At 45.6% G+C, this 109,920-nt stretch overlaps 2 protein-coding genes across 2 annotated transcripts; both read left to right on the forward strand.

The window, feature by feature from the left end:
- Positions 1-34,431: 34,431 nt before the first annotated feature.
- LOC140131938 (vomeronasal type-2 receptor 26-like) lies at positions 34,432-35,166 on the forward strand. The gene has a single exon (XM_072150939.1). It carries the CDS (start codon positions 34,432-34,434, stop codon positions 35,164-35,166), a length of 735 nt encoding a protein of 244 aa, XP_072007040.1.
- Positions 35,167-52,614: 17,448 nt separating this feature from the next.
- On the forward strand, positions 52,615-98,088 carry LOC140132095 (vomeronasal type-2 receptor 26-like). The gene is made up of 8 exons (XM_072150952.1): positions 52,615-52,656; positions 52,781-52,878; positions 59,155-59,446; positions 70,975-71,754; positions 74,220-74,453; positions 80,047-80,170; positions 96,107-96,888; positions 97,954-98,088. Exons 1-8 carry the CDS (start codon positions 52,615-52,617, stop codon positions 98,086-98,088), a joined length of 2,487 nt encoding a protein of 828 aa, XP_072007053.1.
- The last annotated feature ends 11,832 nt before the right edge of the window (positions 98,089-109,920 follow it).

Below are 109,920 nucleotides of genomic sequence, written 5' to 3' on the forward strand. Positions count from 1 at the left end.
TAGATGCAGGGGATGGGATGGGAAGGTGGACGGGAAGATAGATGCAGGGAATTGGATGGGAAGGTAGACGGGAAGATAGATGCAGCGCATGGGACGGGAAGGTAGACAGGAAGATAGATGCAGGGAATGGGACAGGAAGGTAGACGGGAAGATAGATGCAGCGCATGGGACGGGAAGGTAGACGGGATGAAAGATGCAGCACATGGGACTTGAAGGTAGACGAGAAGATATATGCAGTGCATGGGACAGGAAGGTAGACGAGAAGATAGATGCAGTGCATGGGACAGGAAGGTAGACGGGAAGATAGATGCAGCGCATGGGACAGAAAGGTAGATGGGAATGTAGATGCAGGGAGTGGGACGGGAAGGTAGATGGGAAGATAGATGCAGCACATGGGACGGAAAGGTAGATGGGAAGATAGACGCAGCATTTGGGATGGGAAGGTAGACGGGAAGATAGATGCTGGGAATGGGATGGGAAGGTAGACGGGAAGAAAGATGCAGTGCATGGGATGGGAAGGTAGACAGGAAGATAGATGCAGGGAATAGGACGGGAATATAGATGCAGTACATGGTATGGGAACATGGAAGGGTAAATAGATGGGAAGAAAGATGCAGCACATGGGACTTGAAGGTAGACGAGAAGATATATGCAGCAAAAGGGACGGGAAGGTAGACGGGAAGATAGATGAAGGAAATGGGACGGTAAGGTAGATAGGAAGATAGATGCAGGGATTGGGATGGGAATATAGATGAAAGGAACAGGACGGGAAGGTAGACGGGAAGATAGATGCAGCACATGGGACGGGAAGGTAGATGGGAAGATAGATGCAGCGTATGGGATGGGAAGGTAGACGGGAAGATAGATGCAGGGAATGGGAAGTTAGACGGGAAGATAGATGCAGGGAATAGGACGGGAAGGTAGACGGGAAGATGGATGCAGGAAATGGGATGGGAAGAAAGATGCACGAATTGGGATGGGAAGGTAGACGGGAAGATAGATGCAGTGCATGGGACGGGAAGGTAGACGGGAATATAGATGAGAAGAAAGATGCAGCACATGAGACGCGAAGTTAGACGAGAAGATGTATTCAGCACATGGGACTGGAAGGTAGACGGGAAGATAGATGCAGCGCATGGGACGGGAAGGTAGACAGGAAGATAGATGCAGGGAATGGGACGGAAAGATAGATGCAGTACATGGTATGGGAACATAGAAGTGTAAATAGATGGGAAGAAAGATGCAGCACATGGGACTTGAAGGTAGACGAGAAGATATATGCAGCACATGGGACGGGAAGTTAGACGGGAAGATAGATGAAGGAAATAGGATGGGAAGGTAGATAGGAAGAGAGATGAAGGGAATGGAACAGGAAGGTAGATGGGAAGATAGATGCAGGGAATGGGATGGGAAGATAGACTGGAAGATAGATGCAGGGAATGGGATGGGAAAATAGAAGGGTAAATAGATAGAAAGTTAGATGCAGCGCATGGGACGGGAAGGTACACGAGAAGATAGATGCTGTGCATTGGAAGGGAAGGTAGACGGGAAGATAGATGAAGGAAATGGGACGGGAAGGTAGAAGGGAAGATAGATGCAGGGAATGGGACGGGAAGGTAGACTGGAAGATAGATGCAGGGAATGGGATGGGAAGGTAGACGTGAAGATAGATGCAACACATGTGCCGGGAAAGTAGATGGGAAGATAGATGCAGCGTATGGGATGGGAAGATAGACGGGAAGATAGATGCAGGGAATGGGATGGGAAAATAGAAGGGCAAATAGATAGAAAGTTAGATGCAGCGCATGGGACGGGAAGGTACACGAGAAGATAGATGCAGTGCATTGGACGGGAAGGTAGACAGGAAGATAGATGCAGCGCATGGGGCGGGAAGGTAGGCGGGAAGATAGATGCAGGAAATGGGACGGGAAGATAGATGCAGGGAATGGGACAGAAAGGTAGACGGGAATATAGATGCAGGGAATGGGACGGGAAGGTAGATGGGAAGATAGATGCAGCACATGGGACGGGAAGGTAGACGGGAAGATAGATGCAGGGAATGGGATGGGAAGGTAGACGGGAAGATAGATGCAGGGAATGGGATGGGAAGGTAGACGGGAAGATAGATGCAGCTAATGGGACGGGAAAGAAGACAGGAAGATAGATTCAGGGAATGGGACGGGAAGATAGATGCAGTACATCGTATGGGAACATAGAATGGTTAATAGATGGGAAGAAAGATGCAGCACATGGGACTTGAAGGTAGACGAGAAGATATGTGCAGCACAAGGGACTGGAAGGTAGACGGGAAGATAGATGAAGGAAATGGGACGGGAAGGTAGATAGGAAGATAGATGAAGGGAATGGAACGGGAAGGTAGATGGGAAGATAGATGCAGGGAATGGGACAGGAAGGTAGACTGGAAGATAGATGCAGGGAATGGGATGGGAAGGTAGACTGGAAGATAGATGCAGGGAATGGGATGGGAAGGTAGAAGGGAAGATAGATGCAGCATATGGGATGGGAAAATAGAAGGGTAAATAGATAGAAAGTTAGATGCAGCGGATGGGACGGGAAGGTAGACGGGAAGATAGATGCAGTGCATGGGATGGGAAGGTAGACGGGAAGATAGATGAAGGAAATGGGACGGGAAGGTAGATGGGAAGATAGATGCAGGGAATGGGACGGGAAGGTAGACTGGAAGATAGATGCAGGGAATGGGATGGGAATATAGATGCAGGGAATGGGACGGGAAGGTAGACGGGAAGATAGATGCAACACATGTGCCGGGAAAGTAGATGGGAAGATAGATGCAGCGTATGGGATGGGAAGGTAGACGGGAAGATAGATGCAGGGAATGGGAAGTTAGACGGGAAGGTAGATGCAGGGAATAGGACGGGAAGGTACACGAGAAGATAGATGCTGTGCATTGGAAGGGAAGGTAGACGGGAAGATAGATGAAGGAAATGGGACGGGAAGGTAGATGGGAAGATAGATGCAGGGAATGGGACGGGAAGGTAGACTGGAAGATAGATGCAGGGAATGGGATGGGAAGGTAGACGTGAAGATAGATGCAACACATGTGCCGGGAAAGTAGATGGGAAGATAGATGCAGCGTATGGGATGGGAAGATAGACGGGAAGATAGATGCAGGGAATGGGATGGGAAAATAGAAGGGCAAATAGATAGAAAGTTAGATGCAGCGCATGGGACGGGAAGGTACACGAGAAGATAGATGCAGTGCATTGGACGGGAAGGTAGACAGGAAGATAGATGCAGCGCATGGGGCGGGAAGGTAGGCGGGAAGATAGATGCAGGGAATGGGACGGGAAGATAGATGCAGGGAATGGGAAGAAAGGTAGACGGGAATATAGATGCAGGGAATGGGATGGGAAGGTAGATGGGAAGATAGATGCAGCACATGGGACGGGAAGGTAGACGGGAAGATAGATGCAGGGAATGGGATGGGAAGGTAGACGGGAAGATAGATGCAGGGAATGGGACGGGAAGGTAGACGGGAAGATAGATGCAGCTAATGGGACGGTAAAGAAGACAGGAAGATAGATTCAGGGAATGGGACGGGAAGATAGATGCAGTACATCGTATGGGAACATAGAATGGTTAATAGATGGGAAGAAAGATGCAGCACATGGGACTTGAAGGTAGACGAGAAGATATGTGCAGCACAAGGGACTGGAAGGTAGACGGGAAGATAGATAAAGGAAATGGGACGGGAAGGTAGATAGGAAGATAGATGAAGGGAATGGAACGGGAAGGTAGATGGGAAGATAGATGCAGGGAATGGGACAGGAAGGTAGACTGGAAGATAGATGCAGGGAATGGGATGGGAAGGTAGACTGGAAGATAGATGCAGGGAATGGGATGGGAAGGTAGAAGGGAAGATAGATGCAGCATATGGGATGGGAAAATAGAAGGGTAAATAGATAGAAAGTTAGATGCAGCGGATGGGACGGGAAGGTAGACGGGAAGATAGATGCAGTGCATGGGATGGGAAGGTAGACGGGAAGATAGATAAAGTAAATGGGACGGGAAGGTAGATGGGAAGATAGATGCAGGGAATGGGACGGGAAGGTAGACTGGAAGATAGATGCAGGGAATGGGATGGGAATATAGATGCAGGGAATGGGACGGGAAGGTAGACGGGAAGATAGATGCAACACATGTGCCGGGAATGTAGATGGGAAGATAGATGCAGCGTATGGGATGGGAATGTAGACGGGAAAATAGATGCAGGGAATGGGAAGTTAGACGGGAAGGTAGATGCAGGGAATAGGACGAGAAGGTAGACGGGAAGATAGATGCAGGGAATGGGATGGGAAGGTAGACGGGAAGAAAAATGCAGGAAATGGGACGGGAAGAAAGATGCAGGAAATGGGACGGGAAGATAGATGCACGAATTGGGATGGGAAGGTAGACGGGAAGATAGATGCAGTGCATGGGACGGGAAGGTAGACGGGAAGATAGATGAGAAGAAAGATGCAGCACATGGGATGCGAAATTAGACGAGAAGATGTATTCAGCACATGGGACTGGAAGGTAGACGGGAAGATAGATGCAGGGAATGGGATGTGAAGGGAGATGGGAAGATAGATGCAGTGCATGGGACAGGAAGGTAGATGGGAAGATATATGCAGGGAATGGGATGGGAAGGTGGACGGGAAGATAGATGCAGCGCATGGGATGGGAAGGTAGATGCAGTACATGGTATGGGAACATAGAAGGATAAATAGATGGGAAGATAGATGCAGGGAATGGGATGGGAATATAGATGCAGGGAATGGGACAGGAAGGTAGATGGGAAGATAGATGCAGCACATGGGACGGGAAGGTAGATGGAAAGATAGATGCAGCGTATGGGATGGGAAGGTAGACGGGAAGATAGTTGCAGGGAATGGGATGGGAAGTTAGACGGGAAGATAGATGCAGGGAATAGGACGGGAAGGTAGATGGGAAGATAGATGCAGGGAATGGGATGGGAATGTAGACGGGAAGAAAAATGCAGGGAATTGGATGGGAAGAAAGATGCAGGAATTGGGCCGGGAAGGTAGACGGGAAGATAGATGCAGTGCATGGGACAGGAAGGTAGACGGGAAGATAGATGAGAAGAAAGATGCAGTACATGGGACGCAAAGTTAGACGAGAAGATGTATTCAGCTCATGGGACCGGAAGGTAGACAGGAAGATAGATGCAGGGAATGGGATGGGAAGGTAGACGGGAAGATAGATGCAGGGAATGGGACGGGAAGGTAGACAGGAAGAAAGATGCAGGGAATGGGATGAGAAGGTAGACGGGAAAATAGATGCAGGGAATGGGATGGGAAGGTATATGGGAAGATAGATGCAGCGCATGGGACGGGAAGATAGAAGGGTAAATAGATAGGTAGATGGAAGGTAGATGAAGCACATTGGACGTGGAGATAGGCGGGAAGATAGATGCAGGGAATGGGACGGGAAGATAGGAAGATAGATGGTGCGAAGAAGAAAATCAAGCTTGCGGTAGAAATGCTACAGCTCAAAAAAAGCAAAAAAATCAATCTGCGAGGAAATCACAGTAAAAGCACACCAACAGATCAAAAAATAATAATTTTTTTCTGCTACAGGGTAGATGGAGAACCATTTTTAACATCAGAAAATAGGCTAGAATTCCTTTTTCTTTTTTATCAGACCTCAGGAAAAGTTACAAAAAGTTATTCAGTAAACCATGACTATATTGTTACGCCCTTCCAAATTTTGTAACTTCTTTTCTCTAAGTATGAAGGGTCCTCGTTACCAGGGAAATGGCTTGGTTGTTGTGTAATTCAATGGAGATTTGTCACTTTGACATAACTTATATGTAAGCTTGCAAAATAGTCCACAAGGCTCAATGATAAATACTGTTCCCTCTTTTAATAGATAAATTACGGAATTATAGATAAACTTCCTAGCAATGTTCACATAAATTCATTTTTCACGATGGCCCCTGAAAATCGTCTCCACCATATTGCTATTGTACTCTGCCTGAAACACTTTGGATGGAACTGGGTTGGAATCATAGCCCTAGACAGTGCAGATAGAGAGGTGCAGGAGCTCACCACAGTCATGAGCCAACATGGAATCTGCGCCGACTATATCATCAAATTTGGCAAAGAAAAAAATAGAAAACAACATCTCATTATCAATAAGTCAAGAGCAGAAGTGATAATAATTTTGGGCCAGTTCTCTTCAGTTTACCAAGAAATTACTTTTGGGTTTGATATCAAGAAAACTCTGATCCTGAACGACTCGTGGTTCCTGCACCTTCTTATGGGGGTTTATTATATGAAAATGGTTAATTGTAGTTTAAGTTTTTCTCCAGTGACTATTCCATTGCCCAAACTCTGGGATTATATACATCGCCTAAACATATATAATGACCCAACCGTCCCGTTACTATTAACAGTGGCTGATTTTTATTGTCGTAAAAAAGAAAATCATAAAGCATTGCAGAGTCTCTTCCATCTCATAGTTAGGAATTGCTCAAGAAGTTATTTCCCAACGTCCATGATTTATCCAATGGATATTATAGTCTCCTACGTGTATAACGCAGTGTATATCCTGGCTCATGCCTTACACGACATGAAGGTGTTCACGAAAAAGATTGATAAATCCAGAGATGTTTCTTACAGAACACGGGTACTTATTGATTATTATTATTATACAGAGTGTGAGAGAGTGAGAGGTGTCATTTGGGAAAACCGCTATCTGTCCTACAGGCAGATAAAAATACATGGTAAAAGCCCTGGATTTGTCTGCAGTAACCCAAAGGTTAATGCAGACATGTGGTAAGCAGGAGAAGTCTGTTTGGTCTATGTTGGCCTAGTTAGCATAGACACCTTTGTAATGTCCGTACTCGGCCTGCTTATTATGGAGTAGGGGTAGGCTGGTAGTGGAACTCCTACTCCATCCAGGCTTCGGTCCTGGGTTTCTGTATAGCCCACAGGTGTGGGTCACAGACCTCGTTAGAGCCTGATTTAGACTGCAGGCCAGAAGCAGTAGGTGAGGCACTACCTGGAGAGATGAAGGCTGAACCGTGTTCACACAGCAAAGGTAACAGAGTGCCTCCTGATATTCTGCTGGCCAAGAGCGTGTGCCAGACAGTCTGGTACCCGTATAGTTAGGGTCTGTTTATTAGTTGTATTATTTATTGTATTAAGCAGTGCCCAGCCGGGCAGGGTTTATTTTGTATTTTGTATGTCCCTAAGCCAAGGCTGAATTTGTGTTTTGACAAGGAAGGGTGAATAAAACACTTGTATTTTGGACTTAACTCTGCATGTGTCCCTGCTTCCTGCACTGTTACAAGACATTTACCAGAGCAATTCCCCACAAGAGATACAGTGACCCTCAGGAGGTTTGGGTGATAGATTGATATGATATGGTGATATATATGGTGGGGATAGATTCTATCAAGACACTTTCTGTGCGGATTTAGGTCGGTTTTATATTGGTGTGTGTGCGCTGCTCGTCTGTTGTGTCCATTGGGTGTTGGGTCTCCATTTTGTCTCCACGTACGCAAATAAAACTGAAGGTTTAACATTTGGTTACAAAACACAACACCTCACCTGGTTCCCGGGTCTTCCGGCAATTCGGGTCTTCCGGTGATTCACTAAGGACGTGTTCCCGATGTCCACTAGGTGTTGCTGCTGCGCCAAGGTCCGCCGAGGTCCACCGGAGTTTACCATCCTATTCCTGGTGCATGTAAGCGCGTATCATGCTACACTTTTTTTTTTAAATAGCGCGATTTTTCCGAACCTGTCGGGTTTTCCAACGGCCACGCCCCCGATCGATTTCCGTCACATGCAAGCTGTCGCTGATGTGACACAATCCAATCGCGTGCGCCAAAAACCAAGGGCAATTTGGCGCAAAACGCTAACATCCGGAAAACCCGGCGGAAAAACACGATTCGGACCCTTATTAAATACGTCCCATTGTTTTTAACCCCTTTGGGCTGTCCCATTTTTCAAATCTGCCCTGTGTCACTATAAGTGGTTGTAGCTTTGGACGCGATAAGATATCCAGGGGATTTTGAGATTGTTTCTCGTGACATAATGGGGCATATTTACGCTAGTGGTCCAGAGGCCCTAAAATAATCGCAAATCTAGCTTATTGCTAGCAATTGCGATTATTTTGCCCTGTCCGCCACCTTCACGCCAGTGGGGCATGAGGGGGGGCGTGGCCAGCCGAGCGTTACTGTTCCCACGCCTACGCACTCACTCCCTGTCTGGCGTAGAATAAATGCTGCGCAGCAGGCTGCCCCGATACATCAAGAGGCAGAAGCCTCTTGATGTATCCCGCTGCGAATATGCAGCGGCGGGGCTATCATACGCTGGCGCACGAATATACATCAAATGTAGAGAACTTAGAACTTTGAAAATCAAGAATTAAAAAAAAAAATTCCAAAACTTCAGTTCTTCTTAAAAACTAAGCACAAAAGATATCATCCAAATTTTTTGTGTTATGAGGCTCAGAATTTGGGGCCATTTTTCAGTTTTTGGAAAATCTCCAAACCCTGTATTTAGATGGACCTGCTCAACTTTAAATTGACTAAATAATAGCGAGACTCGTAAATTACCCCATTATGGAAACTACAACCCACAATGTATAAAAAAAACACTTTTAAGTTTATTAACCCTTTAGTTGTTTTATAGGGGTTAAAACAAAATGGTGCGGTCTACAAATTGTAATTTTTTTGACAATACACTCATTTTGGGTTGAAAATTAAACATTTGTAATGGATTAAATAAAAAAAGGCTCCACAAAGTTTGATATCCGATTTCTCCTGAGTGCCGATCCCCCATATGTGGTGGTGACTGCTGTATGGGCGCACGGCCGGGTAAGAAGGGAAGGAGGCGCCATGCAGATCAGATTTGCTATGTCACATTGTACAGGCAATAATTTTTTTTTTCTTTATTTAATGTGGACCTATAGGGGCTTATTTTTTGCCACATGAGATGCACTTTTCTGGTACATAATTTTGGCATCTACAGCTCTTTCTTGGTGAAAAAAAGGAAATTCATCAATTTTTGGGAAGATGTTTTGGTTTGATGTTTTTGGCCGTTCACCATACAATAAAAATAATATATTATTTTTATTCTATGGGTCGCCATGACTACGAAAATACCTCATTTATATAGATTTTTTTTTTCCCAACCTTACGGAATAAAAACTTATATGGAGAAAATCTTGTTCATTTTAGCATCACCATCTTTTCAGATGCATAACTTTTTAGATTTTTTAGAGTTGTTCTTTTTTAGTGGTCTTATTTTAGAGTGGGTAACATTTTTAATCACATATTAGAGCATTTATTATCTTTTTTCAGGAAGTTTTTTGGTTGTTTTTTTGCAGCGTTCACCGTGCGGTCTAATAACAATTCTGTTTAATTATACAGATTGTTATTTGTGGTTTTTTTTTAAACTTTATTAAGTGTTTGTGTGAGAAAGTGACAATTTAGTGGCTTATATTTTATTTATTTTAATTTTTTTTAAAACTTTTTTGTGTCATACCATTTTGAACTTGAACCAGTGATGCTCTGACAGTGTCTATGAGGATCATTTTAGATTTTTCTCTTTTTTTGTTTTTGCTAATTGTTTGGGAAATTGTATATTTTTTTGCTGCTAAATTTATGACTTTTTCACTCGCCTAACAAAGTTAGCCGCACAAGAATTCTTTAGTGTTGCGCCTGATATATCTTTAACCTCTTCACGCTCAGCGGACTCGAGCGCTAATCGCATTTAGGACATCACCCTGTCGCAAGACAGGGTGACAAGTAGGCCTGTCAATTATTGGCACATGTGTGATATTGCCGTACTCGGGACAACCCGCAGAATGATTTTTGGGGTGTTTATCTAAAGTGCCATGGGTTGAGCACAATATAATAGGCACTAAAATGACATTTTTTAGATAAAAACGCTATTTTTTCTATGCACCATTAAATTTTGTCCTGCATGTTGGGGGTTAAATTTCTCACCACAACCCCAGATGAGTTCTTTGAGGGGTCTAATTTACGAAATGGTGAAATCTTTGGGGGGGTTTTTTGTTTGTTCAGGGACAAAACATTTGAAGCCAAATTGACCAAATAGTACTAACTCTATTCTGGACATTGCTGTGCGACGAAACACAGGTCTGATATTGCCGTACTCGGAAGAAGCAGGTCAAAAATTTTGGGATTTATATTTGCCACAACTTCCTTCTAAATGTGTCCATTTTAGGGCTAAATGAGAAAAATCGTAATCAAAAATTGAAATTTTGAAATTTCCAATCCATTTTTGTTTGCTTCCAGAAAAATATTTAAACCGTTAATAGACTTCTTAAATGCTGATAAAAATAGTTTGAGATGTTAGGTTCATATACTTCTGGGGTATATCGTACAAAAGCCTCTGTAGGGCACTTCAAAACTGAATTGGTCACCAAAAATTTAGCTTTTTTCAAATTTCAAGAAAATCTGAGAAGTTGCTACCAAAACTTGAAACCTTCTCACATCCGTAAAAAAATGGAAACTTAAAACAAATTATGGAAATAAAAAGACCAATGGAAATAGGTTTCTACCAAAAAAAATTGTCGTGTGACTTTTTGTCTAAAAAGTAAAACATTTGAAACTTTGAAAATTGTAAATTTTTTTAATTTTTACCCCCCAAAAAGGAACAGATCACTGAAATGATACAACTATCATTAACTACAATGTCTCACGAGAAAACAATCTCAAAACACAGGGATATCTTAAAATGTGTGGGAGATTTAGCCCAGTAGAGAACGTGGTAGGGGGGTGCTGTGATGCAGTGTTTATTTCAGCAGGAATCAAAATAAAACAGCCTTCACATTCAGGCATCAAAACAAAATAATATCCTACCCGTCAGGGTGCTAACTAAACAATGGTTCTCTGACTCACCACTAACAAAATCACTTGGCTGCTCCAGGCACAGAGGTCAGTGCTGTGTGCTCTCCAGCCTCCTTCCAGAGAGAGACCACATTCTGAGCTCTGCTGAGCGGCTTTATTAGCCTGATTGGCTGTTCCCACCACCTGTGTCCAAGGTGCTGGACAACACAACCTCAGCACTAAGGCCTTGCATAATAGCAAAACCTAGGGGAAACATACGGCCCATCCGCAGTTAACCCCTTCAGTGTCTCACATACCCTCCCCCTCTGTTTGACCATGTGGGGGCGAACACTTTTGGCCATCAGACAGTGGGTACGAGACAGGGCATCGGCATTCCCATGCAGCTTTCCTGCTCGATGTTCCACCGTGAACTTGAAATTCTGCAGCATTAGGAACCACCTTGTGACCCTGGCGTTCCTCTCTTTGGCCTGACTCATCCAGGTGAGGGGAGAGTGATCGGTCACTAGTGTAAACTGTCGCCCTATCAAGTAATACCTCAGGGATTCCAGAGCCCATTTTATCGCCAAGCACTCCCTCTCAACTATGCTATAGTTCTTTTCAGGAGGTGTGAGCTTGCGGCTCAGGAATGTCACGGGATGTTCCTCACCCTCCACTACTTGGGACAGGACAGCCCCTAAGCCCACGTCAGAAGCGTCAGTCTGCACAATAAAGGTCTTGGTGAAGTTAGGGGTGATCAGTACCGGTCCCTTGCACAAAACCGTCTTAAGTCGCTGAAACGCCCCTCAGCCTCTTCACTCCACTTTACCATCACCGCCCTGCTACCCTTGGTCAGGTCAGTCAGGGGTGCCGCTATGGTAGCAAAATCAGGGATAAATCGGCGATAATAGCCCACTATGCCAAGGAAAGCCCTCACTTGCTTCTTGCTCATAGGTCGTGGCCACTGCTGGATCGCCTCCACTTTATTTACTTGGGGTTTGATGACACCTCGCCCAATACGGTACCCCAGGTAACGGGCCTCTTCCAGACCCAGTGCACATTTTTGGGGGTGTGCTGTCAACCCTGCTGCCCTCAGGGAGTCTACCACTGCTTGCACCTTGGCCAGGTGACTCTCCCAATCGTTACTATAAACTATGATGTCATCCAGGTAGGCCGAGGCATATCTCCGGTGAGGTTTTAGCACGAGATCCATTAACCTCTGGAATGTGGCGGGAGCCCCATGTAGCCCAAAGGGGAGTACCATGTACTGAAAAAGCCCATCAGGGGTAACAAAAGCGGTCTTCTCTTTGGCCCTGTCAGTAAGGGGTACCTGCCAATACCCTTTCGTCAGGTCAAGGGTGGAGAAGAACCTAGCCTGTCCAAGTCGTTCTATCAACTCGTCAACCCTGGGCATGGGATAAGAATCAAATTTGGACACCTCGTTCAACTTCCTAAAATCATTGCAGAACCGTAGGGAACCATCAGGCTTGGGAATTAACACAATAGGACTCGACCAGTCACTTTTAGACTCCTCGATAACCCCCAGGTCTAACATCTGCCTGACTTCTTCGGAAATGGCAAGCCGGCACGCTTCAGGGACCCGGTAGGGTTTTTGGTGTACCCGGATGTGGGGTTCGGTTATGATGTCATGCTTGATGACTGAAGTACGTCCCGGTAACTTAGAGAACACATCCACATTTCGGAGCACAAACTCCTTCGCTTCCTGAATCTGGGCCCTGGAGAGGGACTCCGAGATCCATACTTCAGGCACCTTGGCATCGGGTACACCTACCTCCGGTGTCCCCTTCTTGGGGACAGACGCTTTTTCTACTCCCACAGCCATCAGGGACTCTCTTTCCCTCCATGGCTTTAGGAGGTTCACGTGGTATATCTGTTTGGGTTTCCTCCTCCCCGGCTGAGATACCTTGTAGGTTACCTCCCCCACTTTCTCCATGACCTCATATGGTCCTTGCCACTTTTCCAAGAACTTGCTCTCAACGGTGGGCACCAGAACTAGCACTCTGTCGCCTGGGTTAAAGGTCCTGAGTCTGGCTGACCTATTGTAGACCCTAGACTGGGCCTCTTGTGCCCTTGTCATGTGCTCCTTTACAAGGGGCATTACCGCCGCTATGCGGTCCTGCATAAGGGAGACGTGTTCTATCACACTACGGTGGGGGGTCCTCTCCTGTTCCCAGGTCTCCTTGGCTACATCCAAAAGCCCACGTGGGGAACGGCCATATAACAGCTCAAAGGGTGAGAAACCCGTGGAGGACTGGGGAACTTCACGTATGGCAAACATCAAATAGGGCAACAAACAATCCCAGTCCTTCCCATCTTTGCTGACCACCCTTTTTAGCATCCCCTTCAAGGTCTTGTTAAACCTCTCGACTAGGCCATCTGTCTGAGGATGATACACAGAGGTGCGGAGCTGTTTAACCTGCAGTAACTTACACATCTCCTTCATTACCCTAGACATGAATGGGGTACCCTGGTCAGTCAAGATTTCCTTGGGGAGGCCTGTGCGTGAGAATACCTGGAACAGCTCCCTAGCAATATTTTTGGAGGAGGTGTTCCTTAATGGAATCGCCTCGGGATACCGCGTAGCGTAGTCCAGGATAACCAGGATGTATTGGTGCCCCCTTGAGGATTTGACTATGGGGCCAACCAGATCCATGGCAATCCATTCAAATGGCACCTCTATGATTGGTAGTGGGACCATAGGACTCCTGAAGTGGGACACCGGGGCAGTAAGTTGACACTCAGGGCAGGAGCTACAATACCGGTTTACCACCTCCCACACCAGAAAAATCTCTGCAGGATCCTCTCTCGGGTCTTCTCAGCACCTAAGTGCCCTCCCAGCACATGTTTGTGTGCCAACTCTAGCACCAGCCTACGGTGAGATTGGGGTACTACAAGTTGCTCAACCTCCTCACCCCGTATCTGGTCGACCCTGTACAACAGTTCCCCAACAATCACCATTCGGGGGTATATTTTGTCAGCCCCTGGTATTTGGAGTACCCCATTTATCACCTTAACATTCTCCCGTGCTTTAAACAAGGTAGGGTCCTGTAGCTGTGCAGCCCCAAAATTTTCACGGGAAATCTCAAGGTCCGGCATGTCGGCCACCTCCTCGTGGCCCTCGACCTCACCAGCTAGGACATCTAGGGGAGAGAATTCATCACATGGGGTCACTCCTACTGCTGGTGTGGGTACATTGGCCTCAAAGGGTTCAGGGGCCAAGTCCGGACACACGTGATGTCCATTATCTGCAACAGCACCTGCGGTGGGTCTTCGTCTCCAGAGGTCCCAAAACACCGGTAAGTCTCTGCCGATAATAGCCTCATGAAACAGGGTCCCCACCACCCCCACTTCATGGGTAATAGTACCACAAGGGGTATGTAGGTTGATGACAGCAGTGGGATATTCGCGAGTGTCCCCATGTATACACAACACTCCCACTTTCCGCCCACTGTATAGTCCAGGATCAACCAAAGTTCCCCGCACCAGGGTGACCAGACTCCCTGAGTCTAGCAAGGCTTCCATTGTGTGACCCCCGATTGTGACCATACACACTTGGGGTTCTGCATCCGTGATCGACTCGGCTGCCAGAACCGGCCGGGTAAACAGTGACACTCGCCGGGTCTGGTTGCAGTCCATTGGCTCCACTGACAGTGGACAGTTGGCAGCAATATGGCCCATTTCATGGCATCGCCAGCACTGGATATGGCTATGACCTCTGTCACAAGCCTCACTGGGTTTCTGGGAACCCACGCCCCCCAATGAACCCCCTCCCAACCTGACATGTCTCCCCTTTTCCGCAGTAGCAGTCTTACCAGATGGTTTGGTGACCCTGTCACTGGCACTGCTTTGTGTGGGAGAGGTAAGTAGAAGGTCCTCCGTAGCCCGATACCTCTCTACAAGGGACACGAGTTCCTCAGCTTTTGTGGGACCGGCCTGTCCAACCCACCGCTGGAGCCGAGAGGGCAGAGAACGGGTGAACTTGTCGAGAACCACTCTCTCTACCATCTGTGCTGGGGTGCAGTCCTCTGGTTGTAGCCACTTCCGGACAAGATGGATCAGGTCATGCATTTGGGAGTGTGGGGGTAGTTTTTCTGAGTAAGCCCACTGGTGGACCTGACTGGAACGAACTTGAACGGTGACCCCAAGACGAGCCAGAATCTCGGCCTTTAGCTGGGGGTACTCACGGGCTTCCGTTTCACTCAGGTCGTAGTAAGCCTTCTGCGATTCGCCTGTCAGGAACGGTGCCAGGACATCTGCCCACTACTCAGCCGGTAACTCCTCTCGCTCAGCTACTCGCTCGAACACCACGAGATACGCCTCCACGTCGTCGGTCGTCGTCATTTTTTGTAAAGCCTTTTGTACTGCAGCCCGTGCGGAACGCTGGACAACCGGGTACCCTTGCAAACCAGTATGGGACCCCTCAGTAGTCGTCGCTTTTTTCCATCATCAGCTGGAACATGGCTCGGGACTCTTCCTGTTGTTTCTGAAGCATGGCTTGCTGCTGGCGGGACCTCTCCTCCTGCTGCTGGAACATGGCTTGCTGCAGCTGTCGATTAGCCTGGGACTCTTCCTGCTGCTGGCGGGACCTCTCCTCCTGCTGCTGAAGCATGGCTTGCTGCTGCTGCCGATTAGCTCTGGCCTCCTCTTGCAGGTATTTAATAAAGTCCTCCATCTTGGCTTTATCCTGCACTTTGCCTTCTGCTTTCACCCAGGCCATGCAATGTTGCAGGATGTAGCCAGCCTTTCAGGCGTGTGTCTTTTTTGAACTGCCCGCAATCCGAAGCACCATATGTGGGAGATTTGGCCCAGTAGAGACCGTGGTAGCGGGGTGCTGCAGTTCACGACAGTGACACCAAAGTACAGTCCAAAACAGGTCTAGCCTGTGTTTATTTCAGCAGGAATCAAAATAAAACAGCCTTCACATTCAGGCATCAAAACAAAATAATATCCTACCCGTCAGGGTGCTAACTAAACAATGGTTCTCTGACTCACCACTAACAAAATCACTTGGCTGCTCCAGGCACAGAGGTCAGTGCGGTGTGCTCTCCAGCCTCCTTCCAGAGAGAGACCACATTCTGAGCTCTGCTGAGCGGCTTTATTAGCCTGATTGGCTGTTCCCACCACCTGTGTCCAAGGTGCTAGACAACACAACCTCAGCACTAAGGCCTTGCATAATAGCAAAACCTAGGGGAAACATACCGCCCATCCGCAGTTAACCCCTTCAGTGTCTCACAAATGTTAAAAAGTTATTACCACAGAAGAGACAATGGTCAAATTAAAAAAAAAAAAAAAAAAAAAAAAGACTGATCCTTAATGTAAAAACAGTTAAAATCCAGATGTGTTTGAAAAAGTTGAACTTTTGGCACAATATGTGTTTAACAAGTCGCAAATAAACTCCACTCCTGACCAAACGTAAAAAAAAAATAAGAAGTTGCAAAAAATGTTTGAGACTTTTGAACGGCTTTTTCATAAAAACTTGAAAAGCTCCATAGAGTCAGCTACCTGATATATGAACCTCTAAAAAAATCATGTCCAAATGTTGGAAAAAACAAGAAAAGACACCACAAATGTCCTAACTAAAAATAAATGACCCCCATTGTGTATTACTAGTTTCGGATACTAGTAGAATGTTCAGAAGCTAAATAAAAGTGTAGATAAACCTTGTACCCTGACAATCTAAGCACATTGTCAGCACACAGCATCTCATAGCACAGAGGGATCATGAAGTGTCTGCTCAGAGAGTCCCCGCTCACACTCTGGAATCTTACACCGACCATCACTGAGTGATAGGAGCGGAAACACCAATAACACTGAGTAACATTGTAAAGTAAGGGGTTAAAAATACTCTTTATTGTATAAACATCACTAGGGGGGTCAATATTTAAGAACTTTCTGTAATGAGCAAATCCCTTTATCTTCCATAATGGGGAAAATGCTGGAATGGAAACTAGAAGACAACATACTATGGGGCACATTTACTTACCCGTTCCGTTACTATCCCCGCTGTGCGTTGTCTGACGAGGATTTGGAGCTGCCATGATTCACTAATATCGTGCAACCAATTTCCTGCATGTGCCGCTTCCCCCGCTGAGGTCCGCCAAAGTTCACCTTCTTCTTCCCGGTGACTGTGAGTGCTGATCTTGTAACGTAATTTGGTTTTAAAATTCCACGGTTTGTCCGAATCAGACGGGTTGTCCGACGGCCATGCCCCCCGATTTGTGTCACATGCAAGCCGGGGCCAATGCGCCACAATCCAATCGTGTGCCCCAAAAACCAGGGGCAATTCAGGGCAAAACGGTAAAAAGTCGGGAAACCTGATGAAAAAAAAATTGGTGTTCGGACCCCATTGTAAATGTGCCCCATTGTGTATGTGACATCACACAGTATAATAAGTGACAGCCAGCGAGGGTTTGCTCACCGCCACGTGAGTCTTGGACTTCTATTGTGGCCATAATGTGGCTGCGATGTGTGCAGCAATTTCACGGCCACAATTATGGCTGTGAGAGGAATTTAAAGTGAATTTAGAGAGAAAAAGGAGTAAAACCTCTAAAATGTGACAATGAACTATTATGTGCACGGATTGCGGCTACACAGAGTGCGGCGCATGCACAGAAATGTATATAATAGTTTCCGTATTCTCCCCCTTCCACTTTCTGCTCTGATATTATAAATTGTTGTGTCTCCTCGGAAGCTAAAGCACTTTGTAAGAAGAGTCAATTTCATGGATTACAACAGCCAAAATATTTCATTTGATGAAACAGGAAGATTATTTTCCTCAAAAAAATTTATATTGTCAAATTGGGTATTTTCTAAAAAATTGAGATATCACACATACCTTAACAGCTACTTTTGGGCAGATGATTCACTACCAGAAGAGGACTGGCTCCAAATAAAAGATGACCGGTTGTTTTGGAAAAGTGGCCAGGTAAGTGTCCTGTCATCAGGGATGTCATTTTTAGCTGGTGATAGGTTCCAATAGCCTCATTCCATATCTTTTGAGTATTTTATAAAAGCATATTTGACATTACTTGGGGTGGTTGCCACGACCCACATCTTGGGTCACAGGCTCACTCGTGCCCCTCTCTGTGCTCCAGCAGCCCCTCAGCGTTACTTAGCTGTCCCCGTCTCCTAGGGTGTGTGCACTGGCTCCAAAAGATTTAAGGAGGCTGATTGGTCCTAGAATCCTTTGTAATCCTTTGTCCCAGAATCCTTTGTAACCCAGCCTATCCCTGCACACCCCCCAGATCCAATCCTTTGCTGCCTGTTCTGACCTACCACTATATCCCCGACTCTGATCCTGTGCTGCCTGTCCTGACCTACCACTATATCCCCGACTCTGATCCTGTGCTGCCTGTTCTGACCTACCACTATATCCCCGACTCTGATCCTGTGCTGCCTGTCCTGACCTACCACTACATCCCAGACTCTGATCCTGTGCTGCCTGTCCTGACCTACCACTACATCCCAGACTCTGATCCTGTGCTGCCTGTTCTGACCTACCACTACATCCCAGACTCTGATCCTGTGCTGCCTGTCTCAACGTCCTGCCTGTCCCCGACCACGATCTTGCCTTATGATTCTGAACTACACCTTGGCTGCCATCGCAGTCAAAGTCATGCCTGTGGAGCGACCTGGTAGTACCGCGCTGCGGCGGGCTCTGGTGGGATTCGGGTAGCACTTAGACCCCACGCCTAGGTGTTGTCTTACAATATCGTCCGTGGTGGTCCAGTGGGTCCACTACCACTGGTGCCTGACAGGGGTCAACTCTAACAGCCCAGGTCCATGTCTCTTTGGTTATCTGACATAGGCAGGGGGGGGGGCAGGGGAGAGGTGAAAGGAAGAACTGAAACAATTCAGAATGCTGACAGAACTCATCATTACAGAGGTGATTTGAACCTATTAACAGCTAAAAAACGACATTCCTGATGACAAGTTCCCTTTAACGCATGTCATTGAGGAACTACCCTAATGCTACCAGAGGAGATTTTGTGTTTTTCTTTACCACATGCTCTTCACAACAAAAATCAAAGGTGATAATATTTCCACTAAGAACAGATACCAATGATCTAATAAAGGATACAGCCATGTCCTATTAACACTTCAATGTCTACAAAAAATAAAGGTTATGGTGGTAAAATAGGAGAGCAAAATGTCAAAAAACCTAGGATAGTAGACAACCTGGCATTGAGATAAATACCCACTGGTGTAATCCAGGACAGGCCTATCAGGATGTGACGTAAAAGGTATCCCACACGTTTCGTCGTCGATGTGACTTTCTCCGAGGTCAGTAAGGAGGTTGCATCGGTGACAGAATGATTGGGGCACTTTTACCCTCACATTGCATTCTTAATTTGATCATTGGTACTTGCTTTAAATAACATCACCCTTCATGGTGGTGAGGGGTTTGGTGTTGTGGGAGATTTGTTCCAGTAGAGACCGTGGTAGCGGGTGCTGTGATGCAGTTCAAGACAGTGACACCAAAGTACAGTCCAAAACAGGTCTCGCCTGCGTTTATTGTAGCAGCAAAATAAAACAGCCTTTACATTCAGGCATTAAACAAACAAAATCCTACCCGTCAGGGTGCTAATTATACAGGTGTTCACTAACTCACCACTATACAAAATCACTTGGCTGCTCCAGGCACAGAGGTCAGGGCTGTGTGCTCTCCAGCCTCCTTCCAGAGAGAGACAGACAACACTTCCAGCTCTGCTGAGTGGTTTAAAAAAAAAAAAACTTGATTGGGCTGCTCCCATCACCTGTGTCCAAGGTGCTGGACACCCAACCTCAGCACTAAGGCCTTGCATAATAGCAAAACCTAGGGGAAACATACCGCCCATTCAAAGTTAACCCCTTCAGTGTCTCACATACCCTCCCCCTCTGTTTGACCCTGTGGGGGCGAACACTTTTGGCCATCAGACAGTGGGTACGAGACAGGGCATCGGCATTCCCATGCAGCTTTCCTGCTCGATGTTCTACCGTGAATTTGAAATTCTGCAACATTAGGAACCACCTTGTGACCCTGGCGTTCCTCTCTTTGGCCTGACTCATCCAGGTGAGGGGAGAGTGATCGGTCACTAGTGTAAACTGTCGCCCTATCAAGTAATACCTCAGGGATTCCAGAGCCCATTTTATCGCCAAGCACTCCCTCTCAACTATGCTATAGTTCTTCTCAGGAGGTGTGAGCTTGCGGCTCAGGAATGTCACGGGATGTTCCTCACCCTCCACTACTTGGGACAGGACAGCCCCTAAGCCCACGTCAGAAGTGTCAGTCTGCACAATAAAGGTCTTGGTGAAGTCAGGGGTGATCAGTACCGGTCCCTCGCACAAAACCATCTTAAGTCGCTGAAACGCCCCCTCAGCCTCTTCACTCCACTTTACCATCACCGCCCTGCTACCCTTGGTCAGGTCAGTCAGGGGTGCCGCTATGGTAGCAAAATCGGGGATAAATCGGCGATAATAGCCCACTATGCCTAGGAAAGCCCTCACTTGCTTCTTGCTCATAGGTCGTGGCCACTGCTGGATCGCCTCCACTTTATTTACTTGGGGTTTGATGACACCTCGCCCAATACGGTACCCCAGGTAACGGGCCTCTTCCAGACCCAGAGCACATTTTTGGGGGTTCGCTGTCAACCCTGCTGCCCTCAGGGAGTCTACCACTGCTTGCACCTTGGCCAGGTGACTCTCCCAATCGTTACTATAAACTATGATGTCATCCAGATAGGCCGAGGCATATCTCCGGTGAGGTTTTAGCACGAGATCCATTAACCTCTGGAATGTGGCGGGAGCCCCATGTAGCCCAAAGGGGAGTACCACGTACTGAAAAAGCCCATCAGGAGTAACAAAAGCGGTCTTCTCTTTGGCCCTGTCAGTAAGGGGTACCTGCCAATACCCTTTCGTCAGGTCAAGGGTGGAGAAGAATCTAGCCTGTCCAAGTCGTTCTATCAACTCGTCAACCCTGGGCATGGGATAAGAATCAAATTTGGACACCTCATTCAACTTCCTAAAGTCATTGCAGAACCGTAGGGAACCATCAGGCTTGGGAATCAACACAATAGGACTCGACCAGTCACTTTTAGACTCCTCGATAACCCCCAGGTCTAACATCTGCCTGACTTCTTCGGATATGGCAAGCCGGCGCGCTTCAGGGACCCGGTAGGGTTTTTGGTGTACCCGGATGTGGGGTTCGGTTATGATATCATGCTTGATGACTGAAGTACGTCCCGGTAACTTAGAGAACACATCTACATTTCGGAGCACAAACTCCTTCGCTTCCTGAATCTGGGCCCTGGAGAGGGACTCCGAGATCCGTACTTCAGGCACCTTGTCATCGGGTACACCTACCTCCGGTGTCCCCTTCTTGGGGACAGACGCTTTTTCTACTCCCACGGCCATCAGGGACTCCCTTTCCCTCCATGGCTTTAGGAGGTTCACATGGTATATCTGTTCGGGTTTCCTCCTCCCCGGCTGAGATACCTTGTAGTTAACCTCCCCCACTTTCTCCATGACCTCATATGGTCCTTGCCATTTTGCCAAGAACTTGCTCTCAACGGTGGGCACCAGAACTAGCACTCTGTCGCCTGGGTTAAAGGTCCTGAGTCTGGCTGACCTATTGTAGACCCTAGACTGGGCCTCTTGTGCCCTTGTCATGTGCTCCTTTACAAGGGGCATTACCGCCGCTATGCGGTCCTGCATAAGGGAGACGTGTTCTATCACACTACGGTGGGGGGTCCTCTCCTGTTCCCAGGTCTCCTTGGCTATATCCAAAAGCCCACGTGGGGAACGGCCATATAACAGCTCAAAGGGTGAGAAACCCGTGGAGGACTGGGGAACTTCACGTATGGCAAACATCAAATAGGGCAACAAACAATCCCAGTCCTTCCCATCCTTGCTAACCACCCTCTTTAGCATCCCCTTCAAGGTCTTGTTAAACCTCTCGACCAGGCCATCTGTCTGAGGATGATACACAGAGGTGCGGAGCTGTTTAACCTGCAGTAACTTACACATCTCCTTCATTACCCTAGACATGAATGGGGTACCCTGGTCAGTCAAGATTTCCTTGGGGAGGCCTGTGCGTGAGAATACCTGGAACAGCTCCCTAGCAATATTTTTGGAGGATGTGTTCCTTAATGGAATCGCCTCGGGATACCGCGTAGCGTAGTCCAGGATAACCAGGATGTATTGGTGCCCCCTTGAGGATTTGACTATGGGGCCAACCAGATCCATTGCAATCCGTTCAAATGGCACCTCTATGATTGGTAGCGGGACCAAAGGACTCCTGAAGTGGGACACCGGGGCAGTAAGTTGACACTCAGGGCTGGAGCTACAATACCAGTTTACCTCCTCCCACACCCCGGGCCAGAGAAATCTCTGCAGGATCCTCTCCCGGGTCTTCTCAGCACCTAAGTGCCCTCCCAGCACATGTTTGTGTGCCAACTCCAGCACCAGCCTACGGTGAGATTGGGGTACTACAAGTTGCTCAACCTCCTCACCCAGTGTCTGGTCGACCCTGTATAACAGCTCCCCAACAATCACCATTCGGGGGAATATTTTGTCAGCCCCTGGTATTTGGAGTACCCCATTTATCACCTTAACATTCTCCCGTGCTTTAAACAAGGTAGGGTCCTGTAGCTGTGCAGCCCCAAAATTCTCACGGGAAAACTCAAGGTCCGGCATGTCGGCCACCTCCTCGTGGCCCTCGACCTCACCAGCTAGGACCTCTAGGGGAGAGAATTCATCACATGGGGTCACCCCTACTGCTGGTGTGGGTACATCGGCCTCAAAGGGTTCAGGGGCCAAGGCCGGACATACCTGACGTCCATTATCTGCAACAGCACCTGAGGTGGGTCTTCGTCTCCAGAGGTCCCAAAACACCGGTAAGTCTCTGCCAATAATAGCCTCATGAAACAGGGTCCCCACCACCCCCACTTCATGGGTAATAGTACCACAAGGTGTATGTAGGTTGATGACAGCAGTGGGATATTCGCGAGTGTCCCCATGTATACACAACACTCCCACTTTACGCCCACTGTATAGTCCCGGATCAACCAAAGTTCCCCGCACCAGGGTAACCAGACTCCCTGAGTCTAGCAAGGCTTCCACCGTGTGACCACCGATTGTGACCATACACACTTGGGGTTCTGCATCCGTGACTGACTCGGCAGCCAGAACCGGCCGGGCAAACAGTGACATTCGCCGGGTCTGGTTGCAGTCCATTGGCTCCACTGACAGGGGACAGTTGGCAGCAATATGGCCCATTTCATGGCATCGCCAGCACTGGATACAGCTATGACCTTTGTCACGAGCCTCACTGGGTTTCTGTGTATCCAAGCCCCCCAGTGTACCCCCTCCCAACCTGACCTGTTTCCCTTTTCCTGCAGTAGCAGTCCTACCAGATGGTTTAATGGCCTTGTCACTGGCACTGCTTCGTGTGGGAGGGATAAGTAGAAGATCCTCCGTAGCCCGATATCTCTCTACTAGGGACACGAGTTCCTCAGCATTTGCGGGACCAGCCTGTCCAACCCACCGCTGGAGCCGAGAGGGCAGAGAACGGGTGAACTTGTCAAGAACCACTCTCTCGACCATCTGTGCTGGGGTGCAGTCATCGGGTTGTAGCCACTTCCGGACAAGATGTATCAGGTCATGCATTTGGGAGCGCGGGGGTAGTTTTTCAGAGTATGCCCACTGGTGGACCCGGCTGGAACGAACTTGAACGGTGACCCCAAGACGAGCCAGAATCTCCGCCTTTAGCTGGGGGTACTCACGGGCCTCCGTTTCACTCAGGTCGTAGTTTGCCTTCTGTGATTCGCCTGTCAGGAACGGCGCCAGGACATCTGCCCACTGCTCAGCTGGTAACTCCTCTCGCTCAGCTACTCGCTCGAACACAGTGAGATAAGCCTCCACGTCGTCGGTCGCCGTCATCTTTTGTAAAGCCTTCTGCACTGCAGCCCGTGCGGAATGCTGGACAACCGGGTACCCTTGCAAACCAGTATGGGACCCCTCAGTAGTCGTCGCTTGCGGTGCTGCCATAACGCCAGAAAACTTTTCCATCATCAGCTGGAACATGGCTCGGGACTCTTCCTGCTGTTGCTGTAGCATGGCTCGGGACTCTGCCTGCTGTTGCTGGAGCATGGCTTGCTGCTGTCGGGACCTCTCCTCCTGCTGCTGGAGCATGGCTTGCTGCTGGCGGGACCTCTCCTCCTGCTGCTGGAGCATGGCTTGCTGCAGCTGCCGATTAGCCTGGGACTCTTCCTGCTGCTGCTGCCGATTAGCTCTGGCCTCCTCCTGTTGCTGGCGGGATCTCTCCTCCTGTTGCTGGAGCATGGCCTGCTGCAGCTGTCGATTAGCCTGGGACTCCTCCTGCTGCTGGCGGGACCTCTCCTCCTGCTGCTGGAGCATGGCTTTAATAAAGTCCTCCATCTTGGCTTTATCCTGCAATTTGCCTGCTGCTTTCACCCAGGCCATGCAATGTTGCAGGATGTAGCGAGCCTTTCAGGTGTGTGTCTTTTGAACTGCCCGCAATCCGAAGCACCATATGTGGGAAATTTGGCCCAGTAGAGACCGTGGTAGCGGGGTGCTGGGATGCAGTTCAAGACAGTGACACCAAAGTACAGTCCAAAACAGGTCTCGCCTGCGTTTATTGTAGCAGCAAAATAAAACAGCCTTTACATTCAGGCATTAAACAAACAAAATCCTACCCATCAGGGTGCTAACTATACAGGTGTTCACTAACTCACCACTATACAAAATCACTTGGCTGCTCCAGGCACAGAGGTCAGGGCTGTGTGCTCTCCAGCCTCCTTCCAGAGAGAGACAACACTCTCAGCTCTGCTGAGTGGTTTAAAAAAAAAACTTGATTGGGCTGCTCCCATCACCTGTGTCCAAGGTGCTGGACACCCAACCTCAGCACTAAGGCCTTGCATAATAGCAAAACCTAGGGGAAACATACCGCCCATCCACAGTTAACCCCTTCAGTGTCTCACAGTGTACAGACTTACTATGGTCTTATACACAGGTCTTTTTCTATGTACTGTAGTGTTTTTAAGGATCTTGCTTTTTGTTGTCTCTTCTTTATTTGGTATCCATTTTGTGTGTGTTGGCTATAATATATTTACCTCTTTTGATATTTTATACTATTTAGCTGTGCAGATCCCTTTTTGTTTTGTATAAGATTCACCTATATAAATGATGGTATCACCGTAATTGTACCTACCCAAAGGAAGGTGTTATTCGGACTGAAAAGTGAATACATAATTATATAACCTACATAAGAAAGTGGAAAGGAGCTTTTTTGCCAATTTCACCACTTTTTCTCCGCTTCCCAGTACTTAGCATGGAATATTCAATATGGTAACTGGAAAGTAGGATTTGTACTGCAGAAAACAAGCCATCACACAGCTCTGTATATGGAAAAATAAAACAATTAGTGATATATGAAGGTGGGGGGCAAAAAACGGAAACTCAAAGTAAAAAAAGTCGTTAAAGGGTTAATAAACCTCTTTTCTACATCACAGTACATATCACAGAATATTAAATGGTTCCGATAGGACAAGTAGTCGACTTTCATACAGAAATAGTAGACTGCATACCCAAGGTCAAAGAAAGAATGATAGTTGTGGGGGCGGCCGCGGTCCGTCAGCCCCAGGCAGGGGTTCCTCATGGATCCAGTAATAAGAAAGAAGACCACAGCAGAGCGATGGATGGAGTCAAAAACAGTGCCGTATTAGAACCAAATGCATCTTTTCAATCGCCTAGCAATCTTTGTTAAGCTTGACAAAGATCGCAACGTGATGGAAACACTGCATTTGGTTGACATAAATCTCTCTTTTTGACTTCATCCGTCCGTGTGCTGGTGCTGCGATCTTCTTTGCTATTATAACAAGTCAACTTGTGGCTGTGTAAATGGAAAAAATTTTAAAAAGTTATGGCTTTGGAAGTGCAGAGAATAAAGAACAGAGATGCAAAAAAACGTAAACACGGCCAAGTTTATATTTTGCATTGGGTGTTAAAAGTAAGAAATTTGTGAAATAATTAGTTCTGAGACTGTGTCTTCAGAAATAATTTTTATTATTTGATAAAATACCATTCATAGTCACTATGCAATATGTGATCAAAATCTATGAATATAGCCTGGCGAAGGGAGTAGGGAGTAGGGTGCATGGTAGATATAAAGTCAAAATAATACATAAAAATGATAAATACATAAGATATTCAAATACAGTAACTACAGCCCCCACATTCCAATAACATAAGGATTACGATGTGTACACTTGGAGTGTGGTCTACTCATATTACAAATCAAGAGAGCAATATAATCTATAAAATACAATAGTCTATATCAGGGGTGGGGAACCTATGGCTCGGGAGACAGATGTGACTCTCTTGTTGGCTGCATCGGGCTCTCGAACAAAACTTTAATAAATAGTGATGGCTGCTGTGTATGTCTTAGACTGATCACTGGACACAGGCAGCGATGTTACCGCTACCTACGTCCTTTTTGTGACCCAGGCAACATCGTCTAAGCCTGGGTCAGAGAGGGGCGTGGGAGCGATGAGGAGCTGGCTGCAAGGAGTGCAAGGTGAATTTTTTTTTCTGTGACTACCGATCTGGGAAGCATGTGCTGTGGCTACCTATATACTGGGGGGCACATGCTGTGGCTAGCTATCTGCTGTGTACATGTGCTGTGGCTAGCTATGTACATGTGGGCATCTGCTGTGGCTACCTATCTACTTGGGGGCGTGTGCTCTGGCTAGCTATCTGCTGGAGCCTTGTGCTGTGGCTACCAATCTACTTTGGAGCATGTGCTGTGGCTAGCTATCTTCTTGGGGGCCTTTGCTGTGGCTACCTACCTACTGGGGTATGTGCTGTGGCTTCCTATATACTGGGGGTATGTGCAGATTGTAGGGCTCTTACAGAATACAATTTTACAATATGTGGCATTCATGGCTCTCTCAGATACAAAGGTTCCTAACTCCTGGTCTAAAAGTTAAATACAAGCTCCAGGATCAAGCCGACTTCCTTCAGCCAAAAATGTCCCTTCTATGTGTTTTATCTGAGTGTATACCAGTCTCGTGTCTTGTATCCACAGCTTAATGTCTAGTCTATTGTGGTAGACAAGCAGCTCCATATTCCTTAGACATATATCCGCTAGTGTTTGTTGGATAAACATTGTATAGTTGTCACCTCTGTGGTATATGGTGTACGTCACCTGAGGATGAGCTGTGTGGATCAGGGAGACTGTTTAGCCTGGTGGTAGCTTGTGTCACGTGCCGGACCGTGGACCACATCTGTGCCTAACGTGCATCACCTGGTTAGATGTTGGCTGGATGGGAAGAGCTGAGGGCCTCCTAAGTGGCTGGAGATTGTTGAAGCATCCAGGATCCTAATTTTATTGGAATATTCTGTAGTATTATAGTTACTGTATTAGAATATATTTTATTATTTTTATTACTTATTACTTTATGTTTACCGCACTCCAATGCTATATATATATGTATCTGGCACCTTAATACATAGTGACTATCAATATTATTTTAACAATTAATACAAATAAATGAATGAAGTCAAAAGATCCAGTATCAGTAATAACTATTTTACTGACCATTTCCGGACCAGTAGACAGCAGGAATAGCGCTAGGACACAGATCTGTATTTTGGCTGCTTTGTCATCTTTTATCTTTTCTATAATATCAGAAATTTATTTGTCATTTTTGTGTTAGGTCCCAATGTCTCGGTGTAATGAAAGATGTCGGCCAGGATTCCGAAAATCCCCTTATCGAGGGTATCACTCCTGCTGTTACGACTGTGTGCCCTGCTCTGATGGGGAAATGTCCAATACTTCAGGTAAGTTTTCCCTTCCAGTAAAATACGTCTTCAGATGATGGAGGGAGAGTCACATTAATAGATGTGATTAAGTGAAGATTTGAACCTTAGTTCAAAGGAATTATGACAGGACCTATATCAGTGATGGCGAACCTATGGCACGGGTGCCAGTGGTGGCATTTGGAGCCTTCTCTGTCAGCACCAAGGCCATCACCCAGCACAAAGGTCACCATTCAGGACTCCTCCTCCTGAAATCACTGGCAGCCCAGGAGATGCCATGTTCAGCACTATTTTAAAGTGACTTGAAGTACAGGAGGAGCAAAGAGGTGAGGACAGAGCTGGAATATCATTGCAGCCCCTTCTCCGGGCCTGTGATTCATCCTGTTAAGAGGAGCCTAGAGTGAAGATACAATAGTTTCTCCTTCTTTCTACTGTATTTGTGTCCTTAGGACACCAATATGTTTGAACCTGTGACAGAGCAGGGAGCAATAAGTTGGCATTTGCACTTTGTGAAAAATATGTGGCTTTTGGTTGTAGTTTGGGCAGTCATTCTCTAAAAGGTTCGCCATTATTGGCCTATATGGACTCAAGGGAAGCCGGGTCTCCTTCTGGAAGCAGTGTGGAAGGAAGGCTCATTAGTATGCAAGGGGGTTTGTGGTCATATGTTTTGGAGAGAAAGTCAGACAAAATAATATCTATCTAAATAACATGGAAATAATCCATAATTATGAGTATTTACTTACAAGGTAGGGTGAGGGGGGTTAGCCCTATGGCCCCTGCAAATTTTATTTCTATGGCACTCGGTAATTTCCATCTGCTCCATTGAGATGTATGGAGCACAACGGTCATGAGCGGCTGATTGAACAAATACTCTCATGGAGCAACGAGGGGTCCGACTGAGGTACACAGGACCCCCTGTTTTTGTGATCTGTGGGGGTCTCATCACTGAGACCCCCACGATCAGCAAGTCAGGCCCTATCCTGTGAATAGGGCCTAACTTGAATTCGTGGGAAAACTGATTTAACAAACTGTAAAGTATTTTACATGTCTGTTTGGGGAGTATAGAAAGGCTCACAGTCTGACAAGATGGGTGTTTGCTGCATATTGCAGCAAACATCCACCAGTAACATCTGCAATTGGTGCTAGTGTTTATACACTTTATATTGTTGGCGGCAGTCAAAAGCGGAGGGGGCACAGTCATATTTGCGCCATTATCTTACCTTAGATTGTCACTCAGAGTGATATCATCGGGGAGCGACGATCTGCCAACAAGACAGCATAGGGTCTTTATAAGACCCAAGACTTTGTCAATTCTGCAAATCTGTTACAATGTACCACTGGCACATTGTAACTAGAGATGAGCGTGCACTAAAATGCTCGAGTGCTCGTTATTCGAGTCAAACTTTTTCCGATGCTCGAGTGCTCGTATCGTTTAACGAACCCCATTGAAGTCAAAGGGAGACTCGAGCATTTTTCAAGGGGACCAAGGCTCTGCACAGGGAAGCTTGGCCAAACACCTGGGAACCTCAGAAAAGGATGGAAACACCACGGAAATGGACAGGAAACAGCAGGGGCAGCATGCATGGATGCCACTGAGGCTGCCTAATCACACCATTATGCCAAAATGGTGGACGTGTGGAGGCTGCTATGGCGACAATTAAATTTGGATAGTGCCTGTATGTGGCAGTCCAAAAAAGTTTTCAAAACAGAGAACCTCCAGAAAAATGAAATACATAGAGTACTATAGCTAGAGCCAGTTGGCCCTGGCAAAAAATAGCCAATTGCCTCTGCTTTAGTGTACAAAGAGGAGGAGAAGGAGGACAATGAGGAGGAGGAGTGCATACATTATTCAGGTTGAGCTGCTTTCACCTGGTGGAGAATGGAAATCCGGAGAAATCCAGGCTTTATTCATCTTGACAAGCGTCAGCCTGTCAGCGCTGTCAGTCGACAGGCGCGTACTCTTATCGGTGATGATGCCACCAGCTGCACTGAAAACCCGCTCGGACAAGACGCTAGCGGCAGGGCAGGCAAGAACCTCCAAGGCGTACAGCGCCAGTTCGTGCCACATGTCCAGCTTTGAAACCCAGTAGTTGTAGGGAGCTGTGTGATCATTTAGGACGATGGTATGGTCAGCTACGTACTCCCTCACCATCTTTCTGTAAAGATCAGCCCTACTCTGCCGAGACTGGGGACAGGCAAAACACCACCTATTGTAACATATTTCAGCAAAAGAAAGAGAGGGAGGGGAGAATTGTAGGGGAAAGAAAGTTGTGAATGTGATAAGATTTAACTTTTATTAATTTATGTAAAATCTCGAGTATATTCTTACACTATAAAATAAAGTGTCGATTAAGCAACTAGTATGGTATTATTGTGCTTTACCATACTATGTCCTTGCCACATAAGTAATAATCTTGTACTCAGGGATATAAGTTCAGGAGGGAGTCCCCTTATATTTTGTTTTGTCCCTCCTGTAATTATAACTGATGCCCACCGATAATTCCTTGTGGGATCAGAGACTGTGTAGGATAATAATAATCTATTGTAGAGATCGCAGGGAGCAGTTGTGTATCTGTCTTTTAACACAACACGGCACTGTGCTTCTGCCAGCTATTACCGGGTGGGGAATCGCGGTAATGTGATCTGTACGCTGCGTCTCCTGTTGCTGCAGTAATGTGAGTGACTTAGTCTCTTGGAGCGTGCAGCACGCGGCTGAGAGCACAGTCACTATTTTTGCCGGTTTGATCAACTTAGCGATCGTCTGCGGGTGAGTACCGCAACTAATACTGTCCCTTATGAAATTCTGTACCTGAATTGTGGCTACAGACATAAAAGAGAAGTCCCAACACGTGTTTCGCCGGATCTCCCCGGCTTCTTCTAGGGGTGAGGGCGGCCGAGTTCGGGCGCCTTTTATTTAGATAGGTAAGATTGACAGCTTAATTGGCCAATGAAATCCACTGTTAATTCTGTGGAACGCTACATTGTTTTGGTTATGAGAGTATCTAGTATGCTGTTATATTGTATCTATTATGTGCTCATTGTATGAAAATGCAACACAATTGATGTTATTCGGTGTCATTGAATGATGAAGTGTTGTATACTTCACCAATGTTAAAACAGCACATATGGCTAGTTACTCCAAGATATAACGTTATCATATCAAAAATCCAGTGAATCTGACCTTTTGTGATTAATATTTTACCTCATTAATTAATTTAAAACAATTAATGTTTATAAATAGCGATGTTATAGGATGTTCACAAGTACTATAATAAAAAGTGGTCAGATATAGCAAGTCATTATTATGATTAGCAGAGTGGAGAACAGTGATGTTATTTTCTCTGAAAGTGGCTTACCCATCCCCATATAAGAACCATATTTGAGTCAGAATGACTCTTATTTGATCTAAATTATATTTTATTATTCTAGAAATCTGAAGATAAAATCACAGGTTCCCAATCTGTGAAAAATCAGCCTATTGTACGATATTATTGTAAGAGAAAGGGGAATGGATCGCCCATTAGAAAAAAATGAAGAATAAATAAAAGTTAGTATAGTGTCACAGGTTTTTAAGAAAACATCCAAAGCCAAAGTTACCGTTCAGGCCTCTGGGTTTAAGACTTCCCATCCTATATATCCACCGGCTCTCCGTCTGGAGAAGCAGTGTGTCCAAGTCTCCACCTCTGATCCCTAATGTTATTTGGGTGATCGATCGCCCAGTCCTTAAGGCCTTTTGGGTTACAATTGTGGAATTTTTTGAAGTGCTCCGCAATTGGTGTGGGCTGGAATGGCTTGTTCTGTCTGAGAGCCTCTCTCTGCATTTTATCATAATTTTTAATTGAATAGAGATGTTCTCTGATTCTTATTCTCATTTCCCGGATGGTTTTCCCTATATACACAAGGTTGCATGGACATTGGAGAGCATAGATCACTCCGGATGAAGAACAGGTGATGTGTTCCTTGATGACATATTTATGGCCGTCTTTGTCATCAAATGCTGTTTTCTTGACTAGGACTTGGCATGCAATGCATAGTCCGCATGGATAGAAGCCTGCATATTTATGGTACAGTTCTTTTTTTGTCTTGCAAAAGTGACTCTGTACTAGCATGTTCCCTATGGAGGAACCCTTCCTATATCCGCATGAGATTCTGTTACCTTTAATTTGGGCCAGAGCTGGATCTAAGGTAAGGATCTCCCAATGGTTCATTATCTTGTTCATTTCTCCCCATTTATCATGTAGAGTTGTGATGAACCTGATCTTAGAGTCTGCAGTTTTAGTTTTTACTTGTAGTAAAGAAGATCTGTCCGTATGGAGTGCAGCATTATAGGCCTTTTTATGGAGTGACCAGAGTATTGTCTCTGTCGTGCTTTAAGAACCACTGCTCCTTCCTTGAATCTCTCAAGGGTGGAGCAGTTTCTTCTCAGTCTGAGGAATTCTCCTTTCGGGATTCCTTTGATCGTGCGTGGCAAATGGGCAATCTCGGCATGTAGGAGGCTGTTGGTAGCAGTTTCCTTTCGGTATATTCTAATTTGGACCGAGCCATCTTCCTCTACCTCGATCTTAATGTCTAGGAAGGGAATCAAGACCTTACTATGCATGAGGGTGAGTCTAATGTTACAGTCATTCTCATTGAGACGTGAAATAAAGTTTTTCATGATATTTTCTGGTCCTTTCCAAATAAATACTACATCGTCGATGTATATTTTCCAGAATACAACGTGATGTGTAAAGTTCTTCAAGTCATCACAGAATACCCTCTCCTCCTCCCACCACCCAAGGAACAGATTGGCGAAGGTGGGCGCACATGCGGCGCCCATCGCCGTTCCCTGGGTCTGGAGGTAGAAGCGGGCATGAAAGATAAAGTAATTATGACGAAGAACAAAGAGTAATGCCTCCAGGATGAATGCCTGTCGCATGGGGCTTTTGTCATTGTAGCGTTCCAGAAAGTATTTGACAGCATTACAGCCCACCTGGTGTCCTACACTTGTCTATAAGCTTTCAACGTTCACTGTGACGAGGATCTCGTCCTGTTCAAGGCGCACCCCTTCAAGGTCTTTGTCTGTGTCATGTGTATAGCAGAACATGTCAGGTACTTGTGTAGCTGATGTCTGTGTTACACACATGTGTATAGCAGAACATGTCAGGTGCTTGTGTAGCTGATGTCTGTGTGTCTCACATGTGTATAGCAGAACATGTCAGGTACTTGTGTAGCTGATGTCTGTGTCTATCACATATGTATAGCAGAACATGTCAGGTACTTGTGTAGCTGATGTCTGTGTCTATCACATGTGTATAGCAGAACATGTCAGGTACTTGTGTAGCTGATGTCTGTGTCTCACACATGTGTATAGCAGGACATGTGAGGTACTTGTGTAGCTGATGTCTGTGTCTCACACATGTGTATAGCAGAACATGTCAGGTACTTGTGTAGCTGATGTCTGTGTCTCACACATGTGTATAGCAGGACATGTGAGGTACTTGTGTAGCTGATGTCTGTGTCTCTCACATGTGTATAGCAGAACATGTCAGGTACTTGTGTAGCTGATGTCTGTGTCTCACACATGTGTATAGCAGGACATGTGAGGTACTTGTGTAGCTGATGTCTGTGTCTCTCACATGTGTATAGCAGAACATGTCAGGTACTTGTGTAGCTGAGGTCTGTGTCTCACACATGTGTATATCAGGACATGTGAGGTACTTGTGTAGCTGATGTCTGTGTCTCTCACGTGTGTATAGAAGGACATGTGAGGTACTTGTGTAGCTGATGTCTGTGTCTCTCACGTGTGTATAGAAGGACATGTGAGGTACTTGTGTAGCTGATGTCTGTGTCTCTCACGTCACGTGTGTATGGCAGAACATGTCAGGTACTTGTGTAGTTGGGAGGAGAGAGCATCTCAGCAGATACAGCAGATGCACATACACATTCTTAACATAATAAAGAAAAGATGATTTTACAGTGAATAGTCTTTGAATTAACTAGATAATCATAATTTTTTTGTCGTTTTATCCTTTATTTTTCCCTCATTTATCCCTAATATTCTTGTTCTGTCATTGTTTGTACTTTACTCTCTCTGCTGCAGTAATGCTGTGAAATTCCCCACTGTGAATCTGAAAAAGGATTATCTTATCTTATCTTAGAAAGTTAGGGACAAAATCCTTGCAAGCTTATCCAACAGGTAGTGGTGACAGAAATTGTTACAGAGACCTGGTGTCCTTTAATAGCTGGTGCAGAGCTCTCACGGTGGCTGCGCCTCCACCCAAGGGAATAGACAGGTCGGGCCAAAGGGCTGTGGGCATCGCAGATTGTGTAACTTTCAGTGTTTACATGGTGCCTGGCAGTAGACATTTTGTTAACATTTTTAGTGCTAGAGAGGCCTAAGAGGTCACTGAAACCCCAGGACCTAGTACATTACACAAGGTTTACTACTGCATTTGATTATCACTGTTGATTTGCAAATTTTGATGAAAGTTTAGTTGTCTCCAAAAGTCATGTTGGAAGATGATTCTCTGTGCCAAATCAGCCCAAAAACTATTGAAATAAAGCTATGATTTTAATCATTGTGTCCTGCAGATTGTGAAATATGTCAAAAATGTCCAGACGATCAGTGGCCAAATCCAGATAAAACAGAATGTGTTCCAAAATCTTTTGAATATCTTTCCTACGAGGATGCAGTAACTTCATTCTTCTGTTTTATGATAATACTATGTTGTGCAGTAACTTGCTATATATCACAAAAAATGATCATGTATTGGGACACTCCTCTCTTGAAGGCCAATAACCGCACCCTGAGCTTCATTCTCCTGGTCTCCATCTTGCTGAGCTTCCTCTGTATCTTCTTCTTCCTTGGTCGTCCAGTGGACATCACCTGCTTACTGAGACAAGTGTCATTTGGGATCTTCTTTACCATTGGTGTCTCTTGTATTTTGGCCAAGACCATCACAGTCTGCATTGCCTTCAAAGCCACAAAACCTGGAAGTTCCTGGAAGAAGTTTGTCTCATTCAAAGTGTCAAATAATGTGGTGTTTATATGTTCATCTGTACAAGTTCTTATTTGTGTTATTTGGTTGTCGGTGTCTCCTCCTTATGTAGAGTATAACCATCACAAGTATCCTGGGAAGATCATCATTCAGTGTAATGAGGGGTCAGATATCTGGCTCTACTCCATGTTGGGTTATATGGGGCTCCTGGCAGCTGTGAGCTTTGTTCTGGCTTTCATGGTGAGGACATTACCGGACAGTTTTAATGAGGCCAAGTACATCACCTTCAGCATGCTGCTGTTCTGCAGTGTCTGGATCTCCATGATCCCGGCTTATCTGAGCACCAGAGGGAAATACATGGTGGCTGTGGAGGTATTCGCCATCCTGACCTCAAGTGCTGGAATATTAAGCTGCATTTTCTTCCCTAAATTGTATATTTTGTTGGTAAAGCCTGAATTAAGCACTAAAAGACATTTGTTGTGGCGGTTTGGGAATGCGTAGTGCATGACTGTATATCTACACAGTGTCAGACTAGCATGGCTAGGAATTATTAGTAAAATGGAGCCTTTCCTATTGCTGAAAAGAAATATTACCCATATCGCAAGCTTAAAGGGGCTTTCTCGTCTGGGCAGTCACATTCAGTTTTATTAATCTGCCATGTATATACATTTCTTCAATAAGATCTTATTAAAAAATTTTACCTTTGTGAAGATAATTTCTCATAAATGTAGTGATATGGTCCCTTAGAAACAAGACTGTGTCCTTGGATACGACCACCTGTGCTGGAGGGATTGCACAAAGAAACAAAAGGGTTTTGTATATGAGTTACTGCAGGTCCCACAGCCATCATGTGGTAATGATTAGAGATGAGCGAGTATACTCGTCCGAGTATACTGCTCGGTCGAGTATTAGCATACTCGGACCGGCTCGTTACTCGGACGAGTATCTCGCCGGCTCGAGATCGAGCAGTAAATTAATAAAATAAATTGAATAAAAGTATTTTTATTGTAAAAAAAAATATTACACATGTTTGCAGATGTTTTACTTGTAAGAACACATTGAAATAACACTATTCTTCACTTTGCAGGTGTTCGCGCTTGTCTCCCGCTAAGGGGCTTTCTCGTCTGGGCAGTCACATTCAGTTTTATTAATCTGCCATGTATATACATTTCTTCAATAAGATCTTATTAAAAAATTTTACCTTTGTGAAGATAATTTCTCATAAATGTAGTGATATGGTCCCTTAGAAACAAGACTGTGTCCTTGGATACGACCACCTGTGCTGGAGGGATTGCACAAAGAAACAAAAGGGTTTTGTATATGAGTTACTGCAGGTCCCACAGCCATCATGTGGTAATGATTAGAGATGAGCGAGTATACTCGTCCGAGTATACTGCTCGGTCGAGTATTAGCATACTCGGACCGGCTCGTTACTCGGACGAGTATCTCGCCGGCTCGAGATCGAGCAGTAAATTAATAAAATAAATTGAATAAAAGTATTTTTATTGTAAAAAAAAATATTACACATGTTTGCAGATGTTTTACTTGTAAGAACACATTGAAATAACACTATTCTTCACTTTGCAGGTGTTCGCGCTTGTCTCCCGCTAGGTTCGGAGATGTTCGGAACATCTGGAATGTGAAGAATATTGTTCTTTCAATGTGTTCTGCACTTAAATGGTCCTGTATTCACTGTTTTTAATGTTTTAATTCTATTCTTCACTGTGCAGATGTGCGTGCGTGTCTTCCGATAGGTTCAGAGATGTGCGCGCACATCAGCAATGTGAAGAATAGAATTAAAACATTAAAAACAGCATCTGGAAAAGTTCGTCTCGAATAACGAGCACCCGAGCATTTTAGTGCTCGCTCATCTCTAGTAATGATCCCTGCAGCTGGTTGGTCTGAACACCCCTACCAAAATGTGAGGTGGTCTTATCCGAGGAAGCCTATCTCGTTTCTAAGGGACAACATGGTGACACTTATGAGAAATTATCTTCACACAGGAACATGTTTTTTAAAAACATCCAATTGAAGAAATGTGACATATGGAAAATTAATTAAATTAAAAGTGAATGCCCAGATAGGAATACCCCTTTAAGTGTTCAACTTCAAGACCCCACCTGGAGAGGTAATAACTAGTGATGAGTGGACCCGAACCCTAATGTCCTGAATTTGGCAGGTCCGGCACCAATGAAACCAGAAACTAAACAAGTGCTACTGTTCGGAATCTAGGTCCGTGTTTGAGAAAAAGCACTAAGTTGCAGCTAAAGCGACCAATCAGGTAGTTTGCGTCCCCAAAGTAACCACAGGCATGTCCTTTTTATGTATAGCTGTGATTGGACGAGTTTTACATGTGACTCTGCAGTATAAGAGCAGGACCTAATGTCCAGACGCCATTATTCACAGGAGAGAGTAAGGGACCAGTTAGAACCAGTCAGAGAAGCTCAGACTTCTCAAAAAAAGAGCAATCTTGTTAGGGACAAAACCCTGCTCTGATTATGGTTAGGTGAAAATCTGAAATAATTGCCCCTTTCAGGGCACTATAAAGAACATCACTAGGATACTCATAGGCCGTTATAGTACAGGGATAGTCTTACTGCGTATAGTGGATTATACAGCAAAACTTGGAAAGACAATAATAATGAATATTAGCAATCACTCCAGCAAGATCTGGAAGGTGTCTGTAAAGAAATCAGCTCCAAAAAACACCAAAAATCATACATTGATTGAAAAGTTGCTCCTGTCAGTGAGTAGCAGACACTAATTCCTAGACCATAAAAGTGCTCCTATCAGTGAATACCCAGTAGTAATACCTGGATCCTAAAAGTTCTGTTACCAGTTAATAGGGCGCATTATAACAGATTTTAAAGGTGCCTTAGTAAAGTGATAAAAGCAGAAATTAAGTGACAGGGACGTGGCCAAACTGCTGCAGGTGGTGGCGATGGAGCTGGTGCTGCAAGGAGAGGACGTGTTATGTCTATTCCTGCTCCCAATTCCTCTGGTTCAAGTAGGTGCCAGGGTGTGCAGTGTGTACTTGTAGACCCCGATTGACCACACAAAGGTGAGACATTGGTAATTTAAGGGGGATTTAAGCCCATACACAACCTCTTGCTCCTGTACCATAGATAGAGTTTCAAGTTTCCCAAGAACTTTTATTGGAGGCTGAGGGTGCGAGAAGTGGCCCATCAGAAGCGACCCATGATGACGATGAAACAAAGCTGCCAATGGTTGTGGGTTTATCCGCTGTGTGAAAAGCAGTGAGGTCTTAGTGTATGAAGAAGCGAGAGGGGATGATGATATCCTACAATGACATGGGTGGAAGTTTGGAGGAAATGTTGATGGACAGGCGCACAGGCACAAAGTGCCCAAGGTACAACATTCTGAAGCCATATCGTTGACTGTTTCTGCTCACGCCCAGGGGTCCAGAAATTTTTTTAATTTGGCATTTTAAGAAATTGAACTTAAAATTTTCACCAGAATATTACCAGAATTTTAAAACCGTGAGAGGAAGTGAGTCTGCATATTTGTTTTATTGTCACTTATACCATTATGTAAATGACTGGATATACACACCCAGAGCACCATAACCGCAGTGAGAGGAAGGGTTTGTGGGTTTTACATAGCTTATTTTATCACAGAGAGAATAACTAGTCAATATACTCGAGTATAAGCTGACTCGAATAAAAGCTGAGTCCCCTAATTTTACCATAATAATCTGGGAAAAAATACTGACTAGGGTGGAAAATTCATTGGTTGCAGCCTTCCCCCACAATATATATAGTCAGCCTCCTGCCCCCAGTATGTAGCCATCCCCATTATATAGCCAGCCAGTCCCCTGTATATAGCCAGCCTGCTCACCTAAGAATATAGACAGCTACCTGCCCCATTGCCAGCCAGCCATTACATAGTACATAGCCAAAATTTAATAATCCAGTCCCCTGTACATACCCAACCAGTCCCCTGTGTATAGCCAACCAGTCCCCTGTATATAGCCTTCCAGCCGCTGAATATAACCAGCCAGTCCCCTATATATAGCTAGCCAGCCCCCTGTTTATGGCCAGCCGGTCTCCTGTAAATAGCTAGCCAGTCCCTGGTATATAGTCAGCCCCTATATATAGCCAGCCACTCCCCTGTATATAACCAGCCAGCCACTGTATGTAGGCAGCCCCAAGTATATAGCCAGCCACCTGCCCCAGTGCATTGCCAGACAGCCATTCTACAGTATATAGCCTGTCAAAATATAAATAGCCAGTCCCCTGTACATAGCCAACAAGTCCCCTGTATATAGCCAGCCAGTCCCCTTTATATAGCTTGCCAGTCCCGTGTATATAGCCAGCCCCCTACCTAAGTATATAGACAGCCACCTGCCCCAATGCATTGCCAGCCAGCCATTACCTAGTATACAGCCTGCCAGCCCCTAAATATAACCTGCCAGTCCCCTGTATATAGCCAGCCAGTCCCCTGTATATAGCCAGCCAGTCCCCTGTATATAACCAGCCAGTTCCCTGTATATAGCCAGCCATTCCCCTGTATATAGCCTTCCAGACCCTGAATATAACCAGCCAGTCCCCTAAATATAACCTGCCAGTCCCCTGTATATAGCCAGCCAGTCCCCTGTATATAACCAGCCAGTCCCCTGTATATAGCCTTCCAGCCCCTGAATATAACCAGACAGCCCCCTATGTATAACCAGCCAGTCCCCTGTATATAGCCAGCCAGTCCCCTATATATATCCAGCCAGTCCCCTATATATAGCCAGCCATTCCCATGTATATAGCCTTCCAGCCCCGTGTATATAACCTGCCAGTCACCTGTATATAGCTAGCTAGCCTCCTGTATATAGCCAGCAATTCCCTTGTATATAGACTGCCAGTCCCTTGTATATAACCAACCAGTCCCCTGTATATAACCATCCAGTACTCTGTATATAGCTAGCCAGTTCACTGTATATAGCCATCCAGTCCCCTGTATATAGCCAGCCAGTCACTGAATATAACCAGCCAGTCCCCTGTATATAGCCTTCCAGCCCCTGAATATATCCAGCCAGTCCCCTGTATATAGCCAGCCAGTCACTGAATATAACCAGCCAGTCCCCTGTATATAGCCAGCCAGTCCCCTATATATATCCAGCCAGTCCCCTATATATAGCCAGCCATTCCCATGTATATAGCCTTCCAGCCCCGTGTATATAACCTGCCAGTCACCTGTATATAGCTAGCTAGCCTCCTGTATATAGCCAGCAATTCCCTTGTATATAGACTGCCAGTCCCTTGTATATAACCAACCAGTCCCCTGTATATAACCATCCAGTACTCTGTATATGGCTAGCCAGTTCACTGTATATAGCCATCCAGTCCCCTGTATATAGCCAGCCAGTCACTGAATATAACCAGCCAGTCCCCTGTATATAGCCTTCCAGCCCCTGAATATATCCAGCCAGTCCCCTGTATATAGCCAGCCAGTCACTGAATATAACCAGCCAGTCCCCTGGATATAGCTAACCAGTCCCCTGTTTGTAGCCAGTCACTCCCCTGTATATAGCTAGCCAATTCCCTATATATAGCCAGTCAGCCCCTGTATATAGCCAGCCAGTTCCGTGTATATAGCCAACCAGCCCCCTGTATATAGCAAACCAGCCCCTGTATATAGCAAACTAGCCCCTGTATATAGTCATCCAGCCACCTGTATATAGTCAGTCAGCACCTGTAAATAGCCAGGCAATTCCTGTATATATCCGGACAGCCCCTGTGTATAACCAGCCAGCATCTATATATAGCCACCCAGCCCCTGTACCCACCCTGTAGGTCTACTACTTGATCCAGGCCCGCCAGGTGAAAGTCAGCCTCCTGCCCTCCAGTATGTAGCCATCTCTATTATACAGTCCCCTGTATATAGCAAGCCCCCTCACCTAAGTATATAGGCAGCCACCTACCCCAGTGCATTGCTAGCCAGCCATTACTCGGTATATAGCCAGCCAGTCCCCTGTATATAGCCAGCCAGTCCCCCGTATATAGCCAGCCAGTCCCCCGTATATAGCCAGCCAGTCCCCCATATATAGCCAGCCAGTCCCCCGTATATAGCCAGCCATTTCCCTGAATATAGCCAGCCAGTCCCCTGTATATAGCTAGCCAGTCCCCTGTATATAACCATCCAGCAACCTGTATATAGTCAGACAGCACCTGTAAATAGCCAGGCAGCCCCTGTTTTAGCCATCCAGCATCTGTATATAGCCAGCCAGCCCCCTGTACCCACCTCATAGGTCCACTAGTTGATCCAGTCCCGACAGGTGACAGGTCTGTGCATTCTAGAGGCTCACAGACTATGTTGTCAGCCACTTGCTGCTGTCATAGTCTGTGCACAGCTAGCATTCATGGACCTGGAAGTGATGGCGGGCAGGGATCAAGCAGAGGACCTACGGGGGGATGTTGGAAAGCTGAGTAAGTGAGCACGTATTTAAGAAATGTTAGAGACTCCTACACAGCACTAGTCATCATGGGACACAAATATTTGCACTGAAGGCCCATGATAAAGGTGCCCTAAAAATACAGCAGTTCACTGTGCCAGAGCTGTGCAGAGGGCACCAGATTCATGCACATTGGGTGCCAGAAATCCTGAATCCTTCGCCCCCTGCACACTACACAGGACACTGCACATAGTACACACTGCACTTAGTAAATTTCCCAGTGTGTTTGACCAGTCATCTGCAAACAAATCCTGAGTTGCACTGGATGACACCTGAGGCTACCTCTGCTGCTTTGGTTATCTTAACCACCACCATCCAAGTAACAAGGCATGTCTCCACGCAAAGAATTGACAAAACCAACAACACAACCATCATCAAGCCTGTCCACGCCATCTCAAGAAAACATTCAGCTTTCTATCCCCCAAACAATGCAGAAAAAAGCTATTTTTTCAGCCACAAGTCATGGTCCTCCTTGCACAATTGTTGGCCTTTGAAAAGCTACCAGCTGGTGGAGAGGCAGAGCTTTAGAAAGTCATATGGAAACAGATAACTTCCCCATTATACCTTATCCCTAGCCACCATTTCTAATCCACAAGTCATGGGCCAGGACATTACTTCTTTTTAATTGGCCACTGGATTTATGTAGTGACGTTTGGGAATGAGGCAGCAAGTGCTTTGGCACAAACAAAAAACACAAAAGCAAGGTCAGAGGTCAAGGTCACAGCAATCATACCAAATAACCAAAAATATATAACTAGGTCAAGCAAAACTAAAACTGGCACTGGACTGAATGAGAACAAATAACTTCTAGGAGATCAGAACCTCAGCTCCATGACGATTTGAGCAAAAGTCTGTCAATCACAACATTATGATGGGGAAGTAAGAGTTCTCCTTTATTGAGACTTAGGCTACTTCGTAGGAGTGTGAAGGGTTGTAGCCATTGACGCTCCACTAGGGGATTCTGGGAAAATAGGCAAATACGTTTTTCAGTATTGGATAAGGAAAACCATCTGCTCTAATACAGCAGGTCACATGTCCCGCCTGGCCAATCAATGCTGGCTGCTCAGCATTCAATCAACCAACTTTCTGTAATATCCCAAATGCAGGATCAAAAGGCCAAACGTCTGACTGACGTTCAGCTTTGGGATCAAGGGTGCCAACCTCTCAAAATTTGCCATGGATCTGCTCATCATTAGTATTAACAACAATAAACAAAATAATACCATTTCATTCGACCTCTCACAGTGCACAAAGCTAAATCGCTGCCATTCAAGGTTTTATAAACATCGGCTACTGTGGTGATATACTGTCAGGGAAGGAATGTTGGGAATAAGATGCTTTAAGAAACCTTCCTAGTATCTGGAGCTTTCGGTTCCTGGTTGGCTTTGGTTGGGGATGTCAGTGCCAGCATACAGCAAAAAAAATGCCTGGGGCCACCACATCACATTCCAAAGAAGACCTGTTGCACTTCAAGGGGTTTTCCTCCCAGAGAGACAAGATTCTTAAATATACTCAGGATAACAAAATAACACATTCTCTAATTCACGGATATTACATTATTTCCCAGATAAAATTCCAACCAGTCTCTATCAGTCTTGCTGTCTACAAATTTGGTAAATATTATGACAATAGTTGGGAAGAGCAGATTCCTCTCATGAATAGCTTCTCCTTTCTGCTTCCTGCCCCTCCCCCCTGCATTAAATGACAAGCTCAGATATGGGCACTTCCTGCTGGCAAACAGCATGTAGAGACTTACTCTACTAGATACAGACAGATAAGGACTTTTTCTGAGGGAGGCAGAAAGCAGGGCTGACTCTGTGTGTGTTTTACACAAAGGTGAGTTAGCAGAGCTGAGAGTGTTATTGTGTTTTATATCCATCTCATGGATTTTATCATCTCTCATCTGTGTCATCTCTCTCTGTCAGATACTAGTGAATGTTGAGAAGGTAAATTAAAGTGTATATAAACCTGTACCCTGATAATCTAAGAACATTGTCAGCACACAGCATCTCATAGAACAGAGAGATCATGAAGTGTCTGCTCAGAGAGTCCAGGCTCACACTCTAAAGTCTTACTCTGACCATCACTGAGCGATAGGAGCTAAAACAGCAATAAAACTGAGTATAATTGTAAAGTAAAGGATTAAAAATTATCACTAGGGGGTTAAAATTTGAGAACTTTCTTTCATGTAATATATTGTATTGAAAAAGTTAATGAAAATCAACCACGTAAAAGACAAAAATGGCTACATACACTCCTCTCCGCTCCTCTTTACCTTGATCCTGGTGTTGTCTGTAACTAGTCTTTACTCAGAGGGATCACCTAGAAAAGAAACTTGTAAATTGGACATCTTGTCCCGCACTTCGTGCTGCTAATTATGCACACCCCCACACCTCCTTCTTCCAAACTGGAAGAGGGAGGTGATGTCACCTGACTCTCCCATGCTCCCAGCTTTGGAGGGGGAGGCGGCGAGGGTGTGCATAATTAGCAGTCCGGAGCACTGGACATCTTGTTCCTGCGCTCTGTGCTGCTGGTTATAACCGTCTTCTTTAGGTGATTCCGGAGTGTGAAGACGACGGACAGCGCTGGGATCAAGGTGAAGAGACGTGAAGGTGAGCTTTTTTAGCCTTTTATTTACGATGTTGATTTTCTTTTATTATTGACAACAATATTTTTTTAAAGGGTGCGAGAGCCACTCATTGGGGGAGATTTATCAATAGGCGGCTCTTAGTTCTATGACTGCCTGTAGAGCTCCTCTGCTTTTCAGATTTATAAAAGGGGTGTTGGCCCTATAATAAATTTCTGGGATTTCTGGAGTGACCGTACACATTTTTTTAAATTATTTTAAAAAATTGCAAATGATAAATCTGGCTTTGCATGGCGCAGCACTGGCAGTGGTTCTATTTGAAAGCCAATATTTCAGAATGGCAGGAAAAGGCTCTTGAGATCTTTTGATACCAAAAAATCACAAAAAACCCTTTGCTATTTGTTTTACAATATTTTTATTTACACCAAAAAGTCTTTGATGAATCTAACCTATAGAGTCGTAACGTGTAGCAGAGGTAGGGGGCTCACCGTTGGGGTTGATACTGCATCAAATAAACACCTCCCTTTATGGAGGGAAATAGCAAACTACAGTTTTGTCTTAAAGGGGTTTTCCCACAAAAGAAAATTCTCCCATTTCAATCCCCTAGTGATGCTAACACAATATATATCATTTTAACCCCTTACTTTACACTTTTACTCAGTTTTATTGCTGTTTTAGATGCTATCACTCTCTAGGCTGCTCAGTACAAAATCCCAGGGTGTGGGTGAGGCATCTCTAATCAGACACATTATAATCCATTTAGTTCTGTGGAGTGACAGTGTGGTTACATTGTCAGGGTACAGGTGTATATACACTCTCATCTGGCTTCTGTACCAACACACTGACACATAGAGAGAGATGAGACAGATCAGAGATGCATGAGATTACAAATAGGCTGACAGACTTTTACACTGTTATACTGTGAGCTCTGCTACATCTCACAGATATGTGCCTGCCTCCTCCTTCCCCCGTATCCCTTATATCCTTGTAGTTTGCAGCCTCTCTCTTTGATCACGATCTCCTGGCAGGAAGTGACAGTGAGTGTCTCTGAGCTCCGTGCAGGGGGTGGGGCTAAAGGCACAGAGCAGAGACAGACAGAATTCTCATCTGCATATGAGAAGGCGCCCGAGCCTAAGTCAGAAGTTACAGGGTCGTGTCTAGGGGCAACTGAAAATGTGCACAGCAGGACTGATAGAGACAGTGTTGACTTATATCTGAAATGCTGCATTTTTTGCAAATTCTGAAGAGACCTTGGCACATGATGACAGCAAAATGTCCAAGTCCATAGACAATAAAAAAAATGTAATTCTTCCTTCTTCACTGCTGTGCTTAGTAGTCAATGTATTTTGTGCTTATACAAAACTTTGTTCAGATCCCATTGTCGTGAACTTGAGTATGTAACGTGATAACTGAAGGTTTTAGACTTGTGATGTGTTTCTTGCTTTTCTATTTCTTGATTTTTCTCCTGTAAAAAAACTAATAAAAGATCATTGCATATATTTCTCCTCCTTTACCTTATGTATATACCTGCCTGCAAGCTCCCGGATTCTACTGACACTCCTAATTCCTATGACAGCAGTAGGAGTTCTTTGCATTTTTCTTACTGGTGCATTTCGGCCGATTTTTATCACATGCAAACATTTACAAAATTGTTAGAGCTTCCAAGGAAAGGTTGTTTCAGAACAAACAGAACCAGTTGCTGCATATATCTTACCGATACTGACACTATATATGTATTTAATTAGCACAAATGGCTTTGCTCCCTGTACAGTGACCTACATATAGATGACACTGACCCATCATTACATCACCACTGACAATAGATGATGTCACAGCTTATCTCCTCCCCTCCCAGTACAGTGACCTACATATAGATAACACTAACCCATCATTACATCACTACTGACAATAGATGATGTCACAGCTTATCTCCTCCTCCTCCCTGTACAATGACCTCTATATAGATAACACTGACCCATCATTACATCACTACTGACAATACATGATGTCACAGCTTATCTCCTCCTCCTCCCTGAACAATGACCTCTATATAGATAACACTGACCCATCATTACATCACTACTGACAATAGATGATGTCACAGCTTATCTCCTCCTCCTCCCTGTACAATGACCTCTATATAGATAACACTGACCCATCATTACATCACTACTGACAATACATGATGTCACAGCTTATCTCCTCCCCTCCCTGTACAATGACCTCTATATAGATAACACTGACCCATCATTACATCACTAATGACAATAGATGATGTCACAGCTTATCTCCTCCCCCTCCCTGTACAATGACCTCGATATAGATTACACTGACCCATCATTACATCACTACTGACAATAGATGATGTCACAGATTATCCCCTCCCCCTCCCTGTACAATGACCTCTATATAGATAACACTGACTCATCATTACATCACTACTGACAATAGATGATGTCACAGCTTATCTCCTCAGTCCCCTCCCTGTACAATGACCTCTATATAGATAACACTGACACATCATTACATCACTACTGACAATAGATGATGTCACAGCTTATCTCCTCCCCCTCCCTGTACAATGACCTGTATATAGATAGCACTGACCCATCATTACATCACTACTGACAATAGATGATGTCACAGCTTATCTCCTCCTCCTCGTACAATGACCTCTATATAGATAACACTGACTCATCATTACATCACAACTGACAATAGATGATGTCACAGCTTATCTCCTCCTCCTCGTACAATGATCTCTATATAGATAACAATAAGCCATCTTTACATCACTACTGACAATAGATGATGTCACAGCTTATCCCCTCCCCCTCCCTGTACAATGACCTCTATATAGATAACACTGACCCATCATTACATCACTACTGACAATAGATGATGTCACAGATTATCCCCTCCCCCTCCCTGTACAATGACCTCTATATAGATAACACTGACTCATCATTACATCTCTACTGACAATAGATGATGTCACAGCTTATCTCCTCCCCCTCCCTGTACAATGACCTCTATATAGATAACACTGACCCATCATTACATCACTACTGACAATAGATGATGTCACAACTTATCTCCTCCTCCTCCCTGTACAATGACCTCTATATAGATAACACTGACTCATCATTACATCACTACTGACAATAGATGATGTCACAGCTTATCTCCTCCACCTCCCTGTACAATGACCTCTATATAGATAACACTGACTCATCATTACATCACTACTGACAATAGATGATGTCACAGCTTATCTCCTCCCCCTCCCTGTACAATGACCTCTATATAGATAACACTGACCCATCATTACATCACTACTGACAATAGATGATGTCACAGCTTATCTCCTCCTCCTCGTACAATGATCTCTATATAGATAACAATAAGCCATCTTTACATCACTACTGACAATAGATGATGTCATAGCTTATCTCCTCCCCTCCCTGTACAATGACCTCTATATAGATAATACTGACCCTTCATTACATCACTACTGACAATAGATGATGTCACAGCTTATCCCCTCCCCCTGTACAATGACTTATATATAGATAACACTGACCCATCATTACATCACTACTGACAATAGATGATGTCAAAGCTTATCTCCTCCCCCTCCCTGTACAATGACCTCTATATAGATAACACTGACCCATCATTACATCACTACTGACAATAGATGATGTCAAAGCTTATCTCCTCCCCCTCCCTGTACAATGACCTCTATATAGATAACACTGACCCATCATTACATCACTACTGACAATAGATGATGTCACAGCTTATCCCCTCCCCCTGTACAATGACTTATATATAGATAACACTGACCCATCATTACATCACTACTGACAATAGATGATGTCACAACTTATCTCCTCCCCCTTCCTGTACAATGACCTCTATATAGATAACACTGACCCATCATTACATCACTACTGACAAGAGATGATGTCACAGCTTATCTCCTCCCCCTCCCTGTACAATGACCTCTATATAGATAACACTGACCCATCATTACATCACTACTGACAATACATGATGTCACAGCTTATCTCCTCCCCTCCCTGTACAATGACCTCCATATAGATAACACTGACCCATCATTACATCACTAGTGACAAGAGATGATATCACAGCTTATCCCCTCTTCCTCCCTGTACAATGACCTCTATATAGATAACACTGACCCATCATTACATCACTACTGACAATACATGATGTCACAGCTTATCTCCTCCCCTCCCTGTACAATGACCTCTACATAGATAACACTGACCCATCATTACATCACTACTGACAATACATGATGTCACAGCTTATCTCCTCCCCTCCCTGTACAATGACCTCTATATAGATAACACTGACCCATCATTACATCACTAATGACAATAGATGATGTCACAGCTTATCCCCTCCCTGTACAATGACCTCTATATAGATAACACTGACCCATCATTACATCACTACTGACAATAGATGATGTCACAGCTTATCTCCTCCCCCTCCCTGTACAATGACCTCTATATAGATTACACTGACCCATCATTACATCACTACTGACGATAGATGATGTCACAGATTATCCCCTCCCCCTCCCTGTACAATGACCTCTATATAGATAACTCTGACTCATCATTACATCTCTACTGACAATAGATGATGTCACAGCTTATCTCCTCCCCCTCCCTGTACAATGACCTCTATATAGATAACACTGACCCATCATTACATCACTACTGACAATAGATGATGTCACAGCTTATCTCCTCCTCCTCGTACAATGATCTCTATATAGATAACAATAAGCCATCTTTACATCACTAATGACAATAGATGATGTCACAGCTTATCTCCTCCCCTCCCTGTACAATGACCTCTATATAGATAATACTGACCCTTCATTACATCACTACTGACAAAAGATGATGTCACAGCTTATCCCTTCCCCCTGTACAATGACCTGCATATAGATAACACTGACTCATCATTACATCTCTACTGACAATAGATGATGTCAAAGCTTATCTCCTCCCCCTCCCTGTACAATGACCTCTATATAGATAACACTGACCCATCATTACATCACTACTGACAATAGATGATGTCACAGCTTATCTCCTCCCCCTCCCTGTACAATGACCTCTATATAGATAACACTGACCCATCATTACCTCACTACTGACAATAGATGATGTCACAGCTTATCTCCTCCCCCTCCTTGTACAATGACCGCTATATAGATAACACTGACCCATCATTACATCACTACTGACAATAGATGATCTCACAGCTTATCCCCTCCCCCTGTACAATGACTTATATATAGATAACACTGACCCATCATTACATCACTACTGACAATAGATGATGTCACAACTTATCTCCTCCCCCTTCCTGTACAATGACCTCTATATAGATAACACTGACCCATCAATACATCACTACTGACAATACATGATGTCACAGCTTATCTCCTCCCCTCCCTGTACAATGACCTCTATATAGATAACACTGACCCATCATTACATCACTACTGACAATATATGATGTCACAGCTTATCTCCTCCCCCTCCCTGTACAATGACCTCCATATAGAAAACACTGACCCATCATTACATCACTAGTGACAAGAGATGATATCACAGCTTATCCCCTCTTCCTCCCTGTACAATGACCTCTATATAGATAACACTGACCCATCATTACATCACTACTGACAATACATGATGTCACAGCTTATCTCCTCCCCTCCCTGTACAATGACCTCTATATAGATAACACTGACCCATCATTACATCACTACTGACAATATATGATGTCACAGCTTATCTCCTCCCCCTCCCTGTACAATGACCTCCATATAGAAAACACTGACCCATCATTACATCACTAGTGACAAGAGATGATATCACAGCTTATCCCCTCTTCCTCCCTGTAAAATGACCTCTATATAGATAACACTGAGCCATCATTACATCACTACTGACAGTAGATGATGTCACAGCTTATCTCCTCCCCCTTCCTGTACAATGACCTCTATATAGATAACACTGACCTATCATTACATCACTACTGACAATACATGATGTCACAGCTTATCTCCTCCCCCTCCCTGTACAATGACCTCTATATAGATAACACTGACCCATCATTACATCACTACTGACAATAGATGATGTCACAGCTTATCTCCTCCCCCTCCCTGTACAATGACCTCTATATAGATAACACTGAGCCATCATTACATCACTACTAACATTAGATGATGTCACAGCTTATCCCCTCCCCCTCCCTGTACAATGACCTCTATATAGATAACACTGAGCCATCATTACATCACTACTGACAGTAGATGATATCACAGCTTATCCCCTCCCCCTCCCTGTACAATGACCTCTATATAGATAACACTGACCCATCATTACATCACTACTGACAATAGATGATGTCACAGCTTATCTCCTCCCCCTCCCTGTACAATGACCTCTATATAGATAACACTGACCCATCATTACATCACTACTGACAATAGATGATGTCACAGCTTATCTCCTCCCCCTTACTGTACAATGACCTCCATACAGATAACACTGACCCATATTCTACAGGGGGACCATGGCGAGATGCTACAACATTAGTCAAAATTTGCCATTCTTTAAACTGTTTTATTGTCCTCAAGACGCCAATAGGATTGAAAGTTGTCGTAGAACAGGTAGCAATAAATCACTACTTAAATCGCTGTGCTGGCACTTTACAATAAATCAGTGTGTTTTGGTTGTAGTTTGGGCACCCAGTCTCTAAAAGGTTCACCAACACTGTTACATGCGATAGATTAAGAAAGGTAATAGCAACTAACTTATATTAGGGATATATAAATTGCCACATGGTAAGTAAGGGAGTTCATCCTTTGTCATATTATTGATGCACGTGGGAAGAAAGGGGACAATTAAATAAGAAAGAAACCCCCATGAAGGAAGTTATACAGACGCCAAGACAAAACCGGAAACGCCCACACAGACAAAGGACCGATTGCCGAGGAAGGAGGAGACAAGGAGGGAGCGGAGTAACACTATGGAGGGGACAACCATAATACTGAATGAACAGAGACGACTTATGCAAAGGCAAATAAGCATAAAACGAAGAGTCTGGGAAAACGCAATAAATCTGAACTGTGACTAAGTCCACAAGGGAAACTTGTATTCAGGGTCAATAACCATAAACCTCATCTCTCAGGGGCAGATACTGTTGTACAATGTGTAGATACATTTGGGGTCTTGTGGGTGAATATTTTGTTGACATCTCTAATATGTTCACACGTTCATTTTCCTGACAGAGCAAGAACATATTGTAAATGACACGATGTGCAGCTGAATACTGCATGGGGGCGTTTCTGTATTTCATAGGTTTTTGATTGGAAGCGGCAAAATCTATGAAAATGGCGGTTTTGTTTATGTTTTTACAAGTGCAACATTTATCATGGTCACATTTAAAATTCCTCTGAAGCGTTAACCACGTGGTGGGGGGGCATGTAGCTTCTATACATGTTCTGCCCCATGCAGCCAGCACCCCGCTAGTAATGATTAAATGCCCTATGCAACCAGCCCCCTCTAGTGATGATAAAATGCCCTGTGCACCCAGCCCTCCCTAGTGATGATGAATGCCCTATGCACCCAGCCCCCCCCTAGTGATGATGAATGCCCTATGCAACCAGCCCCCTCTAGTGATGATGAATTCCCTATGCACCCAGCCCTCCCTAGTGATGATGAATTCCCTATGCAACCAGCCCTCCCTAGTGATGATGAATTCCCTATGCAACCAGCCCTCCCTAGTGATGATGAATTCCCTATGCAACCAGCCCTCCCTAGTGATAATGAATGCCCTATGCACCCAGCCCTCCCTAGTGATGATGAATGCCCTATGCAACCAGCCCCTCACCGTGATGATGAATGCCCTATGCAACCAGCCCCTCACCGTGATAATGAATGCCCTATGCACCCAGCCCCCCCTAGTGATGAAATGCCCTATGCACCCAGCCCCCCCTAGTGATGAAATGCCTCATGTAGCCAGCCCCCCACTATGATTGAAAAGCTCCTTGCAGCCAGCCCCCCAATACTGATGAAATGCCCAATGCACCCAGCCCCCCAATACTGATGAAATGCCCAATGCACCCAGCCCCCCTCTACTGATGAAATGCCCCATGCACCCAGCCCCCCTCTACTGATGAAATGCCCCTTGCAGCCAGCCCCCTCTACTGATGAAATGCCCCCTGCAGCCACCACCCCTACTGATAAAATGCCCCATGCAGCCAGCCCCCTCTACTGATGAAATGCCCCCTGCAGCCACCACCCCTACTGATAAAATGCCCCTTGCAGCCAGCCCCCTACTGATAAAATGCCCCATGCAGCCAGCCCCCTCTACTGATGAAATGATCCATACAGCCAGCATTCCCCTCTACTGATGAAATACCCCCTGTAGCCAGCCCCCTCTACTGATAAATTGCCCCCTGCAGCCACCACCCCTACTGATGAAATGCCCCCTGCAGCCACCACCCCTACTGATGAAATGCCCCTTGCAGCCAGCCCCCTCTACTGATGAAATGCCCCCTGCAGCCACCACCCCTACTGATAAAATGCCCCATGCAGCCAGCCCCCTCTACTGATGAAATGATCCATACAGCCAGCATTCCCCTCTACTGATGAAATACCCCCTGTAGCCAGCCCCCTCTACTGATAAATTGCCCCCTGCAGCCCCTCGGCAAAAAAATAATCTTACACACTCACCTTCCATTGCTCCTGATGCTCAGTGTGGCTTGCTGATGCTTCTTGCGGCTCCTCTTCTTTCATGGACATGACTCTGCCCACTGTTACACATAGAGAGAATGAAGAAGGGGATCCACATGGAACATCGGGAGTGCCAGAAAGTGAGTACGTAAGCAAATTTTTTGTGCTGAAAAACTCAACTTATACACAAGTATATACGTTAATGAAATAAACAAGAGGATTTTTTTAATAAAATACCAGTTGTTCTTTGATATATTCATTAAGGATCATTCACCTGAGTTGGCACAGGATCCCATCTCCAGTGTTCTGAGCACTGTTCACATTGGGAAGAAACCAGGTCACATTGGAATTGCAGTTTTTTGGTGAGTTGTGGATATTTTTCTATTTTTTCTTTTGTACATAAGAGAATGCCATTGTCAAAACTATCTCCAATAGCACTTGACTATAAAAGGATTGTTATCAGTGTACAGATATGCCAAATGGTGCTGTCAGTTAGCTATACAGACACTTCTTATATACCAATGATTGCCCTTTTCAGGGCACTTAGGTAAGGACAGGAGGATGCTGTCATTAGGGACAGGTGTAAAGCTGAAATAATTGCCACATTTTCACAAACACTTATAGTGACAGGTTTCCATAGAGCCCTAATAACTAAAGTTCACCCTTCTTTTAGAAAAAAAAAAATTCCCTGACATCCTCATAAAAGAAACTTTACATAAACTTGTCTGCCATCTACTCCTCCCCATGCCTTATGCCTCCTCACTATTTAGCTTTTCATATGATGTAACCAGGGCGTTGTCATCTAAGGGCCTATACCCTTTACATTTGCAAAATGTACACCATGGGGCATACATATCAGGGCAAGTCAGTGGCGCTGAGACCCTGATATAATTGCAAATGCTATCTTATTGCTAGAACTTGGGATTACTTACCTTAATCTGCCACCTTCACACCAGTGGGGAGTAAAGGGAGGGCCCAGCCGAGCAGAGGGCGTGGCTGGCTGGGAATGGGCAGGCACAGGGCTTTACTGTCCCGGCACTTGCGCTCCCGCTGCAGCCGGTGACTTTTCACGTCTGATAAGTCGCCGGCTGCATTTATTTAAACGCCATGCAGCACCTTTCCCGATACATCAAAAGGCGGAAGCTGCAAAAATGCAGCCCCATGTGTGTATTTGATCACATGAAAACACAGCATGCCTCCATGGTCTTCTAACCCCCCTATTCTCCATGGAAGCATGCTGTGATTTCATGTGATCAGATGTACACTTTGCAAATGTAAAGGACCTTAGATGACATCCCCCTGATCACATGATATGACCAGGCTGTAGTTGAATATTGGCAGATGGTCCTATTTCCATACAGCCGCACGTCCTAGCACCGAAACCTGTCAATCAGGAACAAGGAAGCAGAGCACAAGATTTGAAGAGACACAAAAGCTGTCACTCAAATTCAGGGGCATGGATCACTGGGGGTCTGAGAGAGAACAACGAATCATATGTTAAATAAAAGAGTCAAGTATGCTAATTTGCATATCAGTAAAATGGCTCTAATTATGATACAGTGCCTCACAGGCAGCAAATTTTAGGGCATATTGAGAGTACTTATAACCCTTCATCAGCAGGCGTGGCAACATTCTGGTGACTGGTCTTCTTTACAGTTTGCTGTTCTTTCAAAATCTTAATGGTGCTGTCACAGTATAGTTTGCAGTTACATCAAAATCTAAAAAACGCATCTATGGGGGGGGGGGGGGGGTTCCTTTAATGAATTCATGAGTGTGGGCTATGTATAATGAATACATGGAGGGGCTGTATATAATGAACTTATGGACTGTATATGATTAATCCATGGGGGGCTGTAGACAATCAATCCATAGGGGGGGCTACACACAACAAACTCATGTTACCCTATGATACAGATCTGGACATGTCCAGCCAATAGGACAGATAAGGGCCAATGTGTATGTGGTCGTTGTAAAATAAACTCTCTCTGATAATAGATTTACGTAGTCAGTGATGTTCTTTATTCGGATGATGATTTCAGCTCCTGGTAATTCTCCTGTGCAGTACTTGTATCTATATACAGCCCCGGATGGTGTATATAAGCAGCAGCTCAGTGTCATCTCCTCTGTCTCCGCTCTCTCTGCTTCTCGAAGGTCATGAATTGTTTTCTTATTATTATAATCTTTCTACCAATCAAACTCTGTAGTTATTTAACCTCTTCATGCCGCCTGACAAAACTAACCTTGGAATTTGATTACAAATATTATCAGGAAGGAGACGTGGTGATCGGGGGGCTGGTTCCTGCTCATTTTGATATTATGCAAAAAAAATGTTTAACTAATCCTCGTTGTCTACTTCATTTCTGTACAGAGTGAGTACATTGGAGGGCGTATTCCTGCATGCGCTGTATATATAGTTACATAATGGTTGTGTTACTTCTAGAGGAGATGGTAGATCCACACGTGGGGCTCATTATCCGCGTCTTTCGGATAGTCACTCTGCAGCAATATACTGAGCCCAATTTACAAACTACATGTAGCGCCTTACTACCCTGCAGAGAGCGCCAGATTCATGGCGACCGGTGCCCCGTCTAGAGTGCATAAGCTGACTGCACCAGTTTTTTTTGCTACACTCAACACATATATGTTGGCTGCTGCGAATGCCAAGTGGAACGCACAGTATTGTGTTGCAGCGTCCACAATGCAGCCTTGAACAGCGACCACACTAGCCTTGAATACTAGCGCAGACCCTCCATAAATACATGTGCAACCAGTTTTCAAAGCACTGCACCAGAAATTTTTTGGTTCAATCGCTTAATTTAGATTTTAAAGGAGAAAAGTGAACAAACATCCTGCAACACATCCCCCATCATAACCCAATCCCCTGACGAGTATAAACGTCCAATTCCAGTGCTGTAGAGCTTAAAAAGTTGAAGTGGTCACATTCAAAAGTCATCATTATACAGAAAAAAGCTGGATATATGAAATCCACAAATTCTACATCCATAAGATGTAACAATGCAAACAGGTGTAACAAATCATCACCACTAGTAACAGGAGAGCCACTAGTAACAGGAGAACAACTAGTAACAGGAGAGCCGCTAGTAACAGGAGACCCACTAGTAACAGGAGAGCCGCTAGTAACAGGAAATCCGTTAGTAACAGGAGAGCCACTAGTAACAGGAGAGCCACCAGTAACAGGAGAGCCGCTAGTAACAGCAGAGCCACTAGTAACAGGAGAGCCACTAGTAATAGGAGAGCCACTAGTAACAGCAGAGCCACTAGTAACAGCAGAGCCACTAGTAACAGGAGAGGCACTAGTAACAGGAGAGCCACTAGTAACAGCAGAGCCACTAGTGACAGGAGAGCCACTAGTAATAGGAGAGCCACTAGTAACAGCAGAGCCACTAGTAACAGGAGAGCCGCTAGTAACAGGAGAGCCACTAGTAACAGGAGAGCCACTAGTAACAGGAGAGCCACTAGTAACAGGAGAGCCACTAGTAACAGGAGAGCCACTAGTAACAGGAGAGCCGCTAGTAACAGGAGAGCCACTAGTAACAGGAGAGCCACTAGCAACAGGAGAGCCACTAGTAACAGGAGAGGCACTAGTAACAGGAGAGCCACTAGTAACAGCAGAGCCACTAGTGACAGGAGAGCCACTAGTAATAGGAGAGCCACTAGTAACAGCAGAGCCACTAGTAACAGGAGAGCCACTAGTAACAGGAGAGCCACTAGTAACAGGAGAGCCACTAGTAACAGGAGAGCCACTAGTAACAGCAGAGCCACTAGTAACAGGAAAGCCACTAGTAACAGGAGAGCCACTAGTAACAGGAGAGCCACTAGCAACAGGAGAGCCACTAGTAACAGCAGAGCCACTAGTAACAGGAGAGCCACTAGTAACAGGAGAGCCACTAGTAACAGCAGAGCCACTAGTAACAGGAGAGCCACTAGTAACAGCAGAGCCACTAGTAACAGCAGAGCCACTAGTAACAGGAGAGCCACTAGTAACAGGAGAGCCACTAGTAACAGGAGAGCCGCTAGTAACAGGAGAGCCACTAGTAACAGGAGAGCCACTAGTAACAGGAGAAGCACTAGTAACAGGAGATCCACTAGTAACAGGAGAGGCACTAGTAACAGGAGAGGCACTAGTAACAGGAGAGCCACTAGTAACAGGAGAGCCACTAGTAACAGCAGAGCCACTAGTAACAGCAGAGCCACTAGTAACAGGAGAGCCACTAGTAACAGGAGAGCCACTAGTAACAGGAGAGCCGCTAGTAACAGGAGAGCCACTAGTAACAGGAGAGCCACTAGTAACAGGAGAAGCACTAGTAACAGGAGATCCACTAGTAACAGCAGAGCCACTAGTAACAGGAGATCCACTAGTAACAGGAGAGGCACTAGTAACAGGAGAGCCACTAGTAACAGCAGAGCCACTAGTAACAGGAGAGTCACTAGTAACAGGAGAGCCACTAGTAACAGGAGAGCCACTAGTAACAGGAGAGCCACTAGTAACAGGAGAGCCACTAGTAACAGGAGAGCCACTAGTAACAGGAGAGCCACTAGTAACAGGAGAGCCGCTAGTAACAGGAGAGCCACTAGTAAGTGTATCACATGTGCTTTAGCCATTCGCTGCTCGGAGGTTAACCAGGTGAATCCACAGACCCTAAGTATCATCAAAATGATTTAGTATATTCTGTTTTTTGGTATACAAATATATACATTCTGTGTGTAGGGGGTTCAGAGTCTTTCCAGTAGAAAGCAATTTGTTTTTTCCTTGAATATTCTCGGCGTAGAACAGCGAGCACATGACTCTCCATCAGCAGAGAATTAACCTGGACCCTAGCGGAACACCATAAAGAGAGTAGCTGCACCCATGCTAACAAAGCAGAGACCATAGCCCTTCCTATGGAGCACAGACCAGATACAAGGACAATCCACACCTGGAAACATCAAATAATACAACACCAGCATCCGACATATCTGAGAGGCCTGGAGGTTACGCTACAACCTGATATTTATTGCTGTGGAAATTTTTGGCATAAAGTCTGCCTGGTCACTGAGATGAAAGGGTAGGTAAAAAAATAGACCAATTCCGCGCTGCTCTCAGTTCACAACATTTTATTGGTAAAGTGCATGAATGGACGATGCGTTTCGGGTACATACTGCTCCCTTCATCAGGTCCAAAAGATAAAAAACCTCTTATAATTTTTTCTTAACTTCACAGTGGGCTAAGATGTGTTATCGCATAATAAAGGATTGTCTTGGTGGATTACCTTAGTCCCTAACCCTGCAAACTCAGGGTTAGGTTATAGATAATTGTTGCGAGCCGGCACGAGTGCTGGGTGTCCCTGGTCACTGAGATGGGTCTATAGTAGTATCCAGCAGCTGTCTGAGTTTTGGTACAGTACAGGTTACACGGTGATGTTGTAGTCTTCATACCCAGAATATACATATCCAGATTTTTTTTAGAACAAAGCAAAGGAGGATTTACCAATATTTCTATTATACATTTTCTATTTTTAATTTTGGCCGAAACATTCAAGCAAAAAAACTTTTTTCGGTCACTGCTCGCCTACAGCTCATTTATAGGGAACCTGTCTTCATCAATTGACCTAATAAACCACTACCAGATTATTGTCAAGTAGTGCAGCACCTTCTAGTTATTGTGTCTTTTTAATGGCCCACCATGGTGGCATGATCCAGAAAATCAAATTTGAAGTGAGATGTAAATTGGTTGTGTAAGGTCAAGGAGGCGGAGAGTTTGACATTGAAGTCAAGGTGGGAGCTCTGAATGCCTCCTCCTCTGTGATTAAATAACATGCACTGGATTTCAGGAGATCTGGTTAGTGATGTTTCTTGATGTAGGACCATCAATTACAGTGAAGGGGCTTTCTGAGGAAGAGAGAGCTTGACTACAGTGTCAAAATCTCCGCCTCCTTGACTTTATACAACCAATTTACATCTCACTTCAAAGTAGATTTTCTGGATTATGCCACCATGGTGGGCCATGTAAGAAACAAAATCTGGAAGGTGTTTGGCTGCTTCCGATGACTGGTTCCCTTTGAGTATATTACATCAATTTCCCAGTGGTGGAAGCCTTGGTCTGTTCTGACCACACACCATCTGGACTTCTAGACTTGTCTATCTGTGTTCTGCTACCAATCCCATGATGCTTTGTACAGTATTACACTTGGAGTGGAAGACAATACCATTTTTTGTAGCTGGTAGGATGGGATATTGATCATTCTCTTTATATTTTCATGATAATAATAGAGACCGGGGGGTTTGAGAAGTATGCAGTCTGTAAGGCTCAAAAGTCATGCTTATGATATATGTGGGATAGGGTCTACCTATAAATATACAATAGTTGTGTTATATAAAATTCTTCATCCTAGTCTTCATCTCCTTCTGGAAGAAAACTTATTTATAAAAAAAAAGAATTCTGCAGATTCAATTCTAACATTGATACCGAACACTGACGGATCACTTTCCATGTGAAGATGGCTTAGAGCAATGATGGACAGGTAATAGACCACACACAAGGGGTTTTTGTAGCGTAGTCAGGAATCTATGCACCGTAGACCTCGTAGATTGTATTACTAGTCTATCTTACTGTCATCATTCTATTGTGCCTATTTCAGTTTGCAGATTGAACAATATAAACATATCTTGGCTTTTATTTTTGCTGTTGATGAGATTAACAAAAATCCTACCCTATTGCCCAACGTTACTATTGGTTATCAAATCGTTGACACATGTGGAAACGCAAGGAAATCCTTAAAGTCTTCTATTCAAATAATGTCTGGAAGATACCAGGAGGTCCCGAATTACTCCTGTGGGAATGATGGAGAAGTGGCCGCTTTCGTGGCAAATTCTGGATTTCACACTAACAGCGCCCTGATACAATTCCTCAGCCTATATAAGTTTACACAGGTAAGTGTCTTCTCCAAACACTATGCCAACTCCTACAAGACACAGAGACAGTAAATACAGATGTAATATGTGACAACTAGAGATGAGCGAGCACTAAAATGCTCGGGTGCTTGTTATTCCAGACGAACTTTTCCCGATGCTCGAGTGCTCGTCTCGAATAACGAGCCCCATTGAAGTCAATGGGAGACTCGAGCATTTTTCAAGGGGACCAAGGCTCTGCACAGGGAAGCTTGGCCAAACACCTGGGAACCTCAGAAAAGGATGGAAACACCACGGAAATGGACAGGAAACAGCAGGGGCAGCATGCATGGATGCCTCGGAGGCTGCTTAATCGCACCATTATGCCAAAATTATGGGCAACAGCATGGCGATGACAGAGTGACCGAATGAGGCTAGATAGCATCTAAAACATCCAATAATTGACCCTGACACTATAGGGGACAGCATGCAGAGGCAGCGGCAGCAGCGGCAGGCTAGAGAGTGTCATGGCGACATACCCTAAATGGACTCAGGCTTCAAACCAATGGGTGGCAGAGAGGAACCAAAGGAGGTGAGCAAGAAGTGCTGAAATTATTTCCTATGTGAACAAAAGGTTGACGGTATATTTAGTCGATAACACAGCATGGTGGCGACATAGTGACCAAGTTCCATAACGTATCTGGTGAAACACCTGAAAAATGAGCCTGACACAGCTCGTTAGATAAGGGGACGACATGTGGAGGCAGCCATGGAGACGACTTCCATGATTAAGAGTGGCAGTATGGGGCATCCATATTGCGCTGCTATGATTGCAACTTCAGGTCTCCAGCATGGCGGCGACAGATGGGCCGAGTTCCACTATGTATCTGGTGAAACACCTGAAAATTCTCCCTGACACAGCTCATTTGATAAGGGGATGATGTGCTGCATATCCTCTCGTGCTCCAGCGTCTGGGGTATAGAGAGTTGAAAGTTGCACATGGAGACATTGGTGGACGCTGTGGAGGATCGAGGAGGCAAAATGGACAGGAAAAAGCAGGGGCAGCATGCATGGATGCCTCTGAGGCTGCCTAATCTTGGGACGGAGCTGGCGGTCCACTGCCAGGCGAGCTTTCGCCTGTCCAAGCCCCTGGGCCTGGGGGCCAGAAGCGTTTACTTGAAAAAATTCTAATTTTCAAAGCAGGCGGGGTCGTTTGAATATTTCAACTAGGAATAATGGAATAGCATAGTGGTTCTATTTTTAATTGTTTTTTCGGAAATGGTTCCATGATTAAGAGCGACAGTATGGGGCATCCATATTGCGCTGCTATGATTGCAACTTCAGGTCTCCAGCATGGCTGCAACAGATGGGCCGATTTCCACTATGTATCTGGTGAAACACCTGAAAATTCTGCCTGACACAGCTCGTTTGATAAGGGGACGATGTATGGAGGCAGTGAACTAGTAGTAGATTAAAGGTGCTGCAGTTAAAACTATGTTAGTTGGATCTTGGGATGGAGCTGGCGCTCCGTTGCCAGGCAAGCTTTCGCCAATCCAAGCCCCTGTCTCTCGGCTACTCCCAAAACAGCACTTCTAAGAACCTTTTGTATAAGATCAAGTGTAGTAGCGTTCTTATAAGTTTGGGTTATGGCGGGTGAGGGGAATGTAAACAGATGCGCAAGAAGTGCTGAAATAAAATCGGTAAATGATAAAAGTTTGCCAGTTATTTTGTGGATAACACAGCAGGGTGGCGACAAAGTTAACAAGTTTGATGTGGAAGCCATGAAAACAACCCAAAATTCCGCCGGACACAGCTCGTTTGCAAAGAGGACGATGTATGGAGGCAGCTAAATGGATGACTTTTGGAGGCAGCTATGGAGATGACGTGTGGAGGTAGCAATGTAGACAACGTGTGGAGGCAGCTAAAAAGACGACGTGTGGAGGCTGCTATGGAGAAAATTTAATTTGGATAGTGCCTGTATGTGGCAGTCCAAAAAAGTTTTCAAACCAGAGGAGCAGGTAGGTGGTCCTCCAGAAAAATTAAATAGATTGAGTGCCTGTATGTGGCAGTCCAAAAAGTTTTCAAACCAGAGGAGCAGGTAGGTGGTCCTCCAGAAAAATTAAATAGATTGAGTGCGTGTATGTGGCACTCCTAAAAATTGTTTAAAACAGAGGACCGGGTAGGTGGCCCTCCAGAAAAATTAAATACATAGAGTGCTATAGCTAGAGCCAGTTGCCCCTGGCAAAAAATAGCCAGTTTCCTCTTCTTTAGTGTACAAAGAGGAGGAGAAGGAGGAAAATGAAGAGAAGGAGTGCATAAATTATTCAGGTTGAGCTTCTTTCACCTGGTGGAGAATGGAAATCCTGAGAAATCCAGGCTTTATTCATCTTGATAAGTGTCAGCCTGTCAGCGCTGTCAGTCGACAGGCGTGTATGCTTATCGGTGATAATGCCACCAGCTGCACTAAAAACCCGCTCGGACAACACGCTAGCAGCAGGGCAGGCAAGAACCTCCAAGGTGTGCAGCGCCAGTTCGTGCCACATATCCAGCTTTGAAACCCAGTAGTTGTAGGGAACTGTGTGATCATTTAGGACGATGGTACGGTCAGCTACGTACTCCCTCACCATCTTTCTGTAAAGATCAGCCCTACTCTGCCGAGACTAGGGACAGGTGACAGTGTCTTGCTGGGGTGACATAAAACTGGCAAAGGCCTTGTAAAGCGTACCCGTGCCAGTGCTGGACAAGCTATCTGCTCGCCTACTCTCCTTCGCTACTTGTCCAGCACAAGTACGCCCTCTGCCGCTAGCGCTGTCAGAAGGGAAATACTGTTTCAGCTTGTGCACCAGGGCCTGCTGGTATTCATGCATTCTCACACTCCTTTCCTCTCCAGGGATGAGAGTGGAAAGATTTTGCTTGTACCGTGGCTCCAGGATAGTGAATACCCAGTAATCAGTGCTGGAATAAATTCTTTGAACGCGAGAGTCATGGGATAGGCAGCCTAGCATGAAATCTGCCATATGCGCCAAAGTACCAACGCGCAAGAATTCACTCCCCTCACTGGCCTGACTCTCCATTTCCTCCTCCTCCAACTCCTCCAGCTCCTCTTCTTCTGCCCATACACGCTGAACAGTGAAGGACTCAACAATGGTCCCCTCTTCTGTCTCGCCAACATTCTCCTCCTCTTCCTCCTCATCCTCCTCCACCTCCTCCGATATGCGCTGAGAAACAGACCTGAGGGTGCTTTGGCTATCAACAAGGGAATCTTCTTCCCCCGTCTCTTGTGACGAGCGCAAATCTTCCGACTTCATGCTGACCAGATAGTTTTTCAACAGGCCAAGCAGTGGGATGGTGAGGCTGATGATGGCGGCATCGCCACTGACCATCTGTGTTGACTCCTCAAAGTTACTCAGCACCTGACAGATATCAGACATCCACGTCCACTCCTCATTGTAGACTTGAGGAAGCTGACTGACCTGACTACCAGTTCTGGTGGAAGTTGACATCTGGCAGTCTACAATCGCTCTGCGCTGCTGGTAAACTCTGGATAACATGGTTAATGTTGAATTCCACCTCGTGGGCACGTCGCACAACAGTCGGTGAGCGGGCAGTTGGAGGCGGCGCTGCGCTGCCCTGAGAGTGACAGCATCTGTGCTGGACTTCCTGAAATGCGCACAGATGTGGCACACCTTCGTGAGCAAATCAGACAGATTGGGGTATGTCTTGAGGAAACGCTGAACTATGAGATTTAACACATGGGCCAGGCATGGCACATGTGTCAGTGTGCCGAGTTGCAGAGCCGCCACCAGGTTACGGCCGTTGTCACACACAACCATGCCTGGCTTCAGGTTCAGCAGTGCCAGCCACAGATCAGTCTGCGCCCTTGATGCCCTGTAATAGCTCTTGGTCGGTGTGCCTTTTATCGCCTAAGCTCAGCAGTTTGAGCACTGCTGCTGTGCCACCGACTGATGGCTCCATGCCCACGGATGGTAATTCGGAGAAGGAGGCATAGTAGGCCTGAGAGACCTGGTCCGAGGTAGGCCCCGCATTCCTCGGAGTCGACAGTATATGACCAGCCGCAGGGTCAGACTTGGTCCCAGCCTCCACCAAGTTAACCCAATGTGCCGTCAGCGATATATAGTGGCCGTGGTCAGGTGGACCTTGTCAGAAACGGCGTTGGTCAGGGCACGGATGATGTTGTCTGACACGTGCTGGTGAAGGGCTGGGACGGCACATCGGAAAAAGTGGTGGCGGCTGGGGACCGAATACCGAGGGGCGGCCGCCGCCATGAGTTTGCGAAAGGCCTTGGTCTCTACCAGCCTATAGGGCAGCATCTCCAGGCTAAGTAATCTGGAGATGTGGACGTTGAGGGCTTGGGCATGTGGGTGGGTTGCACTATACTTCCTTTTGCGCTCCAGCGTCTTGGGTATGGAGAGCTGAACACTGGTGGATGCTGTGGAGGATCGTGGAGGCAAAGATGGGGTTTTCGCACAGGAGGTGTTTGGGCCGGGGTCCTGGGCAGGGGGCTGACTAGCAGATGACACAGGGTAAGGAGCGGTGGTGTGCATGGCCGGAGGAGAACAGGCTTGGTGCCATTGAGTGGGGTGTTTAGCATTCATATGTCTGCACATACTAGTGGTAGTTAAGCTAGTAGTGGTGGAACCCCTGCTGATCCTGGTTTGGCACAGGTTGCAAACCACAGTCTGTCGGTCATCCGGTGTCTCTTTAAAGAACCTCCAGACTTCTGAAAATCTAGCCCTCGCCACGGGAGCTTGACTACGTGAAACATTTGGCGCTGATGCACCAGCTCTGGCCCTGCCTCTCCGTCTGGCCCCACCACTGCCTCTTCCAACCTGTTCTGGTATAGGACTCGCCTCTGTCTCAGAAGCACTGTGTTCACCCGGCCTATCAACCCAGCTTGGGTCTGTCACCTCATCATCCTCTGATCCCTCAGTCTGCTCCCCCCTCAGACTTCCTGCCCTGACAACAACTTCACCACTGTCTGACAACCGTGTCTCCTCATCGTCCGACACCTCTTTACACATTTCTTCCACTACGTCAATAATGTCATCATCACCCACAGACTGCGACCGGTGTAAAACCTGGGCATCGGACAAGCTCAGCAGCAACCGGACAAGTGGTTTGTGACTCTGGGAAGGGTCCAGAAAACAGTTCCTCAGAGTATGCTGGTTCAAATGCCAAATTTTCCTGGGAGGAGGCAGACTGGGGGGAAGGAGGCTGAGGTGGAGGAGTGCTGATTTCGGTGACATGGGTGGACTGCGTGGAAGACTGACTGGTGGACAAATGGATAGAAGCATTGTCCGCAATCCACGACATCACCTGTTTGCACTGTTCTGGCCTCAACTGTGCTCTACCACGAGTCCCAGTAACTTGAGACGTGAACCTAGGGAGTGTAGCTCTGCGGCGTTCCCCTGCTCCCTCATCAGCAGGTGGTGTCTCACCCCGCCCAGGACCATGGCCTCTGACCCCTGCAGTAGTTGGACGCCCACGTCCACGCCCTCGTCCTCTACCCCTAGCCCTCAGGTTAAACATTTTCAAAATTAAAGTGTAAACTGTAATTTTTTTTTTTTTTTTTTTTAAACAATGCTATCCTATTGCTATGGCTAGTTTCTAACCTACACTGACAGCACACAACTGGATTTTGTGCTGTTCCTGATGACTTTGAGTTATAAAAAGAAATAAACGTAAAAAAAAATAAATCAGCAGACTGTGCCTAATTCAAATCAAACCCCTAATAAATTGTCCCACTTCGGTGTTTGAGGTGGATATGTGCGTCACTAAGAGCTAAACACAACGGTAGCAGGTCTCTCTGCAAATTACTCACAATATGGTACTAGCTGCACTACTAATGGCAGCAAGCCCAGCCACAAGCAAACAAAAAAAAGGAAAATATAGCGCTAAGTAAGCCGTTGGGGTTCTCCTATGGCTATTTTCTAGCCTACACTGAAAGCACACTGCTTTGCCAGATTACTTTGAGTTCTAAAAGAAATAAACGTAAAAAAAAATAAATCAGCAGACTGTGGCTAATTCAAATCAAACCCCTAATAAATTGTCCCACTTCGGTGTTTGAGGTGGATATGTGTGTCAGTAAGAGCTAAACACAACGGTCGCAAGTCCCCCTGCTAATTCCTCACAATATGGTACTAGCTGCACTACTAGTGGCAGCAAGCCCAGCCACAGGCAAACCAAAAAAAAGTAAAATAAAATGTTATTGTAGCCCTAAGAAAGGCTGTTGGGTTCTTGTAGAATCACTCCTGCCTAACACTATTCTAATAGAACACCCTAACGCTTTCCCTGACCAGCAGCAGCTCTCTCCCTAGCGGCATCCAGACATAGAATGATCCGAGCAGCGCAGGCAGGGGCTAGTCTATTCCAGGGTCACCTGATCTGGCCAGCCAACCACTGCTATCGACGTGTAAGGGTACCACGTCATGCTGGGTGGAGTGCAGAGTCTCCTGGCTTGTGATTGGCTTCTGTTTCTGGCCGCCAAAAAGCAAAACGGCGGGAGATGCCATTTTCTCGAGGGGGCGAAGTATTCGTCATCAAGCTCGGACTAGTGTGTTCGCTCATCTCTAGTGACAACACAGACATCTGCAACATCCCCCACCGGGGCCTAGCCTTAAAGGTGAGGCCTGGAGACAGCCGGGCCCGCAGTACCGGAGTGGCTGGCGGTTGCGGCCTAAGCACGCTATTGTCACGGTGCTTGGTACGGGGGAACCGGAGGGCTGTCCTACAGCCTGGCAGGTCTCCAGCAGGGTGGTGTTGGCAAGAAAAGATGAGGGAGAGGCTGCTATAGCGGATCTCCCTGGGGCAACCCCTTAATGGCCCGAGTGTGAGTCTCTGGGTGATGGACAGGGTGCCGGAGATGATGGTAGTTGTAGTAGCAGGGACCAGACGGAGACAGAAGTTGAAGAAAACAACTTACAGTTCGTTTATTGCAACCGGCAGGAACTGCAGAAAACGTGTCTTTAACAGTTGGAGTACTGGAGAGGTATTTGGAGGGAGCCACAGGATGTAGATCACCAGCCTGGATGTAGAGGGCAGGCTGGGAGGCAGCTGTGTCCTAATAGGAAGCTTCAGCTTGTCCTGGATATCTTCAGGTATCACCCTTGAAGGTAGGATGATACCCCTTTCCTCACTACCTAGCTATTAGCTCCACTTCAGGCAGGGGCTAGGCTGAGATTACTCACTCACTCACTCACTAGGATTCTCCTACACTGGAATCTCTCTCACTTAGAATCCCCTTTCTCTCTAGAACATTCCTGGCCAGGAGGTTTTGTTACCTCCCTTTTGTCAGGTGGTGGCTGCTCCTCCAATCACATCTCAGCTTACAGAGCACAGGATGTAACACATACATTGGTTGACATAATTACATCACAAATTAACATCTGCCTTGCCAGGCAGGATTAACCACTGCAATTTCCCCTTTTATCCTATAAGGACCATGTAGTGTAATGTGGTGTTACCTACAGGTGGGACGTATTCGCAAGCACTACCTCGCCATTGCATCGGCGAGGGTGTTGCATACCCCGGGGGCAATTGAAAGAGCCGCCCTCGGCTCGACTACCGATGTTTTGGGGCACAGAGGGGGCTAAGGCACTTCTGGGAAGTGCAGGCTATGTGAGGTGTAGGGACAAACCGCCCATGGTCCTGGAGACAGGCACCTGGGTTGGTGTCGGACTAAGACAAAAATATGTAAGAGCTGTATGACAGTTGGTCGCTGACGCCATTAAACCGAACTGTACAGTAGGAAAGGTGTGGTGTCATGTCCTGTAATCCACTCCTTGCACCAAGGCCTGTATATTTGTTTGATCAACGCTTCTTCCCTGGCGGCAATTATATGGTGTCTATCTGCATTGCGTTAGCATATGCGACACAAGTACCTCCTGACTGACAACCTTACCCATGTATGAGTGGCATCCAGGTGCTATCTGTGTAACACCCCCGGTCCCCTAAAGACCCGCAGTTTACGGACTACCCCCATGTGCAAACCTCGGTTTGGGGATAAGGTAACAGTCAGTGTTTTACATAGAAAGACGGTCCGACACAGCCACACTACAACCTGAAAAGCCTATGAAAGGGTTAATGCAGACTACTGGCATATATGACAGTTGTGCAAATAAGTCAATTCACATTGGCTTAGGAGCCCAATGGGTACACATCTTGGAACGTTACTCAGGGTAGCAGGATCAAATGTCTCTTTACCTGGAAAGGAAAAGGCATAAAAGTGCAAACATAATGTCCATACCTAAGAGGGAAGGCATTAAGTGCAAAATGATAATAAATTACAATAGCAACTTTTCCCTGGAGTATCTGGCAAAAGTCTCTCAGAAGGTCTCTAGTGACAAAGTCCATCTTCTGGGTACAGCCCTTGATGTGGGGGAAAAATGCAATGAAGAAGCAAAGGGTCTCCTCTATTTGGAGAGGGACAGAGTCCTTTGAAGAAATCTCTGCTGTGGCAGAGGAAGAGGTGCTATCATAGCACATGGCAATGTATAATCTCTTGACTGAGATAAATAAGGGTAAGAGTCTCAGGACTGTCTCTGGCTCTTTGGGGAAAATGGAGCTATACACACAATATGTACAAAGTACCTGGAGAGGGCTACAGCCCTTCAGGGATTAGTCAGTATCGCTGGGTTCAGCAAAGACAGGATCCAGCTCCTGCAGGGAATCCTGTGCGTCCTCAGCGGGAGTAGGTGCCGGCTGGGGACACCCGGTGGCAGCAGTGGGTACTGCAGGTGCAGCAACATCCTCCGGACCTTCAGGGGGAGGAGCGCTGTCGCCCGGGGTGTCGGCTGTTCCAGCCGGGGGCTCAACTGAGCCAGGGACCACGGAGGGGTCCAGGAAAAAATAAACGGAGTCCAACGGCCGCGCCGCGGCTCCTTCCAGCTCCGGTTCTTCCGGGGCCGGGTCATCACCCCATTGGTAACCGGCAAGGGGAGATGCGGGCCTAGATGGAACCTCCGGACAAGGTTCGCTAGCCGGGATGTCTTCTCCCACAGAAGAGCCGCGGGACCTGGCAATGCTCCCGGCAGGGGAGACAGTGGGGGTGGCGCCCTGGATCATGCCCGGCCCATGGATAGCAATGGGACCCGTACTCACAATTACTGTGGATGGGGCATTCACGTGGGTCACCGCCCGGGGACTTGCAGCCGAGGAGGAAGAGGTGTTCGGAGACTCCGGCCACTCGTCGTCCTCATACCAGTCGTCCTGCGGGAAGTAACGGTCCTCGTCGGAATCGGGGATCCGGATCACGCCAGCCGCCCAGGGTCCTCGAGGTCCTTCCTGCAGGGAGAACTCGATGCACTCTCCCGGCTTCAGGTTGTGCAGGCTCTCTGGCAGATCAGGCCTCTTGACAGACCGGCGGGGTATAAATACTTCCCGGCCGGTGTAGTCCTGGGTGGCGAAGCCATAGCCCTTCCGCTTGTCGAAGAACCGGACCATGCCGGTGGTGCGATTCTTCTCGACCCAAGCTCCAGCTGTAGATCGGCCGGCCATATACCGCTGGGCCTCCTTCTCTCGGCGTCGCTGGTCCGAGACAGCGTCTCGGAGTCGCCGACGGGCGGCCTCACCTCGGCCTTGAGGCTGCGGAGGTTTCGGTGCTGGGGCTCGCGGCTCCGGTTCAGGTTCGGATCTCCTTGGACGACAGGTAGGTGCCGGAACAGGAGCAGGAACCACCGGAGGGTCAGGAACCACTACAGCGGGGCTAGCAGGCCGCGCAGCAGGAGTAGTAGGCCTCGGAGCAGGTGGAGCGGCCACACTAGGCCCAGGCGTTGGCTCAGCAGGAGTCGGGGCCTCCCCACGTGGCGCCTCCACGTGGACCCGCGGTACCGGGATGGTAGCCGGGATAGGGACGAGGAACCGCCCGGGTGGGATTTGGTACTGCGTCACCGTTTGGTAGCATGTCCTGGTGACGAAGGCCCGAGTCAATCCTCGGTGCAGCCGATGTCCAGCGGAGGGTCTTCGGACAGGCTGCGCAGAGACCACCACCATAGTCTCTAGGACCTCGTAAAACTCCGGACGCTCCACAGGAGGGAGAGGCGGAGGACCCCACATGGCGTTGTCCTCTCTGTCCAAAGTCCACTCCAGTTCTGGCGCTTCTCTGAGGCAGGGCAGGAAGTCCGCCTCGAGCCAGTGGGAGGAGTCCAAGTCCTTCCCGCCAAGAGCTGTGGCGGGCTCTAATTTTTCCTGCGCCACAGGAGGCGGGGTTCGCGCCCTTCGCGCGTGGGTGGAGCTTGATGCGTCACCTGGGTTTCCCGCCAGTGAAGGTTTTGGCGGGCTTGAATTATTTGCTGCGCCACAGTTCCTGAGGTAAAAATCTTCGGGCGCGGCAGCGCCGGATGTAGCAGAGCTGGTACAGTTCTTGCCAGGATTAACCTCTGGAGTGCGGGAGCGGCGCTCGACCGCACGTGGCAGCAGTATAACACAGTTCATTCCAGAAACGCACAAGTCCCTAGGCCTAACCCGGATGGCAGCAGGGTTAGGCAGCACAGTCTTTTCAAAAGAAGAAAGTCTTTAATGCCGTAATAAGGCACAGAAGTATCAATCCTGTTCGTGACGCCACTTGCAACATCCCCCACCGGGGCCTAGCCTTAAAGGTGAGGCCTGGAGACAGCCGGGCCCGCAGTACCGGAGTGGCTGGCGGTTGCGGCCTAAGCACGCTATTGTCACGGTGCTTGGTACGGGGGAACCGGAGGGCTGTCCTACAGCCTGGCAGGTCTCCAGCAGGGTGGTGTTGGCAAGAAAAGATGAGGGAGAGGCTGCTATAGCGGATCTCCCTGGGGCAACCCCTTAATGGCCCGAGTGTGAGTCTCTGGGTGATGGACAGGGTGCCGGAGATGATGGTAGTTGTAGTAGCAGGGACCAGACGGAGACAGAAGTTGAAGAAAACAACTTACAGTTCGTTTATTGCAACCGGCAGGAACTGCAGAAAACGTGTCTTTAACAGGTGGAGTACTGGAGAGGTATTTGGAGGGAGCCACAGGATGTAGATCACCAGCCTGGATGTAGAGGGCAGGCTGGGAGGCAGCTGTGTCCTAATAGGAAGCTTCAGCTTGTCCTGGATATCTTCAGGTATCACCCTTGAAGGTAGGATGATACCCCTTTCCTCACTACCTAGCTATTAGCTCCACTTCAGGCAGGGGCTAGGCTGAGATTACTCACTCACTCACTCACTAGGATTCTCCTACACTGGAATCTCTCTCACTTAGAATCCCCTTTCTCTCTAGAACATTCCTGGCCAGGAGGTTTTGTTACCTCCCTTTTGTCAGGTGGTGGCTGCTCCTCCAATCACATCTCAGCTTACAGAGCACAGGATGTAACACATACATTGGTTGACATAATTACATCACAAATTAACATCTGCCTTGCCAGGCAGGATTAACCACTGCAATTTCCCCTTTTATCCTATAAGGACCATGTAGTGTAATGTGGTGTTACCTACAGGTGGGACGTATTCGCAAGCACTACCTCGCCATTGCATCGGCGAGGGTGTTGCACATCATACAAGAGACCCCCTGGACAACATTTTTAAAAATTTTTTGTTTTTGTAGATGAATTATGGACCCGCTGACCCTCTCCTGACTGATAGAGTCTCACACCCAACACTATTTCACATTGCTTCTAATGATGTGCTCCGCTATGAAGCTATCGTCAAGTGTCTGGAGTATTTTGGTTGGAATTGGGTTGGCATCATCACACCAGAGGGAGGGATTGGAGAGGGAGAGTCGGTTGTACTTAGTAACATGATGAATGAGCGTGGGATCTGTATAGACTATATCATCAAATTAGAAAAGGAGAATCACAAAGTGAATACAATGAGGATGGCCAAGATGAGCCAATCACAGGCTGAAGTTGTAGTGGTTTGTGGTCTTTATTACATAAAGTATGGCGTATCCCTCTCTGAGGTGCAAATGGAAAATATCACATTCATCTTTCACGAGTCTTGGATTAATTCACTTGATTTTGGAATGACATTTACTAAAGTGATCAACTGTAGCTTTATGTTTATGCTGCCCAGGAAACAAATTCCTAATTTTAATGTCTGTCAAAATGTGAACCCTCTGACCCGTCCTGATGACCCCCTTCTGGAGGATCTCTGGTACTTCCTTTTCAATTGCTTGACAAAAAATCACTATAAAAATCATTTATTCCAGCAGATACACGGAGCCAATGATGCGGTCAACTGCACTGAGGAGTATGAGTTCCCACAAGTGCGATATAAGGATAATAACTTGTACTTTGTGTACACGTCTGTGTATATTCTGGCTAACGCTTTAAACAGAATTGTACAAAGAAGAACTGGTTCCTGGAGATATGGACTGAGACAAAAAGTAAGTAATAAAAGGGACGGGCAATGCAATCCTTTGTAGAGCCTCACACATCAGTCCTACAGTATAAGGAAAGATCAATGTGCTTGTCAGGCTTGCGGGTTGTGGATCCACTGGACCACTGCAGACAATGACTCAAGCCACTACCTGGGACCGGAGTCTAAGTGGTACCCGGTTTTCACCAGAGCCCGCCACAAAGCGGGTTAAACAAGTTGCGGCGTGGTACCACCAGGTCGTTCCTCAGGCGTGACTTGTCTGGAGTGGCGGCCAAGGTTGAGGTACAAGAACGGCAATCAATCTCGTGGTCAAAGTCCGGGCACAGGGTCAGGACAGGCGGCAGAGATGCAACCTCAGGGTTCAATCCGGGGTCAGCAACAGGAGGTCCAAGCAGAGGCGTACAGGAACACAGCACACAGGACAGCAGCATGGAGGATCACTGGTACACGGAAACACGGAGGAGCTCAGGTAACACAGGAACACAGAGGGACACAAGAACGCAGGTGACACAGGAACGCAGGCTAATCTCAGTAAAGCTTTCTCTCAGGCTGTGAGGCACAAAGATCCGGGAGGGCTTGCACGAAGAGGCAGGCTTATATAGAATTGGGCAATATGGCCAGCACCAATTAATGGCGCGCTTTAAAACTTGAGAAGGAGCCGCGAGCGCGCCCTAGCAGTCGGGGACGCGTGTGGACCGCGGAGGGGAGGGAGCCGGGCCAGGTGAGACGCGCTGGCGGCACGGGTGAGCCCGCGACCCACGATATGGGTCGCGGGACTACCCGTGACAGTGCTTAAAGTGGACAACCCCTTTAAAACGCATTTCAGCCTAGTCAGAAGATACATCATAAGGCTGGATATACAATCAACGGCATATAAACCCCTACGTGATGCTAATTGACCATATTCATCCGGCTCAGAAAACATTTACCAGCTCAGCAACCACACTGCTCTCGTCGGAGGTCCAGCGACTGTTCGGTCAGTTAGTTCCTCCGAGGATAAATAAGAGGGCACTAGTGCAACAGAATTATTTGCACCACTTTTTTATTATTATACTCACAAAAGTTGTACATAAAAAGGCCTTTAAAAGAAACCTACCATCACTGATCTACCTATAAAGGTAGATCGAGTGGTAGGTGCATCAACAGGACGTGAAGATAGCCCTTTTAAGGCCTAATCCTCAGGTCCCTGCAATCTTTTAATAACTTTTAATTCCCTAATATGTAAATTTTGTAAACAGGCTACTAGGGCGTGGAGTAGCCTCTTTGATCCTCCTACCAGAAATCTTTGTTGCGCTGCTATGAGGAGCGGCACACGCTCATCCATTAAGCCTGCCGTCTGTGCATGCGCAGAACAGCAGGTCTGTGGCTGCGCGGTCACTGCTCCGAAGCCGGTTTAATAAACATAAAACACACATTCAGCTGCTGCCTGTCTCAGAGTTTCGCCCTGACGGCTTGTAGGTTCTACACTTTTTACATTTACAACAGAATCAGCAGTAAAGCCACAGTCCAGAGGTACGCTGGGACTCGTGTGATACGCGGGGAGCAATGGCCGGGTTGGTAACTTGGAATACTAATAACAACTACAACATCAGCTTCTTTTCCATCATGTTTTCCATTTTGGCTTTGTCCCGGTTTAACTTAAATCCGGCAAGATGTGGTTGTATTTCCATTGTGGAAAGTACCTACTGATCCCCCACTGACACCTCTAGTTTTGGATGAATAAGAGCTGAGTGTAGGCTGAGTGTACACTTAGTACACTTAGTACATTAGTACAGACTGACACCACTTGATACCTTGTCTGAAGAAGACATTCCAGGGCATCTCTTTAGAGTAGAAGAGCAACGAGAAACAGGGTTTTAGGTAAAGTCAAGACAACTGTGAGGGAAGGGCACATGATACTTTTTTAATATACCCGAGAATAAGCTGACCCGAGTATAAGCCGATGCCCCTAATTTTACCACCAAAAACTGGGAAAACATATTGACTCGAGTATAAGCCCAGGGTGGGAAATGCATTGGTCACAGCCTCCCAGTATATACCCAGCAAGCCCCCAGTAGTGTATACCCAGCAAGCCCCTGTTAGTAGCCAGCCAGCCCCCTTTAGTAGCCAGTTAGCCCTCAGTTTGCCCAGCACAAAAAAAAATAAACTTTCATACTCACCTTCCGGCACCCCTGATGCTCGGAAAGTGAGTATGTAAGTTTATTTTTTTTATTGACTCGTGTATTAGCTGAAAAACTTGGCTTATACACGAGTATACTCGGTAATTGTGTGATGAAATAGTCCGAATTCTGGGCATCAGAACAGTGAACCCTGAGCACTGGGAGATTGTCACTGCCTGATTGCCAGTGCATTTACGTTCTTTTCACTAACAATAGTGAAAAGAGAACCCGATGTAAAGCACAGGAGTCCAAAATAAATGCAAGGCTCAGCAATCTCAGCAATGTGTTCCACAACTTTTTTGCTTTTTTCCAGCTTTCTAAGTATGTCCAGAGAGTGGCCTACATTGATCATAGTGGAGAATTTATTGTCTTTAACAAAAGAGGTGAAGTACGTTCCCAGTGGAGTTTAATGAATTGGGCTCTCCTGAAAGATGGGAATAATGATTACATATTGTACACGACACACTTGGCCAACTTCGAAGAGCCGCCACGAGAATTCAAGACACTTCATATTGACATCAGGAATATTGTTTGGAAAAAAAACAGAGTAAGGACCAATGATGAACTAAACTTTATATAATGTAATTTTTATATAAGAAGAAACTGATATTAATTATTAATGGGTGCACCGCGTACCAGTCAATATTACGATTGTTAATGTGCACAGTTTCCCATTCCCTGCGGCTACCACCACATTGGCCCCATGGGACATAAAAGAAAACAAAATAGTATGTATAAATATTATACAAAAATCACATAGAATCCATATTTACCATGTGAGAAGCTTATTACAAGCGATCCCCGACTTAGGGACAGCTGACTTACAGAAGACCCCTAGTTACAGACAGACCTCTCTGACCACTGTGATCTCTGGTTAGGGTCTCTGGATGCTTTACTTTAGTCCCAGGCTGCAAAGATCAGCTGTGAGGTGACTGTAATTAAGTTTCATTGCTAATCCTTACCCCAATTACAGCAAAAAATTGAAAAATCTAATTGTCACTGGTACAAAAAAAAATGGTCTGGAGTTACAATTAAAAAATATAGTTCTGACAAATTCAACTAAAGTATGTTGAGAAAATTGTTGACGTACCGTGTTAGCCAGGAAAAAATAAAAAATCTGATGTAAATACTTTTGTGTAAAAACTACAAAAGTGCTTAAGGGAGACCTTTATTGGCTGACCAGAAAAATTATATTTGGCGCAAGATTTCAGGGCACACAGGCCTCTTCTTCAGGCATGGATACAAATTAACCCCTAGGCGCACCACGACGTTATACTACGTCCCCGGGGCTAGATGCTTAGCGCACCGGGACATAGTATAACGTCCAGCTTCTGGGACCGGCTCACGAACGGAGCCGGTACCAGAAGCAGCGGCTGTCAGCTGTCTATCACAGCTGACACCGCGCTGTAACACCCGCGATCGGAGCCGACTCCGATCGCGGGTGTTAACCCCTTACACGCCGCGGTCATGCGTGTAAGGGTGTTCCTGCTGTGGATCGGATCCCCCGTGCCGCTTACCGGGGGATCCGATCCTCCTCCGGGCAGCTCCGAGGACTGGCATGTGCCCCGGAGCTGCCCGGTTTCCATGGCAGCCAGACCCCTTCCGGGTCTGACTGCAAACTGTCTGAGCATGCGCAAGCTTGCTCAGACAGTTTACACTGCTCTACAATAAAATAGTATTGTAGAGCAGTGTATTGGACTTAAACCAGTGATCAGAGCATCAGAGAATCAGAGCATCACTGGTTTAAGTTCAAGTATGTATAAGTAAAAAAATGCAAAAACAGTTAACACTACACATTATAATAAATAAAAAATAAATACATAAAATATAAGCCCCTAAAATGTCACTTTCCCATAAAAACACTTAATAAAGTATAAAAAACATAAAAACACAAAAAAAAACCTGCATATTTGGTATTGCCGCGTCTGTAACAATCTGCATAATAAAACAGAATTGTTACTGGACCCGCACGGTAAACGCCAGAGGAAAAAAACGCAAAAAACGTTCCGAAAAAAGATAATTTTTAATTAACACCCTATAAAAAATGCTCTAAAAAGTGATTTAAAAAATTTTATGCACTCTAAAATAAGCCCACTAAAAAGAACAACTGTTTATTGTCTTTAACAAAAGAGGTGAAGTACGTTCCCAGTGGAGTTTAATGAATTGGGCTCTCCTGAAAGATGGGAATAATGATTACATATTGTACACGACACACTTGGCCAACTTCGAAGAGCCGCCACGAGAATTCAAGACACTTCATATTGACATCAGGAATATTGTTCGCAAAAAATAAGCCCCTAACAAGATTTGTCAGCCAAAAAATAAAAAAGTTATGCATATAAAAAGATGGTGATGCTAAAATGAATAAGATTTTCTCCAAATTAGTTTTTATTCAGTACAATTGAATAAAATACACAAAACCCCCACATATTTGGTATCCCTGCGTCCGTAACAATCTGCATAATAAAACAGAATCGTTATTAGATCCGCAAAGTGAACCCCGTAAAAAACAACCTAAAAAAACTCTCTCTGAAAAAGATGATTTTTTATTAATGCCCTTTAAAAATGCTCTAAAAAAAGTGATTTTAAAAAGTTACGCAATCTAAAATAAGACCACTAAAAAGAGCAATCATTCTCGCATAAAATAAGCCCTTAAACAGATTTGTGAGGTGAAAAATAAAAAAGTTATACATATGAAAGACGGTGATGCTAAAATTAACAACAATTTTGCCAAATTACTTTTTATACAGTAAAAATGGTAAAATATTAAAAATATATAAATGAAGTATTTTCATAATCGTGGCGACCGATTGAATAAAAATAATATACTATTTTTATGGTTTGGTTAACGGCCAAAAAAAAAAACACATAAAAATTTTCCTAAAAATTGTTGATTTTCATTTCCTCCACCAACAAAGAGTTAATTAAATCTCACCAATTAGCTATAGAGGCTCCAAAATTATGTATTAGAAAAGTGCATCTCATGTGGCAAAAGAAATAAGCCCCTATAGGTCCTCAATAAAAAAAAGAAAAAAATTATAGCCTGTACAATGTGACATAGCAAATCTGATCTGGATGGCGCCTCCTTCCCTTCTGTGCCCGGCCGTGCGCCCATACAGCAGGTTACCAGCACATATGGGGTATCCGTGTACTCGGGAGAAATTGGGTATCAAACTTTGTGGAGCCTTTTTTCATTTAATCCATTTTAAATGTTTAATTTTCCACCCAAAATGAGTGTATTGTGAAAAAATATTACAATTTGCAGACTCCACCTCCGTTTTGTTTTAACCCCTATAAAACACGTAAACTGTTAACAAACTTCTTAAAAGTGGTTTTTCATACGTTGAGGAGTGTAGTTTCCACAATGGGGTAATTTATGAGTCTCGCTATTATTTAGGCCTCTCGGTGTCAATTAGAAGTTGAGCAGGTCCATCTAAGTACGGGTTTTGGCGATTTGTAAAAAATGTGAAAAATGGCACCCAAATTCTGAGCCTCATAACATTCTAGTAAAATATGTGGAATCTTAAAAAACCATGCCAACATAAAGCAGACATTTGGGAAATGTAAGTTATGAATTTATTTGGGTGCTTTGACTATCTGCATCAAAAGTAGAGAATTTAGAACGTTGAAAATAAAGAATTTTTCAAAATTTTTGCCAAATTTTGTTTTTTTTCATAACTAAACGCAAAAGATTTCATCCAAATTTTTAAACTAATTTGAAGTACAATGTGTCACGAGAAAACAATGTCAAAATCCCCTGGATATCTCATAGCGTTCCAAAGCTATAACCACTTATAGTGACACAGGCCAGATTTGAAAAATGGGTCCGCGTCCTTTAGGCCAAAATAGGCTGAGTCCCCTAGGGGTTAAGCAATGAGAGAAAAACACAAAATTTGAGGGATGTCACAATAAGATAATTAGTAGATATGGTGAGACTCAATTAAGATAAGGCTGGGCAATAAAACAGGAGGTTATGTTACACAGAGAAGGGTGATGGGGGGGTGGCCTAGGATGACAGGGGTCTGGAGTCAGGGGGTGGCCTAGGATGACAGGGGTCTTGAGTCAGGGGTGACCTAGGATGGCAGGGTCTCGAATCAGTGGGTAGGCTAGGATGGCAGGGGTCTGGAGTCAGGGGGTGGCCTATGATGGCAGGGGTCTGGAGTCAGGTGGTAACCTAGGATGGCAGGTTTCTGGAGTCAGGGGTGACCTAGGATGGCAGGGGTCTGGAGTAAGGGGGTGGCCTAGGATGACAGAGGTCTGGAGTCAGGGGGTGACCTAGGATGGCAGGGTCTTGAATCGGGGGTAGCCTAGGATGACAGGGGTCTGGAGTAAGGGGGTGGCCTAGGATGACAGGGTCTGGAGTCAGGGGGTGGCCTAGTATGGCAGGGGTCTGGAGTCAGGTGGTAGCCTAGGATGGCAGGGGTCTGGAGTCAGGGGGTGGCCTAGGATGGCAGGGGTCTGGAGTCAGGGGGGGACCTAGGATGGCAGGGGTCTGGAGTCAGGGGGTGACTTAGGATGGCAGGGTCTCGAATCAGGGGTAGCCTAGGATGGCAGGGGTCTGTAGTAAGGGGGTGGCCTTGAATGACAGGGTCTGGAGTCAGGGGGTGGCCTAGTATGGCAGGGGTCTGAAGTCAGGTGGTAGCCTAGGATGACAGGGTCTGGAGTCAGGGGGTGGCCTAGGGTGGCAGGGTCTGGAGTCAGTCTCTTGTGGGGATTGATGTGAGTCCATGTAGTGAGCCATAAACCCAGGTGCAATATTGAGGCCTTGTGTCAGTGACTGGAAGGTCATCATCAGCTTGAACTCCCAGGTTTTCCTTTCTTTGTTATTCTTAAAGTCACCATTAAGTATTAGGACCTTTAAATCCTTCTCGCTGGGGCCTGGTGTAGAAAAGTGTTTTCCCACAGGTGTTCATCCCCTCGCTTATGGTGTGTCTGTGAGAATTTATGCTTCTCTGAAGTTTTTGTTGGGTCTCCCCAATGTATATATTATTTGTGTGACACCTCATGCACAGTATCATGTACACAACATCGGAGGATCTACAGGAGAATGTGCCCGGGATGTTATACTCCTGTTGTGTGTTGGGGATGTTATACTCCTGTTGTGTGTTGGGGATGTTATACTCCTGTTGTGTGTTAGGGATGTGGACTGTGCTTGATGATAGAACATGGGCACAAGTCTTGCATCTTCTGTTGTGGCAGGGAAAAGTGCCCGTCTGTGTTGGTGGTGAGAGGGCACTTCCTACCAGGAGATTCCTCATATTTGGTGGCTGCTTGTAGGCATGGAGGGGTAGGTCCGGGAATATATCCTTTGGCCTGTTGTCCTTATTTAGTAAGAGGTCGGATCGGTTTAAATCAACTTACAACAAATAAATTTTAAAAACTGGCTGGGGAGAAAGGGGCTGAGGAGAGGATTATGGAGGGGCACATTTGGTGGGGGTAATTTTCGGGGTGACAGGTCCTCTTTAAGTTGAGTTTGTATGTAAGTCAGAACTGTATACTTTATTATTGTAACCCTAGTCAAAAATTTTTTGGTCTCTGTGACAATTGGATTTTAAAAATGTTGGGTTGTCATAAGAACCAGGATTAACAATGACGCTTAATTGCAGACGCCTCTGATAACTGTTAAAGCTGTTTATTGAAGCCTAGGGCTAAAGTACAGCAAATTACCAAAATCCAGAGGTCCGTTTGTAACTAGGGGTTGTATGTAAGTTGGGTGTTCTTAAGTAGGGGACTGCCTGTAATTAGTATAAAACATTTTATGTGTGAGGTAATTTGATAGAGATAGGTAAATAGATAAAGATAAATATAGGTAAAGATAAAGATAGACTTGTAGATATAGATAGATTAATAGATAGATATAGATAGAGCTAAAATATGTTTTGTTAACCCATTCTATTTTCTTATAGATAAGAGTAGTCATTTACTATCCCGGCCAGTACAGTATATATCTATAATAGCATGAATTCTTATATAATTGTACATTCGCTTGTATCTTCCCTGTAACTTTTTCTATGTTATTACTAATGCACATCTGATTTGTATTCTAGCAGCATTAATAACGATTAAAAGTCAGAGAAATAATCTCGTTATCATAAAGTTCTTGGCCTCATTTGCTGATGACATTTTCATTTCTATGTAAGATTCCGGAGTCCCGGTGTAATGATCCGTGTTCTCCAGGATTTCGGAAGACTCCGACAGGGCGACATCACGTCTGCTGCTATAACTGCGCCCCCTGCTCAGAGGGAGAAGTGTCCAATACATCAGGTACATGTTCTGTGCAGACGTTTGTCTCAGTGATCTGATGAATGAAATGTTCTAGTCACATTATAGAGAAAACCAGAATCGTATACGAGTGGCGCAAAGTGCGGCACACGGCGTCACCTGGTGCTAAATATTTCAGAAATGATTGATCCAAACTGATTAAGTCATCAGATTATTATCATTGGAAAAAGTGATCTATTCCCAATCCAGAAAGTTACAATAACATAATCCTGATGCCTGGATGTATAATCTACACTGACAGTGATTTGGGGCGGGCTCCGTGTTGGCCGCTTTCATCATGTTCTTTCATTATTTATATCATAGAGGGAAAGTTTACTGTGGAAGTGAAGAAAGAATTCCCGGTAGCATCCACTTTAGTCGAGGTGCCTTCAGCCGGATGGGGATATAATCTATGATATGGAGCCGTTACGTGAAACAACACAAATATTCAGCCCACATCAAATCAAAGAAGATACGTGGCCTTCACCCAACTGTGCAAAATCCTCAAGACCTGGGTCAACGGCTTGAGAATGCGCTAGGTGGTGCGAAAAATTTAATAATAAAAGGCTGATTAGTAGGGAGAAACAGTAAAAGAGTTAGTAAGAGCAACAATTAGGATTGTCGGAGTTCATGCACCAAGATTGCACAATAGATTGCAAATACGGTGCTTAGGAGAGGGCACGGTCCAGCACATCCCCATAACCCATGATATTTTTTCTCTCCAGAAAGGCATCCAGGCCTCTCTTGAACATGCACATAGAGTCCGCCATAACAATCTCCTGCGGCAAAGAGTTCCACAGTCTCACTGCTCGTACAGTAAAGAACCTTTGTCTATGGTGATGGTAGAATCGCCTCTCCTCTAGGTGTAGAGGATGCCCCCTGTCTATGGTGTTGGTAGAATCGCCTCTCCTGTAGGTGCAGAGGATGCCCCCTGTCTATGGTGATGGTAGAACCTCCTCCCCTCTAGGTGTAGGGGATGTCCCCTGTCTATGGTGATGATAGAACCTCCTCTCCTCTAGGTGTAGAGGATGTCTCATGTCTATGGTGATGGTAGAACCTCCTCTCCTCTAGGTGTAGAGGATGCCCCCTGTCACTGGTGATGGTAGAACCTCCTCCCCTCTAGGTGTAGAGGATGCTCCCTGTATATGGTGATGGTAGAATTACCTCTCCTGTAGGTGCAGAGGATGCCCCCTGTCTATGGTGATGGTAGAACCTCCTCCCCTCTAGGTGTAGAGGATGCCCCCTGTCTATGGTGATGGTAGAACCTCCTCCCCTCTAGGTGTAGAGGATGCTCCCTGTATATAGTGATGGTAAAATCGCCTCTCCTCCAGGCGCAGTGGATGCCCCCTTGTCCTGGTCACAGGCCTAGGTATAAAAAGATCTTTGGAGAGATCCTTGTACTGTCCATTCAGGTATTTGTACATTGTAATGAGGTCTCCCCTCAGTCGTCTTTTTTCTAAACTGAATAATCCCAAGTTTTGTAATCTGTCAGGATATTCTAATCCCCCCATTCCCCTTTTAATCTTGGTTCCTCTCCTCTGCACCTGTTCCAGCTCTACTACATCCTTTTTATACACTGGTGCCCAAAACTGTACACAATATTCCATGTGTGGTCTGACCAGGGATTTGTATAAGGGCAAAACTATGACTTTATCATGAGAATCTATTCCTCTCTTGATACATCCCATAATTGTATTTGCTTTGGCAGCAGCCGCCTGGCTCTGGTCACTAAAATTAAGTTTACCATCCACCAATACCCCCCAAGTCCTTTTCAGCTCCAGTTTTACCAAGTAATTGACTGTTTAGAACATAATTATACTTTCTGTTTCCATGGTCCAAGTGCATTACTTTACATTTATCTACATTAAACATCATCAACCATTTCTCTGCCCACTCCTCAAGCTTCTACAAATCCATCTATAATGCTAAACTATCGACCTCAGTATTTATTACTTTGCACAGCTTAGTTTCATCTGCAAATATTGAACTTTGACGGTGTAAACCCACTACAAGGTCATTAATAAAAATATTAAAAAGAAGTGGCCCCAATACTGACCCCCGTGGCACTCCACTAGTAACATCAACCCAATCTGAGAATGTGCCATCAATGATGACCCTCTGTTTTCTATCACTAAGCCAATTACTTACCCAAATACACAGATTTTCTCCTATTCCCAGCAGTCTCATTTTATATACCAACCTTTTATGTGGCACGGTGTCAAATGCCTTTGAAAAGTCCTGATATACAACATCCATAGCGTACCCCAGGTCCAGTCTTGAACTTACCTCCTCGTAGAAACCAATCAGATGGGTCTGACAGGACCGATCTCTCATAAACCCATACTGATGCTGGGTTATAAGGTTATGCACAGTGAAATACTCGAGGATAGCATCTCTAACAAACCCCTCAAATATTTTCCACACCACAGCAGTTAGACTCACAGGTCTGTAGTTTCCAGGATCGCTTTTTGATCCTTTTTTGTATATCGGTACCACATTTGCTATGCGCCAGTCCTGTGGAACATAACCAGTCCTCAGTGAATCTTCAAATATTAAAAATAACGGTCTATCACTGTACATTGTTCATGCAGAAACCGGGGGTGTATGCCATCTGGCCCCGGTGACTTATCTATCTTAGTGGTTGCGAGGCAGTGCCATACCTCTTTCTGGGTTAAACTGTTGACATTTCAAAGAGAATTTACATTATTCCTCATCATGTCTTCCACCAGGGGATTTTCCTGGGTAAAGACAGTTGAGAAGGCAACGTTCAGTAGATTGGCCCTTTCCTCATCTCCTTCCACCATGACCCCCATGTTATTTCTAAGGGGACCCACAATCTCAGTTCTAGTTTCTTTTCATTTATATACTTGAAAAATAATTTGGGATTATTTTTGCTCTCCCTGGCAATTTTTTTCTCAGTCTCTATTTTTGCAGCCTTTATCTGCTTTTTACAGGATTTATTTTTCTCTTTATAATCCTGTAATGCCTCATCGCTACCTTCACGTTTTAGCACCTCAAACCCTTATCTTTCTCGCTTATTGCTTTCCTTACAAGACTAGTTAGCCACATAGGCTTTTTCTTGTTCCTCTTATGCTTTTCCCCATAAGGTATGTGTTTCTCACCAGACTTTTTTAGAATATATGAGAAAAAGTCCCATTTTTGGGGGGCTTTTGTCTTTGAGAACATTGTCCCAGTCTATGCCTTTAAGGTCTTCCCTTAAGGTTGCTGAAAATTTGCCCTCCTGAAGTTTAGAGTGTTTGTTGTCCCTTCCCTTATGCTCTTAGTAAAGCGTAATACAAAATCAATGATATTATGATCACTATTACACAGGTTCCCCCCAACCTGTAGTTTTGATACCCTATCAGGTCTGTTGGTTAGGATAAGGTCCAGCAGTGCCCCCCTCTTGTTGGCACCAGGACTACTTGCGACAGGTAATTGTCTTTTGTTGTTGACAAGAACCTGCTGCCTTTGAAGGACCTGCAGGTTTCTGCCCCCCAGTCGATATCTGGGTAATTGAAGTCCCCCATGACAAGTCCTTCCCTGTGCTTTGAAGCCACATCCATTTCACTTATCAGCATTTCCTCTGCTGCCTCCATTATATTTGGAGCCTTATAACAAACCCCTAGTAATATTTTATTATTCTTTTTCCCTCCCCTTATCTCCACCCATAGGGACTCCACATTTGCGTTACTGATGTCATCTCGCAGGACGGGCTTGAGGCAAGAATTCACATATAAACAAACCCCTCCCCCTTTTTTATTTATACGATCCTTTCTAAAAAAAACTTTAACCATCAATAGTAACAGCCCAGTCATAGCTACTGTCCAGCCATGTCTCGCTGATACCCACTATATCATATTTCCGCTCCAACATCATGAGTTCCAGTTCCTCCATTTTGTTTGTGAGGCTTCTGGCATTTGTGTACATGCACTTTTTATGGTTTTCCCTGTCCGTATTCCTTTTTTCCTTATTCCCCAATCTCATTCCAGCCCCCCTTCCTCCCCCATGGACTATGACTCTTCCCAGCTCTCTATCTACACTGTCTATTTGCCCTGCACAAGTGTAGTTGCCCTCCCCCCAGGTCTCCAGTTTAAACACTCCTCCAACCTTCTGGCGATTTATTCTCCCAAAACAGCGGCCCCCTCCCCATTGAGGTGCAGCCCATCCCTACTGTAGAGCCTGTAGCCGACAGAAAAGTCAGCCCAGTTCTCCATGAACCCAAAGCTGTGATGGTGAAGCCCCACCGAGCACAGATGTTACAGACTCATTGCTTTTTGGATCTTGCTATTTCTAACAATCCAGAACTTGATTAAATGTTAATGTATATAAAGCCCTCTGAATTAGAGATAACAATACCAAAGAACAATGCCGAACCCAACCTGGGTCCACTCATCTCTAACGACAATATTATTACTTTACAACTATAAAAATCAATGACAGGTTGGTGAAGCTAAGACGTTCAATTTGAAAAGGGTAAATTTCCCAAAGTCATGCCTGCACTTCAGGATACACAGCAGCTACTGGGAGATGATACTGTGATATCTTCTATCTATATGATAATTTAACAAATGTAGACATGCTAAATCAGGCCCCTCGAGGATTAGCAAAAGGGGCAATAAATGATTAAAAAGGGGTTTTAAAAATAGCAATCTACTTTGTAGTTCTTAAGGACTATGAAAATAGGTACAAAAATCCTACAAAAGTTCTTTCGTTCTGTAAGTACAAAAAAGTTAGATGGGTGGTAAGATAATTAAAGCAGTGATTCAGTGGGGAAAAAAGTGATGATTGGACATTTCGGACAATTTTCTATTAGAGCTTTCAAGGAATTGGATAACAGTTTGTAGGTTTTGATAAATCTGGCATTTTTGGACATGGGATAAGATTATATTTGTTTAATTTTATGTAGGTTTATTTATTTATTCCATGCCCCCCCTAGGCTCAGACAATATACTGCAGTGCTGCTGTAACCAGGGGCAGGCCATTACAGAACAGGCTAGAGCCTCTGAGTTTTGGAAAGAACCCTGACTACCATGACAACCAATCACTGCTCCCAGATGATGTAGTTGTCCGCACAGGGTAATACATGTTAGTGGGCAGCAGGACAGCTAAAGGGGTTGTCCGACTCTAAAAAAAACTAGCAGGCTGGGGTGATAAGTTTGCAGAAAAGAAAGCTGTACTCACCCGCTCCATGGCTCCTGGGGTCCCGTGCTGCCCTCTCGTTGGTCCATGCCCCTGTTTGTTTACAGGGACACAGAAATTTGGCTTCTGGTCTGGCCCATCCCCATATCTCAGCACTGAATACAGCGCCGGAAGAGGGACAAGTGGGCTAGGAGGGAGTCCTTGACAGTTCTGTCAGCTAGATTCACAGAAATGTACATAGAACTTACATTTCCCCAGCTGGAGGTTTCCCGATTGGGACCTTCCAATCATTAGATTTCCCCAAATATGGTCAAGGAGATGCAGATATTGTCCATTGACTATGGGTTTGCCCCCTAATACATGATATTTGCTAACTGTTTAGGATTTTTATATATCAAACCTATGTAACTTATTGAAGTACATTTACTAAGGGTCCGCAGACTGCATTTTCATCAGGTTTCCCGACTTTTTACATTTTTTGCGCCGCATTTAACTGGGATTTTTGATGCACGCGATCAGATTTTGGCACAATCACTCCGACTTTCATGCGACACAAATCAGGGGTGTTGCCGTCGGACAACCCGACTGATTCGGACTAAGCGCAGGATTTAACATTTAAAATTGTGTTGCAAGTAGAGATGAGCGAACATGCTCGTCCGAGCTTGATGCTCGGTCGAGCATTAGGGTACTCGAAACTGCTCGTTGCTCGGACGAATACTTTGCCCGCTCGAGAAAATGGCAGCTCCCGCCGTTTTGCTTTTTGGCGGCCAGAAACAGAGCCAATCACAAGCCAGGAGACTCTGCACTCCACCCAGCATGACGTGGTACCCTTACACGTCGATAGCAGTGGTTGGCTGGCCAGATCAGGTGACCCTGGGATAGACTAGCCGCTGGCCGCGCTGCTCGGATCATTCTGTCTCTGGATGCCGCTAGGGAGAGAGCTGCTGCTGGTCAGGGAAAGCGTTAGGGTGTTCTATTAGCTTACTGTTAGGCAGGAGTGATTCTCAAAGAACCCAACAGCCCTTCTTAGGGCTACAATAACGTTCTACTTTTTTTATTTTAATTTGCATCTTTTACCATTTTGTGAGGAATTAGCAGGGGGACTTGCTACCGTTGTGTTTAGCTCTTAGTGGCACACATATCCATAGCAAAGACCGAAGTGGCAAAATTCAGTAGGGGTTGGATTTCTATTAGGCAATAACTCAGTGTCATCTCATCTGGCATAGTAGTGTGCTTCCTTTGATACTTGGCTAGAAAATAGCCATAGGAGAATACAAATAGCTTCTTGAAGCCTACAGTAGCGTTCTATATATTTGATTTCTGGTTGATCTGCTGGTGGCTGTAGTTTCTGCAGTGCATGTACTTGCCAATTCTGAGCAATTTGTAGTGAGACTTGCGACCGCTGTGTTCTGCGCTTAGTGGCGCACATATCCATAGCAAAGGCTGAAGTGGGAAAATTCAGTAGGGGTTGGATTTCTATTAGGCAATAACTCAGTGTCATCTCATCTGGCATAGTAGTGTGCTTCCTTTGATACTTGGCTAGAAAATAGCCATAGGAGAATACAAATAGCTTCTTGAAGCCTACAGTAGCGTTCTATATATTTGATTTCTGGTTGATCTGCTGGTGGCTGTAGTTTCTGCAGTGCATGTACTTGCCAATTCTGAGCAATTTGTAGTGAGACTTGCGACCGCTGTGTTCTGCGCTTAGTGGCGCACATATCCATAGCAAAGGCTGAAGTGGCAAAATTCAGTAGGGGTTGGATTTCTATTAGGCAATAACTCAGTGTCATCTCATCTGGCATAGTAGTGTGCTTCCTTTGATACTTGGCTAGAAAATAGCCATAGGAGAATACAAATAGCTTCTTGAAGCCTACAGTAGCGTTCTATATATTTGATTTCTGGTTGATCTGCTGGTGGCTGTAGTTTCTGCAATGCATGTACTTGCCAATTCTGAGCAATTTGTAGTGAGACTTGCGACCGCTGTGTTCTGCGCTTAGTGGCGCACATATCCATAGCAAAGGCTGAAGTGGCAAAATTCAGTAGGGGTTGGATTTCTATTAGGCAATAACTCAGTGTCATCTCATCTGGCATAGTAGTGTGCTTCCTTTGATACTTGGCTAGAAAATAGCCATAGGAGAATACAAATAGCTTCTTGAAGCCTACAGTAGCGTTCTATATATTTGATTTCTGGTTGATCTGCTGGTGGCTGTAGTTTCTGCAGTGCATGTACTTGCCAATTCTGAGCAATTTGTAGTGAGACTTGCGACCGCTGTGTTCTGCGCTTAGTGGCGCACATATCCATAGCAAAGGCTGAAGTGGCAAAATTCAGTAGGGGTTGGATTTCTATTAGGCAATAACTCAGTGTCATCTCATCTGGCATAGTAGTGTGCTTCCTTTGATACTTGGCTAGAAAATAGCCATAGGAGAATACAAATAGCTTCTTGAAGCCTACAGTAGCGTTCTATATATTTGATTTCTGGTTGATCTGCTGGTGGCTGTAGTTTCTGCAGTGCATGTACTTGCCAATTCTGAGCAATTTGTAGTGAGACTTGCGACCGCTGTGTTCTGCGCTTAGTGGCGCACATATCCATAGCAAAGGCTGAAGTGGCAAAATTCAGTAGGGGTTGGATTTCTATTAGGCAATAACTCAGTGTCATCTCATCTGGCATAGTAGTGTGCTTCCTTTGATACTTGGCTAGAAAATAGCCATAGGAGAATACAAATAGCTTCTTGAAGCCTACAGTAGCGTTCTATATATTTGATTTCTGGTTGATCTGCTGGTGGCTGTAGTTTCTGCAGTGCATGTACTTGCCAATTCTGAGCAATTTGTAGTGAGACTTGCGACCGCTGTGTTCTGCGCTTAGTGGCGCACATATCCATAGCAAAGGCTGAAGTGGCAAAATTCAGTAGGGGTTGGATTTCTATTAGGCACTAACTCAGTGTCATCTCATCTGGCATAGTAGTGTGCTTCCTTTGATACTTGGCTAGAAAATAGCCATAGCAATAGGATAGGATTGTTTGGTTCTAAAAACTCAAAAAAAAACAAAAAACACAAAAAAAAACAAAAAACACAAAAAAACACACAAAAAAAAAAAAAAAAGTAAAAAAAAAAAAAAAGTTATAACTCTCATTTTAAAAATGTTTAACCCCAGGGCTAGGGGTAGAGGACGAGGGCGGGGACGTGGGCGTCCAACTACTGCAGGGGTCAGAGGCCGTGGTCCTGGGCGGGGTGAGACACCACCTGCTGATGAGGGAGCAGGGGAACGCCGCAGAGCTACACTCCCTAGGTTCATGTCTGAAGTTACTGGGACTCGTGGTAGAGCACTGTTGAGGCCAGAACAGTGCGAACAGGTGATGTCGTGGATTGCTGACAATGCTTCGAGCAATTTGTCCACCACCAGTCAGTCTTCCACGCAGTCCACCCATGTCACCGAAATCCCCACTCCTCCAGCTCCTGCACCTCAGCCTCCTCCCCCCCAGTCTGCCCCCTCCCAGGAAAATTTGCCATTTGAACCGGCATACTCTGAGGAACTGTTTTCTGGACCCTTCCCACAGTCACAAACCACTTGTCCGGTTGCTGCTGAGCAATTTTCCGATGCCCAGGTTTTCCACCAGTCACAGTCTGTGGGTGATGATGACCTTCTTGACGTAGTGGAAGTGTGTAAAGAGGTGTCCGACGATGAGGAGACACGGTTGTCAGACAGTGGGGAAGTTGTTGTCAGGGCAGGAAGTCCGAGGGGGGAGCAGACTGAGGGATCGGAGGATGATGAGGTGACAGACCCAAGCTGGGTTGAGAGGCCGGGTGAACACAGTGCTTCTGAGACGGAGGAGAGTCCTCGACCTGAACAGGTTGGAAGAGGCAGTGGTGGGGCCAGACGGAGAGGCAGGGCCAGAGCTGGTGCATCAGCGCCACTGTCAACTAGTGAAGCTCCCGTGGTGAGGGCTCTTGCGGCGAGGGCTAGATCTTCAGAAGTGTGGAGGTTCTTTAAGGAAACACCGGATGACCGACGGACTGTGGTGTGCAACATTTGCCAAACCAGGCTCAGCAGGGGTTCCACCACTACTAGCTTAACTACCACCAGTATGCGCAGGCATATGAATGCTAAGCACCCCACTCAGTGGCAACAAGCCCGTTCACCTCCGGCCGTGCACACCACTGCTCCTTCCCCTGTGTCAGCTGCTAGTCAGCCCCCTGCCCAGGACCCTGGCCCAAAAACCCCATCGTCGCCTCCACGATCCTCCACAGCATCCACCAGCGTTCAGCTCTCCATACCCCAGACGCTGGAGCGGAAACGCAAATATAGTGCAACCCACCCGCACGCCCAAGCCCTTAATGTGCACATCTCCAGATTGCTTAGCCTGGAGATGCTGCCCTATAGGCTAGTAGAGACCGAGGCCTTTCGCAACCTCATGGCGGCGGCCGCCCCTCGGTATTCGGTCCCCAGCCGCCACTACTTTTCCCGATGTGCCGTCCCAGCCCTGCACCAGCACGTGTCAGACAACATCATCCGTGCCCTGACCAACGCCGTTTCTGACAAGGTCCACCTGACCACGGACACGTGGACGAGTGCTGCCGGGCAGGGCCACTATATATCGCTGACGGCACATTGGGTTAACTTGGTGGAGGCTGGGACCGAGACTGACCCTGGGGCTGCTCATATACTGCCGACGCCGAGGATTGCGGGGCCTACCTCGGTCCAGGTGTTTCAGGCCTACTATGCCTCCTCCTCCTCCCACCCCTCCTCCACCTCCTCCTCCGAACTACCATCCGTGGGCACGGCGCCATCAGTCGGTAGCTCTAGGCACAGCAGCAGTGCCGTCGCTAAGCGACAGCAGGCGGTGCTCAAACTGCTGAGCCTAGGCGACAAAAGGCACACCGCCCAAGAGCTATTACAGGGCATCACGGCGCAGACTGATCTGTGGCTGGCACCGCTGAACCTCAAGCCGGGAATGGTTGTGTGTGACAACGGCCGTAACCTGGTGGCGGCTCTGCAACTCGGCAGACTGACACATGTGCCATGCCTGGCCCATGTGTTAAATCTGATAGTGCAGCGTTTCCTCAAGACATACCCCAATCTGTCTGATTTGCTCACGAAGGTGCGCCGCATCTGTGCGCATTTCAGGAAGTCCAGCCCAGATGCTGCCACTCTCAGGGCAGCGCAGCGCCGCCTCCAACTGCCCGCTCACCGACTGTTGTGCGACGTGCCCACGAGGTGGAATTCAACACTGACCATGTTATCCAGAGTTTACCAGCAGCGCAGAGCGATTGTAGACTGCCAGATGTCAACTTCCACCAGAACTGGTAGTCAGGTCAGTCAGCTTCCTCAAGTCTACAATGAGGAGTGGACGTGGATGTCTGATATCTGTCAGGTGCTGAGTAACTTTGAGGAGTCAACACAGATGGTCAGTGGCGATGCCGCCATCATCAGCCTCACCATCCCGCTGCTTGGCCTGTTGAAAAACTCTCTGGTCAGCATGAAGTCGGAAGCTTTGCGCTCGTCACAAGAGACGGGGGAAGAATATTCCCTTGTTGATAGCCAAAGCACCCTGAGGTCTGTTTCTCAGCGCATATCGGAGGAGGTGGAGGTGGAGGAGGATGAGGAGGAAGAGGAGGAGAATGTTGGCGAGACACAAGAGGGGACCATTGTTGAGTCCTTCACTGTTCAGCGTGTATGGGCAGAAGAAGAGGAGTTGGAGGAGTTGGAGGAGGAGGAAATGGACAGTCAGGCCAGTGAGGGGAGTGAATTCTTACGCGTTGGTACTCTGGCGCATATGGCAGATTTCATGCTAGGCTGCCTATCCCGTGACCCTCGCGTTCAAAGAATTTATTCCAGCACCGATTACTGGGTGTTCACTCTCCTGGACCCACGGTACAAGCAAAATCTTGCCACTCTCATCCCTGCAGAGGAAAGGAGTGTGAGAATGCATGAATACCAGCAGGCCCTGGTGCACAAGCTGAAACAGTATTTCCCTTCTGACAGCGCTAGCGGCAGAGTGCGTAGTTCTGCGGGACAAGTAGCGAGGGAGAGTAGGCGAGCAGGCAGCTTGTCCAGCACTGGCAAGGGTACGCTTTACAAGGCTTTTGCCAGCTTTATGTCACCCCAGCAAGACACTGTCACCTGTCCCCAGTCTCGGCAGAGTAGGGCTGATCTTTACAGAAAGATGGTGAGGGAGTACGTAGCTGACCATACCATCGTCCTAAATGATCACACAGCTCCCTACAACTACTGGGTTTCAAAGCTGGACATGTGGCACGAACTGGCGCTGTACGCCTTGGAGGTTCTTGCCTGCCCTGCCGCTAGCGTCTTGTCCGAGCGGGTTTTCAGTGCAGCTGGTGGCATCATCACCGATAAGCGTACACGCCTGTCGACTGACAGCGCTGACAGGCTGACGCTTATTAAAATGAATAAAGGCTGGATTTCTCAGAATTTCCAATCTCCACCAGGTGAAGGAAGCTCAACCTGAATAATTGATCCACTCCTCCTCCTCCTCCTCATTTTCCTCCTTCTCCTCCTCTTTGTACAGTAAAGCAGAGGAAAATGGCTATTTTTTGACAGGGCCCACTGGCTCTTGCTATACTTCATGCATTTAATTTTTCTGGAGGGCCACCTACCCGGTCCTCTGTTTGAAACAATTTTTGTGAGTGCCACATACAGGCACTCAATCTATTCCATTTTTCTGGAGGGCCACCTACCCGGTCCTCTGGTTTGAACAATTTTTGGGACTGCCACATACAGGCACTCAATCTATTCCATTTTACTGGAGGGCCACCTACCTGCTCCTCTGGTTTGAAGAATTTTTGGGACTGCCACATACAGGCACTCAATCTATTCCATTTTACTGGAGGGCCACCTACCTGCTCCTCTGGTTTGAAACATTTTTGGGACTGCCACATACAGGCACTCAATCTATTCCATTTTACTGCAGGGCCACCTACCTGCTCCTCTGGTTTGAAGAATTTTTGGGACTGCCACATACAGGCACTCAATCTATTCCATTTTACTGGAGGGCCACCTACCTGCTCCTCTGGTTTGAAACATTTTTGGGACTGCCACATACAGGCACTCAATCTATTCCATTTTACTGCAGGGCCACCTACCTGCTCCTCTGGTTTGAACAATTTTTGGGACTGCCACATACAGGCACTCAATCTATTCCATTTTACTGGAGGGCCACCTACCTGCTCCTCTGGTTTGAAACATTTTTGGGACTGCCACATACAGGCACTCAATCTATCCCATTTTACTGGAGGGCCACCTACCTGCTCCTCTGGTTTGAAACATTTTTGGGACTGCCACATACAGGCACTCAATCTATTCCATTTTACTGCAGGGCCACCTACCTGCTCCTCTGGTTTGAAGAATTTTTGGGACTGCCACATACAGGCACTCAATCTATTCCATTTTACTGGAGGGCCACCTACCTGCTCCTCTGGTTTGAAACATTTTTGGGACTGCCACATACAGGCACTCAATCTATTCCATTTTACTGCAGGGCCACCTACCTGCTCCTCTGGTTTGAACAATTTTTGGGACTGCCACATACAGGCACTCAATCTATTCCATTTTACTGGAGGGCCACCTACCTGCTCCTCTGGTTTGAAACATTTTTGGGACTGCCACATACAGGCACTCAATCTATCCCATTTTACTGGAGGGCCACCTACCTGCTCCTCTGGTTTGAAACATTTTTGGGACTGCCACATACAGGCACTCAATCTATTCCATTTTACTGCAGGGCCACCTACCTGCTCCTCTGGTTTGAACAATTTTTGGGACTGCCACATACAGGCACTCAATCTATTCCATTTTACTGGAGGGCCACCTACCTGCTCCTCTGGTTTGAACAATTTTTGGGACTGCCACATACAGGCACTCAATCTATCCCATTTTACTGGAGGGCCACCTACCTGCTCCTCTGGTTTGAAAAATGTTTGGGACTGCCACATACAGGCACTATCCAAATTAAATTGTCTCCATAGCAGCCTCCACACGTTGTCTCCATTGCTACCTCCAAAAGTCGTCCATATAGCTGCCTCCATACATCGTCCCTTTATCAAACGAGGTGTGTCAGGCAGAAATTTGGGTTGTTTTCATGGATTCCACATCAAAGTTGTTAACTTTGTCGCCACCCTGCTGTGTAATCCACAAAATATACTAATAAACTTTTATCATTTACCAATATTATTTCAGCGCTTCTTGCGCATCTGTTTACATTCCCCTCACCCGCCATATCCTAAACTTATAAGAACGCTACTACACTTGATCTTATACAAAAGTGCTGTTTGGGGAGTAGCCTAGAGACAGGGGCTTGGATTTGCGAAAGCTCGCCTGGCAGCGGAGCGCCAGCTCCATGCGCATCATGCGCTTCTTGCGCATCTGTTTACATTCCCCTCACCCGGCATATCCTAAACTTATAAGAACGCTACTACACTTGATCTTATACAAAAGTGCTGTTTGGGGAGTAGCCTAGAGACAGGGGCTTGGATTGGCGAAAGCTCGCCTTGCAGCGGAGCGCCAGCTCCATGCGCATCATGCGCTTCTTGCGTATCTGTTTACATTCCCCTCACCCGGCATATCCTAAACTTATAAGAACGCTACTACACTTGATCTTATACAAAAGTGCTGTTTGGGGAGTAGCCTAGAGACAGGGGCTTGGATTGGCGAAAGCTCGCCTGGCAGCGGAGCGCCAGCTCCATGCCAAGATCCAACTAACATAGTTTTAACTGCAGCACCTTTAATCTACTACTAGTTCACTGCCTCCATACATGGTCCCCTTATCAAACGAGCTGTGTCAGGCAGAATTTTGGGTTGTTTTCATGGCTTCCATGTTAACTTTGTCGCCACCCTGCTGTGTAATCCACAAAATATACTGGCAAACTTTTATCATGTACCGATATTATTTGAGCACTTCTTGCTCACCTCCTTTGGTTCCTCTCTGCCACCCATTGGTTTGAAGCCTGAGTCCATTTAGGGTATGTCGCCATGACACTCTCTAGCCTGCTGCCGCTGCCTCTGCATGCCGTCCCCTATAGTGTCAGGGTCAATTATTGCATGTTTTAGATGCTATCTAGCTTCATTCTGTCACTCTGTCATGGCCATGCTGTTGCCCATAATTTTGGCATAATGGTGCGTTTAAGCAGCCTCAGAGGCATCCATGCATGCTGCCCCTGCTGTTTCCTGTCCATTTCCGTGGTGTTTCCATCCTTTTCTGAGGTTCCCAGGTGTTTGGCCAAGCTTCCCTGTGCAGAGCCTTGGTCCCCTTGAAAAATGCTCGAGTCTCCCATTGACTTCAATGGGGTTCGTTATTCGAGACGAGCACTCGAGCATCGGGAAAAGTTCGTCTCGAATAACGAGTACCCGAGCATTTTAGTGTTCGCTCATCTCTAGTTGCAAGCCATGCACTTACATGCACCAGGAACAAGAAGGTGAACTCCGGGGACCTGAGCGGGGAAGCGACACATGCAGGATATCGGGCCCAGGATCTTCGTGACTTCCCGCACAGCGCATTATACACGGACAATGCACTTACATGCACCAGGAAGAAGAAGGTGAACTCCAGGGACCTGAGCGGGGAAGCGACACATGCAGGATATCGGGTGCAGGATATTAGTGACTCCCCGTACAGTTCATTATACACGGACAATGCACTTACATGCACCAGGAAGAAGGTGAACTCCAGGGACCTGAGCGGGGAAGTGACACATGCAGAATATCGGGCGCATGATCTTAGTGACTCCCCGCACAGCGCATTATACACGGACAATGCACTTACATGCACCAGGAAGAAGAAGGTGAACTCCGGGGACCTGAGTGGGGAAGCGACACATGCAGGATATCGGGCGCAGGATCTTAGTGACTCCCGCACAGCGCATTATACACGGACAATGCACTTACATGCACCAGGAAGAAGAAGGTGAACTCCAGGGACCTGAGCGGGGAAGCGACACATGCAGGATATCGGGTGCAGGATCTTAGTGACTCCCTGCACAGCGCATTATACACAGACAATGCACTTACATGCACCAGGAAGAAGAAGGTGAACTCCAGGGACCTGAGCGGGGAAGCGACACATGCAGGATATCGGGTGCACAATCTTAGTGAATCACGGCAGCTCCAAATCCTTGTCGGACAACGCACCTCGGGATCGCGAGAGAACAGGTGAGTAAATGTGCCCCATTGTCTTTCACTCCAGAGTGCGCAATATTTGGATGGATACACCCCTCAGAATACCTTTCTAACCATTTTGTGGAAGCAGCTACTCTTAAAGCTATCCTACAGCTTTGGATCCAACCAATACTGCTCAGGGGGTAAAAAAATATGTATTTTTCGAATGTCTTGCGTGGAAGCATATTTACACAAAGAGAACAAGATATATCAGCTGATTGAAACAAGGCAAAGTGTTTTAGTATTCTTCAATCTAGAATCCACTCCAGCTCAGAGAGTGAACTGATCGGAGACATCCCGGGGTGAAGCAATATCACAAGCTCGGGACCCTCAGAAATCTCTAGTATGTGACATAGACAGTAACTGAGTATTACCATGATAATGTGCACCCCCATATGATATGTCAGATGATGCTGTGTTCACGTTATGTGGACTACCTTAGGATTTGCTCTTTATAAACACAAATAAGGAAAAACAAGGCATACACATATATTTCTTTTGTTTGTTTTCCTTCATCTAAGCTCCATTTTCAATGAATAAACCTCTCATTATAGTGTTTATACCAGTAACACTCATACTTCATTAATAATAATTAATAACTAGTATATTTCTATTTTACTTCTTGATAATGTAGACAGTGAGATTTGCCATAAATGTCCCAAAGATCAGTTTCCTGATGACAAGAAAGTGAAATGTTTTCTAAAATCCTATGAGTTTCTGTCTTATGAGAAGGAAAGTTTACCTTTGTTATTTGTAGTAATCGTTGTAATTCTTTCAGTAGTAACTTCCTTCATATTAATAAGCTTCATTTATTTCTGGGAAACTCCACTTGTTAAAGCCAATAACCGGACTGTGAGCTTCATCCTCCTGGTCTCCATCTTGCTGAGCTTCCTCTGTGTCTTCTTCTTCCTTGGTCGTCCAGTGGACATCACCTGCTTACTGAGACAAGTATCATTTGGGATCTTTTTTACTATTGGTGTCTCTTCTCTTTTGGCCAAAACTATCACAGTCTGTGTTGCCTTCAAAGCCACCAAACCTGGAAGTTCCTGGATAAAATGGCTCTCGCTCAATATTTCTATCTCTGTGGTCCTGGTGTGTTCCTCTATACAAGTTCTCATGTGTGTTATTTGGCTGTTGGTGTCTCCTCCTTATGTAGAGTATAACCATCACACGTATCCTGGGAAGATCATCATTCAGTGTAATGAGGGGTCAGATATCTGCTTCTACTCCATGTTGGGTTATATGGGGCTCCTGGCCTCTGTGAGTTTTGTTCTGGCTTTCATGGTGAGGACATTACCGGACAGTTTTAATGAGGCCAAGTACATCACCTTCAGCATGCTGCTGTTCTGCAGTGTCTGGATCGCCATGATCCCGGCTTATCTGAGCACCAGAGGGAAATACATGGTGGCTGTGGAGGTATTCGCCATCCTGACCTCATGTGCTGGAGTTCTGGGTTGTATATTTTTTCCGAAAATCTACATTTTAATTTTCAATCCTAATTTGAACTCCAAAACTACAATTTTGCAAAGATACAAATTATAGTGTGATAAATAGTAGGTGCTAGATTGGTTTGCTCTAAACAATTGTAGTTGTGTTTTCCTATTTTCCCTTTTTTTGCTTTTTAATCAATTTAATAAATCAATGAATAAAAATAAAATAAAAAATAATTTCAAAATGTGGTTAATTATTCAGGTCATTAAAGTTTCAATAAATATGTAAGACATCTCCTACAACTTCTACGTTGTTTTAACAGTTAATATAGTTCCTATATGCACTGTTGTACCTCTGTATAAATTGGTCAAGAGTTATTATTTGTGATGCAGTGTGTACTATGTGCAGTTTTCATTACTAAGGTGCAAAGTGCAGAGGATTACTGAAGACTGGAGCCCCAACATGAATCAGGCACATCCAGCGTGCGCCAATCGTGCGTAAACTGAGTGCAGACTGAATGTGGTGCACGGTGTCCACCAGAACGCCCCTTTAGGTGCACAGTTTTGTGTCACGGTGGACACAGTGCAGCCGCATTATAATACAGGTGGAAATTCTGCCTAAATACATATGCAAGCAGTTTTCACCTATAAACTGGTGCAGCCAGTATTATAAATCTGGGCCATTGTGTTAAAAGGCTTTGAGCAGGGAAGCGGCACATGCAGGATATCAGGCGCACAATCTCAGAGAATCGCGGCAGATGTGCATTATCGTTGGACAATGCACTTTCTGTGAACTTTTCCGGACGGGTAAGTAAATGTCCCCTATAGTGTCTGGAAGTAAAGATGAGATAGGAGGGGATCCTGAATGTGTGTATGTGCAGATATACAACAATGACAATATACAACAATAACAAAGAAGAATATGTAAAAACACAATCAAAGAAATGATGGAAGTAAGCCACCAATGTGCCACAGATTGTATTTCTAAGGGTATACAAAGATTGTTTATTGCTACATACATATTCATTTTTAACTGTAATATTTAATAAAGACCAATGCAGAATTTCTTGAAGGCAGAGATACTTCGGACAAAGAGGTGGTCATCAGGAAGCCCGGGGCAGCCAGCAAAGGGGGGAAAGGTGAAGCCTTCAGTCCACCGCAATGTCCCCCAAACCATGGAGAGTAAGTGGAGGGCCAAACACAAGCACAAGCTCAGGTCCCACTGTATGAAGTTTCCAACTTTAACTTGAAGCGCTGTCACACTCAGAGAATAGGCTGGGATGGTATATCCATAAAACCAATTTTAATAAAAAGTAAAGGGTAAAACACTACGCGTTTCGAAAAAAAAAATGTGCAATACACCCACAGAATTGTATGTAATTGTCCACCTGACGAAGGCTCCAGCCCGGGGCCGAAACGCGTAGTGTTTTACCCTTTACTTTTTATTAAAATTGGTTTTATGGATATACCATCCCAGCCTATTCTCTGAGTGTGACAGCGCCTCCAGAACGGGACGACTCCTCGTGGTTCTTCAGCACACAGCCAAGTCCGTCAACTCTGGTTTGCCCGGACCTGAGTCCCGTCGGCAGCAGTCCCTCCATCTATTTTACGCTCTATCTTTCACTGAACCAGGTGAGAGACATTCTATTATATATATTTCCTTATCAAACAATACACTTGAATCCTTTGCGCTTTCTGTCTCCCCCTCCTATTGGCCACGTTGATGCATACCTGTGGATCGCCACATTAACGCATCTAACACCAGCCCTCCATTTATTTACAACTTTAACTTGAAGTTTTGATATTTTTGAATATCAAATTTTTCATATACTTGAGCATAAAATTTAGCACAACTTATACCAATGTCCTTCCTACATCTGGAACGTTAAATCTCAATTGTTTGGAATTTTTTAGGTGAAAAACTATGTTAAATCATGAGCCAACACCAAGGAAGCAGGTGAAAGACTCATTATTACTAGATTAACTGCTACACAGGAAAATCCTGCACACTGCTTGGAAAAGTTGCAAAGAATTGTGCAAATACCCCCATGCACCAATGTCTTTCCTCCGCCCGGTGGGGCCGGAGTGATTTTTCTCAATTCTTTGGAACTATGTCTTGGCAAAAAACAATGGTAAATCGCACGTCAACATTTGGGAGCAGGTGGAAGACACAAACAGGGCACATTTACTAAGGGTTTTTGCACTGCACTTTTGTCGGGCTGTGCACGTTACTCTAAGCTAAAACGGCTTGCACAGGTATCGGACAATGCACTTTTAGTGCAGTTTCAGACTTTCTAACTAAATGTGACACATTGGGGAACATTTACTTATCCGTCCCGTTACGTCCGCCGATCCGTAATATCTGACGAGGATTCGGAGCTGCCGCAATTCACTTACAGCCTGCGCCCAATTTCTTGAATGTGTCGCTTGCCCGCTCAGGTCCGCCGGAGTTCACCTTCTTCTTCCCGGTGCATGTGAGTGCTGATCTTGCGACACGATTTGAATGTTAAATTCCGCAGTTTCCAAATCAGTCAGCCATGCCCCCCCAATTTGTGTCGCATGAAAGCCACAATCTGATTGCGTGAGCCAAAAACCCCAGTGCAATTCAGGGGAAATCGGAAATATTCGGGAAACCCGACTTTAATGCGTCCGATGGATCCTAAGTAAATGTGCCCCATTAGGTCAAACCCAGTCTTACTGGTTCAAGGAAAACTCCTGCTCAATGCTTGAAAAAGTTGCCCCATTGTTCCTAAAATATCACTAATTTAAAACAAAACTCTCTCAAAGTATTTTCTTACATAAAAATGATATTAAGAATCCACAAAGTTGTTTCTTTTATAATCTATGGGTTAAAACATTCAATCATTTCATGATGAAGAGGGAGAGTTCTCCGTGATTCCCAGGAGCCGCTCCACAATTACATCTCCCAGTTGGAAATATTGATGGTGTCATGTAAATCAGCGGATGAGAGTTTACATTGTGAGGATAAATTCTGTATCAGGTTTCTACAAAATGATAAACACAGAATAATTAATCAGACAATGAGCCCAAGCAGAACAATCTCCGGAGGCTTCAGCAGCCGCTCAGGAACAGACCGGGATGTGCCGTGTACTGACTCACTGACAGCTCCACACGTTCTCCATGGATCTGCAGCTCATAACTGCGAGACATCCCCGAATATCAGCTACACATAAATTATAATATCACAGTCATTTCATCTCAGTAACATAAAGGCAGTTTTTTATTTATTAACTTAACAAGGTAAATCACAGAACAATTCCACCTCAGCCCTGACAGGTAATGTATACTGTACAATGGCAAATGAGCCAAGATCATTATATATATATGTAATACAGTCACTCAGGTACAGGGCCAGATTAAGGTTGGTGCGGGCCCCTGTGCGCAAAATCTGGTGGGGGCCCAATGAATGTAGTCTAGACAGGGAACAGCAATCGCTACATACTGATCCCCAGCAATAACTATATACAACCTCCCCAGTAATCACTATATACAGCACACAGTATTCACTATATACAGCCCCCCAGCAATCACTATATACAGCCCAAAGTAATCACTATATACAACTTCCCCAGCAACCTCTATATAGAGCTCCCCCAGAAATCACTGTATACAGCTCCCCCAAAATAACTATATACAGCCTCCAGAAATGACTATATACAGCCCCCAGAAATCACTATATACAGCTCCCCTAGCAACAACTATATACAGCCCCCAGTAATCACTATATACAGCCCCCAGCAATCACTATATACAGCCCCCAGAAATCACTATATACATCCCCAGAAATCACTATATACAGCCCCCAGAAATAACTATATACAGCTCCCCTAGCAACAACTATATCCAGCCCCCAGTAATCACTATATACAGCCCCCCCAGAAATCACTATATATAGCTCCCACAGCAATCAGTGTATACAGCTCCCCCAGCAATCACTGTATACAGCTCCCCCAGCAATCACTGTATACAGCTCCCCCAGCAATCACTATGTACAGCCCCCCAGCAATCACTATATACTCCTCCCAGTAATCACTTTATACAGCTCCTGCAGCAGTCACTGTATACAGCTCCTAGTAATCACTATATACAGCTCCCCCCGCAATCACTATATACAGCTCCCGCAGAAATCACTTTATACAGCTCCCCAGTAATCACTGTATACAGCTCCTAATAATCACTATATACAGCTCCACCAGTAGTCAATATACACAGCGACTCAGCAATCACTATATGCAGTTCCCCAGCAATCACTATATACAGCTCCAACAGCAATCGATGTATACAGCCCCTCCAGCAATCTCTATTTACAGCCCCCCAGTTATCACTATATTCAGCTCCACCAGCAATCACTATATACAGCTCCCAGTAATCACTATATACAGCCCCCCAGCAATCACTATATACAGCTCCCCCAGAAATCAGTCTATAAAGATCCCCCAGAAATCACTATGTACAGCTCCCCCAGCATTTACTATATACAGCTCCCCCAGCAATCACTATGTACAGCTCCCCCAGCATTTACTATATACAGCTCCCCCAGCAATCACTATGTACAGCTCCCCCAGCATTTACTATATACAGCCCCCCAGCAATCGCTATACACAACCCCCAGCAATCACCATATACAGCTCCCCCAGCAATCACTATATACAGCCCCCCAGCAATCACTATATACAGCTCCCCCAGTAATCACTATATACAGCTCCCAGTAATCACTATATACTGCTCCCCCAGAAATCACTGTATACAGCTCCCCCAGCAATCACTGTATACAGCTCCACCAGTAGTCACTATACACAGCTCCGTAGAAATCACTATAAACAGCTCCCATGCAATTACTATATACAGCTCCACCAGCAATCAATGTATACAGCTCCTCCAGCAATCTCTATTTACAGACCCCCAGATATCACTATATTTATTTCCACCAGCAATCACTATATACAGCCCCCAGTAATCACTCTATACAGCTCCACCAGCAATTACTAAATACAGCCCCCCAGCAATCACTATAAATCACTATATACAGCCCCCAGTAATAACTATATACAGCTCCTTCAGCAATCACTATATACAGCTCCCCCAGCAATCACTATATACAGCTCCCCCAGCAATCACTATATACAGCTCCCCCAGCAATCACTATATACAGCTCCCCCTGCAATCACTATATACAGCTCCCCCAGCAATCACTATATACAGCTCCCCCAGCAATCACTGTATACAGCTCCCCCAGCAATCACTATATACATCTCCCCCAGCAATCACTATATACAGCTCCCCCAGCAATCACTATATACAGCTCCCCCAGCACTTACTAAATACAGCCCCCAAGCAATCGCTATACGCAACCCCCAGCAACCACTATATACAGCTCCAGCAGCAACCACTATATATAGATCCCCCAGCAATAACTGTATACAGCTCCCCTAGCAAGCACTATGTAGAGCTCCCCCAGCAATCATGGTATACAGCTCCTAGTAATCACTATATACAGCTCCCCCAGAAATCACTATATACAGCTTCCTCAGCAATCACAGCCCCCAGTAATTACTATGTACAGCTCCCAGTAACCACTATATACAGCTCCCAGTGATCACTATATACAGCTCCCCCAGCAATCACTATATACAGCTCCCCCAGCAATCACTGTATACAGCTCCCCCAGCAATCACTATATACAGCTCCCCCAGCAATCACTATATACATCCCACAGTTATCACTACATACAGTTCCACTAGAATTCACAATATACAGTTTCCTCAGCAATCACTGTATACAGCCCCCAGTAATCACTGTATACAGCTCCCCCAGAAATCACTGTATAAAGTCCCCAGCAATAACAATATACAGCCCCTCAGTAATTACTCTGTACAGCACCCCCAGCAGTAACTATATACAAACCCACAGCATAAACTATATACAGCCCCCCTATAACAACTATATACAGCCTCACTATAATAATTATATACAGCCCCCCTATAATAACTATGTACAGCTCCCACAGCAATCACTATATACAGCTCCCACAGGAATCACTGTATGCAGCTCCTTCAGCAATCAATATTAACAACCTCCCAGTTGTCACTGTATACAGCTCCACCAGCAATTGTCAAATACAGAAACCCCAGAAATCACTATATACAGCTCCCCCAGAAATCACTGTATACAGCTACCCCAGCAATCACTATATACAGCTTCCTCAGCAATCACAGCCCCCGTAATAACTGTATACAGCTCCCAGTAATAAATATAAACAGCCCCAAGTAATCACTATATACAGCTCCCAGCAATCACTATATACAGCCCACAGTAATCACTACATACAGTTCCCCTAGAAATCACTATACACAGCTTCCTCAGCAATTACTGTATACAGCCCCAAGTAATCACTGTATACAGCTCCCAGTAATCACTATATACATCCCTTAATAATAACTATATACAGCTCCCCTAGCAACCACTATATACAGCCCCCAGTAATCACTATATACAGCTCCCTCATCAATCACTATATACAGTCACCCTGCAAAAACAATATACAGCCCCCAGTTATTACTCTGTACAGCCCCCCATCAACAACTATATACAATCCCACAGCATTAACAATATACAGCCCCCTATATCAACTATATACAGCCTCCATATAATAATTACATACAGTCCCCCTATAATAACTATATACAGCTCCCCAGCAATCACTATATACAGCTCCCCCAAGCAATCACTATATAGACCTCCCCAGCAATAACTGTATACAGCTCCTTCATCAATCACTATTTACAGCCCCCCAGTTATCACTATATACAGCTCCACCAGCAATCACTATATACAGCTCCACCAGCAATCACTATATACAGCTCCACCAGCAATCACTATATACAGCTCCACCAGCAATCACTATATACAGCTCCCAGCAATCACTATATACAGCTCCACCAGCAATCACTATATACAGCTCCCAGTAATCACTGTATACAGCTCCCCCAGCAATCACTATATACAGCTCCCCCAGCAATCACTATATACAGCTCCCAGTAATCACTATATACAGCTCCCCCAGCAATCACTATATACAGCTCCCCTAGCAAGCACTATATAAAGCTCCCCCAGCAAAAAACAATATACAGCCCCCAGTTATTACTCTGTACAGCCCCCCATCAACAACTATATACAATCCCACAGCATTAACAATATACAGCCCCTATATCAACTATATACAGCCTCCCTATAATAATTATATACAGTCCCCCTATAATAACTATATGCAGCTCCCCAGCAATCACTATATAGACCTCCCCCAGCAATCACTATATAGACCTCCCCCAGCAATCACTGTATACAGCTCCCAGTAATCACTGTATACAGCTCCCTCAGCAATTACTAAATACAGCCCCCAGCAATCACTATATACAGCTCTCCCAGCAATCACTATATACAGCTTCCTCAACAATAAAAACCCCCAGTAATAACTGTATACAGCTTCCAGTAATAAATATATACAGCCCCCAGTAATCACTATATACATCTCCAAGTAACCACTATATACAGCTCCCAGTATTCACTATATACAGCTCCCCCAGCAATCACTATATACAGCCCACAGTAATCAATACATACAGTTCCCCTAGAAATCACTATATACAGATTCCTCAGCAATCACTGTATTCAGCCCCAAGTTATCACTGTATACAGCTCCCCAGCAATCACTGTATACAGTCCCCCAGCAATATCAATATACAGCCCCCCAGTATTTACTCTGTACAGCCCCTTAATAGTAACTATAGACAATCCCACAGCATAAACTATATACAGCCTCCCTTTAATAATTATATAGAGTCCCCCTATAATAACTATATACAGTTCCCCAGCAATCACTATATACATCTCCCCCAGCAATCACTATATACAGCTCCCCCAGCAATGCCTGTATTCATCTCCTTCAGCATTCAGTATTTACAGCCCCCCCGTTATCACTATATACAGCTCCACCAGCAATCACTATACACAGCTCCCAGTAATCACTATGTACAGCCCCCCAGCAATGACTATATACAGCTCCCCCAGCAATCACTATATACAGCCCCCAGTAATCACTATATTAGGCTCCCCCAGCAATCACTATATAAAACTCCCCCCTCAACACAACCCCCATCTCAACAATTCAGTACAAAGAATTTCCTTTAGAGGCTTATTCATCTTCTAAAATAAAATATTTTTAGACCTTTGTAAGGAAACTGAGGAAATAGTAGCCACAGTCCAAATAGTGTACACACTCCTGCATAACGAGCACCAGGGATAAGAACAGTATTTACATCCCAAATAGAGATGAGTGGACCAGAACTGTAGGGTCAGCGTTAAGGTGCACCTAGCGGCCAATATGGCAATATATGCGTGTCAGGAGGAATGTCCCTGAGTGCAGAACCTGAACCTACATTTACTGGCACTTGTGCACCTGCGTAGGATAGCGGCTACACCCCCCTATGTCCCACCGGATACATTAGGCTAACCTGGAGTATTTTTGTGTAAAAAATTACCAACTAAAGTTCTCAAGTTTTTCAAAATTATGCAGGCACATGACGGAAACGCCCAGTGCGTGGCCACTCTGCCGGGCACCGCACCCTTCTACGCCCGTTGACGCCCATATGACGTGGAGGTGGCGTAGTCGCAGTTAAAATCTCAAATTCTTGCACGGCTTCTACATCAGAAAACTCACATAGATAGCGGTTAATCAAATCATTCAAGATATTCGCAGAATTCGATCTGCTGAATTCTTTGTAAGATTTGGTGCAGATGAAACTAATATTGTTTAACTTGTCTTTGGTATATAATCCTTCTAGTGCTCCAAACCATAGATTTTAAAATAAAAAAATAAAAGGTACAATCTAGTTTTGTAAATTTTTTTACAAATTTGTATAATTTTCCTTATCTTTCCTCATTCCTAAGCTCTGGGATCAGTAGTTTCACTATCGCCCGACAAAGTTAATATAACTGGCTTAAACCATTAACCAGATATGATAATTCAGACTGTAGTGATAGAGGGAAACTCTCAAATTCATTCATGACAAAATTACCCTAGACAGGGACTTTCTCCAGACAGAGACCTAATTGTCTCAGACAGAGAATAAACTCCAGAAAAATTAGATGGGCAGTTTATGGATGGTAGTAGTAGTTATAGTAGTAGAGGTAGAGAGCAGTGGTGATAGGGTATCCACAGCACGGAGTAAATACCTGTTATGCAGGAAACCTTAATATGAGGGTGAGAAGAGGGGCTACAATGTTAGGGGGAGGAGGAGACATACACAATGGGGCACATTTACTTCCTGTCGCGATCCCAGATCCAGATGGTCCAACAAAGATGAAGTCCGGCGTGATTCGCCAAGATCGTGCGCCCGAGATCCCGCATGTGTCGCTTCCCAGCTGTGGTCCACCAGCTTAGGTGTATGTGAGTGCATGTCTTACGACACAATTTAAGATGTTAAATCCCGCCCGTTGTCTGAATCTGTTGGATCGTCTGACGGCTTGACCCCCAAATTTTTGTCTCATGAAAGTCGGCGCCGATTCATCCCTCTGATGAATGAAGATGAGAGAGGGTACAGCAACCTCCAGTAAAGGGACCACACACCTTTTATTGTATTCTGACTGTTAGCCACTCTTATAGATTTTTATCTGGGGCTCAAACCCCTAATCATTGTAAAGGTGACTTTCAAATTAAATGAGTCTGTGTCCAGCGCTGGAATTTGACTAACTTGAATGAAAAGACAAGACCTGTCCTTGCAGGAAGTTAGCAACAAGACTGATAAGTTTATTGAAAATTGGTGCTGCACTTACAGCTAGTGTGTAAGGTCTTTTTAGTTTCAGGGGTGGGATGGATAGGGTGCTGGCGTTCTAATTGTTTTGCAGGTTATGGCCCCCTGCACCTCTGCCTGCTGTAGCTGTGATGTAGGGACCAGGCAGGACAATGTCCCACCACCTCCCCTGCAGAGACAAGCCATGGCCTGCTCAGTCACACCGGGTATGGCTGTCTCCTGCCACCTCTCCCCCATCATCAGCAGCTGTAATGAGCTGTCCCTTTCCCCAGTAGCTGCTTGTACTACTGTACCTGCACCCACCACATCACCTCCATGATGCTGCCAGGCAGGGAGTAGCTCTAGTGCATCCCCAGCCCCAGTAGCTGCTGGTACTACTGTACAAGCACCTACCACATGGTCCCCATAGCCTGCCAGGGCTTAGCTGTAGTCATCTACTGCACTGGCACCATCACTTACAGTGCCCTGAGCAGCACACGGCCCCTCCCCCACCCTCACTGCCCTCTGCTTCTAGCAGCATATTTAACCCTTGCAGTGCTGCAGGGTAGAGGCTCAGCTGCAGTTATGAATCCGCAGCTCCCTACTCTGGCTGCTGGATCCTTCCCTCACATGTGGTGCCCCAGGGCAGGGGCTTCTGCTGCTGCTAGTAGTCTCTAGCCCCCTGCTCCAGCTATGAGTACCCCACCCCACCATACCCTATAGATTTCGAGGTCCCTGATGAAGACCTGCTCCCCCCCTTCCTATGGGCAGCTTATGCTCCCCAACCTCCTCCATCCCAGGATGCACCATGATAACTGGTGATGTGGGGCACTGTTATATACTCTTGCGATTTTAGGATGTGTACTGCAACCCACTCCCACTGACTATGCCTGTCTGGGGATTGGCGCAGCTCTTCCACATCCAGGTCGCCAGGTCTTTACAATCCTATGACCTTGGTATATCCTCCCACGTTTTCCTGGAAGTGCACTGCAACCCAATCAACAAGAGCATCCCTACTGTTTCCCACAAAGCAACAACATGAATCTCAACCCCGAAGATTTATTACATCATATCATGGAAGACGGGGAGAAATGAAAGATGTTTTACATATTTTCTGGCCGATTTTGCAGACGGATTAAATTTTGAAACAAATTTTTACCCCTCGACCAGCAATCACTAGCAAACGTGGACGAAATCTGAAAGACTTGCTTGTACATAGCTATCGGACACCGCAAATAAATCAACTCATCTTTGGCGCATCCAGAGTGGGGCTGTACATCATGTGGGAGATGCATTTCTTGTCCGAATGTAATGAAGTGTGATACATTCACGAACTCGAGTGGTGAGTGTAATTACAAGATCACATGACCATTTGATTGTAACACCAAAGGGGTGATTTATTACGCCTCTCGCCCGTGTTCCCTTATCTATGTTGGAATGACCACCAGAGAATTAAAAACATGTGTACGAGAACATGTATTAGGGATTTGGGCTGCTGCGGATGTACAAGGACCAGATGCCGCCCAATTGAAACCGATTCCTCGTCACTTCCGGTAATTTCACGGATAAAAGTGAACAACCTCCCCATTGGCTCCATTTATGTTGTCATTTTCAACATTTGGATTTGCAAGATTTCCGGCTTGGTTTTAGTGTATCTCCTTTTGATTGGAACTTTTTGTAGAGACACGGATAAGTTCAGACGATAGCCATCGGCTGGGGAACTGCTGGTTTCAATGATTCAGCACAGTAACAATTTTGGCAGCATTTACATTTGTCATTTTCATATACCTTATATACTCGAGTATAAGCCTAGTTTTTCAGCACAAAAATTGTGCTAAAAAGCCCAAACTCGGCTTATACTCGAGTCAAAAAAATAAATATATCTAAACTCACCTTTACGGCGACCCCTGTTTATCTTCTGTGCGATCTGTCCGGCAGCAGCAGCAGGCTATATACACTGGGGCAGGGCCTGGCAGGCTATATACACTGGGGCAGGGTCTGGCAGGCTATATACACTGGGCAGGGGCTGGCTATATACACTGGGGCAGGGGCTGGCTGGGTATATACACTGTGGCAGGGGCTGGCTGGGTATATACACTGTGGCAGGGGCTGGCTGGCTATATACACTGGGGCAGGGGCTGGCTATATACACTGGGGCAGGGGCTGGCTGGGTATATACACTGTGGCAGGGGCTGGCTGGCTATATACTGGGGAGGCTGTGACCAATGCATTTCCCACCCTCGGCTTATACTCGAGTCGATAGGTTTTCCAAGTATTTTGTGGTAAAATTAGGGGCCTCGGCTTATACTCGGGTCGGCTTATACTCGAGTATATACGGTATATATATTTTCCGTTTCACTTCATTTTTACTTTTTTTCATACTTTTACTTTGGTATGCGCCATCATTAGTAGCACAATGTCATCTATCACATATGCACCTACACCTTGATCGTACAGGCGTAACTCAGACATACACTGAACTGGAATTTTTTTTGGACGCTTTTTGTCACTGTTCACACACGTGGTCCAGTTTGGTTTTTTCACATTGTTTTTTTATGCTCTCACTTGATGATCACACCATCTTGTTTTTCACTGTGCATTTCACACACATCACACATTGTTTCATGTTTTTTCTTTATTATATGGTTTTATTCATAATCATTGTTATCACATTATTTAAATTTTCATTTAAGAATCAGGGTTTTGGAGTATGGCATGGTTTTTTTTATGTCATTATACTGCTAGGAATGTTAATAATTGTTAGGATTCATTCATCTCACTTAACACATTTCATTTTTTATTCTTTGCATCACCTTTTGTATCTTTAGCACTATATTGCATTTTCTCCTTTTCACCTTTTCCATCATACATATTCTGCTATCACTTGTAAAAGAGCACCAGCTAATCTCACAATCATCATTTAAATCACAGTCACCACTGCTCCAAGCTATTCTTTCTGAAATTGTGCTGTTATACACACTTAGGGCAGGATTCCTTTTTCCAAAATGGCGCCCGTGGAGGAAGCGCATGCATGCCTCTCGCCTGGGCACCTGAGTTGATGGACGACGCACCAACATTGTGCCACCCTGTGGCTTTCCCTGTTGCTGCCACCATGTTGCTGAAACCTGTGGGCTCCTGCTGCTGCCGCCACCTCCACACTCTGTCATTGGACCACTCTGTGGCTTTCCATGTTGCTGACACCTGTGGCC

Source organism: Engystomops pustulosus, chromosome 1 (assembly GCF_040894005.1).
Source record: "Engystomops pustulosus chromosome 1, aEngPut4.maternal, whole genome shotgun sequence".
Taxonomy (NCBI): domain Eukaryota; kingdom Metazoa; phylum Chordata; class Amphibia; order Anura; family Leptodactylidae; genus Engystomops; species Engystomops pustulosus.

Coding starts and splice junctions, on each gene's coding strand:
- LOC140131938 (XM_072150939.1), top strand. CDS start 34,432: ATGTATTGGGACACTCCTCTCTTGAAGGCCAATAACCGCACCCTGAGC.
- LOC140132095 (XM_072150952.1), top strand. CDS start 52,615: ATGAAGAAGGGGATCCACATGGAACATCGGGAGTGCCAGAAA. Junction 52,657..52,780: donor AACATCGGGAGTGCCAGAAA/GTGAGTACGTAA, acceptor ATATTCATTAAG/GATCATTCACCTGAGTTGGC. Junction 80,171..96,106: donor AGAAGTGTCCAATACATCAG/GTACATGTTCTG, acceptor TTGATAATGTAG/ACAGTGAGATTTGCCATAAA.